Source organism: Saimiri boliviensis, chromosome 19 (assembly GCF_048565385.1).
Source record: "Saimiri boliviensis isolate mSaiBol1 chromosome 19, mSaiBol1.pri, whole genome shotgun sequence".
Classification (NCBI taxonomy): domain Eukaryota; kingdom Metazoa; phylum Chordata; class Mammalia; order Primates; family Cebidae; genus Saimiri; species Saimiri boliviensis.
Window position 1 is genome coordinate 41274749 of NC_133467.1, and position 144179 is coordinate 41418927.

Genomic DNA, 144179 nt, shown 5'->3' on the forward strand with positions numbered 1-144179 from the left:
GCATGGCTCCTGCTATGCCGGAGAAGCCTCTTTGTGGCTTCCCTGGAACGTTCCTCGGGGCTGTGGGCAGTGGACGCCTGGAGCTTGACGTCTTGCCCCTGGGAGGTAAGATCTTGGTGGCTGAAGACTACGCTGTTTGCAGGGTGCTTAGGCCACATGAAGGAGTTAAGAGCCAGGGATTTGGATTCCAGATTTACCACTTTCCTGGGCCCTGTGACCTTGGGCAGCTCCTTTAGGAGCATTGCAGAGTTTCTGTTTATCCACGTGGCAGGATGGCGATACTCTCTGCTGTGGGTGGTGAAGGGGATGTAAGCAAAATAACCATAGGAAAGGGTGTGGAAGGTGCTAGCGCCTTAAATACAAATTTTGAACATGCATCTTCTTGTATTTGGGCTTAAGGAAACTAGAGTCCAGCAGCCTACTGTGTGCCAAGAAGTTTGAGTCGCCCTGTGTCGTACAGAGGTTTTTAGAGGCCAGCATATGCTTTGAGATCAAGGGTACAGCTAGGTAAACCAGCAAACGGGGTGTGCTGGGGCCGGTGGTGATAGAGCTGTTGATATTGGTAGGAAAGCCGGGCATTTTTCTCAGAGGCGAGCCTTTCACAAAGGAAAATCTGGATTTGAGAGAGATTAAAAGTCTCACAGGTAAGGGAAAGTTGTAAGGAAATGGCCCGCGCTGAATCACCGCGAGGGACAGTATTCATCAGAGAATTAATTTGGAAGGAAATAGAGTGTGAAATAGCAGCAAGGCTTTCAACTCTGGGCGCCGTGGCCTTAAAAACCCAAGCCGCGCTTCAGAGGCTTGCCAGGACCCAGTCTGGGAGCTACCTCCGGCAAAGCAGCTGAGGGATGCCCAGAGACCACAAATTGCTGAGCTTGGGAGGAACTGATTGAGTGTGTAATTAAGGGGAGGGTTGTATAACACTTGATGGTAAGTAGAACTTGATGGGGTCAAACCAGCAGGGCTTCCGGGAGATGAGAGAGCAGTCCCTGGAGCTGTTAGTAACTGAAGCCAGCTGCGTAAAGGTAGGCACGGCTCACCTGAGCCTTGCAGAGAGAAGGATGGAAGAGATCGGAAAGGGGAAAGGTTGAAGGAATGGTTGTTCTCTAGGTCAAATGTTCTAAAATGCTGAACACCTCAGGGGTTCAGTTCTAGGAGTAAGATACCATTCTGGAGCAATGGGGAAAAAAATCCCTGGAAACTGAAGATCAGAGAGGCTGTGGTTTGGCCAAGGTCATATAGCACCATGGAGATTTAATGGATTCGGAACTGCGATTGTGCATCTGGAGTGCATCCTGGCCACGTGGCTGACACCTGTGAACCTAGCACTCTGAGAGGCTGAGCTCAGAGGATCCCTTGAGCCCAGGAGTTTGAGGCTAGCCTGAGCAACATGGCAAAACCGCATCTCAAAAAATTTAAAATTTAGCTTGACATGGTGGTAAGTGCCTGTAGTCTCAGCGACTCACGAGGCTGAGGTGGGAGGAAGTCAAGGCTGTGGTCACCTGTGTTCACACTACTGCACTCTAGCCTAGGTGACAGAGCGAGACTCTGTCTCAAAAAAAACAAAAAGAGGCCGGGCGCGGTGGCTCACGCCTGTAATCCCAGCACTTTGGGAAGCCGAGGCGGGCAGATCACGAGGTCAAGAGATCGAGACCATCCTGACCAACATGGTGAAACCCCATCTCTACTAAAAATATTAAAAAATTAGCTGGGCGTGGTGGTGCGTGCCTGTAGTCCCAGCTACTGAGGAGGCTGAGGCAGGAGAATTGCTTGAACCTGGGAGGCGGAGGTTGCAGTGAGCCGAGGTCGCACCCCTGCACTCCAGCCTGGTGCCTGGTGACAGAGTGAGACTCTGTCTCAATAAAAAAAAAAAAAAAAAAAAAAAACTGTATTTTTTTTTTTTTGAGGCGGAGTTTCGCTCTTGTTACCCAGGCTGGAGTGCAATGGCGCGATCTTGGCTCACCGCAACCTCCGCCTCCTGGGTTCAGGCAATTCTCCTGTCTCAGCCTCCTGAGTAGCTGGGATTACAGGCACGCGCCACCATGCCCAGCTAATTTTTTGTATTTTTAGTAGAGACGGGGTTTCACCATGTTGACCAGGATGGTCTCGATCTCTCGACCTCGTGATCCACCTGCCTCGGCCTCCCAAAGTGCTGGGATTACAGGCTTGAGCCACCGTGCCCGGCCCATCAAAACTGTATTTTTATGTGCCACGCTGATTTTGAAGACAGGAAGGGAACGGTTTGGAGTGTAAAGGGGGTGTCCTTGGATCATGTATGGGGATCAGGAAGGGAAATCATTTGTAGTATGTCTGTGGACAGGATGAGTGTGTGTGGGTAGGATAGTGAAGCAGCTAGGCATGCTCACCATGAGTTAAATAACTGTAGCCCCAATCCCTGGTATATGGAACAGGCCCCCGCCCACCTCGCCAGCCTCGTCCGCTACCACATTCCCTTTTGCCCTCCCCCCAGATCTTGAGGAGTCGGTGTCCTCTTGATATTAAGATCTCAGCTTAAATATCACCCTCTCTCACATGGGAGCATTTGCTTGTATGTATATATGTATATTTAATTGAGTGTGTATTTCTACAGAGACACAGTAGAGCCCAGCGGTGAAACATGCAGGCTCTGCGGACAGACTGCCCGGGTCGAGGCTTCGTCCTTTAGGGTCCGTATGACCTGGAGCAAGTGACAACTTCTCTGCCTTTTAATCTGTAAAACAGGAACAGGCAGAGTTCTGACCTCATAAGGCTTTGTGAGGAGCAAACACACGAAGCATTCGGATCCATGGCTGGCACACAGGCAAGCGAGAACATGCTGGAAGTGATCTGTTTATAAGTGTTGATTGTCCTCTGTGTCCTAAGAGCACGAAGGCTGTCTGGCTGGCTCACTGCTGTGTGTGGTGAACATGCTGTATAGAGCTCTCTGTAGACCATGACCTGGCGTGGAGTAGGGGCTCAATTTGGACTAATTGCGTTAATTTGCTGAATTCATAAACAAATGAATTCAGTGGTCAGTTGTTCTTCAGGGAGGTGTTCCGTGTTAGGCCTTTGCCCCGTTGGACTTGTTTATTTTTTTAAAGAGTTTGCGTAAAATACAACTGAGTAAAGAGACAGTGTGGAGACTGGTCACGTTTACTGAAGACGTAAAACTGGAGAAAATCACTTCCTGGATGACTGAATGAAGGAAGAAATGATAGATGTCTTAGAGACGTTTGGGCTGATACCCCTTTGGGTCCTAGGCCAAATATTTTAAGATTCAACTTAATGGAGACAAATGCAAAAGGCTGATCTTGGGTCCTCAAATTCAACTGCCCACAGCTGGAGACGGGTTTTAGTGAGGGATTTGTTCAGTGTGAATCAATAGCATGCCGTGTTCCTCAAAATTCTCAATGTGTAATGGCTCTCCTGGTACTGGAATGAAGGAAGTGACATTCCACCCTGCACAGCTCGGAGCACAGCCAGAGAACTGTGCTCAGATCTGAGAGCCGGACTCGATGGCAGAGCTAGACAAGCTTGTCAACTGGAGAAGGACCCTCAAGAGGGAGGGATTAAAGAGACTGAGGGCATATCAAACATTGGGTTTATGTAGGACTGAGGATAACACGTATTGTATAAGTTACGGGGGTGCATAGACTTGAAATCAACATCAGGAAAATCTTTGAAATCATCAGAGCTGACCATGGATGATGGGCTACCTTGGAGGGTTATTTTGCTGGAGGATTATAAGCTTACACAGGCATTTAGTATCGTACAGGGTCACGCATGGGCCAGTCCCTGCCTACTGTGAGAATCTGAGGTTCTAGGAGTCCATGGCATCTTTCATTCTCCGTGAACAGTTTGACTAAGAGTCAGGCCTCGTTTTGCTTTTCATGTGGTCAGGGATGGAGTTCGGTCCTCTAATGAGATGATTCTGAACTTGAAAAGCAGGAGAGAAGTGCTTGAGAATCTGGTGACCCCAGTGTAACCCTATTACAATGCTGCTGTTACTCCCACCTTGGGCTGGCTGTGCCTGGGGACTCCAGGGATTAGTAGCTCTTGAAAACACCTTCCTGCGGTGGCCACCACCGTCCCATCGTGGAACTTCCCCTGTGGTGCTTCTTTCTCTGTGGCTTTTCTTTGCTGCCTTTCAGCGCCCAGGAGAGCAGCAAGAGGGGTCCCTGGGTGTCCCTTCTGAAAGAAGGATCACGATTTTTCTCTTCCAGCTAGAACCCTCTTACTGCCATCACCATTTTCTGTTCCAGCTAGAACCCTCTTACTGCCCAGCCGGTGAATCTTGCGAGCTTTCCGATTTACTGACCGAAGCAGCCATTTCAGATCTTTTTGCAGTGTAGCCTAAGGCATCCCTCAGAATGCTCTGATGACTCATACTAGGCATACTCGCATGATGAAGCAGCCAGCTCAAAGAGATCAAAGTCAGATATGCAGGGGGGAGGCAGAGGCAGGACTCAAGCTTTTGCCTTTGACCTGGGGATCAGCCTGGTTTTCCTTTCATATCTGCGGCTCTGTTCTCCGAGAGGTAGCCCTTTGTCACTTGGCTTCGTCAGCTCCGTCACACACGGTACCTTCCTCCTTGCACGTCTGGTATCTTTCTTTCCCCAGAACTCACCGCTGCCTGTGCTTTGGTTCCTGTCCTGCTTCTTGCGATCCTGTCCAAGGATGGCAGGACCTTTTTTGTGTCTTCAATCCTTCCCACTCCATTGGTTCCTTCCTTTCTGTCTCAAATTAGTAGTATTGCTATTGTCTTAAACTTTGCTTACTCATACTTCGTTTCTACCTACTATCCCATTTCGCCTGCCTGGTACTACCAAACCTGCTGAGCATGTACAGCCCGGTATCTCTGCCTGCTTCCCACTTAAACCCTGCCCGCTGCCTGCATAGCTTTCCCTTTCTTCTGCTTGACCACAGCTACCCTCTAGGAGACCAGTACGCCAATCAGTTTCAAGAACCATCATCTTTTTTGATTGATAGCAGTATTGGCCCTGCGGACCACCTCCTATTTCTTGAAAGCCACTCCCCCAGCCCCTCAAGACTTATGCAACGCTATACTTTCACAGCTGCCTTAGTCACTGATTCATATTTATCTGGACAACCATTTCCTCATCAGTTAGATGGGTGAGGTGGGCTAGATCATTTCTGTTTTCTTCCTATTCTGTGAACTTCAGCTTCTTTTGCTGAAACCCCTTCTTCCCGCCTGCAGCCTGTGCCGATTCCTCATGACTGGGTTCTTGGCCTCCACTTGGCTCTCTTACTCTCTCACTCCCATGGAGAAATCATCTATATTCATCTCCATGTGGAGAAATTCACATCTCCATCGCTAGTCCAGCGGCTCACTCATCTCTGACCCTGAGTTCCAGCTGTCCACACACAGACACCACTTCGTCACTTCAGACCCACCCCTCCCCTAACCCCAAACAAGGACTTCTCCCCAACTTCCCCAACTTTTAATCAAGATAATACCAGAGGCTTGGGCAAGGTTGGGACAGGCAGGGGAAGCTAAGGGCTCTTAAGCCGTATTCTGAGAAAAAAAAAAGTAATGAAGAAGTAAAAGACAGGCTCGATGTCTGGGGGAGAGCATTTAATAGAGGAGACAAAATGAAAGCAGTTAAATCCAAATGTCTCTCTTTCCTCACAAGTCTCTTTTTTTTTTTTTGAGACGGAGTTTCGCTCTCGTTACCCAGGCTGGAGTGCAATGGCGCGATCTCGGCTCACCGCAACCTCCGCCTCCTGGGCTCAGGCAATTCTCCTGCCTCAGCCTCCTGAGTAGCTGAGATTACAGGCACGCGCCACCATGCCCAGCTCATTTTTTGTATTTTTAGTAGAGACGGGGTTTCACTATGTTGACCAGGATGGTCTCAATCTCTTGACCTCGTGATCTACCCGCCTCGACCTCCCAACGTGCTGGGATTACAGGCGTGAGCCACCGCGCCCGGTCACTTCCTTTTCTTTCATGTCGTGACTGTGCTTGTAATCGGGTATTCAGTGTTTGACTTCTTCAATAGACTCTGGGTTAATGAGTGCAGGGTGGAACCATTCCTGGCCAGTTCACTGCTGCGTCCACGTTTCCTAGCCTTGTAGAGACTGATGAATCAATCAAAGAACCAGTTACCCAATGGGTAGATGGAGAATGTGAGCTGGATGATAATAGGTAGAATTATAAGTGAATATGCAAATACGTTTTTTAAAAATTTAGAAATTACTGAATTGATGTCACTCTGAAGATTAACTCCAACAATAAAGTCTTAGAAGAAAATGGGAAAAGCTTTAGGACAGTGGATTTCACAATAATTTCTTGGATATGATACCAAAAGCACAGGCAAGGAAAGAAAATATAGATGAGATTGATTTTATCAAAATTAAGAAAAACCTTTGTGCATCCAAGAACAGAGTCATCAGAGTGAAAAGGCAACCCATGGAATGGGAGAAATATTTTAAAATCATTTATCTGATGAGGAATTAATATCCAGAATATATAAAGAAGTCCTGCCCGGCGCGGTGGCTCAAGCCTGTAATCCCAGCACTTTGGGAGGCCGAGGCGTGTGGATCATGACGTCAAGAGATCGAGACCATCCTGGTCGACATGGTGAAACCCTGTCTCTACTAAAAATACAAAAAATTAGCTGGGCATGGTGGTGCGTGCCTGTAATCCCAGCTACTCAGGAGGCTGAGGCAGGAGAACTGCCTGAACCCAGGAGGCGGAGGTTGCGGTGAGCCGAGATCGCGCCATTGCACTCCAGCCTGGGTAACAAGAGCGAAACTCCGTCTCAAAAAAAAAAAAAAAAAAAAAGAACTCCTGCAACACAACAGCAACCAAAAATCCTAATCAGAAAACGGGCTAAGGACTTGAATCTACATTGCTCAGTGGAAGAGATACAAATGGCCGATAAGCACATGAAAAGATGCTCAGCATCCCTAGTCATCAGGGAAATGTAAATTAAAACCACAATGAGAAAACAAACAAATTTAAAAAAACCAAACGTTGACAAGAATGTAACGTGGCGCTGCCCTTGTGGGAAGCAGTGTGGCAACTCCTCAAAAATTTCAGCATAGAATCATGTGACCCTGAAGTCCACTTCCGGGTATCTACCCAAAGAAGTTAAGGAAGGGGCCCAGACAGGTATTTGTACACTCACGTTCACCACAATGTTATTCACCATAGCCAAAACATGAAAGCAACCCAAATGTCTATCAGCGAATGAAAGAGAAAATGCAATGTGGTATAGACCTACAACGGAATATTTTTCAGCCTTAAAAAGACAGAAAGTTCTTTTTCATTTGCTTTGTTAGTGTGAAAAAGGAAAATTCTGGCTCGGGTTATACCATGGATGAAACTTAAGGATATTACACTTAGTAAATCAGCCAGTAATAAAAAGACAAATATCATAGGATTCCACTTATAGGAAGTACATAGTAAGAAATAAAAAGTACATACTTAGAAATAAAAAGTAGAAAGGTGGTTGCCAGGGTCTAGGCGGAGGGAGAAATGGGGAGTTATTGTTTAATGGGGACAATCTTAGAATTTTACGTGATGAAAAAGTTATGGAGATGGATGGTGAGGATGATTGCACAACAATGTGAACGTACTTAATGCCACAGCACATTAATGTACACTTAAAAATGGTTAACATAGTCAGTTTTTTGCTATGTATTTTTTACTGCAATTTTTTTAAACGGGCAAAAAAAAAAAAAAAAGCATCTCAATTATGAGCTCTGGGCCTTTATCCTAGATCTTACATCACTTTGATGAAAATATTCCCAGCTTTGCTTTTGATAGAAAAATTAGAACCGATATAAAGATGGTTAGGATGTGTTTCTAAGGACTTTAAGGTTCTGGAAGAACAGATCAGAATGAATGTTGAAATTAAATCGGAATCATTGTAGAATTCTGAACAGACGTAACAATAAACAAAATAATACGCAGGAGTAGGAGTGACTTTTTTTTTACATGAAAAAGATGTTGAGATTTTCATTTCCTAAAATTCCAATGTAACTCCATAGCAGTTAAAAAAAAAAAAAAAAAAAAAAAAAGAGCCGGGCGCGGTGGCTCAAGCCTGTAATCCCAGCACGTTGGGAGGCCGAGGCGGGTGGATCACGAGGTCGAGAGATCGAGACCATCCTGGTCAACATGGTGAAACCCCCGTCTCTACTAAAAATACAAAACATTAGCTGGGCATGGTGGCGCGTGCCTGTAATCCCAGCTACTCAGGAGGCTGAGGCAGGAGAATTGCCTGAACCCGGGAGGCGGAGGTTGCGGTGAGCCGAGATCGCGCCATTGCACTCCAGCCTGGGTAACAAGAGTGAAACTCCGCCTCAAAAAAAAAAAAAAAAAAAAAAAAAAAAAGAAAGAAAGAGAAAGAAAAGAAATAGTCTCACTATGCTCTCTGCTGATCAGATAGTCCTGGGACACCAAACGCTTTATTTCTTCTTTGAAGGTATGTGTAAACGGTGATAAAACAAGATACAACTATGAGGGCCGTTAGGAAACTGTTTTCAACTGTCCCAAGGGCTGGGATGAGAAAGAAGGACTGCTCTGACTCTGTATTTCCTCCTACAGTTGGAATTGGAACAAATGGGCAAAAAGCTAAAAGAAGCCTGATTCATTAGGCGGCAGAATTTTCTAAATAGTAGAGCTGATGACGTTCAATAGAATGGCCTCCATGTCGGATGGCTGAGGCGGAGGTACCGGCCGCCTGGCAGCGACACTGTAGGGCAGGAGGTGGCCCCTCGCAGCACCACGATTCTTCCTTCCTTTCAGCTTCTCAGTCTCAAAATCACTACAGCATGTTTGATTCCTGCCTCTTCTCCAGTATCTCCATTATTGCCCCCACTGTCTAATGAAGTCTTGGGGGTTCTGCCTGCCCAGCTCTCCCTGCTTCACCCTTTACTCTCACCTCCGCAACCCCAGAACACGTGCCTGCTTCCAGTCAGCTCTTCCAGCCTGCCCCTTGCTTCAATCCATCCTGCTTGCCCCTGCCAGGCTCATTTTATTTTTATGTAAGTCCTCTGACTCAGGCCAAAGACTGGGTCCCAATTGCTTCCTATGTCAAGATGAAATTCCTTTTCTTGGCCTTTGGGGCTAGTCATTCTTCCCTCCCTTCTCAATTTCACAGTCTTTTTTTTTTTTTTTTTTTTTTTTTTTGAGACGGAGTTTCGCTCTCGTTACCCAGGCTGGAGTGCAATGGCGCCATCTCGGCTCACCGCAACCTCCGCCTCCTGGGTTCAGGCAATTCTCCTGCCTCAGCCTCCTGAGTAGCTGGGATTACAGGCACGTGCCACCACGCCCAGCTAATTTTTGTATTTTTAGTAGAGACGGGGTTTCACCATGTTGAGCAGGATGGTCTCGATCTCTTGACCTCGTGATCCACCCGCCTCGGCCTCCCAAAGTGCCGGGATTACAGGCGTGAGCCACCGCGCCCGGTTCAATTTCACATTCCATTGCTCACGTGGTGGGTTTTGCGTACGCTGTTCCCTTCGCTGTCATCTGCCCTGCTTGTCTCTCTCCGTCCATTCCCGCTGCCGTTCCCACATTTGTGTTGTTCCTCCGCCCCCAGCCTCATTACAGGGTTCACCTCATGTACCACCACCAGCATGAACAGCACGAAATCCGTGCTGGCCCCCAAGCTCATACGAATCCTCCTTCCCTCTCAGTTATTTAACAGCTATTTACGGATCCTTGATAGAGTGCAGGCACTATGCCAGATGCTGGTAAACAGGTGATGGGGAAGAAAACTTGAGCTCCTGACTTCACAGAGTGGGCATGATAAAATACACAATTGCTACGAGGGATACAAACAGGGCGTTGTGACACAAAATGACGGTGTGTGTGTGTTGGGGACAGGTAGGTATTTGACAGGGTACTCAGGGAAGGGCTCTCTGAGGAGATGACAAATAAGCTGAGACCTGAGGGCTGTGGAGGAGCCAGCTATTGGGAAAGGCTGGAGTCAAGTATGCCAGGCCAAGGGACCAGTGTGGGTAAGGTCCTCCAAGAAGGCGTGGCAAGGCCGGGCGCGGTGGCTCACCCCTGTAATCCCAGCACTTTGGGAGGCCAAGGTGGGTGGATCACGAGGTCAAGAGATCGAGACCATCCTGGTCAACATGGTGAAACCCCGTCTCCACTTAAATACAAAAATTAGCGGGGCATGGTGGCGCGAACCTGTCGTCCCAGCTGCTTGGGAGGCTGAGGCAGAATTGCTTAAACCCAAGAGGCAGAGGTTGCAGTGAGCAGAGATTGCGCCCCTGCACTCCAGCCTGGCGCCTGTCAACAGAGCGAGACTGTGTCTCAAAAACAAAAAACAAGAAACAAAACAAAAAAAGGCGGCCTTGGCCTGCTGGAGATACTGAAATTAACACGGCTCAGCTGCAGCATAGAGAGCAGGCGGAGGAGAGCGTGACGCAAACTGGACAGCCACCAGGGCTTGGCAGGCCTGCCGAAAATCGTGGGTTTCATGCCAATGACATTAGAAAGCCATGAAAGGGTCTTAAGGAAGAAAGTGGTGTATGTGATTCATACTTTGTTTTTTGTTGTTGTTGTTGTTATTTGTTTGTTTTTGAGACAGACAAAGTCTCGCTCTGTTGCCCAGGCTAGAGTGCAATGGCGCGATCTCAGCTCACTGCAGCCTCAGCCTCCCCGGTTCAAGCAATTCTTCTGCCTCAGCCTGCTGAGTAGCTGGGACCACAGGCACATGCCACCATGCCCGGCTAATTTTTGTATTTTTAGTAGAGACGGGGTTTTACCACGTTGGCCAAAGTAGTCTCGATCTCCTGACCTTGTGATCTGGCCACCTCAGCCTCCCGAAGTGCTGGGATTACAGGCGTGAGCCACAGTGCCTGGCTGACTCATTACTTTTTAAGGTTACTTCGTTTATATTGTAGAGAATAGATCGAAGAGCTAGACTGAAAATATTGGTTAAAGAAAACTAATGTAATAAACAAGGCGAATGATAGTGACCTCATCTAGAATGATGGGGAAAAAGAGTACATGGGTTTAAGGTATATTTTGGAAATTGTCAGGAAAGGATTTGCTGATGGTTTTATATGAGGAGTAAGGAATTAGGAGTGATCCTCAGGTGTCTGACATGAAAACCAGGAGTAGACATCATGTCATTTACCATGATGGGGAAGTTGCATATGGAGATAAGATTTGGGAGAAATTCTGAAGTTAAGTTTAAGACATGTCCATTTCGAGGTGCCCGTCAGATAATTTCTCTCCTGGGCCAAGCGGAGCCTGGTTCAGCCTTTTTATGGATGTGATCCTTGTATTTCCTCAGTGGTATTATCACACTTTTAAATAATGACTATTAATTGTATTTTAATGGCCTTGCAGGCACCAAGTATAATAGGAATGAAGAAAACTTTAGGGCTTCTCCAGCCTCACAAGGAAAAATCAAAACTCCTCTTCATTGCTGTGTTGATATTTCAAAACCCGCATTTATCGAGACCATCCTGGCCAATATGGTGAAACCTTGTCTCTACTAAAAATACAATTAGCTGAGTGTGGTGGTGTGCACCTGTAGTCCCAGCTACTTGGGAGGCTGAGGTGGGAGAACGGCTTGAACCCGGGAGGCGGAGGTTGCAGTGAGCCGAGATCGCGCCATTGCACTCCAGCCTGGGTAACAGAGCGATGTATGTGTGTGTATAAAGGTTTTCAATAGCTTGACTACTCAAAGCTATCCTAGAGAACTTTACCAAAGCCCAGGAGACCGCCTGCAGTTTGGAGAACAGAATAAGTCACAGTAATCCACCGTCCCCTGTAACCAAATACATTCTAACGGAACCCAATGGCAATGACTCAGTTTCTAGCAAGGTGCCAGGCCCAGCCCTTGTCTTCATTTGACGTGGAGAACTGAGCAGCCAGAAGCTAGTAATCCAGAGCCCTTAAAACACTGCTGAAAGCGTGGCCGTGATTACAGATTGATTCATGGGGACGGACGGGCATCTCCAGGGAAAACAGCTCAAGAGGTAGCTGCTGATCTTCCTGGGAAGTGCAGAAAAATGAAGGCTCCTGGAATCTTGGCGAAGATGAGCAACAAACGAGTTCCCGCGGTCTTTCATATAAAGAACTTTGGCAGTAGGAAAAAAAAAATACTGGCAATGTAAGGATACTACTGAGATTTGTAAGCTGTTTCTGCCCTTGACCCTGGCTCCAGCCTCTGGAGAATGTGGCTAGCACAGAGCTGCGGGTCAGACCCTCACGGGAGGGGGTGGCTGGTCCAGGTGCAGGTGGTTAAGGTGTGAGAAACCCGACGTCCCAGATCCGGACAGCAACACACACAGCCAGCTCCAGTGAAGACAGGCAGCTTCCTAGCACTGGCTTCCTTTCATCTGTTCTTTGGAACCCCAGGGTACCTGCATAATTGGGGACCCTAAGGGGGTATTTTGCAAGAGACGTCTTGAGTTATTTCACGTTTGGTGAAATCACTGAATTTTCCCATGCTTTAACCATGTGTCAGGAAAGAATGTCTGACTCTTCTCTTTATGTTCCCTTCCTGTGGTCATACATACACTCAAGCTCTCCCTCTGGCAGTGCTGGTTACCAAGCACAGTGAAGCACTGAGACAGAAAGTTAACAGCTGAAGGGCCGTCACCTACAGGCAGAAAACAGATTCACCTCGGTTTAATAGTAACCCAGATAAGAAGCCATGTTAGGCCGGGTGCGGTGACTCACGCCTATAATCCCAGCACTTTGGGAGGCCGAGGCCGGTGGATCACGGGGTCAAGAGATCGAGACCATCCTGCTCAACGTGGTGAAACCCCCGTCTCTACTAAAAATACAAAAAAATTAGCTGGGCATGGTGACACGTGCCTGTAATCCCAGCTACTCAGGAGGCTGAGGCAGGAGAATCGCCTGAACCCAGGAGGCGGAGGTTGCGGTGAGCCGAGATCGCGCCATTGCACTCCAGCCTGGGCAATAAGAGCAAAACTCCGTCTCAAAAAAAAAAAAAGAAAGCCATGTTAAATAGAGACAACTGTTACTGCAATCCTCATAGCATACCTTCCTTTTAAGATTACTTTTATGATTTAGCCGCCTCCAATAGGAAATGTTTGGCCACACACTGGTCTTGTGCTTTATAAACTTACTGCTTTAAATGTGTTATTAAAATCTTACCAGCCAATTAGGATGCCATGACGTTTCTTAAATGTAAGGGTTTGTGACTTCAAAAACACTTACAGGTCTCAGTAAGAGAAAGGATAGTGGCAGTGAGACTCGAGTTGTCTAAACAGCATGGGAAATAAGACAGCATTTGATGTTATCGAAAGCAAAAGAGATGAATCTAAGGATTTTGTAGAGTAAGCACATTTTTGCAAGTGATCTTCCTGTAGTTCTCCCACCCCGCCCCCAGCCTATCTTCCGCATCCCAGCCAATAAAATCACCTGATCCCTTGCTTAAAACTTGGAAGTTCGACCTCTTTAGTGGGCCACGCGGGGCTCTCTGTGACCCACTCTCTCTCTCGGCTTATTTCTCACTTTATTTCTCTTATGCCTCCCTTAAAGAGGCCATCCCATTTCCTCTGCTTCAGTGCTCACCACTGTCCTCCAGAAATGCTATCTCCTTTAAGAGTCAGTTCAAAAAATCACCTTTCCTTTGAAGATTCATTGAATTTTCCTTTTTGACCCATTGCACTCTGTCCACACCTTCACTGCAGCAATCATCATATTTTATGGCAATAACCGGTTTACACACCCATTTCCACATCCCAGCCTTTGCACAGTTCTTGACACCACAGTAGGTGTTCTGTAAATATCTGCTAAATAAATGAGTCTTTGGGTTAAAAGGCAGCTTCCCTCTCCTTTCAGCACTTTGAAATTACTCAGAAAAGGAAAAGGAAATGATTGAAGTGCAGACAGTTTAAGCAGAACAAAGCAAGCACCGTGCCTGGGGATCTCCTGGCCACGAGTTAGGGAGAAAGTGAGAATAAATATGGAGACTGGGGTCCCAGCACCTCTGTGGAGCTGCTGTGGTTTCTGTTGACAACAGCCTGGCTAAGCAATCTGTGGGCCTGAGGGCGACATGGAAATGTGGAGTCACTATTCAATAATTAAGAACTCCTAACAGTGACAGTGGAGCATTAAACCCGTCCAGCCGCACAGCTGGCACATCATGAAGCTGGCCCTGATGGCCACAGTTGCGTTGTGATGGTAATATCGAGCAGTATGGAGTGCAGGCAGGCTGGGAGAAATGTTGGATCCATTTTTTAAGGAGTAGCTTTAGAATATGTTAAATTTTGTTTTAAATTTATTTTTTCCCACCACATCCTTCATAAGACTCCTATGATTATGTGTTTTTATTTATAAGTGCAGAATCTTTTAAATAAAAGTATTTTATTTTACATTGTTTTAGGGAAAATCCTACATACTCCTAGTTAGTCCTTAAAAAAAAAAAAAAATGCGGCCGGGGGTGGTGGCTCAAGCCTGTAATGCCAGCACTCTGGGAGGCCGAATCGGGCGGATCATGAGGTCAAGAGATAGAGACCAGCCTGGCCAACATGGTGAAACGCCGTCTCTACCAAAAATACAAAAATTAGCTGGGTGTGGTGGCATGCACCTGTAGTCCCAGCTACTCAGGAGGCTGAGGCAGGAGAATTGCTTGAACCTGGGAGGTGGAGGTTGCAGTGGGCTGAGATTGTGCCACTGTGCTCCAGTCTGGCGCCTGGTGACAGAGTGAGACTCTGTCTCAAAAAAAAAAAAAAAAAAAAATGCTATGGTCTAGGCACAGTGGCTCACACCTGTAATTCCAGCACTTTGGGAGGCTGAGGTAGGCGGATAACTTGCAGTCAGGAGATTGAGACCAGCCTGGCCAACATGGTGAAATCCCATCTCTACTAAAAATACAAAAAATTAGCCAGGCATGGTGGCAGGTGCCTGTAATCCCAGCTACTCAGGAAGCTGAGACAGGAGGATCGCTTGAACCTGGTAGGTGGAGGGTGCAGTGAGCTGAGTGAGCTGAGATCGCACCATTGCACTCCAGCCTGGGCAACAAGAGTGAATCTTCGTCTAAAAAGAAAAAAAAAAAAGCGATGACCCACACTCCCTCCACCAGTTACCCCTGAAGCAAACAAGTCATTACTGCATTCCCTCCATTCAGTCCCCAAATTCAGGAGAGGAACGAGAGGAGATCGGCTGGGCTTTCACAAGATTATGTTTATCTGAAACATCTTCATCACTTTCACTGATTCTTTAAAAAATCTCGCATCACAACAACCCTGCAGGATGCCGGATGTCGGATGTGCACATGTACCCTAGAGCCCAAAGTACAATTAAAAAAAAAAAAAAAAAAAAAAATCTTGCATCTGTTCTCCATACAGTCCAACTTCTCAAAATGTGATTTCATTTTGTAACAATCTTAGTAAATGAAAATGATCATATGTAGCCCCTCAGTAAATCTGGCTTGTCAGCGATGATCGTCATGACGTGCTGGCATATGCTGATAAAGTGAAGGAAGATTTATGATGGGGTATTTGAGAAACTCAGGTGGGGAAATGGACCCGCACCGCCGCAAGTCCTCCAGCAGGGGGCGGCGGGGGCGTGCCGCACAACCAGCTGCCCCCCGCCGCGGCCAGGTGTCTTGCCAGCCCTCTAGGTGGGTACCTGCTCTGCTCTGTGGGTACCTTTGATGCCTTGACTCCTTGCGCGGGAGAGTAACAGCAGGACCACGCACCATTAGTGACTCCAACACTATTGGGTACAGCAAGGAGGGGAGCTGCCCGGGAGCCAGACCAGTGGGCAGGTGCCAGGCGGGACCCTTTCTTCAGGTTCTCATCTTGTGCGGCCCATGCTTGGCTGTTAGTCTCATCGAAATACTTTAAAGCCACAGCACCCAGAAACATGGCTAAGTTTGTGAAACAACATCTTATTTTACTATCCTGCTTACCACATGAGAATGGCACCACCCAGCACCAACAGAATAGATCAGATTGAATCAGAATTCTTTTTTTTTTTTTTTTTTTTTTGAGACGGAGTTTCGCTCTTGTTGCCCAGGCTGGAGTGCAATGGCGCGATCTCGGCTCACCGCAACCTCCGCCTCCTGGGTTCAGGCAATTCTCCTGCCTCAGCCTCCCGAGTAGCTGGGACTACAGGCGCGCGCCACCATGCCCAGCTACTTTTTTGTATTTTTAGTAGAGACGGGGTTTCACCATGTTGACCAGGATGGTCTCGATCTCTTGACCTCGTGATCCACCCGCCTCAGCCTCCCAAAGTGCTGGGGTTACAGGCTTGAGCCACCGCGCCCGGCTGAATCAGAATTTAAACTCGGGAGCTCGGTTTTCTCATCTGCAAATGAGCTTACGACCGCTTATTTCACAGGGCTCCTTAAAAATCAGCGAGATATAAGTGCGCGGAGGTGACTGGTGGAGTAGGTACTCAAATGTTCATCTCCACATTTTCTGTTGTCTGGGGCACCTGTGTTACTGAGAAGACAGTGCTGCTGAAAAGAGAGAGAGACCGGCTCTCCGAAACAATTGTCAGAGAGAAAAGCTCAGACTGCGAAACACCAGCGGAGCCCAGTTTGCACAGGTCTGTCTGCGGATGAGTGTGCACCTGCTGCTCCGCGCTTAGATTCTCTCACCTAAGAACAAACACGCACACAGACGCCCACTCACTGAGCTAAAAACACCTACAACAACTCAAAAGAAATACACACACCAGAACAGAAACAACTGCACAGCAGCACAACAGCGACTCCCATTAGATACATACCTTGCAGGATACACACCGATGTGCTGAAGATGCGTGTGGCAGGAAATGGAACAGCGCACAAAAAACAACTGAGCAGGGTTAGCCGAGGTGGGTGAGGAGGTGGGAAGGCGGAAAGGACCATAGAAACCCCCAGACTGTGGAAACCCATAATTTGCAGGTATAGTAATGAATATTCGACCTTAACGAGACCCAGGGACAGCTCATAGCTTATTCAAATAACTAAACATACAACCTTTGGCCTTTTAATTACTTCACACCACTAAATTGGTTCTCACAAACATTCCTAATAAAGCCCATTAATTGCCCTAGAGGTAAAGTTCAGCAATGGGATCACAGTTGCTGTAACTGGGATTTCATGACTGAGACAGGAACGGCACAGGATAACATGAGGAGTTAGTCCTTAACAGCATGGAATATGCTTTATTTGAGAAGGTCCTTTCACTGGCTTTCCCTAACCATCACGTTATCGATCAACTCCCATACAAAGAGTCCACGCTTCTGGGTCACATGGTAACCGGTATGCCCAGTACTAAACTATCAGGAATCCAAATGATCAGAAAAGACAGTTCCGTTTTGTAAGAAACAATATATTTTATTTTTCTGACACCACAGCTCTGGCGAGTGGTTTTGTACCAAATTTAATGGAGGTTACACAGAACGTCTTACGCATGGGAGGGGGGAGGAGAGGCGAGGAACCACAAACTTTAAAAACAAACAGAAACAAAATCCTGGACAGCTTTTAGCATCTGTTCCACTCCCACGTTAATAAAAAAATTCACTCGGGAACTCCTAATAAAAGGAGAACAGAAAAGAAGGTGGGCCGGGAAGGGGACGATGGGGAAGAGAACGGAGGAAGGGAAGAAGATCCGAGAGCATCCCAAGGACAGACCTTTTCCCTCCCAGAGCCGGGAGGGCGCTCGGCACGCAAGGCGAGGCTTTGCTAGATTTATTTCCCCAAAATAACACTGTGTATTGCAGCTGCCAAAGGGAAAGAGGGGGAAGCAGAGGGTCACCAGCGGTGGGGGGGGGGGCGCAAGGGAAGGAAACACCGAAGTGAGGAGACACAGCAACAGGGAGAGAAAACAGAAGTGTGCCAGTGGGTCGGCGTGTGCGGGGACAGACGGTGCTGAAGAGCACTTCAACTGGAAACGAACGTCCTAAGCGTCATTATTTTTAAAAAGAAAAATCTCCCCCCGCCCCCCACCCCTCGCTGAACTTAGTTCCTTTTTTTTTTTTTTTGTGCTTTTCATTAATACTCTGCTCTGAGGTCATAGTTTGGTTTGTCTGTACACTGGCGTGGAAAGAAAACAGTCCAAAGGTCTGAAGATGGATTCTCCACCTCAAGTAAACAGCCCAGCATGCCTGTTCTCCTGTGGCCCCAAAGACTAAAGTCTCTGCTAAAATCCCTTTTACAATATAGTACAGTACACACAAAAATAAAGCCCACATCAAAAACAAAAAAAGACCCAAACAAAACCAGAAAAGAATCCTGGGAGAAGCCAGTCCAAAGGACGTAAACGCACGGGGAACGGTGCAACACATGACCGATGGCAATTCTCAAAGCGCGGCTACAGATTCGCAAAAGTAGGTGCCATCATGGGATACCCAAGTCCACAAAAATAATTTTTAAAAAATAAATCTTAAAAAAACCACACCTGTTGATTAAATGAATAATTTGTTTTCAGGTAAATCCATACATTCTCGAGTTCCCCCCTCCCCCACAGCAGCCCTTGGGTCTCTGTTCTCCTACGGCATGAGCAACAGCTAAGTTCTCCTGGAACGCCCTCAAAGCAGCTCTCAGGACCCGGAATCTCATCTTGACAAGGATCGGCACATCCAATCTTAGCAGCTTAAAACATCATGTTTCCTGGGTTGCCAGGTCCTTGGCCAAATCCACCCATGCCCACGTCAGCAGCCATGCCCCGGGGCCTCATCTGTGCGGGGATCATGATGTTCTGTTGGGGTCCCATCATGCCTTGCATGGACATCATCATCCCCGGAGAGCCCACAGGCCCAGGGTGGGTGTAGAGCCCAGCAGGCCCCCGATCCTTGCCAGGAATCATGCCCACGGCAGCGGCTGGATTGCTCATCAGGGTGGGCTGGCCGGGCATTGTCGATTGTGCTGGTGACATCATCCGATGGTGAGGTCCCATCATGCCTTGCTGGAGAAAGGCTGGTGGTCTCATGGGGTTGTGGCCTGGCATGGATGGAGCCGTACCAAGAGGGATGTCCGGAGTGCCCACTGGCCCTGGACCTCCCATGCCAGGTAGTACTAGTCCCATTCTGGGGGCTTGGTCGCCCATCATCCCCTGCATGTGTGAAAACCCAGCTCCAGGACCCTGGGGCTGTTTACGGCCTGGGACTTCCCCTCGAGGGAAATACTGCAGCGTCTGGCTGGGCTTCTCGGATGGAATAATGCGGGAGAGATCGAACTCGGGTATCCCGGTGGCTCCAGGTCGGATGACCTCCTGCAGCTCTGGGTCTGTGAACACTGAAGGCATGCTGTTCCCCAGGACAGTGAAGGAGTCAGGACCCCCGGGGCCTCCAGGCTTGCAAAGTGCTGCATCTGCTGAACTTTGGGGCAGGTTGCTGGGGCGGCCAAGGGGGCCTTCTCCTGGGAAACCCATCCCTCCTGGAAAGCTGCCCTGACCCCCACTGGGGCCATTGTGAGGGAATGGAACCTGCTGTGGGGGAGACTGTACTGGAGGGAAGCCCTGGGGGAAGCCCATCCGTCCTTGAGGTACCATCGGTGGCTCCTGGGACCCATGCCCCATGATAGGATTGTGTGACATCAAGCCAGGCCCCATTGGGACCCCATGAGGAGGTATGTTGGGTCCCATGGCATTTGGAGAGGGCATCTGATTGGAGTGAGAAAGTGGCTGGGTCATTCCCATTGGGCTGAGGGTTGGCATCGGAACCACGGGGTTTGGACCTGAAATTCGAGGATTCTGTGTATTAATGCCCATTCCTAGAAAAATAAAGATACCAAAGGAATCAACTTAACCAAAAATCAACTCAGAAAAACTGTAATAGATTAACCAAAAAAAAAAAAAAAAAAAAAAAAAAACCATTGTGAATCCAATGTGCATAGTACAATGCTGGGGAAACATACCACACACGATCCCTGCCGTGAGGAAGATCATAATACATCTGGGGACATACAAACCAAGAGCTCTACAAGACATACATTATTGCGTCTTAAACTGTGATTTAGGAGTGTGTAGCGGACAGCGAGGGAGAAATTCTCATGTGTGAAAAGTTATAAATTAGCACACAAATGAGTTTCATCTTCCTCACTGGAGACATTTAACACAGGAGAAAACAATTTGCCTGAATGACTTAAGTACATCCTTTTGGAGACAGAGGATTAATCAGTTCTACAATTCTAATGATCGGAAATCGTAACAGAGAAACTAAGCCGGTCATTTTTCAATTGGCATTTGGCATGATTTTACGGTGCCTTAAAGAGAAAGCATTTAAAACTCGAGATTACATAAAATGTTCAAGAAATAACTTTTAATAGAAACGGAAGGTAACACATTCTGTACAGTCTCTGGGACATCGAAGTACTTGGTCCCTGCGGAATTACCACTGAGTGTGGTATAGGGCTTATGCTGTCCCTGGAACCTGTACTAACGGGGTCAACTAGAGTTCCTGATAAATCAATAGTATTTGTAACAATCAGAATAGAACTGGAATCAGAAACTCATGGCTGAAAAGTCACGGTCTCTGCTGATCACTGTCACCATCCTGAGCACGTTCCTTAGTCAGGTGGCAGGGGTCGAGGGGAGGGGTGAGTATAGGAATGAAAGGTGAACGGAATGCATAGGGAAGGGAAGGATTTTATCATCTCCCGAGTCCTCAAAAAAAAAAAAAGGCTGCTCTAGGCAACGGGGGCTTTCCGCTGTCTGAAATCCTGTGCCTGCTTGTGGTTTGAGGCTACTCTTCCAGGAAAAAGACTTGAGAACTAAAGACATTCCAATCAGCCTGTTAAAAAGCAACCGCTCTCAATATTGCTACAGGAGGACCAAAGGAGAAAAAAGCAAACAAAAACAACCCGCCCTCAAAACCATCCAGATACACAGACGCATCAGAACTATAAAGAAACCTGCTTTCTTACAGACAAATAAGGAATCAAGCTAATGAAAAATTATCTTCCTCTAGTCAAGACACTTCCATTCCGCCGAGACCACTTTAGACGGAACATTGTTTCTACCCGTTGAACTTCGGGTGGACAGCCACTGAGAAAATGCTTCCAGAGGTTTCTCTCGGGTCTAGCACTCACTCCACAGCCTGCCTTGCTGATTTCTTACCTGGCATATTATTCATTGATGGCAAGTTGGGAGAACGAGCTGGAGGGGAGTCGTCATCTGAGCTGGCCACAGTCTTGATGGCATCATGGTATAACGGGGTGGAACTGGGCATTGCAAACTTGGACATTCGAGACATCATGATAGAGAGTGGGTTCTGGGACAGGGTGGGCTCTGGAGGCATGGTGTAGGGTGTACTAGAGGGAAGATTTCCAGGGATAGTCACAGAGGCAGGCTGGCTGGCTGCAGGAGGCGGGGGGCCACCTGAAAGGAAGCAAAATAAAATGGGCAGGGCATTAGATTCCTTTCGAAGGCTACCGGGCCCTCCGATGATGAACTAGCAAGGCCAGGCATGAGACAGATGAGCAGGACAGTGTTATTAGACCCCAGACACGAATCATCCATCTTCTAGTCAAGCTCCGTGTGAGTGCAGAGGGAGACCGCGGCGTGATACGGGGCGACAGACCCGCAGATGTGAAGGCACACACACACCAGGAACGCGTTAGAAATACGAGTTCAAGCTTGGGGGAAAAGACGGCGTACAGACGACCGTTTCACGGAGCAAAATGTGCAATAAGTGGATCTCTTGCCAATCACCATTTAGAAAGCGACTGAGGTGTTAAGTGTGTCACGAAGCCAGACTAGTGATCTAACCCCAGGTACTAATGACATCGCGCTACACATATTCTTAATGTCCACAACCGAGACGTTTGAACCAAAAAGGTCCAAGGGGGCTTTTTCGCTGGACTGCTTCAGCGAACTGCTACCCCACAGAGAGACGCTTTAGCTTGGTAGGCTAAATCTCTCTTGCTCTGATCCTAGGCTTTCTCAGGTGGAGACAGCACCGACCTAGTATTTACATCTCGGCGCTACCACTGACCACCTCTCGTCCCATTCACAAAACCATCATCATCAGCAAGAATCTCTCCCAGGAAGAAAATACTCCTAAATGGTAGCTGCTCTGTGGAAACAGTGTTCTACCAAGGAGAAGATTGTGGTCACGATTGTTGTGGTCAACGGATATTTACGAGAACCACGCCGAGTCTTAGAGCGGCTTCCTCTCTCTGTTTAGGATTATACCCAGAATCTCTCGATCCAAGGGAAGCCCCTTGCACTGGGTCCAGTATTTAAAGAAGCCACATTCATCCACTGTTAAGACATTTTATTGCATGTGCTCACTGTGCAAATGTAAATTATTCTGGGTTGAACCCAACACATATTCCGCATTTCCCCTCTCTTAACGATCCCATCTGACATCCGTATTTTCTGCTGAGATTGGACACTTCTGCATAACCCCGTGGAAGCCCTAATCATGCACCTTGCCACAGATAACGTCCATTTCAACAAAGGCTGCCTCCTCCGGCTAGGTACCCCAAACCCCGGTTTCCTTAAAGTAACCGCATCGGGCTCCAGCGGTCTCCAGCTACGAGCTGCAACCGTGAGAATGCAAGCATACTGACCTGACTCTACGTTCCCCAGCATGGCGGGGGAGGCCATGGTGAGGGGTGCTTTATGGTTTGGAGGGATCCCAGGACTTGGAAGGGGAGGTTTTGGAGAAGAGGTCCATCCAGGTGATGGGGCAGGAAGTGATGGAGACTTGAGGTGGACAGGTGAAGCAGCAGCAGACCCCAAAACGGGGGGGGACTTAATGGAAGCAGCGGCAGCTGGGCCCGCCAGCATGCCTGCCAGCTGCGACGGAGTCTGGGGGGACTTGAGGTTCCCCGAGGGCGAGCCCAGCATCGGTGACTGGACTTGGTGCATCGTGGGAGACTTCAGAGGGTTCATGCCTGGGGAGTGCACCTGGCTGCCTGCCACAGATATATCCAAGGGCTTCCGCCCCAGGCCGCGCTGCACTGAAGGCGCCGTGTTGAGGCTGGCGGGGTTACTGGGGGGGTTGAGAGGTAGTGGTGGCATGTGACTGAGCCGGCTGTTAGTCCTTTGGTCGGGCCCAATTGGTTCTCTGAGATTCCGCAAGCCACTGTTGCTGCCTGGACCCTGAGACATGGGGAGGAATGGTCTGGGGCCCATGCCATACTCCTGCTGCGGGTGCTCACCGAATGGCAGCGGCACCATCTTCTGCTGAGCAGGCAGCATGTCTGAGCTACCCGGGCGTAATTTCAGCATCTCCTCAGGGCCCGCCCCGGCCTCTCTCATCTTCTGAGGTATCATCTGAGAGCTGGATCCCATGTTGACAGTTAGACTGCCATCTCCCTTCATCCCACTAGGAACCATCCCGAACTCAAGTTCCCGACCAGGGCCCATCTGCGGGGGCATCCCTTTCGGAAAGTCTCCCCTAGAAGGACTCAGAGGGCCCTCAACGGGTATTCGAGGGAAAATGAGGTTATTCCCAGGCTCCATGTGGCGCTGGGAGCCTGGGATCATCCTGTTCATCTCCACGCTGGGCCTGATGCCTTCCATGGTCATCCCTGGGGGGAGACCCAGCTGTTTCTCTGCCAGCTGCTGCTGAAACATCTCTTCAGACAATCCTTGGGGGTTTGGGAAGCGTTCCCCTCGGCCAGGACCACTGAAGACGCCCTGGCCAGGAGGAAAACTTCGACCGTCTGGGATTTTGGGCACATCATCTGGCCAGCTGACTCCAGAGAGACCCGGTCTAGCCGCAGGGTTGGGGACATTCGGCCCTTCCATTTCAGAGTTGATCATGCCTGCAAATCCAGGGAGGCGCAGCTGGCCCCCTGGCATGTTGGGGTGGGGAGCCATGCCCCTCGGGGGCAGAGAATGTGGCATGTTGATACCATCAGAAAAGGGCTCTGCACCCCCGGGTGCCCAGCCTTCACTAGGGGTCATCTGGTAAGGAGGGGGCGGCCCTCGGACCCCTCCCCGAGGCCCATGCTGATGGACCATCATGTCCTGGAGGGAACACTGCTGGACAACCACTTGTTCCTGCTTCCTCCTCTTCTCTTCGTAAAACTCCTGCTGCAGTTTTAGCCACGCGATCTGCTCGGGAGTCATATGGTCGAGGTGGTCGGGTCCTATGGTCCCAGACTGGGAGTTCATAGAAGGTGGAACCATTTCATCGGGAGAAAAGGGCACATCTCTATGTCCTTGAGGGCCAAACGGAGCTCCCACATCTGTCCGGGGCCCAGGGCCCTTACCTAGGCTTTGGGATTGAGCCATCATGGCCTGTATCGGCCCTTCTGGTTTTTTCTGAGGCCCATCTAATACCCCGGGATTCTGCTGGGGTCCCCCACTTTGTGCTCCTGCGAATTCTTTCTCATCAGGAAAAAGCATGCGCTGGATATCTCGGAGAGTTTGTAAGGAACGCTCTCGGTGCTCCAGCTGCTCCTGAGACAGGCCGTCGGGATTCTCTCCCAGGGTCGGGGGCTCGCCACTGGACACTGGTGGAGGCGGAGGGGCTTTGGGATCTGCTGAAGAGCTATTGCTCCCCTGGGAGACAGGGGTCACTGCCCGATTGTTGGGCGTTGAGTTGGGCCCGGTACCATCTGGGGGCAGTGGAGTGGAGCTGGCAGGACTTCCTACGGAAGGAATCAGTTTGTTTTCTACCCCAGGACTCTCCCGGTCCAGGGGACGCAGGGGTGCAGCAGGCTTGGGTGCTGGTGCCGGAACGGGTGGTGTTGGCTGCACTCTGGCATTCTGGGAAGAATTCTGGTCCTGGTTGGCTGGAACTGGGGGCTGTTGCGGGAGAGGTTTCGGATCGTTCCGAAGGGCGGATATCTGTGTGTTCTGAAGATAAACAAAGATTTTAAAAATCATTGGTAAACTGAACAGAAGGGCAATTAAAAGAGCAAGATATGCAATGAAGGACCTGTCCGCAGTCACACAGATCTGCACTGGCACTAGCCGTAGAAACTGCTCATGTACAACCCCCTTTTGGACATGAAGACATTTTGATTTTTTTTTTTTTTTTAAGCTTACTGTCAAATGGCATCCTCTTTCCCTTGCTGAAGATTAGGTTGCAGTAACTTAAAAAGTATGCCAGAGGAGAGCCACTCTGCCAAAGGGAATACATTTGAGGATCTATTTTGAGGAGCAGGTTTGATATCACATGTCTACTATGTGTTTCTGATTCAGAGAGAGATTCGTCTCTCGGTATGTGGGAGGCTGTACCTAACACCTTTTTCTTTTCCCTGAAAGTACGACCGGGTATGTAGACTTCTCATTGTCAATCAAAAGGTCTGACGCTGGCATGTGAAAGAGAAAGCGTAAGTCACTTGCAGCTCCGTAATCCACCAGTCAGGGAAGCAGGAAGGCGGCGCCTCGTGGCGGCGTCTCCTCTGGCAGGGTGACTACTGAGGCGCTCCCCTCCTGGAGTTTCCAGGGGGCCTGACATCTCCGGTTTCTGTTTTGGGTTCGTGATCACTGACTGCGTGTTTGATAAGAATTTGTATATTCACTGTAGTGAGAAAATCTGCAGGCAGGAAGCTTCTGGGGAGAAATCTGAGGCTATCTAACTCCTGGTGTCTCTTGATCTGCTCTTTGCAATAGACAGCAGACTGTCCTTTTTTTAACTCGCTGGAAGATTGCCTCCAATGCTATACTAAATCCAGGCTGAAGCGCAGACACCTGCAATAGGTGACATGCACACCCTGAATGTTTGGGAGAAGGCTGCCTACGTTCCGCGTCTACACCAGTCGCACTGCTAAGATGTAAGAGGGCACTGAAGAACAGAGGGCTTGGTCTACAAACTCTGTCTCAGAGACCTTTCCCCACAGACCTTTCTCCAGACCTTTTTTTTTGGTGTTCATCTGCTCCTTCCTGTTCACTTAATCCAGTCCGCACTTCCAAACCCTTAAGGCTCTTATTTACCGCCTCACCTACTCTCTGGAATGTTTACCTGTATGCAAATATGTAAATAAGCAATTATGTGTATCTCTGCATATGAACAATTTGTATTGCATATACATGAAAACATATATTTGCGTACTTACATTCTGGGAATACATATATAAATGTGTGAATCCAGGCACTTCTGTCTCTAGGTATCGAGTTGTGTGGGTAAAACTGGCTGAACCCTGTATGACTCTGCACAGTCAAAAGTGTTATTTCATGTCCACAACTCCGAACTGGAGTGTAGAGGTCACCTTGATTTTCCTTCCAGTGCCATTTTAAGTTTGGGTTTGTTGGTCAGGTTTTGTTTGCTGCAGGTGGGTACTGATTTCATATAAGGAAACCATGACAGCAGAAAACATTTAGATGTGGGACAATGGATTATTCCTGACTCCTTTCTTCACTCCCTTCCTGATTTCATTTTAGTTCCAGAGAAGGTATAGGTGATAACCGTAGTAAGAACTACCATTAAGTCAATAAAAGGTTGGTTTCAGTGGCACTGTTCCAGGATAATGAGCATTTTTTTTTTTTTTTTTTTTTTGAGACGGAGTTTCGCTCTTGTTACCCAGGCTGGAGTGCAATGGCGCGATCTCGGCTCACCGCAACCTCCGCCTCCTGGGTTCAGGCAATTCTCCTGACTCAGCCTCCTGAGTAGCTGGGATTACAGGCACACGCCACCATGCCCAGCTAATTTCTAGTATTTTTAGTAGAGACGGGGTTTCACCATGTTGACCAGGATGGTCTCGATCTCTTGACCTCGTGATCCACCCGCCTCGGCCTCCCAAAGTGCTGGGATGACAGGCGTGAGCCACCGCGCCCGGCTGAGCATTTTAAATAGAATTGTATGTATCTTCTACCCTTGGGTCGTCAAGACGTATGGGCAATGTCAATTCCTTTTCTAAGTTTAGAAAGGCCTAAGCTCTTACTTACGTCTACAAAGATGGAGACTTTTCTGATAAACAAAATAGGAAAGATGTCACCTATTTGATCTCGAATTGTCACTTTGATAATTTATTGTCAATTAACTTTTCCCATGTTTAAGACGGATCCCAGTATTAGATTTATGTTCCCTGAAAGCAGGGACTGTGTCTTGAACCTTTTAGCACCCCCCGACCCCACCACCACCCCATAGCATCTGGTGCAATGGCTCTACAATTGCTAGACAGAAGAAATACCTTTTGGATCAATTTCGTAAACTACATGCATTAAAACATCTACTGTATGCTTTTCCTGATAAGAGTTTAGAGCAGGTGCTTAAGATCCAGATAGAACACAGTCTAACATTCATTACAGTTTTCCAAGTATCGAGCAATTAAAAGCGTTCAATGGTCTTATCACTTTGAAATAAATAGGAATCATTTTTGAAAGTCGCTGAGGCCCTGATTATGATAATCATTGTGTGCTCCGGAAGTTTTAGTTGTTGTTTTTTTCTCTGATCTTTCTTCGTAATTCAACTAGCTCAAGGGTGTTATTTAAAAACAAACAACAGGGCCGGGCGCGGTGGCTCAAGCCTGTAATCCCAGCACTTTGGGAGGCCGAGGCGGGTGGATCACGAGGTCGAGAGATCGAGACCATCCTGGTCAACATGGTGAAACCCCGTCTCTACTCAAAATACAAAAAGTTAGCTGGGCGTGGTGGCGCGTGCCTGTAATCCCAGCTACTCAGGAGGCTGAGGCAGGAGAATTGCTTGAACTCAGGAGACAGAGGTTGCGGTGAACCGAGATCGCGCCATTGCACTCCAGCCTGGGTAACAAGAGCGAAACTCCGTCTCAAAAAAAAAAAAAAAAAAAAAAAAACAACAAACAACAACAACAAACCCTGCTCTGTACACAGGGTCTGAATTTAGATCTTCCCCGAGACGGTCACATGAAGGAAAACCTAAGACATCTGTACAGCTCCTCCCCCTAGTAATTCAGCTTTCTCGTAGAAAGGGCTAGTATAGTGCGATATGCCTAACACCCCACGATGCCAGAATTAGGTTAAATGCCAAGAACGTAGCTCATACCATCAAGACTACCTTCCTATCAATTAAATTCACCACCTCCTCTCCTTTGCAGTCACTGGAGAATCATTAAAGCATTATTCAGTTTCTGAAATGAAATACCAGAGGGGCTGTGCTTCTCTCTGTCTTGCTGTTAGAAATGTTCTGGATGTGGAAAGAGACGATAGTTTCAACCTGGCCCTTCAACACAGCTTCTGCAGCTCTGCAAAGACAGAAGAGACGGCACACACTAGAACTCACTTCTGTTTCACTAACTGTCATTCCAAAGCACTTTAACCCCACACTGAACCCGTAAGGAAGAGGAAAGAGTATAAATCACCACCAGAAATGCTGAAGAAGCAACGAAGAGAAACATGTTTCATTATGTATGTTTGCCATTTACCATCAAACTTCTAAAATTAAAAGATAGCCATTAACAAATCCCAATAGAGACATTAAAAAACAAAAACCAAGATTTTCTTGTTAAACCAATCCACGATGGTCGGTGTTTTATAGAGTCTGAGTTCAAAATCTCAACCCAAGAAGGGGCAGACGAAATCACACGACACCTAGTGATCGTTGAAGGCCATCAACATTCACTTTTTATCTTAAGTAAAACAGGTCAGAAAACAGGTGCAGGGCAAAATCACAATTTTGACAAATAAAAACCAATTGCTTCGTCCATCCACTAGAAAGTTATATATGAAAATGTTGACAGTGGTCAGCTTTGTGAATTCCAGAGATATTAATTTTTAGCTGTATTTTCTAATTATTCTAGAACGGACATATATTACTTGTGTTTAGAAACTAATAGTAAGTAGGTTGCAGAAGAGTGTGTATCGTGCAATCAGTTTCTTCTGTGTTTAAAAAAGGTATATACGGCTGGGTGTGGTGGCTCATGTCTGTAATCCCAGCACTTTGGGGGGCCTAGGCAAGCAGATCATTTGAGGCCAGGCGTTTGAGACCAGCCTGGCCAACATGGTGAAGTGCCGTCTCCACTAAAAAACCCAAAACATCAGCTGGGCGTGGTGACAGGTGCCTGTAATCCCAGCTACTCAGGAGGCTGAGGCAGAAGAATCACTTGAACCCATGAGGTGGAGGCTGCAGTGAGCCGAGGTCTGCCACCGCACTCCAGTCTGGGTAAGAGAGATACCATCTCCAAAAAAAATGAGGTCTATATGTATAATAGTTGCATAAGCACAAAACATTTCTGAAAGGGAAGCAAAGGATGTCTTATCAGTGGTTGCCTCCAGGGGAGTTTGTGTTGGGGAGGTTTTATGTTTTATCTCTTTCTGTCCTGTTAACTTCAGGTGATAACAAGTTATCAAGCTGCAGTGACAATAAGAACTTATTGTTTAAGTCCCCAGACAAGCCCTGCCCAACAGCGAGACACAAGCGTCAACTTACTTATTGGCCATCTCAGTAGAAAACACATACACTACTTTGGCTGGAGTCTTCTGAGCAGGTGTGGGCTCTGGGGCAGTAGTTTGGCCATGGGAGGGTGTGGAAGACGTGGGGGCTGTAGCATTTGATGGGGTCATCGAGTGTGGTGTGTGCTGGGAATCCTGGGACTTTATGTGGTCAGCAGAATTACATTCTAAAAGAATAAAAAGACTCGTCATAGAAAGAATACAATTTCCTTTCTTCTGCCAGCATTTATAGCATCACAACACAAACCCACCTTGAGAATTTCAAGGAAGGACCACCTTGCTAAGAAGAAACCTCTTCGACTCATAAAATTTCAAACGCTCTTCTCTCTGAAATGACTAATCATAAAGCACTCCTCCTCCACGTCCTTACCTCTCTATTACACCTCCTTCACATGTTAGCATACATGGCCCTACTTCCTGGTAACTTTCTTGAAACCTCCTAGACTGAACTGGGGATGGATCCACAGATGATGGTGGATCTCACAGCCCTTGCAACTTCACTTCGTTCAGCATTCATCATATTTTACTGTCACTGTTTAACGATCAGCTTTTTAGGTGCATTCAAATCTTTGAGGTCAACAGCTGTATCGATCTCACTGACTATGCCCCACCCCAGCACAGTGCTAGCATTCACTGCAGGCCTGCCACAAATCCTTGAGGGAAGAGGGGAGGAAGTGGGGGGGGACAGTCACCCAGGTTTTCATTTCTAATTTGCGTTGGAAAGTCATACTTGTATTCCTTGAATACTAACTTCACGTTCTGGCCTCTGGTGAAGACTTTTGGTCTTCCACTAGGAGGAAAAAAGCCTAAAACCCCAGCTGTTGGTCCCATACCCTCCCCTGGCTCACTCCATTTTGGTGTCTGCCAAATCTCTACACATCTGGTAGCCACTCATTCCTGCTACACTAAAATCAGCAGTGACGACTCTGCACCACTGCCAGGGCTATCCAGGCTTCCTCTTGTGTCTGCAAGTCTGGCAAAACGGCAACCAGAGCACACAAGACCCAAGCCTGGGAGGATTACTCTGATGGAGAAGAGAACGGGACACCAGAAAAACTACCCCAGCGGGGGCCACTGGCACAGACGAACTAGAGCAACTGGCTTGGAACTGAAGTACAAACAGCATGGAGGTCAGAACATGCAAAAGAACAGGGTGAGGCCTGGGAAATAATCCTGCCATCACCCCTAAACCACTGCATCCTTGAGGGCAAGAACGCCTCAAGCAGGAGGTTCCACGCTATTCTTCAGTTAGCAAAATGAGAAGAAGTAGTTCCATCGTCAGTGGCGAGAACGCCTGCATTGGACACCTACTCTCCCCGTTTGTCTGGTATTAGGCTCTCTGGCCTCTGTCAAATGTCAGAGATCTTCCCTCAGGGATACCTCCTTCCCTCTGAGTCTCAAAGATCTTATAGACATACCTTTAATGTCAGAGTCATCGTTTGGAGTCCCAGGATCTCTCTGATCAAAGGAGTCGGCGGAAATACTTCGCTCCCTTTTCCCCTTGCCCTTGGCACCATTTCCAGCCCCATTCTTCAGCCCCATGCTCCCACCTGGGCCAGGGAGTGCTTTAGGGGTGTGGCCCCCACTCTTGGAGTCACAGGGGGATGGCTGGGATTGGCTGGCTGAGCCCCCCTGTTTACCCTGATTGGAGAATTTGGAATCCAGCTGGGGGTTTCCAGATGGGGACATCACTGTAGGGGGACGGACCATCACCTCCTGCTTTGACTTAGGGCTACTAAAAGAAACGAATAACAGAGGAAGATCAGACACCAGATACAGCTGGTCAGCACCAATCAGGGAGAGGCGGTTTCTACTGGGGGTCAAGGAGACCCTTAGGACTACAATACCACCCCATGATTCGCCTCGGCCACTTGCTTGCTCCCTCCACCCCTGCTCCCCTCTCAGAGCTATCAACAGAAAGGAGGATCCAGCAGAGCGGCCTGCCAGGTCTCGGGAACCCTAGAGTCACATGGGGACCCAACTCCAGGGCTTCTGTCAATAAAGGACAACGGTTTCTATGTACATAGAGAAGTGACTCTTACACTAAGACTAGCTCAGAGTAAACAAACAGGCATCGTTAAGATCAAAATACCACCCACCCCCGGGCTGACGACAAGGAACAGCTGTAGGAGAGCCTCACTTCCCTGCCGGAAAATATAAGCAGGTCCCGAAGAGCACGGGAGCCGGGGACCGTCAGGTTAGGGAAATCCTCCAGGACGCTAATCCCTCCCAACAAGCGGCATTACACCCAAGCTGGGAAACCCACCGCTGCTGCCCCGGGAGGGAGGATCAAATTCTTTTAAAGTCACAGTTTGCGTTCTGTGAAACAGACGAAAAAGCCTCACAGCCGGGAGTCCTGGGAATGTTTTAGTTCTGAGACGTGAGGCCTCCTTCACCATTCCGGGCCTCAGTTTCCTCGCGTGCCAACCTGGGCAGATTGGACTGGCTGGTCTCTCCACGGCCCTTTTGTTTGCGCTTCGGCAGGGAAGTGGGCGGAGAGGTCAGGGAATGATGGACAGAAGAGGAACAGGGGCAAACGCTTCTGTGGGCTTGGCTTACACCGTATCCTGCTTACTCTTCCGTTCCTATTTACTAGTCTATTTTCTCTCCCTTTCGTCTTTGGGTTTTCATTCGCTTCTAATTCAACAGGCTGTTTCACCAGGGAGTGTTCACGGTGTGCCTGCGGCATCCCCAAGGGGCTGCGGGAAGAGGCCCTATCCCTTACCTCTGTGTGTTTCCTGATGGAGAGTTCCTCACTTTAGGGTTACTGGAATGCATTGATTGAAATCCTGAGCTGGCAGTCACAGACGGGACAGGCTCACCGAGTTCCTCTCGGGCTGCAGCAGAAACGGCTGCTAGGGGCAGCGGCGCTGGCCCCACTGCTCGCTGGGTGCGTCCCTTAGCGCTGGCTGCCTGTATGTCTTTTTCCTCTTTGTTTTTCTCTGCTGTGGATGTGGGCCCTTTCCCCTTGCAGCTCCAGCATTCTCCGGGGGCGTGCCTCCTGCTGCCAAAGGAAAATCTCGCATCTCCAGGGCATGCTACAGGAACAGGCCGCCCAAAAGAAGTTGGGAGCAAAAACAGAGACAGAAAAGATCCTTAGAACAGGATCAAGGTGAAGCACCAGTCCACTCTGCGAAGCAGCTAGACCATGCCTCCATTCCATCAGGGTGAAAGGAGAGGGTGATGCTCCCACTGTGGACAAAGGCTCAGGGGCCACAGCAGCTGAAGGGTGACCAGGACTTCCTGCCAAGCATGCCCGCCTCCCACCCAAGCAGCACCGACCAGGCAAGGGTGAGCAGGTGAGAAAGGCAGTGTTCTCTTTAGCTATGTACACTCCCTTACACTTCTGTACTTTTGAATACAAAACCCTCAAAAACTTGGGTCTTTCTTTTTTCAAAACAATGCTTTGGCCGGGCGCGGTGGCTCAAGCCTGTAATCCCAGCACTTTGGGAGGCCGAGGCGGGTGGATCACGAGGTCAAGAGATCGAGACCATCCTGGTCAATGTGGTGAAACCCCGTCTCTACTAAAAATACAAAACATTAGCTGGGCGTGGTGGCGCGTGCCTGTAATCCCAGCTACTCAGGAGGCTGAGGCAGGAGAATTGCCCGAACCCAGGAGGCGGAGGTTGCGGTGAGCCGAGACCGCGCCATTGTACTCCAGCCTGGGTTAACAAGAGCGAAACTCCGTCTCAAAAAAAAAAACAATGCTTTGAAACCCCTAGGTACTGCAGACCCACAGTGACTATCTGGTGTTTCAGCTCTGATGGCAAACAAGGGCACTGAAATGTCACAACCCCCCAGTTTCAAACCATGATGCAAATTAATCTGTGTTTACAGTACTCTCAGGGCCTTGGGGGTGTGGGAACATTAGAGGAGGTACTTCTGAAATCAAATATTAAGCCAACACCAAATACAATCAGTTCTGCCCTGATTTCCATGATCTTTCTATTAAATTATGCCAAGTATGTATCTCGTGTTCTCCCTGCCTAGCGACAGGGACTGCAGGCATGGATAAGCATGGGAATGATCCATAATTCTGAAAGTAAAAGAACATCTTTGAACGCTGATATGTTTTGAGCCAATTTGCAAGGCTAATTTGAAGCATAAAGGTCAAGAATATATTCCCAAACCTAGCTAGAGAACAAATGAGAAAGTCCTTTATTTAGGAAAGCCTAGGTGAATTCAGGTAAAACCGAGACATAATTTTAAGTCTCTGCTCCCTCCCAGAGCAATTCCATTATGGTTTTCTTGTAACCACTATCCCCTTGCCAACTCCCTTGCGGCTTCTAGTATCTTCCTGGCAAAGTGTAAGAATGAAGGAGGAAGGTATTAGGGGTACAGCTAGTGGCTGCAGAACCAAAGGGAGTTAGAAACAGCTCAGATGTTGCAGCTTCTGTGTCCTTTGAGGGAATGGGTAAGCTGGGCTAAAATTGGGAGGATCCGTTATCATCTAGGTCGTGGCACTCTGATCACCGTCAAGCGTTAAACGTCTAGTCCCTTATTGAAAAATCCGCAGTAATCCCAGCGATGTTACCTGAGACGCTGAAAGAAATTTATGGAAGTTCTGAGTACACCCAATTAAATTTTTTCCTCTTTAAATAAAAAAAGTCAGGAAACAGAACTAGAAGAAAACATTATGAATGTTTCTACGTTGACCTGAGGAGAGAGCATGTTAAAAAACATGTGGGTCTTGATTGGATTGAAGCTTGTATTTTTATCCCCCACCATCTTCCAGCTTTTGTTTGTTTGTTTGTTTAGACTAAGAAATGGATTGTGGTTGTCAAGTCGGACATATATAATCACAAAGCCTTTTGTAACCTCTCACTGAATATTAGAAATCACTGAGAAGATAGAAGTAGGAAATGAATCTTACATGGACAAAGCCATCAGAAAACATTTACCTCGGGAAAAGAAAAGCAGCTGCCACCTGTATAGCCCCCCTCTGTAACTTCTTCTGGAACTTTCTGTCTGCATTATGTATTCTAGCACTCCATCGCACGTCGTATTGAATAATCCTAGCTGTATATTTTATCTCCCTGTGAAGACTACCTTCTTAGAAGACGAGAACCCTGTTTCAAAGTTCTTTGGTTTTTCTATAATACTCGGCATGATGTACTACGAATGTACTCAGAACCTCTGTGACTTCGGTTCTCACAGAACAGAAACACCTGGCATTTGTGTTGCACACGTCTTCCAGAGCAACTGAAAACACTACAACTATCGAATCACCTCATTAATCTGCCAAGCATTTATGATGAGCTGGTAGCAAAGGTTATTTCGAATAATAACGCTGTGAACATAAAACACTTTTATTTTGGAAGTACTTCTACATACCGTTTCCTTTTCTCACAATTTGCCTGACGTTGATGGACAGGCATTTCAGAGATGAATGAATGGGGCACATGGGGTGTGAATGGCTGCTTTCAGGTTTCCGATCACTGCCCTCAGACCCTGGCTCTTTCCTTGAGGCCATCTTCCCGCCCGTTACTTTACACAGAGGTTGAAATAAGCATGTGGGCTCACCAAGCGACTGGGATCCAAATCTAGGTTTTTCAATCGCTAATCTAAGGAAATAAGTTGTCCCTACTTTTAGCCTTTCTGAAGATAAAAACAACTGAGCAAAAAACATCTGACAAAATATACTTCCAAAGAATAAAATTAGGCTTTTCAGGAGGCTCGTGTTCAACTGTTTAATCTTTAACGCGACTGGAAAGGATCTTCCACGGAATCATTATAGCCAGAGAGATTTTTCTTTTTTTCCCCAGCATAACTACATCTCCTAATACCTTAGATCTACTTACACAATGTTTTTCTCTTCTATTCTTAAATCAATGCTTGAAATTTTTACTACGTGCCATGCATTGTTGTGAGCACTGTGCAAACATGTTAACCCAGTCACAAAGACCCCAGGACGCAGGTGCCGCTACTATGTCTATTTCAGAGATGAGAAAACAGTCTCTGCAATGTTAACCTACCCAAGTTCACACCCTGGTAAGTGGTAGAGCGGGCATTTAACCAGCACTCTGGGCCGCTCTGGCCCCAAAGTCTGTGCTCTTCATCACTGTAGTGCCTGTCAAAGTGAGTCTTGGTGGGCCAGGTGAGCTAGCTCACAGAAAGCACTCAGCAGTATAATGTAAGCACTCCAGTGTTAAGTATTGCCATGACTACTACCACTCTCCGGCAAGCACACCGGCTCATCGTGCCTGAAGCCATTTCAGAACCCCATCTGCATCTCCTGAGTACCACAATCCCTCCTTCCCTTCCCAGTCCCAGTACCTGGACTTGCCCAGCACGTAACAGAAAGAGATGTCGCCAGGCAGAAAGTTCTCATTGCTAAATACACAATTCCCATCAGTACCCATCGCCTCTTTCTTTTCTATTACAGAAACAAAAAATAACTCACTTTCGGGCCGGGCGCGGTGGCTCAAGCCTGTAATCCCAGCACTTTGGGAGGCCGAGGTGGGTGGATCACGAGGTCAAGAGATCGAGACCATCCTGGTCAACATGGTGAAACCCCGTCGCTACTAAAAATACAAAAAAACTAGCTGGGCATGGTGGCACGTGCCTGTAATCCCAGCTACTCAGGAGGCTGAGGCAGGAGAATTGCCTGAACCCAGGAGGCGGAGGTTGCGGTGAGCCAAGATCGCGCCAGTGCACTCCAGCCTGGGTAACAAGAGCGAAACTCCCGTCTCAAAAAAAAAAAAAAAAAAAAAAAAAACTCACTTTCTCCCAAAAGTCAGTCCAGCCACAGGCGGGCCAGGCATAAACCCTTCCAGCCTTTGGAAAGCTGTCACTGCCCGCTTTGGCCATTCCCTGTGGCTACTGGATCTTTACAATCAGCATTCAGACAGGCTGTAGAATCTTCCAGTGTTTTTTTTTTTTTTGTTTTTTGTTTTTTTAAAAAAAAGGCAGAACAAAACCCAGGTCTAGCATTCTATTACTCCTCAGAGCCAAATTTCTCCAGAGTTGACGAGACACAGTGTTCACCTCCTCACCTGCCATTTGTCCTTCAACCACTACACCAACTGCCACCGCCGACTCTTTTTGTGAAAGTCACCGCTGTCCACTTTGCTCATCTCATCTGACTCCATCTCTGAGATTCTGCCAGTTGCTCACTTCGTTCTTGGAACTCCTTTCCCGGTTTCCGTGACACCTCATCTTCCTCACCTTCCTCCCACCGCGCCAGCCTTCACCTGCTGCCTTTGCCGGCCCGCTTCGCACCTGATCTCTAGGCTTTGGCGTTCCTCTGGATTCTATTCTTGGTCCTCTTCTGCTCTCATTCTCATTCTCTGAGTTCTCTCCATGCCGACAACTCCCAGAGCTACAAGTCCAGCCCAGATCTGTACACACCTGCGTGACCTCTCCCCGGACGCCTCAAACTCAACAGGATCAAACAGGAATTCTTCAATTCCATACACGGCCTTCCTCCCAAAACTTTTTGCCTTCAGTTTTCCGTATCTTAATAAATGGCTCCCTTAACCACCCAGGTGCTCATGCCAGAGATTTGGAAGTCATTCTCGACACCTCTCTCCCTCAACTTCAACTTTCTCACGTCAAGTTTGAACCGTTTTGCTGAACGAATGAAGTCTTGGCTTAAGTGTTTCTTTTTCAGAAGAGAAGAATCCCTTACTGCCATGAATCTGCATGAAATTTTCCATTCCGTTCTTTTTAAAGCCTCTAGAGTTTTTCTTTTGTAACATTTTTCAGGCTTTGTAATTATATATGTCATTTATGTGATCATCTGTGTAATAGTCATCTGTCTCACGAGACCATAAGCTCCATGAAGGTAGGGACCACAACTGCCTTAGTCATCTCTGTATATCTAGCAATTACTATAGTGCCTAGCACATTTTATTTGCTTAAAAAATCATTTTTTTAATCCAAAGGAAATGAAATCAGTATGTGGAAGTGTTACTTGCCCTCCCACGTGCACTGCAGCATTCGTTACAATAACTAAAATAGGAAATCAACTAAGTGTCCATCAACAAGGACTAGATAAAGAAAACGTGCTATATATGCACAACGCAATACTATTCCGCCTTTAAAAAGAAGGACATCCTGTCCATGTAGATGGACTTGCAGACAGTTCCTTAAGTGAAATGAGGCAGGCACAGAAAAACAAATACCACAGGATCCAGAAGTTGGCAGCAGAGACAGACAGTAAAATGGTGGTGGCCAAGGGGAGGGGCTCAGGGTCGCGTGATGTAAAGAAAACAAGTCATTAACTAAAAGCTGACGCTTTTCCCTAAGCTCATCCTTCTAAGCCAGGCGTGTGTTCCAGTGCTATCAGCCCTCAATATACTCACCAAAACCCCAAGGGTCACGACAGTGCAGTGCTCATCCTGGAGGTGAGGCGTCCAGGAACCCCCTTTTCAAAGATGACCCTCGTCTAGAGGAAGAAAAAAAAAAAAAATCTCAAGCAGATTTTTTAAAAAAGTCAACAATATCAATTTGTCGATGAATATCTTAAGAGAAAAACAGGTTTCTTATTTATTCCAGAATATCAGTTAAAGGGGAAGCCGTCATCCCCCATACAAATGGAGGCAACTCCCGATTTTTAAAAGGGTTATATCCGATCTGTGGCCAGCTCAAAGCTCAGTGGCTTCTCCTTCTTGCCAACTGCACATTTGATTTTTAGAGGCTGGAGAAATATCAAGTGCAAATCAAGTTTTCTATTTTTTAGAATTCTGGGAATTCAGTAGAAAGAAACTCCCATTCCTTACTGGGATAGAGATAATGAAAACTGACTGTAAAGGTGAGCAGAGGCAGAATTCCAGATATCCCTCCGAATTTCCAAATGAAGACCATTCACAGCTCCTCCCTACTCTCAACCGTACCCCTACAGCCGGCAAGAAAATCTCTTTTCATACACTTTTGTGGGAGCTTAGAGCTGAATAGTGTAGCCAGATGACTTCCTTTCATTGAGTGCCTACTGTGTGTGATGTGCTGTACTGAACTGAGCTGGCCAAGTCAATAAAACGCTGAGTATTGGCCAAGCGGAACAATTTCCGACATTAGTCCTTGTAAACTAGAATTATACCACTGAGCCTCCCTCTTTGCCCAGAATGGATAGTTTTGAAATGGCGAGGGAGAAGCCCGTTGCAGACTGTCTTAGGGCTGAATTATTTAGGAATCTTTAAAAGGATTCCTAGAGGGACATGCCATAAAGTTGTGAAGTAAATTCACAAATTAATCTAACCCAGCTCAGAGTCAGCTCGACGATTCCAATTGCAACTCTTCCAATGATGCTTTCCCATTTCCCTGCTCTAAGAAGTCCGGTTTATTAGAACGATGTCATGTCTAACAAATTTCATTTCTGTGCTATGACCACTACTCCATAAAAGGCATAGTATCAAACTTAGAACGTGGGACTAAAAGGCCTCAGGATTCCATTCCCAGCTCGTTCTTCACTTCTGGCAGACTGACTACTAAAAGGATTCCTCTCAGAAAAAGTACACAATAGGAAAAACCCAACCCATTTTTCCCCAACGTGGAGAAAACTAAAACTATGCGATGAACATGCAAAGAAAAACCCGGTCCCTGCAAAACCTGAACGCACATTTTAGTACGCATGGGGTAAAAAGACATCTGCCCCCTCTTAATAGCTAGCTTTAAGCAAATGCAATCTTATAGCAAGCTGAAGAGTTCTGACAAAATTCAAGGCTTCAAACATGCATTTCGACTATCACCATCCGGAACAATGGCTGCCCAGAACAGTATTTTCAGCACAAACGTCCCTTCTCTGTGAAATTCGCCTTGATCGGCGACTCTCCTCTGTGTCTCGTCCATGCTCCCCGCCCCTGCATTATAATCACAGCACTATTATAACACCAAACTGCATCCTGTTACGGGTAGGCAGAAAACTCCCTGAGGACCCTGTTGTTACTCCTCTCAGCACCTGATACCCGGTAGAAACTCAATCAGTGCTGTTTGATCCATGTCTTTTTTTTTTTTTTTTTGAGACGGAGTTTCGCTCTTGTGACCCAGGCTGGAGTGCAATGGCGCGATCTCGGCTCACCGCAACCTCCGCCTCCCGGGTTCAGGCAATTCTCCTGCCTCAGCCTCCTGAGTAGCTGGGATGACAGGCACGTGCCACCATGCCCAGCTAGTTTTTTTTGTATTTTTAGTAGAGACGGGGTTTCACCATGTTGACCAGGATGGTCTCGATCTCTCGACCTCGTGATCCACCCGCCTCGGCCTCCCAAGGTGCTGGGATTACAGGCGTGAGCCACCGCGCCCGGTCTGATCCACGTATTATAATGAGCTTGGGGCTCGTGGATTGCTACCTTTACCTTGCGTTCACACAAACCAATAATGACATGATAAATACCTGTTTAACGTCTTACCACCTGCCTTTCTCCTTGGCCCTATGCAATGAGTTACTGCACAAGGGCCTGCTCACGGCAAGGTGTAAGGTAACTGCTCTTCTATTTTTGACTTGCATTTAGTTTGACGACTTTGGCCTTGAGAATTCTTCGAATAATGAATAAATGTAGGTTTAACTTACAAGAGGCCCTACAGAAACAGAAACAAAAATCCAGCATATTCCAATTGCGTCACAAGAGTAATTAACTTATCATCATGTCCTTTACGTTTCAGTATGTCCAATTGGCTATTTCTTCTACATCGGGACACAGAAGAACTTTCCAAAAATGATCTCTGCCACCCAAACAGATGAGAATGTTTAGGCCAAAGCAGAAACGACACCGACTAGTCCCACATTCAGTCCTATAGGGATAAGAGGAAAGACGACTTTATATCCCAATTCATACTGATTCCAAGGACAACCACCCATTCCCCAACACTCTGCGGCCCAAGCAATGTTTGGAAGATGAAACAGTAAGAAAACAAGTAGGTCTAAAATGCAGAAGGCAGGAAAAACCACTAAAACTCAAAATACAAGAAGACGACAATAGGGTTGCTGCAGTTCCATCCCACTGAGGCCGAACCATGCTAACCGGTGACTGGGAGTTCAGAAAAGCAAAAGCCATCAGATACAACAGCCTCATTTGAATCACCGTTTTTAACGTTTTCCACAACCAGTAACAGTCCCTGCCGGTTGTGAAATGGACTTTTGTTTCACGTCTTCTCTATGCTCCCGTTCTTAGCATGACGGAGATGCTAAAAGAGACCGCAAAGCCTAAAATGCAAATGGTCATTAGATAACATAACTTTCCAGCTGGTCTAGAGTAAGAGTTCTTTTTACTTTATTTTCTATTATACTTTAAGTTCTGGGATATGAGTACAGAACATGCAGGTTTGTTATACAGGTATGCATGCACTATGGTGGCATGCTGTACCTATCAACCTGCCACCTACATTAGGTATTTCTCTTAATGCTGTCCCTCTCCTAGCCCCCCCATTCCCTGACAGGCCCCGGCGTGTGATGTTCCCCTCCCTGTGTCGGAGTGTTCTCACTGTTCAACTCCCACTTAAGAGTGAGAACACGCGGTGTTTGGTTTTCTGTTCCTGTGTTAGTTTGCTGAGAATGGTGGTTTCCAGCTTCGCCCATGTCCCCGCAAAGGACACGCACTCATCCTTTTTAACTTGGGATCCATTGATTCCCAAGAGGTCTGTGGATAGACTCGGGGGAGGGGAAAATGTTTGTGAACTTGCTGGGAAAAACTCACATGTTCATTTTGACTAACCTCGAAGTAAAACTTCGCATGGCCTTCAATGGTGAATGGAAGTAACCCCCCCTGATAGTATCAGCAATTCTGTGACCTTGTCACCAACAGAAACCACAAGACATGTTCATGTCACATAGCTGTTGCAGATACCCTGGCATAACATATACACTAATTCAAAAATTACAGCGTCATTCGAGCTGCAGTTACATTTTATTATTTACTGTGTTATAAAGAAACATGTACTGTATACTGTGTTACAATTAATATTTTGATGACTGTTTCCATTTCCTTTATAATTCAATGTATCTTATTTTGTGCATTTAAACAACATTCTCAGAAGGGGGTCCTATGTTGCAGTAGACTGTCAAACGAGCATGTGGGATGTATGAGGTTAGGAACCTCCGATCTAGAGCAAGTAATCTTCACCAAGGCAGACAGAGTAGTTATGCCACCAACACTATTTCATAGCTGAAGAAAATTAAGCTGCCAGGAAGCCAGGAAACATATCGAAGGCCAGACCTTTGGGGATGGGTTAGCCCAGGTCGGTACTCACACCATCCATCTTCCTACTCTCCCGTGGGGACCTTTGCGTACATTTCTACAATTGTCATCACTGTTACTGTCTTGCCACTAAAGGGAGAGAGGCATTACCTTTCAAAACTAATATAAAACAAAAACCCAAACAACAGAACCAGACAGATGTACAAAATACTCCTTTTTGTTCCTTGATCAAGCACACTACAAAGGCTGAATTTGGTCTGTTAGGGAGAGAGTAGTTTCACAGATTCGAGAAGAGGTGGGCTACATAATCTCTCATTCTCGGAGATGTTCACTAGAGCACTCTGCGGTTCACCTGTTAGGCTGAAACACCATGATGAGTGGTTAGGGCAGGTGGTCTTACTGCTTTATAGATAGGAGAACTGGAGAAAAATGAGGGATTTGTTCAAAGTCACACATAAGTCAATGGGAAAACTAACTCCCTGATTTTACATCCAAGGCTCTAACTACTGTACCATATATTTAGTGGATTATAATGCTTGTGAAACCTCTGTATTCTTTTTCCTCACAAATGAGAGAGCATTTTCTTTGGATTCACAGGAGCAGATACTTCTGAACAGCCAAGCGACATACACTTGCCTTATTCAAAGAGAACTCCATGAAAAGTGTTCTTTTACCTTTTAGCCAATGACCTCCCTGTCTATCTATCATCGCTTTTGAAACCGTTATCATCTTCTATTCAACATGGTTATTACCAAAATGTTTCAATGGTTCAATTTCAAATCTTTAGGTCATAAAATTCCAAATTTCGTACTCCCCTCCTTCATCTCAACTTTTCTCCAATTTACATTCTACTTTCTCTTTTAGCGGGGTGCAGTGACTCACACCTGTAATCCTGGCACTTTGGGAGGCCAAGTTGGGTGGATCACCTGAAGTCAGGAGTTCGAGACCACTCTGGCCAACATGGTGAAATCCTGTCTCTACTAAAAGTAAAAAATTCGTTGGGCATGGTGGCATGCGCCTGTAATCCCAGCTACTTAGGGAGACTGAGGCAGGAGAATCGCTTGAACCCGGCGGGTGTAGGCTGCAGTGAGCCAAGATTGCACCACCGCACTCCGGCCAGGGCAACAAAACGAGACTCTGTCTCAAAAAAAATAAAAATACAAAAATAAAATAAGATACCATTTCTCTTATTGTCCAAACCCTCAAACAACTAACGGAACCTTCATTTCTCAAAGCACCCTATGCCATTTAACTAACACCTCCTCTTAGAAACCCATCACTGTCTTTAATAGTTTGGGTGTTTTTCAATAGTGAATAAGGAGGTCTTTCTTAAATTTTTATGTAGGGCCATCACACTATTCACACAAACATTTCTTCCTTGCTAAAACTTTCCAATCACTACTATTCAGTAAAAAAACAGAAAACAGGACAATCACGTTGCACAATTTCCACAAAGGTTCCAAACTCGCGTGAGTCTTACCGCAAACATGCTTGGTCCCCTCTGCCCATTGCTCAAAGATTTACCGTTTATCCTTACTATCTGTTAGTTCTAATTCATTACTTTGCTTAGCGGGCAGAAGTCCAAATCTCTGCCCCAAGAAGCAATATTTAATTCCTGAATGTATCAAGTGCTAACTCCAATACACATCACTGACCAAAAGGTAACTCTTTGCGTAGACAATCATTTTCCCACTGAAGTCACTGCCAGGGATCTACCTAAGTGTGCTGTCATCAAAGTCTAATTTCGCATCAATTCCATCCTGTCTGACAGACTCTCCACTAAGAGACAGGTGGGTCCATTTCTCTAACTTATCTACTAACTTTATTCGGCCCCAGCTGGACTCCCAATCGAGGCGCCAAGTCGCTTCTCTCACTAAAAACCCATTCTTCCTTACCCTCCCGCAGGCCTGCTGGGGGACAGAGTCTGGCCTCCTCCTTTACGCCTGGTAGCCTTCCCGTAAGGCCCCCAGCAACACTATCACAGGCCTCCGGCCCCTCCCTCTCCTTCCCTCTGGACAGAATAACCAACCCTGCCGTTGTTTGACTTAGGACATCTCCATTTCACCAGCTCGCCCAGCACTCATCGCTGACATCTTAATAGCCTTGGCAACTTTCAAAGGCCGGTGACTGGGGCTCCACTTTGGAAATGGCCTGTGTGTCCCACGACCCCCACAATGACTCAGTGACCTAGACATCACCAACTCACCTGCTCGGGGCCCTTAACCACTCAGACATTCTTCTCAGCTTCCACCTCCCCCCACCCTTCAACAAGTCACTGGGCTGCGAAGTCCCCTTTACCTCTATCCATCTCAGGGGTCGCACAGACCCCATCAAACTCAGTCCCGATTCCCTGCTGTAGCTCTCCATGTGGCCCCTCCAACACCCCTGCATCCCAGGACCCTGGGACCGTCCTCACGCTCCTCGTTTAACCTCTCCAAGCACAGCTTGGGACACAACCTCTAAAAAATATGAGAGACGCCCCCCGTCTGTCCCCAACGCCCGTGAGGCACCCCCACCTCCCCCCACAGGTTCCTCCAGACTCGACTCACTAAACCCGCAAGCCCGGCCCCCGCCCCTCTGCCGCCCCTCTCCACCCCGCTCCGCGCGGCTGCGGCTGCCCCTGCCCCCAAACCGGTTCCGAACACGCGGACGCGGACCCGGCCCCCACTACCCCCGGCCCCGGCCCTTCCCCTCCCCCTCCCCCAGGTGCCACTTACCCCGGAGGCAGGAGTGGGGGAGGGGAAAGGAGGCGCGCAGCAGGGGAGGGGGCTCGGGTCCCGGGCGGCTCTCAGCCCCGGGGGGCCGGGGCCGGGGCCAGCGGCAGCGGCGGCGCAGCGTCTCCCCCCGGCGGCGGCAGCGGCGGCGGCGCCGTCCCACTCCCGCAAGCACACATAGGCTCCATTGTCCGCCGGCGCCTCCCCCTTTCCGGCTCCCCCCTCCCGGGCCCGCCCCTTCCCTCCCTTCGGCCCTCCCCCGCCGCACCGCGCCACGAAAGGTACAGCCGGCCCCGCCTCGGACGCGAGCGCGGGGGGCCCCCTCCCCCCGGCCCGACGTCCCGCCCGCGGGGAACGGGGACCGCCCCGCCCCGCCCCAGCGTCCGGCCCCGCCGCCGGGGAGGGCCCGCCCCTCCGGGGAAAGTCGCTCGTCCCCCTCCCCGGGCGCGCGCGATGGTACCAGCCCGTCGCGGCCTCCTCCCGCCCCGCCTTCCCGCGAGGCCCCGCCCACCAGGCAGCCGCGCCTCCCGCCGCCCCGCCCCTGCGTCTTCCTACGGGCCCGCCCGCCGCCGGCACCGCCTCCTGGTTTGCATAGGCCCGCCCCCAGGGCCCGCCCCCGAGCCGTCACTCCCTCGCTTAAAGCGGCAGAGCCCTCGTCCCCAGCGCCGGAGCCTCCCGAGGGGCCGGCGGGAGGGAGCGGCAGCCCGGGAGGGTCTCCGCTTCCCGCCCCCGCCTCCCCACGCGCGCTCCCCGGACCTGCCCGCCGCCTCGCGCAGCGCCGGGAGCAGCCGGGGCGGGGGCTTGGAGAGGCGCGGAGGGGGAAGGGCAGCGTGGAATTTGGCCATCTTTGACAGACGCGAATCGGGGCGCCGGGCTTTCCCTCGCTGCTGCCTGCGCCCGGGTCCCGGCCGAGCCCTCGGCCTCCGGGGCCGCCTCCTCGCCCCTCCAGGACGCCGTTCCGCGCCGCTCTCCCGCGCCTCCTCCCCACGCCCGCGTCCGCCCCGCCGGGCCGAGGCCGCCCTTCTCCCCTCGCGGGGGAGCGGTCCCCCCCCGCCGCCCTCCTCGCGGCGCCGGGGTCCCGCCGGGGCGCTGGGGGCGCACGGTCTCCTTCCGCCTCGGGCCCGGCGCAGCCTGGCGCGGGCATCGCGGCCTGGTGCCCACCGAGGGCACCTCTGCCCGGGACCTCACGTCGCTTCGCAGCCGGGGTAGCTCCCCTGATGGTTCGGACGACTTCTGCGCTAGAGGGCTCGAAGCCCGGGGGTCCCGGCGCCGTCCTGGGAGGGGAGCCCATTAGGCGACACTTTGTCTCAGAAGGAAAAATGACGGCTGCGTGGTCAGAGCATGTTGCTGAATCAAAGCTCGGATTCGGGCTACTCCTGCTTCATCTGTGTGGTCCGGTTGCTGCGGTGAACCACCGTTCTTACAGACCTGTCTGCTCCGCCCCCCGCCCCCCGAAATACACGGTTGTCACACCTCTGCACTCCTGCCCTGTGCTTCTGCGACTGTGTGCACCGGCCCCGCACCCCTTCCGAATCAGCTGGGTGAAGACTGCCCATGTTAGAGGGTACTCCGCGTTCTCCCTGGGGACAGATGAAGGCAATGTGGCCAGGAGAACGAGATAGATCTTCTGCTCTTGCTTCTGCCACCCATGGTTTTAACCAGGGTGCTCATTCCTGGTTAGTTTCCCTTCCCAAAGGAAACCTTCCTTGGGCAACCTTTGAAGGAATAGTGCTAGTTGTAAAGGATGGTACAAGAGAGCCCTAAATGATAAAGCTGATCTGCTTTCGAAATCATTTAAAACTCTTAACTGGTCAATGTAAGTTTCTACACCCTGTCTCTCCTGCTTAGACCCTATGAGAAACTGTGGCGGGCTATTTTCTCTTTGTCTTCTGTCATGGAGAAAGGCATAGTAGGTCTATAGAGATGACATCAAGATCAACTGAAGGATTCCAAATAGAAAAATAATTAATGAAATGCCTTTTGTCAAATGTGGGGCGTAGAATATTTGATGTAATATAGCTAAGAACCCCTGTGAAGGAAGGCAGGAGACAAAAGTCAGGTATGGACTTACGGACTTTTCTTATGATATTAGAAAAGACAACCAAATCAGGAATATGCAAGGAATATTTGGTATTGCTAATGTAGGTAGAAAGAAGGAACTCAGATTTTATCCATAAGAGAAAACCACTACCAAAATAAGCTCTGTCCTAGGGGGATCCCAGACCAGATCACCTCTGCTCAGCAAGCTCAAAACAAACTCATTGTAACAATAATACACATGTTAAAAGAGAATCTTAGCCATTTTACTAAGCATTAAGCCCTCATGCAGCCATATGTATAAAAGTTCAAAATTATTACTGAATCAGAAGATAAGTGCAAATGAATATTAAATATACAACACTAGGGTAAAAGAATAATAATATTGAGAACTTAAGCATGCTAAAAGTCATGAAATCTAAAGGTTAGAGGTTTCATAGAAATGATAATTTAGCTACATTGCACATGGGATAGAAGTGTGTTTTAAAATAGGATTTAGTCTATTAAATGGTTTATTTTACTAGAATTTTTGTCTTCTGAATTTTCTACCTTGTATGCATTTTCATCTCCCTTGGGAAAGAATTCTATTTTTGGTGTATAAGGATTTAATGCACTGTATGTACATAAACATTAATGGATAATGAAATGATTTTTTAAAAGCATCCTGTGAATAAAAGCTTCAAACTGTTACTGCTACTCTAGAAATTTTAAGATAAGAAATCATTTTTGTAACGCAAATGGTAAAATTGCTAAAAATAAACGATTTTGATGTGAAAGAGACTTGGTTTTGATTTTCTCACTTACTGAAATTTGCCTCTCATAATGATGTGCACTCAGTATGCTGCAAACACAGATGATCTAAGTTTGACTTTCTAGTTCTTCAGCTCATCATAGCATTTATGTTAGGCTTGCCTCCAGTTTTTCACCTGTAAACTCCACTTTCAAGTTGAGGCAACAAGTGCTTTTGTTTCTGCAGCTCTTGGATAATCTTACACCTAAATTTTAGGATTGGAAGGAATTCCACCCCCTCTTACAGAATTCTAAGGCATAGAAGTTCAATGATTTGCCAAGATTATACTCAGTTTTAGGGACTGGAATTTGAGTCCAGGATTCCATAGCCATATTCCAAATTCCAATGGTTGTTCATTCCTAACAGTATTTATTATTGTGGGAGAGGATCTAAATGTCTACCTTAGAAATGACGAAACTAAGACTAAGAAAAGTTGAGCCCACTCAGCCAGCTGGTGTCAGGGTCATGAGGGCCTAACAAATTCTTGCCTTGGTCGAAGCCCTCCGATTGTCCCTAGGTTCCTGCTGCTTGTACTATTAATATTTATTATCGATTCATCTACCTCATTGTTCACCAAAACTGGTGAATTTCAGCTCCAAAAGCGTACGACCACAAGAGTCCTTCATGATTGAAAATGAAGAGTTCGAATGGAATAGCCTCTAACCATTAGAAAGTCAATCTAATCTCTTGACTTTAATAGTGCTGTGTCCCAATGCTGTAATAACATGGCCAGGAAATTATTTCGTCTTTAGGTTTCCCAGGAAAAAGAAACAAATCTCCCTATCCTGCCTTTCGCCAGTCTACTGAAGGCAGTGGGGGAGTCCCGGAGCTTCGTCCCTGTTGTAAAATTTAGGACTAATTGTTTCCTGTTAGGTAGAAATCAATATTCCCACTTCCTTTCCTCCTGCAGCTTCACCTGAGGCCCTTGGCGATCGATGAGAGCTTGAGTCTTGTTCTGTGTCACCACAAACCTTCTCTCCACAACCTGGGAATCAGAGGCACCATCCTCAAGAAGCTTTCAAGTGACACTCACATCCCACAAGAAGGCACCACCAGTGTGTCCCCTTGTTTGCGTGCTCAAACTTATATGGTTGTACCTCCTACTTTCATGACCTTCTAAAATTCAAGTTTTGTGACATTCTGTCTGCTATTTCCTGAGCCCTAAATGTTTGCCATGATGATCCCGATGCTTCTCCATTTTTCCAGTTTAACCATTGTCCATCATGCCTTACCAAGGGACAACCTACGTGTTCCACATGCTTTAACCATTCTCTCCAACTCTCTTGGTCTTCCTACCAGTTCTTCACATCCATTCTTAGAATCCCACTTCCTGGCCGGGTGAGGTGGCTCACGCCTGTAATCCCAGCACTTCGGGAGGCCGAGGCGGGTGGATCACGAGGTCAAGAGATCGAGACCAGCCGGGCGCGGTGGCTCAAGCCTGTAATCCCAGCACTTTGGGAGGCCGAGGCGGGTGGATCACGAGGTCAAGAGATCGAGACCATCCTGGTCAACATGGTGAAACCCCGTCTCTACTAAAAATACAAAAAATTAGCTGGGCGTGGTGGCGCGTGCCTGTAATCCCAGCTACTCAGGAGGCTGAGGCAGGAGAATTGCCTGAACCCAGGAGGCGGAGGTTGCGGTGAGCCAAGATCGTACCATTGCACTCCAGCCTGGGTAACAAGAGCGAAACTCCATCTCAGAAAAAAAAAAAAAAAAAAAAAAGAATCCCACTTCCCTTTTCCTCCTCAATTTCCACTAATTTATTACTTCATTTCTTATTCTTAGTTTTTTTTTTTTTTTTTTTCTTTTTGAAAACAAAGAATGTTGCCCAGGCTGGTCTCAAATTCCTACCCTCAAGCAATCCTCCTGCGGTTGGCCTACCAAAGGGTTGGGAGTACAGGCATAAATCACCGCACCTAACCTCATTTCTTATTCATAACTGCTTTCCCAACAATAATTCTGGGTGTTTCTACGACTTCATTTTGTTTCATTCTCCTGGACATTTCCCTAGGAATTCTGCCCCCCAGATGACCTATTTTGTTTTTCCTGACTTCAGCCTTTGCTACTGGACTCTTCCTACTTCACACAATCAATCTCTTCCCAGTTTCTCTAGAATCACTAGCCAACTATTTCAGCCTTGATTTCACCTTCGTGGTTTGCATTCAGGTTGTACTCACGGGCCACATGGTCTCCACGGAATCCTTGACCATCCACCATTCTGGCAATGGAAATACCTAATGCTAAGATGTACCTACACTTCCTTTTTTTTTGACATCCGATCAACCAGACATTGTTAGAAAAAACATGAAGCCAATGAAATGGATCCCAACCAAAATTCAGGTAATGACACTGAATTTCTTTATTATCACTTTGTAATCTTTTTATATATCCTCATTGTTGTTGCTATCATTTCTCACAGTAATTATTCCAAATTTTCTCCGTACTTCTTCTATAGTGCAAGACCAACCTGTCCCCTCCTCTCACCTCTAAAGCGTCTTGCTCACTCTTCTCCCTTCCATTGGCTTCTCACTCTTTGCTGGAAATCTTCAGTAAAATTTTTCTTACATGAGTGCTCCTTTTTCCCCTTCTTTTTATTCCCAATTTATCCAAGGGCAACCTACATTCTCTGCCACAACCATTGCGTTTCCTCCTCTGTAATTAACCCGACCGTTCTACCAAAATGCTCTGTCCAATACGGCCAAACCTCATTGCCAAATTCATGGAATGCACATCCTTTCCTCCTTGAATCTCTTTTTAGTTGTTAATTCCAAGATGCGATGATATTACGGTTTTGTCTTCTTTATTGATTTACATTCTTCCCGTTGTCTTCTAACTGTGGATGTTCTTTAACGTCTGGTTCTTTGATCTTGTCTCTCTCCAACTTTCCCTAAGTCATTTCGCTTTCCTAACTTCAGCTATCACCTCTTTGAAGTTTAAAGAACTTTAGCTATGGCCAAGACATCTACAGGTCTAGCTCAGGCCTCTCTTGAACTTAATCCTGAATTTCTATTTACTCAGCTTGCTCATCTAGAGGGACTTAACATGTCAAAAAGCAAACTCACCATCTGTCAAAATTAAGTCTCTCTTCTGAATTCCCTGTATCTTTCACTTAGGCTCAAAACTTCGTGGTAATCCTGACTCAACATCTTCTGTCTTTGTCTCTTCTCATCACCAGTGTCCACGAATTCCTTCTGAAATCAATTTTTTGTTTTCTGTTTCCGAGATGAGACTGTTGCCATAGATATTCCTGCCTCCAGCCTCTCCCCTCATCCGTCAATTCTACATGCGCTTCCCAGATAGATCTTTCTTTAAAAGGGAGTTTACATCCACCACCATTTTTTACATAGTTCATGCAGTGTCTACTCCTTTCTAATTATTTAAGCCCTTCTGGACCAACGAGGGCCCTCCTATCTACCTTAAGATCGCAACAATATTGTATAACAGAAACAATATTGGTTTTAGAGTCATATGGACCTGGGTTTGGACATTAAGCTACATTTTTGTAGCCAGGTAATTGTAGTCAAAACAATGTTTTCTTTCTCATCTATTTCAGTGGTTTTTATCATCATCAACTTAAAAACATAGCCTAGATATGCAAACTTTTACTCCGGGTCCCACTCTTTCCCCATATCCCAAGAGCAGAATCTCACATCTCTTTTGTTTTTCCATTATCGATTCATTGCAAGATTTATTGAGCATCTACTAAGTGCAGGGCATCTTGGGGGATACCAACAATGAGTCAGACATTCAATTCTGTTTTCAAAGTGTAATCAGATTTGTATGGAGGGTTCATTTATTAAAAAGGAAAAAAGAGTTTACTAAGTGCCTACCATGTGCTAGGTATTGTGCAAAATGCTGAAGATTCAAAGAAGTATAACTTAACTCCCCTGATGTTGGGATCTGGGATCTAGCTTGTTAAACATATTGACAAGTAAACACTTCTAATCACTTATAATAAGCGGGAGGATATGAATACATACCAAGTGTTTGGGGCATACAGAAGAGAGGTATCCAGTCCAGGCAGGAGAGTCAAAATATGCAATAAGTCCTGAGTGGAATCTTACAGAATGTCTACAAGTCAGCCAGGCAAAGGACTCAGCAACATGCAAAGGCTCAGATGTGTGACAATGTGTATATATAACCACAATGCAAGATAAAAGGTAATAAATAAATGGCAGAGAAGAAACAAAAAGTGAGTCAGCAATCAGAGGGGATACATTATTTGAGGGGGAAGAGATGAACAGAAACTGCTTCGTGGAGGTGGAGGCATTTGAGGCAATCTGAGGGTCAGGCTGATTCAAGCATGCAGTGCGGCTGGGTGCCTCTTTGCCTCTTCAAGACTTCGTGTGGTGCCCTGCACACAAGAGGGACAGCACGTTGTCTGTTGTGATGATGATGGCGATGGGAATCATGATCATATCTAGGTTTGTTTCTCATGATTCTTGTTCCTCTGTTTTCCCAGAATGTTGACAAGGGGAAACACAGGATTCAAAAAGCCACTTCTGGGTGGAAACCACCTGATTTTGAATCCCACTTCTACCATGAGCAGGCCATCTAAACTTGGAAAGATTACTTAACCTCTCTAGGTTTTTTTTTTTTTTTCCCCGTAAAGTGGAGTACTGATAATAGGTATTTTTCTCCCGAAGTAGTGTGGGAAAAAATGAGTGACTGTAGACATTCAGGAATAGCGCCTAGCACATAGTTAAGAGCCCGATAAATGTTGGTTCTTATTATTGCATTCGGTCATCTCTGGATTGTCCAAAATAGAATTGGCCTGTGGGGAGATTTCAGGGACACTGGAAAAGCTATCCCCTCAATACCTCACTCATCCTCACACGCAGCCTCACTTACCGGTATCTCTTCAACTCTCCTGACACACCCTTTTAAATTCTGCCATAGAAATGCATACTTTGGATTTAAGATGTCACTTCCCCCAGCCCTTGGGAGGATAACAGAATAAAAGGTTAGCCCTGTTTCATTTTAATATGCTACCTGGCCAGACCTCTATCTTCCTTAACTGCTAACTGCACTGAGGGGATATTGTGGGGAAGACAGGAAAGGCTCATTCTGAAGCTTGGAGAACTTTCCCCGGAAACTCAAGAGAGAAGGAAAGATGCTCAGAGGGCTTTCTAAGGGCAGCAAGTCCACTGGGATTGAAAGAAATGGTTGAGATGGGCGAGAGATGCCAAGAAGTGACTAGAAAAACAAAAACAAGGTCATCCGTGCCAGTAAAGACAGGCTTTGCCGACTTAAACAGTGCTGACCTTGATTTTGGGGTTCTGCGTCAACCACGCTTTTCTCTGTGCTGGTGTTTTGGAATAACACTGCTCAGGATCACTCCTGATTCACAGTCACTTAGGACACTACCCAGATGGTTAAGGAACCCCTGTTTGTAAAATCTCAGAATGACTTTTCCATGTTTGCTTTCTAAGTTACTGTTTATCAGTCAGGCATTAATAAGCACCTACTATGTGTCTAGTGCCAAACCAAGCCGCTTCATGAGAAGCTGAATAAATGCCCCTCCTCAGGAACCTTACAGTCCAGTTGAGGAAACAGCTTCAACAGAAGATGCTTAATCATTAATTCCTAAACCGAATTACAGACACGACACAAACCACAGATTTCCGGGGAGTGGAAGGGCGGGACTGGAAGCAATGATTAGAATCTGGAGTCGTGTGTGATAATTTTGTGAAGGATCAGAAGTTGAAATGGCCTCGAAGAATAGGATTTGGGCAGTTCCAGGAGGGAAGCATGACCCGAAGGGACAGACAAGGAGCCAAGCCAGAGACTGGAAGGAGCAGGGCACAGGTGGGGACAGGGAATCAGAAAATGACAGCGGGAAAGGTGATGGGAAACAAACATAATGGCAGCCGCTGTTTCCGGAGTATTTAGTGTGTGCATGCGCCAAGCTATTCTAAAGGCTTTCTATGATCTTATTTGTTTATATACACAATAACCCCATGAGGTATGGTTTGCTCCTCAACTGTTTCGCATTGAGGGGCCAGATACTTAGAAAGGTAAGGTCACCGTGCTGAGTCAGTGTGTCCAGAGAGTAGTGTCAGGCTGGACGCCTCATCAGGAGCCCGGACAGTCACCCAGCTCTGCACTCAGCACCCAGTTGTGCACTCAGCACCCGGCTCTGCACTCAGCACCCGGCTCTGCACTCAGCACCCAGCTCTGCACTCAGCACCCAGTTGTGCACCCAGCCCTCTAGTCGGGAATTCCGGCTGATGCAACCCTAACCAAATCTTGCACCAAAAAACCCGCCCGACAACCCAGCAACCAATAGCGGCCCGATCCCGCTCCCCCAGAGCCAATCAGAGCGCCCTGCTGCTGGGCTCAGGTAACTTACTAGACTGGTTCAAGGTCACGTGACTCACAGCCCCAAAACCCCTACGTCCCAGGAAGTCAGCGCGACTTCTCCGGTGCCCTTTCCCCGGACCATAGAACCTCGCCTGGGCGCTGAATAAACTGGGATTTAATTTTTTTTTTAATACTGGCCTCAGTTTCTTCATTTTAAACTCGACAATAACCCTTACAAGTAGTGGAACTGAAATTAAAACCAGAGGCAGCCTCAGATGAAAATGCGTAGTCTTTCCACGTTGTAGCCTCTCTTCCATGCGTGTGTTGGGATCAGTGGGGAATACAGATAGATAAATAAGGTGGGAATTAATTACGAAGAATATAATTTAGAGAAAGAATACACGGAGTTATTTTTTTTTAAAGCTACAGTTTACAGAATATTGCCTATGGAATGGGCATAATCCTAACAGCGTTATCCTGCATACGATTTATAATTGTACCCATTTTACAGGTGAGAAAACCAACACGGAGAGGGTACATGACTTGCCCAAGCCTTACAACAGTTAAAAAGCACAGTCCAGATTTGAATGCCAGGCTACTGGCATCGCCTGTGTTCTTGCTGCTATCCTGCCCTGACTTACTCCTTATGCAAGGGGAAAGCCGTGTAAAAATAACACCCTTGCAATTCGCATGGTATTTCTCAAAGTAGTTTTGATATTCACAGCCACACTTGATCCTTATGACAACCATCTGATAGGCCTAGTAGATTGCTCCCATCGTCATGGTTAATAATAATAGTCATAATAATCGTTAAAATAACAACATTCGCCAGAACTGATTGAGTGCTCTTCATACATACATCCGGGCACTGTGCTAAGGGCCTTGCATGCATTATGTAACAACGCTATAAGAAAGGTTCTATAATTATCCTTAATTTGCATATGACGTTACAGGGGCTCAGAGAGGTTAAGTACCTTAACAAAGGAGCTGGGCTCAGGTAAGTTACAAGACTAGTTCAAGGTCATGTGACGATGAGTGGCGAGTCCTGAACTAGAACACAGATCCCCTGATTCTATATCCACGCATGCTCTTTTCAGGTTAGTATTTTAACAATTAATCTGCAGCTACAGGAAGGAAGATTTGAAGAAAGAGCTACAAGAGGCAAGGAGAGAAGCCAAAAAATGGCAGAAATTCAGGTGTGAAATGATGCAGGTCCAGGTAGGGCCGCATAAAGAGAAATGGAGAGGTAGGAAATTCAGGTGCTACCTGAAGAAGGCTGTAGCAGCTTACTTCTGCAGCATATAAATGTAAGAAGAAGGAAGGACAGTGTAAGTTTGCTTTCTAGCTGTAAAACTGGTGGAACGTGGGGACAGTGTGGTCAGAAGTGAGACGAATTCAAAAGCAACACTGGGGAAGACGTTCTGGTGGCTCATGCCAGTAATCTCAGCACTTTGGGAGGCTGAGAAAGGAGGATGGCTTGAGCCCAGGAGTTAGAGGCCAGCCTGGGCACGACGGCAAGACCTCGTTTCTATAAAAATGAAATAAAATATGACACGGGTCTACAGTGAGATACCACTCCACATCAGCTAGGAATGGCTATAATAAAAAAGAAAAATAGTGCCAAGTGTTGGTGAAAATGGGAAGAAACGATCACTTTCATACATTGCTGGTGGGAATGTAAAATGGTATAGTCACCTTCAAAAATCGTGTAGCAGTTTCTTAAAAAGTTCCATGGACGTTTACCATGTGACTCAGAAATTCTACTTCTAGGTGTCTATGTAAGAGAAATAAAAATGTATGCCTACACAAAGAATTGTATGTGAATGTTCTTAGGAGCATTATTCCTAGTAGCCAAAAAGCAGAATCAATCTGAATGTCCATCAACCGATGAACAGGTAAATAAAATGTGATCTATCCATACAATGAAATATTATTCAGCAGTGGGAAATGAACTGCTGATACGCACTACATGGTATACCTCAAAATCACTATGCTAAGCAAAAGAAGCCTGAAAGCAGCCGGATGCAAAAGACTACAGATTGTATGATTTCATTTACATGTAACATCCAGAAAAAGTAAATCTATAGAGACAGAAAGCAGATTAGTGGGGGTGGGAGTGGGGATCCACTGCAAATAGGTAGAGGGATCTTTTTGGGGTGAAGTAAAAGTTCTAAAAGTGGATTTTCAGTGATGGTTGCATGGCACTGTAAATTTACAAAAAAAAAATCATTGAATCATACACTTAAACTGGGTAAATTTTACGGTTTGTAAATTATACCTCAGTAAAGCTGCATTTTAGAAAAGTGAAGCGGATTTATAAAGGATGAAAGAGAGTCAAGTTTTAGAATGATGGGTGACTGAACACCACAATGGATATATCTTGCCAGGTGGGAGGGTAGGTTGGAGGTGCAGAGGTGAGAGCTGAAGCCAGGAAAATGAATGAGCTCACCAGAGGAAAAGTATGCAAGAGATAAGGAAGATGTCAAGGGAAAAGCGTTCAGCGTCAATACCATTAGGGTATTGGATGATGGTTTGCCTGGGCTAATATGGTGCTCACCCTGGTAACACTATGTACAGCTAATATTAAAATTCCCTGGTATCCTCTCAGCACGCAACCACTGAGAGCAGAGGTATGAGCCCCGAGGCATGGCAAACAGTAGGGCAAATCTGTTTGCAGGAAAAACTGCCTCTAAATATACGAAGATAACTGGGAACAGATCGAATGTGTACCCTGCATTTTGGGACGAAAAAGAGAACAGCACAAACACTTGAACGGAAATTAGCAATAACATCAGCATTAGGGAGTAGAGGGTCTCGAAAGCAATATATCACTTAGTCACTAGCCACCAAGATGAATACGATGCTAGACCACCCCTAGAATCACGCTCTTGGGTCCCAACATTGACTTCTGAATTTAGAAAGAGACAGCAGAGACTCTCAGGTAAACTCTGCAACTGCTTTCCACCTCTGAATTTGGGACAAATCCTCCTCTTCCTCCTGGCCTGGCCCCATCCCGCCCCACGGATGGCACTTCTGGGAGGGGGTGCTCCCAGGCTAGGAAACCAGTGAGCCTCTCTTTCTCCCAAAGTCTGCCATCTTGACGTCTTGGCTGATGAGGAAGAACCCAAACAATCCTTTTTGTTTCTCTTTATTTCATATTTCTGTAAATAAAGTAAATGTATACTGTCTCTTTTGTTAAATAAAGGGTAAAATATAAGGATCTGAGAGTTCAAGGTCAAAGTGCTGGAGAGTAGATAAGGAAGCCTAGGGTCTGGAATGACACTGGAGTCAGGACCACCCACATCATAGTGAAGTTTCAGCTAAGTAGGATCTCTTAACCCAGATCCACAACAGAAACTAAGGCTAGAACTTGGATGGAGAAAAGAAAAAAAAAAATCTTTGCTTCCATTCACTTCTAGCTGAAAATTATCATTTCCTTCAATTACGGATCTAGGCAACAGATCAAGGTGCTACGAGCAGCTCATGACTTTTTAACCCGCAGAATCACAGATATCCCAATATCGCCTATAGTCATCACTATGGCATTACAAGACTTATAAGACCTGCCAGTAGACTTTTTAATTAATGCTCTAATGAAGAAGCCCCTATTACTGTCTCACAAACTTGATGTTTTTAATATTGAGATCATTGTATTTCCTTATAAACTATTTTTGTAATCCTGTGTAATTTAGGTGTCTCAAATCATTATTCTGGTCATAGGCTTCATGAGACGGCTCATAGGGGCACAGAAAAGTTGAAACCCACCCTGGGCTGGAGGAACTCTTCCCGAATCCCCATCAAACACCACGCACGCACGCACGCCTTTCTACCAGGCCTGAAATCTCACCCTAAGAGAACGTTTCCTTCGGGTTTTTAAGATTGCCATTAAAATGCAAATGCCCCCTAAGGAGAAGAACTTCTCTGAGCGTTATTAGTTAACCCCTTAAATGAGGTTGTTTAGCAGCTAGCCGGGCACAGCATCCCTACAACGCAGTTAAACGTGATTGACCTCCCGCCATGGTTAAGGAGCCAGACTTGGGGATAGGGAGCAACGTCCCACGAGGTTTCTCCCCTCAAGGGGGCTTGCGATCTAGCAGGGTGAGTCAAAGAGGGACGGAAAAGATAGGAAGAGAAACGCAACGGCGGAGGCGCCAAGGGCAGAGCCTGTTCCGAGGGAGAGGCGGCTGGGAAGCAAGCGATGGATTCCTGCGTGCATTCTGGAAGGACGGACTGTCGCCTGTGGACTCCGGGCTAGGGCCTCAGAACACAGCCTCGGCCAAGTTCACGGCCTAGTGTTCCAGTGCAACAGATAAACCACCAGTAAGCTACTGATGTTGGGTTCTCTCTGGGGCGGATCAAGTCTGGGGAAGCACAGAGGAGGGAGTGACTTAGCTGCTCTGGGGGCGGGGGAGAGTCTAGAAAGACTGACGTTGTGATGAATGGGGCAGGGAGTAAGTGACGCCTGAGCCGAGTCGGTGTAAAGGGCCTATGCTGAGAACCGTTTCGGTGAGGCGGGAGCGCTTACGGATAGTGGAGGAGCCAGGCAGGAAGGCAGGAGATGGGCCCGAAATCGTAAAACACGACATCTGAAATTTAAGGCTAAGGCGTTTGCATCCTATCCCTGCGTAACAACTAGAAAAGGTTCACGAAGGAGAAATCGGAGCTGCGCCTTAAAGCATGAGAAACATTTCAACAGGTGGAGATCGCGTTTCAGGGTAAAAGAGCAGCATAGCCGGCCCAGGGGCTGAAGACTCCCAGCTTGAGAAGAGCCCGCGAGAGCAGTGTGTGGTCCGGAGGGTCCCCAGCACTGGGATGACATGCAGGCCTATCAGGGGCGGGCCCCTGGCCCGGGAGCAGACAGGCCAGATCAGAACCGCTCACGGCAGGCGCCGGCTAGCCAAGCGCCTGGTGTGCAGTCAAGTTGTTCAGTGGCTTGGTAGGCGAGAAGGCCACAAAGGAAGGTGACCTCTGAGTGCAAGGTAAGAATCTGCACTTCAATGGGAAGGCTCCTGAGAATGGACCCGGTGGGAGAGGTATTTATCAGAAACTTCCTTGAGGAAGGTTTACCGGACAGAAGAACTTAGGATGGAAAGTGCGGGGACCCGGTTAAAGGCTACTACAATTGTCCAAATAGGGGATAGTGAGGACTGAATTTTGGTAGCAGGAGGGGGAAGAGGAGGGAAGGGACACATGTAAGACGTTTGTGTGGCAGAATCCACATGGCTCCCTGGGCAACTGAAGTGGGTGGAAAGGCTGAGTCACACAGGACTTCAGGGGTCCAAGGCCGGCGATGGCGACAATAACAGAGCCTTTGAAAGAGACGCGGGCGTTAATAAGGCAACTGTACGGGGAAGGTGATCGGTTGAGATGTGGAGTACCCGGCACAGAGAGGCCAATCGTAGTGATGGCTTTTATTTTGGATCTCACTGTAGTTAGTGGGATATGGGATGGAGCAAAGGGCGTACTCCTGCGCTGAGAGTGGGCAGAGCCAGGGCTGAATTGATCACATTTATCCCCTAAGAAGGTGGCAGGAGCCCTGAGCTATAAACCCAGGCAAGTCCCGTCTCTTCTTAGGAGCTCCTGTTTCCTCCTTGGAAAAGCAGGTGATCATAAAACTTATCACCCACTCATCCCTTGGGAGCACTGCGAAGAGCAACCAATATACATACATAAATACGTTTAAAGCCCTCAGCAAGAACAGAGTGTTCTACAAATGCTAAACAGTAATAAATTCAGCCACCCCCAGTTCACCATGATAATAAACAAGGTGTCTTTTTAAAAAGCAGGTGTAGTTAACCAGGTACTAACTTCGAGGCTGTCTTATATATCCTCTGACAACCGGTAATTAAATCAGAACTCGATTTTCAGGGGTACCCCATCAGAGGGTCTGAGAATGACCCTAATACCTTCATGCCACCGAGACCTGGACCACACAGCAATTAATTAACATGAAAATTACTTCATCGTCCCCTCTCCATCCTCAGCATCATGCGTGACTAATATCGGCATCCAAACTACAGGCAGTCCCCACCATCCCCCCAAGCTGTACTGCTTGTCACATGTCACACCCCTGAGGTCCGTCTCTTGGCAGAATGGTGCCATATAAAATATTCAGATCCGAGGTAGGACGTGTGCAACCTACATGAAAAGAAGGTTGTCAGAAAAACAGAAAGCAAAAAGTGCACTCCTGCAATGACAAAGATTGCAAATCCAGTTATAAAGGAACACATCTCTAATTATATGTTCCATGCATAGCAAATCTCTTTTAATAAATCCCACCACAACCTCCGCTCCCCTAAAGAGCGGACCCGACAGGTAATAATAACTCCCCTCCTCTGTGGTAAAATCCAATTTTCACACCTGGCAAATGAAATAACTCCACTGTGAACCAAGGTTGGATTGGGGTGAGCCATTAACAGAAGGCTAGGGGCTGTGCAGCATGTAGCAGCTCTTCTGGGAGCCCCGTCCAGAGATTTGCTCTTTTTACGCCAGCTGATGCTATTTGGCCAGAAAACCTCCAACCTCCGAGGTTACAAAGCTAAAGCCTTTGTCACCTGGAGTGGTTATGAATGTGTTCCAGAGTTCACGGTTCACCTATGTGCCAGGGCCGGCCCTGGCCCTCATCTCTTGTTTCATAAGAAGGTTCCTTACTGTTTCTGTACTTGAGAAGTTAAGCTTCTGCTACATTCCCGACACACTGACCAAAAGAAGGAAAGATGCTACTGAAATACACAGTCGGAAAGGCGCACACAAGATATCAATCGGAAAATCCAGCAAGAGTCTGTATTCAATGCAGGCCTAGTCAGGAACTGTAAGAGGCACATCCACAAGGAATCAGCAACAAAAAGCAAGAGACACATACACCACTAAACGTAACTGGAAATCAGTGAAGATGACGTCACAGATAACTGGATTTAAAAATATACATTGGGATAATTATTCTACAGTCTGGAAGCACATTTACGATCCTCATCTCGTACCATACAACAAATAATGCCAGAGGTTCTGTAGGCCAGAGTTAGAGAAAAAACAATGACAGGGGGATGAAAGAGGCAAATACGAAAATGAATTCATTAAAGAAATGAAGGCCGGGCGCGGTGGCTCAAGCCTGTAATCCCAGCACTTTGGGAGGCCGAGGCGGGTGGATCACGAGGTCGAGAGATCGAGACCATCCTGGTCAACATGGTGAAACCCCATCTCTACTAAAAATACAAAACATTAGCTGGGCATGGTGGCGTGTGCCTGTAATCCCAGCTACTCGGGAGGCTGAGGCAGGAGAATTGCCTGACCCCAGGAGGCGGAGGTTGCGGTGAGCCGAGATCGCACCATTGCACTCCAGCCTGGGAGCCTGGGTAACAAGAGCGAAACTCCGTCTCAAAAAAAAAAAAAAAAAAAAAAAAAAAAAGAAATGAAAGAAAATAAAGGCGAATATTTATCTGAACTTGGGGACAGGGAAAGATATTCTTCTTTTTTTTGAGTTGGAGTTTCGCTCTTGTTACCCAGGCTGGAGTGCAATGGCGCGATCTCGGCTCACCGCAACCTCCGCCTCCTGGGTTCAGGTAATTCTCCTGCCTCAGCCTCCCGAGTAGCTGGGATTACAGGCACGTGCCACCATGCCCAGCTAATGTTTTGTATTTTTAGTAGAGACGGGGTTTCACCATGTTGACCAGGATGGTCTCGATCTCTTGACCTCGTGATCCACCCGCCTCGGCCTCCCAAAGTGCTGGGATTACAGGCTTGAGCCACCGCGCCCGGCCCGGGAAAGATATTCTTAAAATAAAAATTTAAAAATATTGAATAGACTTGACTACATACAAATGTAAATTCCTCTATTTAAAAAGAATCGTAAAATTAAAAGGCAAACAATCTAGACCGGGCACAGTGGCTTATGCCTGTAATCAGCACTTTGGGAGGCCAGGGTACATGGAACACCTAAGGCCAGGAGTTCGAGACCAGCCTGGCCAACATGGTGAAATTCCATCTCTACTAAAAATACAAAAATCAGCCAGGTGTGGTGGCACACGTTTATAATCCCAGCTACCTGGGAGGCTGACGTGGGAGGATCACTTGAATCTGGAAGGTGGAGGTTGCAATGAGCTGAGATTGCGTCCATGCACTCCAGCCTGGACAACAGAGCAAGATTCCGACTCAAAAAGTAAATAATTTAAAAATTAAAACAACAGGCAAAACAATCTAATTAAAGAAAAATATTTCCAGCAATTTTGATTTCAACAAATGACTGTAAAGACATTAATATTCTTAGTAAAGAGCTCATATGGAGGGATACAAAAAATGTAAATGCCTGAGTTGAAATTTTGTATTTTATATACACAGAATATTAATAGAAAAAAATTTACATAGACTTACAGAAAAACTCATCCTAACTAGTAATCAAAGAAATACTAAGTTAATTGTATTTTTCATGAGGGCCTGGTACATGGCAAACACTTGTTAACTTGCTGAAATTAACAAACGATAAGAAAATTCCAGTGTTCAGTGTCAAAATGTGTCTGGTCAACTGAACACGCTCATATGCAGCTTGTAGGATTACATACTAAAGCAGGGATTGGTAAACAATTTCTGTAAAAGGCAGATGTAAATATTTTTGGATTTGCACGTCATACAGTGTCTATTGCAACCACTTCGCTCTGCCACTGTAGGGTAAAAGCAGCCATAGACAATATGTAAATGAATGGGCATAGCTTCGCTCTAGAAATACTTTATTTATGGACACTGAAATGTGAGTTTCATATAGTTTTCACATGTCATGCAGTATTATTCTTTTGATTTTTTTTCCCTAAGCATTTAAGTATGTAAAAACCATCCTTAGCTCATAGGCTGCAGAAAAACAGGCCACAGGACAGAGATGGCCTTTGGGTCTTAGTTTGCCACCCTGTACTAGAGGAATATTTGTGGAAATCAATTTGGCACTAATAGCAAGAAGCTTTTACAAGGCCATACGCAGGCTGTCTGTATGAAAATAGCCAGGTATAAATACGTTTTTAAATACAAAATGAAGTGTTCCTATTCTTTGTCCTAATTTCCTTAATAATTCCCTTTCTAGGAATAAGTTACAAAGAAAAAGGAAATGGGAAAACTTGGAGAGGAATGTATACAAAGAAACGTCTAAGCATAGCGCAGAATGGGAGTGGTTAAATAAACCTTGGTACATTCATGTGATGAAATATTATGCAGACATAAATCTTTCACAGAAACATTTTCTCGCATGCAGAAGTGCTCACGATATAAAGTGATATGAAACAGTAAGATACAAAATGCATACATGGTCTTATCCCAATTTTGCAAAACATATACATACATGCAATTTACATAGGTAGGCACATAGATAGGCGGAGAGAAAAGATGGAAGGAAATGCAATAAAATGTGAAAAGTGCTCTGGACGCTGGGTTTATGGGTAATTAAGTTGTTTTTCTCTTTTGTTCTAATTTTCCACAATGAACAGTTATTAATTTCGTAATCATGAAAATACGTAAATATTATGTTTCAAATAAATTGGAAAGAAATCCAGAATCAGAAGTTCACATAGAATCATCAGAGAAGACAAAAAGAAAAGCATTCCAAAGGCAACCTAGATGTAAAAACCTGACAGATATCTGCAATGAAAAACAGACTCAGGCAACTGAAAGTCGCCAGCGTCTAAAATTCATGCAAAATCACCACAGGAAGAAAAAAACAAGTTCTGATCAAAAGCAGCTGAGACCTGCAATCTACAAGTGGCCCTCCACTGAATGTATCCAGAAAAAGAGGCATGAGATTAAAGGGCTGTCGTGGGTCCTGTACACAGTGTGGCTGGGGGGCTCACGGGGGGTTCCTTTTTCCTACCCTACAGCAACCCACCTTCTCCCAAGCAAATGACAAAACCATCCCCTTCGGTTCACACGTTAGAAGGATGAAATGCTACAGCTAACCCTTGCTTCTTTTGTTTTATTGTTGAAGAAGTATGACTTTTCCAAGTCTTCACAGCCGCCTTACCCCTTGATGCATTTTTCTAGAAAGTGAGAGTGATGGGAATGAGGATGGGGAGTTTACAAAAACAGAGGGTTCCCTTCAGTAGAGTTCAGACGTTTCATCGTTTGGTCTAGAACTACATGATTAGCATACGGCTGTCACTTTGGGAGTTCACTGTTTGCCAGTTACCTGATTTGGGAGTTTACATGATACGCCGTGTCTTTACATCTGTTGCTTCATTTAATTCTAAGAAGACGCCAATGAGAAAGCCTGTTCCCAGCGTTATCTAAGCAATTGCCATGCAGGACAAGACATACCAGCTAAGACTTCAGAGACAAATAATTTGCCCAGGGTCACCTTGATAATTAGAGACGGAGCGAGGTTTCAAACCCACTTTCAAGTTAGTGACATCGATGGCCGAAATTTACTTCTGAAGTCAGATTTGAAGAAGAGGCAGGGAGACGCTCCAGTGTTATCATCAAACACACCTGGATACAAGGCTTAAGGTCATTGCTGGGCAATTGATTTTTCTGAGCCCCAGTTTTTTTTTTTTTTTTTTTTTTTTCACTTATAAAAATGGTAGTAATAAAACCTATCCTTTAGAAGTTTTGGAAGTTCAGAGATAATACAAGGGAAATACCCAGCACATAGTAGGTCCTCAATTAGGGTGGCTATTAGAGGAAAAGAGCTCCTAATAATTTCCTTTGTTAAGTCAAAACAGCCACAAGGTCTCTACCTGGAAAACAAAGGAAAATTTCGGTGAGGCAGGGAAATCGCTTAGGTAACTTGGGAAAGGGGATTTTCCTTTCCTTCATTTGCCAGAGAGCTGTCATTCTTTGCTTTTGTATTTACAGTAAGAGAAGCAGGTTTGGGACAAGGGAATTAGAAATGGAGGTGCTCCGTGGCTTCTTTATGCTTTCAAAATTAAGTCTAAACTCTTTAAGACCACAAACCACTGTGCGCGATGCTTTTCTAAAAGGGGAGGAGGGATAAACATATTCCTGTAGGAAGACTCAGTCTCACAGAGCCCATTAGATGAGCCAAAGGAGAATCTTCAACCCACAAAGAGGAAAGTGGTAACGTCCTTCACTTCCTTTGTGGTTTTAATCTAAACCACGGCTCCTCCCTTTGAGTTATGTCTTTTCTTACGGACATTCAGATGTGCCTTAGCTTTCTTCCATCTCGTCTGTCACTCCTTTGCCTGCCACATGGGAAAATATCATATGCTTCTCTTCCGCCAAGGAAAGCTTCTCCAGCACACGGGATTGGTTTTGAGATGTTTTCACAATCCGTGTATTCAATCCGTAGCTGCCTGCAATGACAGTCTGTTCCCCAAGACCTTTGGAAGACTCCAGAGTTCTTCCAATGCTCAGGCCTGTGGCGTGGAGGGAAGGAGGATGAATAAAGTATGTTGTACGTCGCTTAGGCAAAAGAGGGAAAACCTTCTGCTCTGAAATGCATGAGAACATCACGGTTTCCAGTCAGAGTTGAATGGAGGGAATATAATGTCTTGTTTTTGCTTTTGAAGAGAAGAGGAAGAATGAATGAAAGGGGAGAATAAACACAACGCTCAAGCCAAGGAAAGAAAAATCGGAAACCGCCCCCAAAGTGATAGGTTCAGGATGGTGGGTAGATTGCTCGCTGCCTCCTAACTGCCGCTGTGGTTCGAGTTAATATTTACCAGACTTAGCATTCCTGTGAGTGCCGTTGGGATAATGGGCCCCACTCAGCATCACGTGAGTTCTCCATCTCAGCCGAGGGACAGGATTTCAACCATATCACACACAGCTCTCATTACTTGCAAGGAAATGATCTGACTGAGGAAAGCAGCACAAACCATAAACACATTTACTTAAAAAGGCAAAGCTGTTAGGTGTGCCCCTATTCATGACTAATGCAGTGTGCTAGGAGTCTCAGCTTCTGATGTCCTGGTCCAGAATGGCATTTCCCAGCGTGGGTCTGAGAGCCCCTTCAGGACGTGGGCTATAGGAGGGGCACTCTAAGGTTTAACACTCCTGGTAGCGGGGGTAGAACAGCAGTTTTCTAAGGTAGCCTTTTTCTAAGGTAGCATTTTTTAAGCACCATCTGCATCAAGCAGTGTATATATTCCATATAGCAGAGAAAGGAAATTCTCTGCGTTTGAGAAGTCGTGATTTTGCCAGGGAATGAATCTGTCAAAAATCAAACTGCTAAGGTTACAAAGAAGCCTACGAATCATTTGATCCATTCCTGCCTCACCTCTCCTTCCATCTTTTAGATAAAAAAATTTGAAACTAGGAAGTTGAATGGACTGTCCTTGGTCACTCAACTAGCGTATTAGCAGAGATAAAAGCCAAGTTTCCGCCAGGTGCGGTAGCTCATGCCTATAATTCCAGCACTTTGGGAGGCCGAGGTAGGTGGATCACTTGAGATCAGGACTTTGAGACCAGCCTGGCCAACATGGTGAAACCCCATCTCTACAAAAATACAAAAAAATTAGCCGGGCATGGTAGCATAGGCCTGTAATCCCAGCTGCTTGGGAGGCTGAGACAGGAGAATTGCTTGAACCCAGGAAGCAGAGGTTGCAGTGAGCTGAGATCGCGCCATTACACTCCAGCCTGGGCAACAGAACAAGACATCATCTCAAAAAAAAAAAAAAAAAGAAAAGAAAAGAAAGGTCGGGCACGGTGGCTCACACCTGTAATCCCAGAATTTTGGGAGGTCGAGGCAGGCGGATCACGAGGTCAACAGATGGACACCATCCTGGCCAACATAGTGAAACCCCGTCTCTACTAAAAATACAAAAATTAGCTGGGCATGGTGGCACGTGCCTGTAATCCCAGCTACTCAGGAGGCTGAGGCAGGAGAATTGCTTGAACCCAGGAGGCGGAGGTTGCTGTGAGCTGAGATAGTGCCACTGCACTCCAGCCTAGCCACAGAGCAAGACTCTGTCTCAAAAAAAAAAAAAAGAAAAAAAAGAAAAAAGAAAAGAAAGAAAGAAAGAAAAGAAAAGAAAAAGAAAAAAAAGAAAACCAAGTTTCTTAACTCCAAGTCTGGGTACCTTTCCCTTATACTTCACATATAATTCAAAAGGAATAACAAGAACAAATAGCCACACACGTTAATATGATCCAAACATGTGCACAGAAGTGTTATGAAATGCAAATTCAGGGAATGTAAAGTCTGAATTGAGTTAGCCCGGAAAGATTTCTTTGGAGGAAGGTCTGAAGGATGCCAGGGGTAGGAAATTTTCAGAAAATCAGTTTAATTCAACAACCATTCTCTGAATGCCTAGTAGAAGACTGAGTATCCCTTCTCTAAAATGCCCAGGACCAGAAATGTTTCAGATTTTTTCATATTTTGGGATATTTGCATATATCTAATGAGATATCTTGGAGGTGAAATCCAAGCCTAAATACAAAATGCATTTATATTCCAAATACACCTTATACACATAACCTCAAGGTGATTTTATTTTGCTTTTGGGGATGCTGAATCAACTGCTCTTAGACTGTGACCTGTCACATGAAAGTCAGGTGTGGAATTTTCCCTCATGCTGATGCTCAAACACTTTTGGATCGTGAATTTTTGGATTAGGGATGCCCGTATATGCAAACACTTGACACGGGAGGAGGAGGTCCAATAAGATGAATATCACCTGGTTCCTGCTGTAAAAGAAAGCAGTACTCACTAAATTAACAGGGAAAGGGGAGTAATTGAAGTCAGTTATCCCCCAGCAGGAGAAAGGCAGACTTTGGGAAATGCCGTGATGGCAAACGGAAGCTGGCCCATGAAGGGCTATACCTTGAGAGGGAAAACTCATTGTATTCAGGTTTCAGAGGGGAAGTTTTTCTACATTTAAGCTGAATAAAAGGGGAAATAATCAATTAACTCATATCAAAACGAATTGGAAATTGTCTTTACAGGCATAATGTCTTCATTTGTCATATCAATTATAGCCACATTCATTCAGAGCTTGATATCATGAGACATTTTCACACACACACACACACACACACACACAGAGAGAGAGAGAGAGAGAGAGAGAGAGAGAGAGAGAGAGGTGGGGAGAGAGAGAAAGAAAGAGAGAGACATTGGTAGAAAAAGTTTAGAACCACTGCTCCGAAGCTTGTATGGTAGACTCAGAGAATGCCAAAGATAAAAGGAGCCTTAGGAATCAATTGATCCAACATATCATTACGAGGGAAAGATCAAGGTCCAGAAAAACAAAACACAAAATCGTCTTTCCACGAAGGAAAGTCAAAAGCATTGGGCCCAACTCTAGAGACGCTTTGTTCCTGTTCTAGTGGTTATATTTTGTCAGCCAAAAATTGAGACACAAAATACAAGCGAACACAATGGAACAGAGTACTTCAAAAAAAAGACAGCAGGTTACTGTGGTCTTAGACGATCCCTCCAGAACATTCCATGGCATTAATCCTTTCGTTTGCCAAAGACACATTCCAGAAGAAAATCACACTCCACTCAGCCCTGAGTGCCTTCCATAGTCTTAAAAGAAGAGCGTCAGAGCCTGTGTCCATCCACGGCAAACCCTTGATGAAAAGAAAAGCCACAGGGACTGAAGACAAGTCTTTGATAATCAAAATGAGATGATAAATAACTGAAGACTATCAGTTCACAGGCCACCAAGTTTTCTCCAGAGCTGAGCATGTGCAGGGCTCAATAAATTCTAAATATAAACTGTCAAAAGCTGATAATGACCTTGACTAGTGTACTCCTTGAGTATCATGAGATACTCATGCTGCAACTACTTAAACCCAGTTTATCTGTAGGCTTGTTCAAATGCAATTCAATTGTTTTAATTTCTTGGTTAGATCACTTCTGATGATTCAAAAGCCAGCAACAATAAACAGTTTTACCGTACTAACTGCAGGAAGCTTTGTGAATTTTCTTGCACTAAAATAACCATCCAAAGATTCATCAAGCCCTGTCCACACAAAATAGCGTAACGATGATACCTTTTATATCAACAGACGTTTCTCTTTTGATGGCAATATATTTGTAGAATCCATTCTCTTCCATCACGCCACAATGCATCCTGTGGCATGTTTTCTTTTTAAAAATCCAGCAAAGTTAATGTGAAGATTTTGTAGAATCTATTATCATCAATAACTTAACGAGGGCAACTTAACTAAGGAAACTTACGGCTGGTCTCGTCACTTTCTCACCCACCTCCTCTAGTGACAAGACCAGCCGTAAGTTTCCTTACGTAAGTTGCCTACAGTGACCGAAACCTGCCACTTTGGCTTCGTAATTGCTGGTATTGAGATAAATCACCACACAGAAACATCATCTAATAGTTAATCAGAAGAGAAAACCCAGGAAGATCGAAACCGTTATTCTCATAAGTCAAGCAGCATTTCTCCTTCGTTAGTATCGTATTTCACATCTCAATATATCATCACAATGTTTTGTAATAGTTTTACAAGAAAATAGACTTATAAAGCTTTGTGCTTTTGGTTTCTACGTAGTGAATTTCTCATCATCACGTCTTGTCTTTGCTTAAACTGAAAAGTGAGCGAATCGATCTCTAATAAGTCAATGTGCACTCTGGTGTTTTACCAAGAAATAATACCTTTAAAATGCTATATTTGCATATGCATAGAATATTCCAGAAAGACACGCAAAACTGATCATCTCTAGATTTGCTGAGAGATGGGGAAAAGTGGAAGGGGCCTTTTCACTTAGACATTTTTGTTAATTTTATACTTTGTGCAAGTATCAACTACTAATTTTTAAAAATTATGTTAAAAAAAATTTTTTTTTTTTGAGACAGAGTTTCGCTCTTGTTACCCAGGCTGGAGTGCAATGGCGCGATCTCGGCTCACCGCAACCTCCGCCTCCTGGGTTCAAGCAATTCTCCTGCCTCAGCCTCCTGAGTAGCTGGGATTACAGGCACGCGCCACCATGCCCAGCTAATTTTTTGTATTTTTAGTAGAGATGGGGTTTCACCATGTTGACCGGGATGGTCTCGATCTCTTGACCTCGTGGTCCACCCGCCTCGGCCTCCCAAAGTGCTGGGATTACAGGCTTGAGCCACCGCGCCCGGCCCAGGTCCTTATTTTAAAAACAAGGACAGTAATAGCTGCCCCAGAGGGCTTTTTGAAGTTTTAATGAATTATGTAAAGCATTTAGCACAGCATCCAGCACATAGTATATGCTCAATAAACAGTAGCGATTATTATTTGTTCTTTCTGTACAGTCTTTTCTGGTTATATATGAGTCAGCCCTCAAAGGTATAAAACTTACAAAGTGACCCCTCAACCATATGCTTGTGTTTTCCTATACTTGCTGCATGGGAGTCAAAGGGTGGAATAGATCACGTGCCCCTCTTCTCTGCAAAAATGCCTTTGGCTCAGAACTGCACACTCACGTTGGCCACCGAGATAGGTCCCCATATCTTTTCTGTCATGGGGTTAACATGTTATGTGAGTCAGATCTAAAATTCTGGTCCCCTCAAAGGCTGCTGGGTCTCCCTGTTTAATCAGACATGAAACAAATCGCGTGCTGTGGCAGAGGCGTACAAACACGCTTTAATTACAATATTGTAACACCAATTAGAGATCTATCTAATCGAGGACTCGGCACTTCCTGCTCGGATATTACTCCCATGTTGGGATAATTACTGCTAATTAAGCTTGGAACTAATTAGGCTAAATGATCTCATTTATACCAACAAAGATGACTTCTAGGAGTTCATAAGAAAAACGAGGGTGATTTTATCATTCCTGGACTATTTGGCATTTCACACTGGAAATAAAACACCGTCCCCTGACATCGAGGTGCACAGATGGTTGGTTCTTCTGGAATTCTGGTCCTAAATGGCAGTAGGTTCTTCATTTGTCACACAGATTCTCCTATACAGTGAAACAAATGCTGTAAAAAAAAACACTGTCCACTCAGATCGAACCGTGTTCTTTCACAGATGACAATTGCAGGCTCAGAAAAGGGCTGCCGCTGAGAGCGGAGACAGAGGCAAAGCTGACCCCACACCGCCTTCTTCAGAGTTCCATTTAATAGACCTCAATCTTCTTAGCACAGTCATCACAGCACAGTGAAGGGTTTGAGGGTCAGACAGACCTAGGTGTATGTCAATTACTTAGTCTACCCAAGCCTCAGTTTTCTATCTGTAGGGTGGGGTTATAATAATGTCATACAGTGACTCTGTGAGGATTTAAGAGGTGACATATATAGAACACGGGACAGTACGTGGCACATATAGCCCTCCATGAGCCCCCAAGGCACCGTAATGTCCATCTCTGAACTAAGTTCCACATCTCACCTTCTTGCTCCTCTTTTGGAAATGGAGACCTAAATAAAGAAACAATTGAAAACAAAACAACCCCTCGCTTCTATTAAATGACAAGGTCGGAAAGTGAACCCAGGACTCACTCCGGAGCCCATCCTCTCAATCACTGTCCCACCGAATTGCCCCCACTCCTGTTTGTAACTGAAGGAATTGGAGAAGATAGCTTCAAGGTCCCTTCTGCCTCTGAGAATCCAATTCTGTCCCACAGGGTGAGCCTTTTTTTTTTTTTTTTTTTTTTTTACGGAGTTTCACTCTTGTTGCCCAGGCTGGAGTGCAGTGACGTGATCTTGGCTCACTGCAACCTCTGCCTTCCGGGTTCAAGCGATTCTCCTGCCTCAGAATCCCGAGCAGCTGGGATTACAGGCATTTGCCACCACGTCTGGCTAATTTTTTTGGTTTGTATTTTTAGTGGAGATGGGGTTTCACTGTGTTGGTCAGGCTGGTCTCGAACTCCTGACCTCAGATGATCCATCCACCTTGGCCTCCCAAAGTGCTGGGATTATAGGAGTGAGCCACCACTCCCGGCCTCAACCTCATTCTTTATTTTTAATTTAATTTTATTTATTTATTATACTTTAAATTTTGGGATACATGTGCAGAACACGCAGGTTTGTTACATAGGTATACACGTGCTGTGGTGGTTTGCTGCATCCATCGCCCCGTTGTCTACATTATGTATTTCTCCTAATGCTATCCCTCCCCATCCCTCCATCCCCGGCTATCCCTCCCCTAGCCCCCCACCCCCTGACAGGCCCTGGTGTGTGATGTTCCGCTCACTGTGTCCATGTGTTCTCACTGTTCAACACCCTCTTATGAGTGAGAGCATGCGGTGTTTGGTTTTCCATTCTTGTGTCAGTTTGCTAAGAATGATGGTTTCCAGCTTTATCCATGTCCCTACAAAGACATGAACCCATCCTTTTTTATGGCTGCATAGTATTCCATGGTGCCTATGTGCCAATATTCACCAATTATGAAGACTTTCTTGTGTGTCTAATAAGTCTTCCGTCCTATGGAGAGCCAGATGCTCACCCCAACACAAACACTCTGACAAATAAGGCTAATAAGACATTCCACAAATATGTGGGTACACAAACACATATAAGCACACACATACACAAACACACATAGATGTTCTTTGCTGGATTGTTCCATCTGAGAAAACAAAAAACAAATGAACAAAGTCCCAGCTTCCGACCTTAAATGTTACCACCGAGGATTGAAATCTTCTCCTTGTGGCCAGGTGTAGTGGCTCACCCCTGTAATCCCAGCACTTTGGGAGGCCGAGGTGGGCGGGTCACTTGAGTTCAGGAGTTCAAGACCAGCCTGGCCACAGTGGCAAAACTTCATCTCTACTAAAAATACAAAAATTAACCAGGCACGGTGATGTGCACCTGTAGTCCCAGCTACTCAGGAGGCTGAAGCAGGAGATTCCCTTGAATCCAGGAGGCGAAGGTGGCGATAAGCCAATTATCACGCCACTGCGCTCCGGCCTGGGCGACAGAGCAAGGCTCTGTCTCAAAAACAAACCAACAAAAACTTCTACCTGTGAACCTTTCCTTCTAAAGAGGTGTGAAGGTGAACAGAATGCATACTGGCTGGTCACCTATGGTCAGCTCAGGTCAAAAGTTTTCCCAGCCAGCAGAGCACCAGCCTGTCCTAGAAGTGATGTCAGTCAATGCCGGGAAAGGCTGAAACGGAAACAGGAGGTCACCTGCCTCTTAAGAGCCTTTGCTGAGAAAGTCTGCTCCACACCTGGCCTTTAGTCTTATATCCCACAAGAATGTAAACTCCAGGAGGGCAGAATTGTGTTCAGTGGTGTTTTATACTTGAACAGGGCCTGGCTTATAGTAGATGCTCAATAAATGTATGTGGATTGGATGCATAGAGAAAATGAATGGAGTCCTGGGTTCTGGTGTAGGAGTTTGGGGCAAAACCAAGCAAACTTAGATGCTTCTTGGGGTAAGCGGAGGTCTGGGAGGGCTCAGATTTCCTCCTCTTCCTGTGCTATCTGTCTCTGCAGGAGGCAGCCCTCAGCAGGTGCAGCTTTTCTGACGGTCTGGAGGCCTGCCCGCCTCCACACCTCCTTGTCAGGCCAGTTCCTCTCTCTGATTTCCATCACCCTTGGGTCTCTTTGTAGGAACATGGGAGCGGGATACAGGGGCAAGGGGGCTTTTTCACTCAGCGACTTCAACAAAACCTGGGGAGGGGCTAGTGGTAAACTCTACCCCAAATTCCCAGATCATTGACCCCTCCCAACCTAGGAGCTTTGCTTTGATGAAAAGGAGGATCTCTAGCGGCAGCTAATTTTTTGGAGATTAGAAAACCCAGAACCACCTTTGCCTCTGTCTTAAGAGGCAACTCACCCAAGGGTCCTTCCCTGAAGAATGGGAGTATCAGTGATGGTTAGCCAGAAGGTTCAAGAAGGAAGGAAGGGTTTGGAATCAGAAGACTCAGATCTGAGACCAGATGGTCTCACTTTTTCTATGTAAAATGGGGATAATCAAAACAATCCTACACACCTCAGAGCTGTCAGAACAAAAAATGAAAAGTTCTCAGAGTAAATGCCACAACCGATTACGTACTGCAAATGCCATAACAATGTTATTGCCTCCTGACCGTGATGAATTGTCTGTATTGGTGAGACATGCCTTGGAATGTGTGTGCCCCACTATGTGCTCAGGAGCACCTGGTGGGTCCCAGGGTGTATGGCCTGGTGGATGGGAGATGCACACAAATTCCCTGATAGCAATCTCTTCCAGTGATTAGTTCTAGCTGCTTATCTAGCAGGGTGGCTTAAAGCCCTAGATCTAAGCAACAGGGTGCGGTGGCTCACGCCCGTAATCCCAGCACTTTGGGAGGCCGAGGCAGGTGGATCGAGGTCAGGAGATCGAGACCATCCTGGTCAACATGGTGAAACCCCGTCTCTACTAAAAATACAAAACATTAGCTGGGCACGGTGGCGCGTGCCTGTAATCCCGGCTACTCAGGAGGCTGAGGCAGGAGAATCGCCTGAACCCAGGAGGCGGAGGTTGCGGTGAGCCGAGATGGCGCCATTGCACTCCAGCCTGGATAACAAGAGTGAGACTCCGTCTCAAAAAAAAAAAAAAAAAAACAACTTACGATCTTCCTGGCCTCCATACCTTACTTTGCTGGGGCTGGATTTACATGGATGAAGACCAATGAGAGCTAAGGATTCCTTCCTCACTTTTATTGGCCACGAGGGTTGGTTCTTTACCACTCCTAAGAGTATGAGCAGCCCTGGCAAGTGAGGGCCCCCAGGGAAAGGCCCTTGATCACAGGAAACCCCAGTGTGACATATCAGAAAAGCACACTTTGAAAGAAAGAAGAAACCTCCTTCTTAGAAGCCCTTAAAACACAACAGGGATTTATTTAAGAGGATGAAAAATAAATAAATAAATAAATAAATGTTTTGGCAAAATTAATAAACTTTTTTTTTTTTTTTTTTTTTTTTAAGATGGGGTTTCACCATGTTGGTCAGGCTGGTCTTGAACTCCCGACCTTAGGTGATCCGCCCATCTTAGCCTCCAAAGTGCTTGGATTACAGATGTGAGCTACCATGCCTGGCCAGGAAATTTTTTTTTTTTTTTTTTTTTTTTTCAATACAGGGTCTTGCTCTGTCACCCAGGCTGGAGTGCAGTGGCTCGATCTTGGCCCACTGCAACCTCCGCCTCCTGGGCTTAAGCTATTCTTCCACCTCAGCTTCCTAAGTAGCTGGGACTACAGGAGTGCGCCACTACGTCTGGCTAAGTTTTGTATTTTTAGCAGAGACAGGCTTTCACCATGTTGCCCAGGCTGGCCTCGAACTCCTACGCTTGCTTTGGCCTCCCGAAGTGCTGAGATTGCAGGTGTAAGCCACTGTGCCTGTCCAAACCTTTTATAAGAGGATTCATCATGTTATTCCCCTGATTCTCATTTTATTTTTTATGTAAATGCAGAGTTTTAATATATCACTTTGGTTTCCTGAATATAATTGAGATCCTCAGCTTCCTGTGCCGCTAAGATCCATCAGAGAGATGAGAGCCTCAGGATAGGATGGAGAGGGACCAACTATGAAGCCCTGAATCACGGCAGAGCAGATCCAACGAAGAAGTTAAGTCGACCAACTTCTTTACTCAACAGATGAAAAAGCCACGGCCCAGAAAGTTTATGTGATATGGCCAAGCCCACCCTATGGCCCTCTGAAGACAGAATGTTGGAATATTTGCCTGAGAAAACACACCAGCTTTCCTCATCTGAGGCAAAAGGCAATAAAAAATGTTTTACAATTCTTGCTTTAGGGGAAAGAAGTCAATAAAGTCGCCAAAAAGAAGGCCTTTTATTTAATGGCATCAGAGGAATTCCCCAGCGAATGTGGGACTATCAGTAATCCAAGATTGACTTTTACGAACAGCACAGGGGCTTGGCAGTCACCTGGGGCAGAGGTGTGAGGGTGCCCCAGTCCTGTCTACTTTCCCTCACACAGCCAGGATGAGCCCCAAATGGGGTTGATTTCTTCAGGACTATGCATATCCAGTTACTCCCTTTTAAGGAAATGCCCATCCCCAAAAATATCATACACGATTATTTGAAAATATTTGTGTGCATTGTTTACACAGACACACACACACACACAATCTGGTTGCTGAAGTGTTAGAATCTTCCTAGTAATACCTCACCTAAAGGTCAACCTTTAAAATTGGTCTTCCTAAAAAGTCTTTTTTTTTCTTTTTTTGTGAGACGGAGTTTCGCTCTTGTTAACCCAGGCTGGAGTGCAATGGCGCGATCTCGGCTCACCGCAACCTCCGCCTCCCGGGTTCAGGCAATTCTCCTGCCTCAGCCTCCTGAGTAGCTGGGATGACAGGCACGTGCCACCATGCCCCAGCTAGTTTTTTGTATTTTTGGTAGAGACGGGGTTTCACCACGTGGACCAGGATGCTCTCGATCTCTTGACCTCGTGATCCACCCGCCTCGGCCTCCCAAAGTGCTGGGATGACAGGCTTGAGCCACCACGCCCGGCCTCCTAAAAAGTCTTTAAAGCCAGTATCCGCTGGTGGTTCTTTGAAGCTAGGGATCTGATTCACAGTTCTCCTCTACAGTCAAGCTTTTGCTCATTCATATATTTATTTGTTCAACTGGCACTTCCTGGGTTCCTATTCTCAGCTGTATTAGGGTAGGCAGTCTCCCTGCAAGAGAGATTAATTGATTTCTAGTAATCACCCCCCACCTCCACCCCTCGAAGACCAGATTACCTATCACTCTTTCTATCTGGAAAGTGTTTTCCTCTGTGGGAAAGGCAGTAAAGGGAAAGTTCAGAACTGGATGGTCTCATTTCTCTAGGCAAAGGTCAGGTGACACCCAATTAAAAGTAGGGGGAGTTGGGTTGACAGGCAGATCACCGGGCAGAAATGGTGGAGCCACAGGCAGAGAAATGGTTCCAGAAGCTTCTGGATGGTAAAGAAAATGTCAGCTATGAAAAGGCCTCGTTCATTCATGTATTCATTCAGCAAATGTGTGTGAAGCATCCGCCAGGTGCTGGGTCCTGTACTGAAGGCATCATTATAAAATCAAGTGAGGCAACAACCTTATTCTCAAGGATCTCAGGCTTTAGAAGAGGAGACACGCAGGTCACAAAATGACGATGCAATGAAATAATCCCTAATTTAAACGTGTACACGGTGGAGAAAGAAATGCTACATTTGGACACATTTTTAAGGTAAAAGCAATAAATCCACATGACTAGTTAGATGTAAAAATTAAGGAGGAGAAAAAATTTGATGGGGGACTGGATGAAAGGTTAGATATTATTGAGGAAACGGAATACAGGAGAAGATTCAGGCTTTTTGGATGAAGGGAATGTGTTTTGTTTTGCTCAAGGTGCCCGTGGAAGATCAAGTTTGGGGTGTCCAACAGTAACTGAAAATGTCTCTGGAACTCAGGAGAGGAGAAGTGAAAGTGATAAAGAAATAATATAGATGGACGGTTTCGAAGGCATGGGAAACCCTAGGGAAAGTACCTGGTGGCTCGCGCCTGTAATCCCAACAGTTTGGGAGGCTCAGGTGGGAGGATCACCTGAGGTCAGGAGTTCGAGACCAGCCTGACCAACATGGAGAAACCCTCTTTCTATTAAAAATACCAAATTAGCCGGGCGTGGTGGTGCATGCTTGCAATCCCTGCTATTCGGGAGGCTGAGGCAGGAGAATCACTTGAACCCAGCAGGCGGAGGTTGCAGTGAGCCAAGATCGTGCTATTGCACGCCAGCCTGGGCAAAAAGAGCGAAACTCCCTCTCAAAAAAGAAAAGAAAAAAAAAGAAAATCAGTCAATAATTTTGTGTGAGGAAGAGTAGGAAGAGGGGCAAAGGGTTAAGATGAGGAAGAGAAGCAAAAGGCAGAGGATATAAATTTCAGAAGAATTTGAAAATGTGATTTTTGCCCCAAAGAAGATAATACTGCAAAGCTTCCACCTGCCCTGCTTCATAGAAACTGCTTTCGCCAAGGGCACAAATGGCTTCAAATAGTCAAATCCAGAAGGTACCTTCCTGCATGCATCTTGCCCAGCCTCTTTGTGGGATTTGCACTGTTGACTCCTCAGTGCTTCCTGAAGTTCTCTTCCCGGTCTGGTTTCTGTGACACCATCTTTTTCCTTCTCCTCTCACCTCTTACTTTTCCTCATCCATTTCGTCTACCTTTTCATTAAACACTGCGGATCTCCAGAGTCCCATCCCCAGACTTTCTCTTTTCATTCATCATGCTCCTTCTAGGTGCTTTTCCGTAGTTTCGACTCCTGCTTACAAACAGATGGCTCTCAAACCAATACCTCTAGCTGAGACATATATATTTAACATACAGAAAAAAAAAGCACTAAATGTCTGATGAGACTAGAGTTCTAGCTAGATTTTTCCAACCACAAGCTCCATCAGACATCACCAGCAGGGTGTCCCACAGGGTCTTTCTATTCAACATAAATAGAACTAATCTCCTGTGTCTGATTATTCTTTTTAACTCCTTTATTTTCCCCTTCAGAAAATGGCCTGTTTAATATTCAGATGCTTAAGTCAGAAACCTGATTCATCTCAGACTCCTTCCACTCCCTCACGCCTACATTATTCTGTGGAGTCTGTCTCCGAAATGTTTTAAACACATCCCTGTCCCTTCCTCGTCTTTCTCTGTCATAGCCCCTCTCCACCTTTTACCTGTTTCACTGACAATCTACTAGTTCATAAATCTGTCTCCAGTTTTGCTCTCATCCAAAGTACTATCAAAATATTTTTTTTTTTTTCTGAGACTGTCTTACTGTGTTGTCCAAGATGAAATGTCGTGGTGAGATCTTGGTTCACAGGCTCTAGGTCTCTCTGCCTCTGAGAATCCAGTTCTGTCCTGTAGGCTGAGCATTTTTTTTTTTTTAGATGAAGTTTCACTCCTGTTGCCCAGGCTGTAGTGCACTGACGTGAAGTTGGCTCACTGCAACCTCCACCTCCCGGGTTCAAGCAATTCTTCCGCCTCAGTCTTCTGTGTAGCTGGGATTACAGGCATGTGCCAACGTACCCGGCTAATTTTTTTTTTTTTTTTTTTTTTTTTTTTTTTAGTAGAGACAGTGTTTCACCATGTTGCCCAGGCTAGTCTTGAACTTCTGAGCTCAGGCAATCCACCTGCCTCGGCTTCCCAAAGTGCTGGGATTATAGGCATGAGCCACGGTACCCAGCCAAGGTGAAATTTCTTATCATGAGACAGACCTTTCCTCTTCCGGCCCCTTGCTCATTTCTTTTTACTCTCTCCAAAAACAATCGTTCTCAAGAAAATACCTATTTATTAAAAAGGCTTTTAGTTCTTTTGTTTTTTTCTTTTTTCTTTTTTTTGAGACCGAGTTTCGCTCTTGTTACCCAGGCTGGAGTGCAATGGTGCGATCTCGGCTCACCGCAACCTCCGCCTCCTGGGTTCAGGCAATTCTCCTGCCTCAGCCTCCTGAGTAGCTGGGATTACAGGCACGTGCCACCATGCCCAGCTAATTTTTTGTATTTTTAGTAGAGACGGGGTTTCACCATGTTGATCAGGATGGTCTCGATCTCCTGACCTCGTGATCCACCCGCCTCGGCCTCCCAAAGTGCTGGGATTACAGGTGTGAGCCACCGCTCCTGGCCCTGCTTCATGTCTTTCTACGTAACTTGCTGTGTCTTTTAGGAAGATCTGTAGGGACAGAGGGAAGCAGGTAAGAGAAGAGATTGCTAATATTCCTCTTGAATCAGCCCTCCTATTTCATCTGACCCCTTTTTATAACTGAAAAAGAGGAAAAAAATCCCCCTCAGTAGGGGTAGGGAAATCACAGAATATTAATTTTTGTTCTGTTTGGATCCAAGTGAAATAACTAAGAAATCTGTTCTTTTTCTCTCTTTTGCTTTTTCTTCCAACCACCTTTCTATTTGAACAGTGCCCAACTATCAAATTTAATGATAGAAGGAATTTAAGGCTTCAGTTAGAATACACTGTGATTCCTTCAAACTCAGAAATTTTGGAATTCCGTGAACTGGAGCATTCTAGGTTGTATCAGTCAACAGGGCATTTCTTAGGAGAAATTTGCTGTTAGGTTTTAAAGCTGGTGGCTCACGCCTATAATCCCAGCACTTTGGGAGGCTGAGGTGGGCGGATCACAAGGTCAAGAGATCGAGACCATCCTGGCCAACATGGCGAAACCTCGTCTCTACTAAAAATACAAAAATCAGCTAGGCATGGTGGTGCACGCCTGTAGTCCCAGCTACTCGGGAGGCTGAGGCAGGAGAATTGCTTGAACCCGGGAGACGGAGGTTGCAGTGAGCTGAGATCACGCCACTGCACTCCAGCCTGGCGTCTGGCAACAGAACAAGACTCCGTCTCAAAAAAACAAAAACAAACAAATAAACAAAAAAACCCTGCCTTTCTTAGGAGATGATCTGACCCAAATGCTTTCCCCTAAAGCGCTTCAATAACAGGGTAGCCTGGACATTTCCAAAAGGATGAGGCATTGATTACAGAGGTAGGTGAGATCATTAGCATTTCCAAAGCTTGATATGCGAGGGCTTCCATTAGCAAGGCGTTAGCATGCTTTGTCACAGAAGGATGGAGTCACACGAGGCTGGCTAATGTGTGTGCATGCATGTGAGTTGCCGAGCAGTAAGGCACACAATTTCAAGGTGTGATTGTTAAAGTTGCAGTGGAACATAAAATTTGAAATAGATAGCCAGCAATGGAACAGAAAGGCAGTCAGACCTGCTGGGTCACTAGCAAGGCCGCCCTGGAAGTAGATAAGGGGGTCTGTACTTTAGAAGGAACGAGAGATTGGTTCCTGGCAGGGGGAGGGGGGAAGGGGCCGGCTCCTAAGACAAGAAGGGTTTAAGCTTCATTGTGCAGGAACACTACTTGCTTTCACTTCTTGTGGTTTCATTATTTCCCCACGTATTTTCCTTCGACAGAGTTAGGCATTATTCTCATCGAAGGTCAGTTACGTGCCAGATTCGATGCTGTAAAGATACTGAATTTTGTGCCGTTAATTGTGGAGCATACCTGTTTGATAAGTGAAATATTTTCTTCTTGCTTTTGCTTGACTGGAAAATAATGACTCGGTTACATTTTCTCTTTCTCTCCCAGGTTTCCTTTAGGCATATCCCAAGTCTGTGTGGAAATGTCAACTCAAATAGAAGATTCCGGAAATAAGTTACCTGTGATTGTGAAAAGCAGGCCGGAGTAGAATGCTCTTTCTGAACTTACTGATGATGTTACTATTGAAACAGCGTTAATAATCTCCATTAGGAAGATTTCAACAAACCCAACATCTCTTCTGAAAAATTTTACTGGACTTCCTCAATTCTGTACAGTCCGTGAATTCACTTATACAAGAAAATATCACCAAAGCCAATGGGTTTGTAAAATGCTCTTGATGGAACTGTGTGTCTGTCAGCAGAAGGTTGACTGGGAAGTGGCTGCTTTTCTTAGAAAACAAGAAATTAATAAAATGATACACAGTCCCTTCACTAAGTAAAATAAAAACCGTAAACAGATAGTATCCGTATTGGAGTGAAACTCCTTACTCAGGTTGAAGGTTCTTGCTCTCCTATCAAGCTTCCCAACCACCTGGACTCTAGTTCCCACAGGGCCCAATTTAATGCTTTTTTTCTAGCTTCCATACAAGATCAGTTAGTAAAAGGTGCCTGATGCAATAACTTTACATATTCAGACTCTTCTGTGATTAGCTTCCACCTAGCAATCCCTCTTCACCCCAAATGTGGAGTATCTTCAACATAAAGAAACGTGACTCATCCTTTACACAAAACCCAACGAAACTTTAGCTTTATGGCCCATGGCTTTCATAGCCTCCTTCCAAGGCCCTGCATCTAAGTAATTTTGAATATCCTTTTCTTCAGGAGGGTCCCCTGAATTGAGTAAGCTTCAGACGCCACAAAACCTGGACCCCCTCCTGCCTCCACATACGTTTTGCTCTCAGGTACCCAGCTAGCCTCTTTCCCAATAAGGCCCTAACATTCAATTTTCACCTGAAGAATGGACCTTACAGTTGCTCAGTCCAGACACATATTGGAGACATAGAGCAATTACACAGCGAAGTTTCTGGCATATTTCCTGCCTCAACTGTTGTGCCCTGTTGTCTTTAGAAATGCTTTTCCACTACCAAGATCCTCTGTCTTGATGCTAAATGTCTTCATGATAAATTTCACAAATATTGCCCCCTCCCCACCAACTTTACAACTGTTAGGTACGCTGTGCCCTTGGCTGTCGATGAAGATTAATCAAAGGGAAAATAATTATAAGAAGCAGTAGCTTGGAGTTCTAGCGACAAGAAGACGGGAATTTTTTTTTTGTTGTTGAGACGGAGTTTAGCTCGTTACCCAGGCTGAAGTGCAATGGCGCGATCTCGGCTCACCGCAACCTCCGCCTCCTGGGTTCAGGCAATTCTCCTGCCTCAGCCTCCTGGGTAGCTGGGATTACAGGCACGCGCCACCATGCCCAGCTCATTTTTTGTGTGTGTATTTTTAGTAGCGACGGGGTTTCACCTTGTTGACCAGGATGGTCTCGATCTCTTGACCTTGTGATCCACCCGCCTCGGCCTCCCAAAGTGCTGGGATTACAGGCTTGAGCCACCGCGCCCGGCCAGAAGACGGGAATTTTAAGTGTTGTGCTGGTTATCTAGAAAAGAGCTGGCCTCTGGTAAGGGGATAGGGGTGGAAGTGAGTAAATCTGGAGGGGAGGGAATTAAAAATCTACAAAGAACATACTATGTCCCAAGAACTATGTCAAATATCTACTGGGCACTTACTATATACCAAGAACTATGAGCAAGAGTGTTTTATATCTGTATTGCATGGAATCCTGGGAGACAACAATCTCCATTCCAATTTCTCTAGAAGTTTGCTTAAAGATTCAATATCTCATAATTTAAATGAGTGTGTAAAGAAGAGGTAAGGCCCATCCCAAGGGATTTGAGCTGGGTCTGGGGAATTCTGAACCACAGAATAGCTCCCAAAGCAACCAGCCTTTTAGGACACTTGTAATTTAACAGAGGTAGAGATGGAAAGGTGGGTTATCAAACTTTCAGCATATCTTCACTGTGACGTAAAGAGCACTCAGCAAGAGGAAGAACGCACACTGATAATAGCTAGCCACTTGTAAGTTCTGTCTCAGGGCTATTTTCTTCTGAGATGGATGGTTTTAGCAGTTGTGCGAGAGGAACGTAAGCCTCCTCTGTTACTCATGTATTTGTAGTTACATTGTGAAAATAGTAGTGGAAATCCATGGAAGAGTTGTATGGGCTTGACCAAGTGATTTCGCCTCTTTGAGCTGACATTTTCTCTTGTATACAATTACAAGGTTAGAGTAGAGGATGGCTAACAGACTTTAGATTCTTGACAGTCTGTGATGGAGTCATTGGCAAGTACACTGGGTGATTAACTAAAGAATAACTAGCTTGGTTTTTTCGTGGCTGAAGATGGGAGACAGAGCGCGAAAAGAAATGGAATTCAAGAGAATCAAGAGCGTTGTCCACTCGAGTGTTCTGCAGAGATGGAAACGTTCTCTATCTGCGCCATCCGATACGGTAGCCACCGGTTACATGCGGCTACTGAGTACTTGAAATTAAGCTAGTGTGACTAAAGAGCTAAATTTTTAATTTTTTATTCATTAATTTAAATGTAAATGGCCACATATAGGTAGTGGTTACCATATTGGACCAGGTAGAGATCAACTTTAGGTAAGCCAGACTTCAGATATAAAGATAAAAGGGCCGGGCGCGGTGGCTCAAGCCTGTAATCCCAGCACTTTGGGAGGCCGAGGCGGGTGGATCACGAGGTCGAGAGATCGAGACCATCCTGGTCATCATGGTGAAACCCCGTCTCTACTAAAAATACAAAAGCTGAGGCAGGAGAATTGCTTGAACCCAGGAGGTAGAGGTTGCGGTGAGCCGAGATCGCGCCATTGCACTCCAGCCTGGGTAACAAGAGCGAAACTCCGTCTCAAAAAAAAAAAAAAAAAAAAAAAAAAAAAGAGATAAAAGAAGAAGGGAGTGGTTTGAGAACTGTTTCAATAGAAGAATAAAGGAAAGCACAGGTTTAATTTAGGCGTTTCACAAATAGAACGCATTTGTTCTTTTAGAACTTTTAAAACGAAGGATAGACTCTCATTTCGTAATGCAGGCAATGATAATAGTACCTTACAGTAGTATATAACTTTATGCTCTTCCAAAGTCTTTCACAGCTACAGTTTGATCCTCAAAACAACTCTCAGGATGTGGAAGAGAAGTAAGATTTTCTCATTTTACAGATGAGGAAATTGAGACCCAGACGTTTTCCCCAAAGGTCTCAGACTCCAAACATAATAAAGCAGTAATTGGAACCAATCCCTCCAGATTTTATTTTTCCAGTTCCTTTCACAGACCGTACAACCTCCAATCCCTCACCTTGCCTGACTTCAACATGGAAATGGTAACAATTCATAAAATACTAAATGTGATAATAGGAAAGATGAGAAAATGCGAGGGGCTCAGCAATCCACCAACTAGATAATCAAGCGCGGATCGAATCAAGAGCTACTTGTGTCTCTTACGCAAAACGAAAAGGAGCAAAAACTTACTTTCCCGCAATGTGCCAGGCGTTGTACAGATTACACCCAAAAGCACGATCCTGAAGGAGAGCGTTCTTAGCCTCATTGTATGGTCGAGAAACTTACCAGTGAGATCGCATGCCTGCAGGGGGCGGAACCACGATTCTGTCCTGTAGCTTCTGGCTGTTTTCAAGTCACCTGCACGCGAAAGGAGGTGAAGGCTCTAGCCCTTCACCCCCCACTCCTCCTAGAGTACTGCCAAGCAGTTAACATGCCAGCTTTGCAGTCACTCAGACTGAACTTGAACCTCAGGTCTGCCGCCATTCAGAGGATTTAACGTTTCTGGGTCTCCGCTGCCTCAACTGCAACATTGGAGAATCATTTCACTCCTTTTACAGGGTGATGAAGCGGATTAAATGAGAGAATGTGGGACCACACTTAGCGTGGAGCATGGTACAAGCGTGTAATGAGTAGTAGTTGTTACTATTCTACATTATTAAAGTGCTGCCGACTCTATAGGCAATTGTAATACAGGAATGCCAACAATGAGTTCAGTCATGGTAGCATTTCTGCCAAAGTTTACCAAGTAGATGGTCTCAGGAGGACAAAGGACACTCACTTGGGCACTGAAGGTTACGTTGGATGGATATCACAGGTTTTAAAAGTCATTGATGTCTACCTGAATGTTATTAGACCTACATGAGAAGCCAACACCCACTTATTTATTCATCCATTTGATGACTATTTATAAAGTACGTTGTATGTGCTAGTCTCGGTTCTATTTTTTATTTTATTTTATTTTATTTTATTTATTTATTTATTTAAAGATGGGGTTTCACCAGGATGGCCAGGCTGGTCTTGAACTCCTGACCTCAGGTGATCCACCCACCTCGGCCTCCCAAAGTGCTAGGATTAGAGGCGTGAGCCACCGAGCCAGGCCATCTCGGTTCTAATAATCAGGGCACAGCAATGACCAAGACAAACTCTAGGGACTTATTTTGGTGCAGAAGAGCTGACGTAAACACCGTAAACAAATAAATAAGATCATTTCAGATTTTAGTAAGTGCTGTGAATAAAACGCAGGACCGTGTGATAAAGAGTGGCTGTGAGTGAAGGCTATCAGAATTGATTGGTCAGGAACGGCTCTCTGAAGAGGTGACATTTAAGCTAAGGCCTGATTGACAAGAGCGGGCCAGCCACGTGAAGGCCTGGGGACAGAGTGTTCTGGGCAGAGGCTACAGCCAATGCAAAGGCCCTGAGGCAGAAATAAATTCAGTGCATTTGAGGAACCGAAAAAAGGCCAGTGTGGCTAAACCTGAAGCAAAGGAGAGCATTTTAAGAGATGAGCTTCTCAGGAGGCTGAGGCAGGAGAATTGCCTGAACCCAGGAGGCGGAGGTTGCGGTGAGCCGAGATCGCGCCATTGCACTCCAGCCTGGGTAACAAGAGCGAAACTCCGTCTCGAAAAATAATAATAATAAATAAAGAGATGAGGTCAGAGAAAAGCAGGGACCAGGTTGTGTAGGGCTTCTACCAAGCCAGGGTGAGGGGTCTGGATTTTACTCTAAATACAGTGGAAAGCCGTTTCGATATTAAGTGGGACAGCAATGAGATTGGATTTGCCTTTTAAAAAGATGACTCCTAATCCTGCCACCCCCCCCGTCCACGCCCGTAAGTACAGATGTGCACGCACCCAGTTTCTCTTGAGCCAGTTACGTAGTCACATGTGAGTCTCTCCCTGCCTGCATTCAGTCTGCTCCCGAATCCCATCAAGTCAGCCTCGGTCGTGTTCTGAAGCTCAACTCGCCTTTGCATTTCTGTCGCCATCGCTCTAATTCAAGTCCTCATCACTTCTTCCCAGAATTACCTCGTAACTCTCAAACTGGTCTTCTGACCCTTATACCATCCAACCCACGCAGCACTGTCAGATTATGTCTTCCAAAAATAAAGCCCCGCGTATGTCACTTCCCTGCTCGAAAATGTTTAATGGCTCCCCAGGACCCAAGAAACAAAATTGTAATTCTCTAACCCGCTGTTTAAGACGCTCCACCAGGTATCTTGACTTGCTCTTCCAATAACATCTGGTGAGCTCCTATACGGGTCAATCCCCAGAGTGAAATGATACCATCTCCATGACACTTTCTCTGCTCTTTCTGACTAGATGTGACCCTCCCACCAGGATCCTGTCTGAACCTTTTTTTTTTTTTTTTTTTGAGATGGAGTTTCGCTCTTGTTACCCACGCTGCAGTGCAATGGCGCGATCTCGGCTCACCGCAACCTCTGCCTCCTGGGTTCAGGCAATTCTCCTGCCTCAGCCTCCTGAGTAGCTGGGATTACAGGCACGCGCCACCATGCCCAGCTAATTTTTTGTATTTTTAGTAGAGACGGGGTTTCACCATGTTGACCAGGGTGGTCTCGATCTCTCGACCTCATGATCCACCCGCCTCGGCCTCCCAAAGTGCTGGGATTACAGGCTTGAGCCACCGCGCCCGGCCTGTCTGAACCTTTTTAAGGCCTTTATTGTATTCTTTGTACTGCAGTGATCTGTGTACATGTCTTACTCCCCTATTATGAGCTCCTTAAGGATGGGGACTGAATCTTCTTCATTTTTTATGCCTGTTAAGTTGCTAGCAGAGAGCATGACGTGAAGGAGGTGCTTGATAAATATTTGTTAAAGAAGAAATGAACAAGTGAATACATAGACAAATAGATCCTAAGATTCATCTGTGTTGCATCACTCAGAAGATTTTAGCAAATTATGAATAATCATAAGAGGGAATGAGAAGAGTCTAGCCCTTTAATCTTCACAGAGGCATGTAAGGGTCCCTGGGAAACACAAATAAGCCTGGAAATAGGCTTCCATTGTTTTACGTGGAATGGATGTCAGAAAAAGTCACTTGGGAGTTACTGAAAATTATGCACGGTGTTAACAGTGCCCTAGGACATAGGTTCCATGTCTGTGCCTCTCCACTACCCATGGTCCTTCAATCCCCATGGTAGGTTTACGGGAAATAATGTAAAACCATTTCCCTTAGCAATTAATTTTGAGTTGAGCAGTTCCTTTTCAGAAAAAAAAAAAAAAAAAAGATAAAAGTTTCAGCTAATTCCCTAATTCTTTGCTGTACTGTATTAGCATTCCAGAAAGACTAAACTGTGTGTTGGGGCTTACCTCAATCAATTGCACTGGTAAGTTCATTTATCTTAAGTGACTTTGCTTTGGAACAAAGATAGTGAATGCACTTTCCTCATGGAGCAAAGATTTCTGTTTATGTAGAAAATGCGTATGACATTTGCTTTGAAAGCAAGAAGGAAACTTTTCCTCACTCAGTATCTTTTGCTTCAGGCGCTGATCTTGACTCTCCTTATGAATAAAAGGATACCTAGATGTCCCCGTTATTTAAATTACACATATGAGCCGGGTGCAGTGGCTCAAGCCTGTAATCCCAGCACTTTGGGAGGCCGAGGCGGGTGGATCATGAGGTCAAGAGATCGAGACCATCCTGGTCAACATGGTGAAACCCCGTCTCTACTAAAAATACAAAACATTAGCTGGGCATGGTGGCGCATGCCTGTAATCCCGGCTACTCAGGAGGCTGAGGCAGGAGAATTGCCTGAACCCAGGAGGCGGAGGTTGCGGTGAGCCGAGATCGTGCCATTGCACTCCAGCCTGGGTAACAAGAGCGAAACTCCGTCTCAATAAATAAATAAATAAATAAATAAATAAATAATAAATAAAAATTACACATATTGTGAGTACATAGTAAACTGTTATCAATTACGTCTGAGAATCATGAAGCTCCATAAAGTAACGATGCCTTGTTTTTATTACTTTAAAAAATTACATATGTACGTATGTATTTTTATAAAGACGCCGTCTCACTGCGTTGCCAGGGCTGGTCTTAAACTCCTAGGTTCGAGTAATCCCCCCAACCCACCTTGGCCTCCCAAAATGCTGGGATTGCAATAGTGAGCCGCAGCGCCTGGTCTTATTCCTTTTTAATAGTTGAAAAGACTCCTCCTGAAAGCTTAAGGAATCCACCAAAGATCAGCCCCTCAGTGAGAGAGAAACATGGCATCTGACACTCACCCTGGGCCACCGCTCCTGGTGAATTTCATCTATCCCACACGCCTTGCCTAACGACAACGACAAGCTCGCTAACAGTTGTGGTCTGAAGAACAGGAGTGGTTCCCCGCCTCATTTATGTTCTTTTCCGGTTCTGTTCTTTTCACTTTACAACAGTCTGTCCTCATTCTGAAATACGAAGGCCTCTGAGCATATCCTAGAGGAAGCCAGTGAAAGCAAGGCTTTCTAACTCTGGTTTCCAAGAGTTTCGGTAACCAGCATTTTCCTGGCTTCTGAAAGTCTCTGTTTTCTCTGGGTCTTAGTTCCTGGCCTTCAGGACCCAACTACTGTTCCATTGCTCAGACAGCCCGGAAAAAGAATCTTCTTTTTTCAAATACTATTTTTCTATCGGGTGTGAGTACTGTCCTTAGACTGGAATGAGGTATTTGCTCTGTTGCTTGCTGTGAAGGAAGAAGGAACAAAGCACATTTCTATTATACTCTTTGGCTCGCTGGGGTCAAAAGCACTCTCTTGCGGTCCAGGAAAATGAGGTCAAAATACCATCTCTGCATTTCATCAAGGTAATGTGCAAAGGGTACGATCTTGACAGAAGAGAAGGGACATGAAAACTTGGGGGCAAATTCTGATTCTGCTTTTAACTAACAAGGAAGTTCTGGGCAAACTGCTTCACCAATCTAAAGTTTGGTTTGCCTAAAACAGGAATGCCCATCAGTGATAGACTGGGCAGGGAAAATGTGGCACATATACACCATGGAATACTACGCAGCCATCAAAAAGGATGAATTTGTGTCCTTCGTAGGAACACTTTTACACTGTCGGTGGGAGTGTAAATTAGTTCAACCATTGTGGAAGACAGTGTGGCGATGCCTCAAGGACCTAGAAATAGAAATTCCATTTGACCCAGCAATCCCATGACTGGGTATATATCCAAAGGATTATAAATCGTTCTACTATCAGGACACATGCACACGAATGTTCATTGCAGCACTGTTTACAATAGCAAAGACCTGGAACCAGCCCAAATGCCCATCGATGATAGACTGGACTGGGATAATGTGGCACATATACACCATGGAATATTATGCGGCCATCAAAAACGATGCGTTCGTGTCCTTTGTAGGGACATGGATGAACCTGGAAACCATCATTCTCAGCAAACTGACACAAGAGCAGAAAATCAAACACCGCATGTTCTCACTCATAGGCGGGTGTTGAACAATGAGAACACGTGGACACAGGGAGGGGAGCATACTTGGTATGTGAAATTTTTCCGTTTAAATGGAATGGCACATATAAAGCAACTGCTATTTTTATAGAGAAGGTAGAGAAATACAGGCTGATGACAGAGGAATCTGATGGATTGGTAAGGGAACAACTAAAAGATTTCTTATGACCTCCCAAAGAACTCTGTCTTTGAGCCTGTCCTGCTCAATTTATATAGCAGTGATTTGGTTAAAGCTATAGAAAATACTTTCAAAAATCTCATTTGAGGATGTTACAAAATTAGGAGATCACTGACTTTCCTGGTAAAGAAAAAAAAAAAGTTAAGAGAGATGACCTAAAACATAAAAGGAAAAGAAACCTTCAAAATATCAGTTCTAACAAGACAAATTTCAAAAGTGATAAAGCAGAGATAATTTAAGCCCAACAGAAAAATTACAGAAGTCCAAGGTGCCTACATAGCAGCATGTGTTTCTTTTTGTTTTGTTTTGTTTTAATTGCATTTTAGGTTTTGGGGTGCACGTGAAGAACATGCAAGATTGTCGCATAGGTACACACATGGCAGTGTGGTTTGCTGCCTTCCTCCCCATCACCTATATCTGGCAATTCTCCCCTTTCTATCTCTCCCCAACTCCCCACCCCCTGCTGTCCCTCTCCTATTTCCTCCCAACAGACCCCAGTGTGTAGTGCTCCCCTCCCTGTATCCATGTGTTCTCATTGTTCAACACCCGCCTATGAGTGACAACATGCGGTGTTTGATTTTCTGCTCTTGTGTCAGCTTGCTGAGAATGATGGTTTCCAGGTTCATCCCTGTCCCTACAAAGGACGCGAACTCATCATTTTTGATGGCTGCATAGTATTCCATGGTGTATATGTGCCACATTTTCCCTGTCCAGTCTATCATCGATGGGCATTTGGGTTGGTTCCAGGTCTTTGCTATTGTAAACAGTGAGCAGCGTGTTTTTCAAAGGAGGAGGAGAGAAGGCGAAAATAAAGGCGATGAAGCAGGGGGAGGAGTTTATACTTATGTGATGAGGTTCTGGAAAAATCAAATGCCCTCTCAGGCTGCACCCAGAGAAGCGTGGCCCAAAGCAGGGAGGTGATAGTTCGTCTGCTCCGGGTGGCTCCACTGAATCAATTTTGAACGCCTCTCTTTAAAAGGACCACAGACAAACTGAAGTGCATTCAGTACAGTAGCTGGAGAGAAAGAGAGATTTCTTTATCACATCCCGTAAGGAACTCAGAATGTCCCACCAGGAGAAAAGAAGTCTTTGGGGGGACCCTCACACCTGTTTTCAGACACAGGAAGGACCATGTCATGGTAAGATGGATAAGGCTCACTCTCCATGTCTCCACAGATACAACCCGGACCCACAAGTAGGTAAAAGCAAAGCCCACTCGTGCGTCCACGGAGCGTGTGTGGCTCCTTGCGGTTGATGGGAGCAGCAGCCATTATCAGACACCAGAGGGAGACCAGACCAAGGAACTCAAGATTTCCTACTCTTAGAAATCCATGGCGGCCATTGACTCTAGAGTCATCCACAGTTTCCTCTGAGGAAAGGTCTTTGGGAGAGAGTTCCAAAGATAAATGCTTTTAGTGGAACACCATGCATTTATTTATGTATTGATTTAGCCCTGAGTTCTGTTATTTCAGTCAGCAGCACGGTACTAAGGTCAGCACACTGGATTTTGAGACAGGCTAACCCGGGTCGAACCCCAGCTCTGACGCTTACCTGCTATTTGACTTTAGGCAAATTACTTGACTTCTCCGAGCCTTCCTTTCTTCGTCTACCCATATTATTACTTAGTTTAAGGGTTGTTGGGATAGTTAAATGACATACCACATCTCACTGATTCTAAGATGTACATTTTTTCATATCTGAAATGAAGATGGATTTTTCATATTGGTGGTATGCAGGGTATACATACAGTTTGGGTGTGGTTTTTTTTTTTCTTTCCTAGTGGTACATAAAGTAATGTGAGTCTTACAAAAATCAGTGCAACTTATATTCAAAGGAATGTGCTGACATATATTAAATAATTATCATAATGGCTGGCACACAATGAGTGCTCAGTACAATGTTAATTTCATCCTTCCTTTTCTAGATAACTGCTTCACAACCTCTAGAGGAACAGGGAGGTCCTAAATAATTAATAATTGGAAGGAGTTCACAGATTCCCAATACAGAAAATTAATGAGAAAGTGTGCACCCATCGGATCCTATGGAAGATTATTTCTATTCTACGCATACATATATAAAATATATATATATATATATATATATATATATGCGTATTTTTCTTTCTATCCCATTTCCTATGGTCGGGTAAATATTCTACAACTTTCCAACTCTGCTTGCTCACCGTATTTTAGTTCAAAGTGAGATTCATTTATTGAGCACAAGGCTATATGTGTTTGCCTGTTTTATCTCAGGAAGAGGATATCCCTGCGATCACCAAGCCTCTACCCCTATCTGCCAAACCAATCGCTTACCACAGAATGTCTCTGAAGTTGAATAACATTCAGATCTGACTTCTCTCCTCCGCTGGTGCTCAATACAAGATGCTTTACTTTGTCACAAGAAGCAGATAATAAACTCAAAGCTGCAAGGATGTGTCTGTCAGGGAAATTTTTTCTTGATCTGGCTGGCCTTGAACATAATCATCAGAAAGACTTTTTGTGCTCAGATATCATGGTTGTAAACGAGGATTTTTTCCCTCACATAAGAACGTATCTAATCCATTCTAAAATGTTGCCAAACATGTTGTCTACTGTTATTTTGTGCTAGTGAGTTACCCAGGTTAATTACGTATTACTACAAAGTCATCTTCCTTACAGCTGCCTTACGTTGTTAAACTATTTAACAGTCCGTATCATCTTATCTTGCAGCAATATTAGAAACTCATTTGCTAGACCTGTCTCTGTCTCCTCCCTTGTTCAGCTTCTAGACCAGGCGTCCCCAAACTTTGTACACAGGGGGCCAGTTCACTATCCCTCAGACCGTTGGAGGGCCGCCACATACTGTGCTCCTCTCACTGACCACCAGTGAAAGAGGTGCCCCTTCCTGAAGTGCGGCGGAGGGGCCGGATCAATGGCCTCAGGGGGCCGTAGTTTGGGGACGCCTGTTCTAGACAGTGGATTGCCGCTTGGTACCCCCACCAGAGGCTGCGCAGTGGCAAAGCCCAGCTTTGTTTTTGTTGGTATGGCCAATTAGCTAATCAGTCAATGGTCAGTGAGGGCTCACCGAATACCCATCACTGCCCTAGGTTCTGGGACTAACTAGAAAGATAAAAGCTAAACCTTTAGGGCATTCATCTATGGAAAAGACATGAAACAGATGTCATATTGAGCAGGAGCTGTCTCGAGTGACCAACGCTTAAGTGACTAATCTGCGATTTCCACTCCCTCCTTATATGTAAAGGTGTAGTGGCTCATGCCTGTAATCAGAGCACTTTGGGAGGCTGAGGTGGGAGGATCACTTCAGCCCAAGAGTTCAAGACCAGCCCGGGCGACATAATGAGAGCCTGTCGCTACAAAAAAAAATTTAAAAATTCGCCAGGTGTGGTGACGTGCTCCTGTAGTTTAAGCTACTCACGCTGACGTGGGAGAATTGTTTGAGCCTGAGAGGTCGAAGTTGCAGTGAGCCGTGGTTGTGCCACTGTACTCCAGCCTGATCAAACAAGACCCTGTCTCAAAAAAAATACATTAAAAAAATAAACGAATAAATGTAAAGACGTAAGGCCCACGATGTGCTGAGCCTCACTGCTAACAGTAGATACTCCAGGACACCTGCATACCATTGCTCCCACCAGGGGAGCTGTCTGTTCACCAAGAGTCAGTGTTTGCTCCCAAGCCCATTTACGCTGGTTCTTCCTACTATTGTAATTAAACTAACTTAAAGTACTGAAATATGAGTGCAAAAGAGATATTGTTTCTATAAGATCTAAAGTGACTGTTCAGAAAAGGCTTTAAAAGTGAATCACTAAAAATGGGCTGTCAGCTTAGGCGTGAGCAATCCAACCATAAAACATCACGAAATCTGGAAAATCTGATCGTCTCACAAATGTCTTTAAGATCTTGCTCCACTTTAAAGAACCCAGGAAAAACAATGACTGGGAAAGCCTCCGAGGTATGACTTCTAGAAGAAAATTCAGAAGTCTAATGGGAGACCTTCAACCCCAAAGATGAGGTCTTAGTCCAGCATCAAAAACTTGAGGCATGTTTTAAGTTAAAACAAAAGCTTAAGGTATGATTCCATCATTTTGTATGATTCCTGCCTTAACTAACTTGTTCAACTAAATCACTAATTATTATTATTATTATTTATTTATTTTTTTTTTTTGAGATGGAGTTTCGCTCTTCTTACCCAGGCTGGAGTGCAATGGCGCGATCTCGGCTCACCGCAACCTCCGCCTCCCGGGTTCAGGCAATTCTCCTGCCTCAGTCTCCTGAGTAGCTGGGATTACAGGCACGCGCCACCAGGCCCAGCTACTTTTTTGTGTTTTTAGTAGAGACGGGGTTTCACTATGTTGACCAGGATGGTCTCGATCTCTTGACCTCGTGATCCACCCACCTCAGCCTCCCAAAGTGCTGGGATTACAGGCTTGAGCCACCGCACCCGGCCTAAATCACTAATTATTAATTGAATTGGGTATAAGGGTTTCTGCTGTTGTTAACCAAACAATACATTAAAAGCTACAATCCCAGGGTGTGAAGGCAGACGAGGTGATCTCTTACAGGGGAAGAGAGGGCTTGTGACAACCTCCATGGGGCCAGGTGAGCCCTGAGGTGGTGCCAAAGTATAGCGTAGGAGTTCCTTGGGAAATGAGGAAAGCCAGTCACTTCCCAGGGGAGAAGCCAGTACAGTCCCATAACTCAGTTTTCTTGACTTCGCAAACCAACTCAGAGGCACGATAGCATACATTTGACTCTTTCGCCTGCCATTCCTGTGTGTTCTTAAACAAGCCCTCTATGCCTCAGGGTCTGCATCTGAAAGATGAGGGTAATAGCAGTACCCACCTCAAGGGGCTGCTGTGAAGATTACATGCGATGACCCCTAATTAATCGTGCATTAATAAAAATACGTGCAAAACTATTTTAAGGCTTTCTGGGAACAAGGGAGTAGAAACGGTGATTCTGGAGACAAAGACAATGTTTTATACTTCTTCTAAAACCTCTGGCTAAGAACAGAAGAAGTAGGATGTTGAAGAGAAAGAAAGGTGAGGTGTGAGCACCAGATCGGGAGCTATGTCAGCCCCTGAGGCTGCATGTGGAATCACCCTCAACAACCAAGACTCAGCATCGTCCGGCGCAGTCCAGCCACCACTTCCAGCTAGCTCACTCGGTTCCCCCAACCATCCTGTAACATAAGTCTTTCCATGAGCTTCATTTTACAGATGTGGGAACTGGTCTCATAGAAATGAAACACTTCGTTCATTCAAGGTTGTGCAGACAATAAACAGGAAGCAAGGTCTAGAATCCGGGTCACCTGTTTGCAAATTCTGTGGACTTGTGGATGGCCCAGGCTGCCGTTCTCATGAGCTGTTCGCTTCACAACCCCTGAGCTGTCGTGTCTTGTGTTACATTTGTTCATTTGTTAAAACCACTGGTAGGATAGGATGCCGCAACTAATAGCTGAAATGAGGATTGGAGATTATCAAGGATTCCAATTATCCTGCCTATCTCTGACCTCCATTACCAAGGATAAACACAAACCAGCTCTAGCAATTTTCTGAAATTTTCATTAATTTTAAATAAAATTATACAATGTCATTTTTCCCTTTACCCGAATTAAAATGTCCTTGTCTCTTCTGTTTCTCATTACAGGCAAATCCCTGTATGTCTCTGAGACTGTCTGTTGTTTTTCTCTGAATCCTTTGTATTTCTGCTTTGTATTCTTTGAAATGAGAGGGCCCAATGCTGAATTCCGATTTTAAGGTGAAGTCATAACATCAATGTGTATCATTAAAATGTTTTATTGTAATTACAGAAATAGTCAATGCCAAATTAGGCACACTATATTATTTTCTGCATTATTCTTTATCCCATTCTCAAAGTTAATACAGCCTATTATATCTCATTCATTCTTCTGACTGCTGCTGCATGGTGAGCAGGTGTCTCCATTGAGCAATCCACAATGAATCCGAGATCTTTTTCCCGAGCACTTACGAGCAGAGTCATTCAGAGCCCATCAGTGAGTATGAGCTGTTTCAGTGGCTCCTTCCAGTGTACATTAGTTTGCACTCGCCGATATACAATTTCAAAAAGTCGTAGATGTTAAAGATGGAAAACACCAGTGAGTTTACCAAGCCTGCTCACTCTGCCTATCAGTTCATACTATTTTAATGATGCTTATTAATAATAATTACAATTACTGTTTATAGGAAATGGTGTCTTTCATCCCAAAATCAGTTAAGATGCTTTTTATTTATTATTTATTTAGTTTTTCAAGATGGAGTTTCACTCCTGTTGCCCAGGCTGGAGTACAATGGCACGATCTTGGCTCGCTGCAACCTCCACCTCCTGAGTTCAGGGGATTCTCCGGCCTCAGCCTCCCCAGTAGGTGGGATTACAGGTGTGTGCCACCATGCCCGGCTAATTTTTGCATTTTTAGTAGAGACGGGGTTTCACCATGTTGGTCAGGCTAGTCTCAAACCCCTGACCTCAGGTGATCCACCCACCTGGGCCTCCCAAAGTGCTAGGATTACAGGCATGAGCCACCACGCCTGGCTGATCTGATGCTTTTGATTTTTAAGGCAACATCTCTTCTCCAAAAGGGAACTGGGGCACAGACATTAATGTTATCATACTCCGAGCAAATCCAGTGACGCCAAGAATTCAGTTCAGTCAAGTTCCGTAAACATCACTGAGCACAACCGCTTGTAAGGAGAGGGACTCCGCTGGGTGCTCTAGGGGAAGCAGAGTGAATAGGAGCTAAATCCCTACCCTCTGGTTTACCGTCTATTAAGGGATTTGTGACAGTGAACAGGTACAGCTAATATGATCGTTCTAAGTAAAGTAGAAGATAACATGGACACAAGAGTCCTCTGGCCCTAGGAATTAAGAAAGACTGTGGAGAAAGTGACATTGGAGCCAGACCTCGAAAGAAGGATGAGTCTGCTCTTTATCCATTTGCAGAGTTTGGGAAGACGGAAGCTGAGCCAACAACCAAAGTAAAACAAAACCAGAGATCTTAGCTGGGGTTTTACCTTGCAGTGGCAAGACGAGTATGCGCTTTGCCACAGCAGGTGAATAAAGTCCATCATTCAGAAGATGTCTATCAGGTCCTCTTTAAACAGGATTAGCATGTGGACACTCAATATAATGAACAACCTGAAACAACCACTAAAATACGTTGACCACCAATCATGGATGTCGTTACGGAGACAAGGCAGAATGTTTTCAATGACGACTGATTCCAAAAAACCCACCACATCCAGAAAGCCTGGAATTGTATGTAAAAAAAAAAAAAAGGAAATTCCCAACCACAGACTAAAATCTCAAATCAAAGAGTAGATGAATAAATGACCCATCTGTCAGTACCTTAGAACTCCTTTGTACTACGCAAGAACTCAGAGTAGTGTCCCATCTGGTCACGCCAGGGACTCGCAGGCCCTTGTTAGATTAGTAAGAGTAGATCTTTCTCCACTTGAGCTCAAAGAAAGTCATCTTTGAAAGCACTGTTATCTGTCAATCTATTTTTTTGGTTGTTTTTTCTTTTTTCAATGTTTCGAGACAGAGTTTCACTCTTTTTGTTCAGGCTGGAGTGCGATGGCATGATCTCGGCTCACTACAACCTCTGCCTCCCGGGTTCAAGTGATCTTCCTGCCTCCGTCTCCTGAGTAGATAGGATTACAGGAGTGTGCCACCATGCCCAGGTAATTTTGTATTTTTTAGTAGAGACCGGGTTTCACCATGTTGGTCAGGCTGGTCTTGAACTCCTAACCTTGGTCGATCCGCCCGCCTCAGCCTCCAAAAGTACTGGGATTACAGGCGTGAGCCACTGTGCCTGGCCTCAATCTATCATTTAGTCATTATAATGCTACTTTATAGCATTATACAAAACCACTGGTGTGAAGAAAAAGCAAACTACGGAAGACTTCTAGTACTTCCACACATTCATCCCTCAAGGACCATTGCAAATGTCATCTCCTTTGTGACGCCTTTCCCAATTCCTTCCACCATTACTCCCTTCACCAGCAAATTAATTGTTCTCTCCCATGACTACTGCTGTTCTTTTGATCCATTGCTATATGCTTTATAATTAGTTCTGTGAATATCTGTCTCTTTCCACCAGGAAGAAAACACCTTAAAGGTGTTTTCAAGCCTCTATCACCTTGCGCCCCACAATGCCAAGCTCACTTTCATCGCCTAACATACTATAGATATTTATCATGTTTGTTAAATCACATCCTCAGGTCTCAGAGAACTTATTTTGACATATTTGAATTATTAAAACTTTAAAAAAAAATCTATACCTTAGTCTGTTTTCTGCTGCTGTAATAGGATACCACAGACCGGGTCATTTACAAAGGAAAGAAATGTATTTTGCTAGACTCTGTAAAGTCCAAGATCAAGGGACCACATCTGGTGAGGGTCACTCCGTAGCAGAAGGCATCACGTGGTGAGCAAACAGGTGGCAGAGGGAAAATGGGGACCAAAGTCATCCTTTTATCGGAAGCCCTCTCCCTCCATAACCAACCCACTCCCCCAAGATAACAGCACTAATCCATTCATGTGGGTGAAGCGTCGTGACCTCACCACCTCTTAAAGGTCTCACCTCTTAATACCGTCATAATGGCAATTAAATGTGAACATAGGTTTTGGAGGGAACAGCCAAATCATAACAGTACCCTGTCCAAAACGACTTACCCTTCCCTCACCACGGCACTCAGATTCCGACGCGAGACCCTTATAGGTGTATGCCTGCCACTACCCTTCATTGAATCAGCATGTACCTCTGGCTGTGAATTGAAGACATAACTGCCTTTACCAAGACCTGAAACTTGACTCAGCACTTACGTGACTTTGGAAATCCTTTGCAGTCAGACCGACCTAGCTTTAGACAGACTCACACTCTAATTTGTCACTTACTAATTGTATGATGTTGGGCGAGTCACACTCTCTAGATCGCAGTGTCCTCAACTATGAGATGAAGGTATTAATAGCACCGGTCTCAGTTTGAATGAGACAACGCCGGGAAGAGCTCAGCTCAATGTGCGGCACATAGGAAATACTCAATTATTATTATCGTCTCCTCATTTATAAAGTAGAAATAATAATACAAGTCCCTCAGGATTGTTGCTATAAAAAGTGGAATTTTGCCGGGCGCGGTGGCTCAAGCCTGTAATCCCAGCACTTTGGGAGGCCGAGGCGGGTGGATCACGAGGTCGAGAGATCGAGACCATCCTGGTCAACATGGTGAAACCCCGTCTCTACTCAAAATCCAAAAAAATTAGCTGGGCATGGTGGCACGTGCCTGTAATCCCAGCTACTCAGGAGGCTGAGGCAGGAGAATTGCCTGAACCCAGGAGGCGGAGGTTGCGGTGAGCCGAGATCGCACCATTGCACTCCAGCCTGGGTCACAAGAGCGAAACTCCGTCTCAAAAAAAAAAAGTGGAATTTTACCCAGCACGTTGTTCCATCCACATTTCCTTCCTCTGTACGTTCTAGAATAATTGCTACAACTGATTGCCTTTTACATATCAGGGAATGTGTATTAGTCACTTTAAATATATGATCCCACCGAATTTAATTCTTAAGACAAGCTATTTAAATAACAATTATTATCCCTATTTTACAGATGATGAACTGAGTTTCAGAGAGAACAAATAACCAGCCCAAGGTCACATAACTAGTTCAGGACAGACTGCTGCAGAAGCTACAGATAAGTTGGATCAAGTACAGAACAGGGAAGCATAGGAAGAAAGCACAGCCTTCGACCCCCCCTATGGAATTCAGTGTTTCTATTTATCCTCAGCCTGGTCCCCAATTCCAGAACTACGCTTGCTTTTTTTTTTTTTTTTTTTTTTTTTTTTTTTTTTTTTTTTTTTTTTTTTTTTTTTTTTGAGACGGAGTTTCACTCTTGTTACCCAGGCTGGAGTGCAGTGGCGCGATCTCGGCTCACCGCAACCTCCGCCTCCTGGGTTCAGGCAATTCTCCTGCCTCAGCCTCCTGAGTAGCTGGGATTACAGGCACGTGCCACCATGCCCAGCTAATTTTTTTGGATTTTGAGTAGAGACAGGGTTTCACCATGTTGACCAGGATGGTCTCGATCTCTCGACCTCGTGATCCACCCGCCTCGGCCTCCCAAAGTGCTGGGATTACAGGCTTGAGCCACCGCGCCCGGCCCTACGCTTGCTTTTTAAACTAGCCTCTGAGATCTAATGAGATCAATGTATTCTCACTCTCACCCTTCACCTACTCTTGCTTTTTGATAAATACATGAAATGACGTCAGTCATCAAAGAGCTAACTCTGATACACTTCCCTCTCCCAGTTTTTAATTTTTTTGGTTAACATACTTGCTATTGTTCCCATAGTCTTTTTTTTAATCTCAGTTATACTAATTGTCACCCATGAAAATTTGAATTTTTCATAATCTAGTTAGCCTTAATTTCCTAGACTTCCATAATGGGCTTATATCAGCTACGGCAAATATGGCCCTTCCATGGTTCCTACTAAAAGACAATCCAGTTTTATACCGAGTGACAGTCCTGTAGCCCTACCCCTCCCTCTCCCTTTACCACAGCATCCTAGACTAGGGGTGAGCTTCTGACTCTTAGACAGCTCCAGCCTTAAGCTGGCTAAAATCCTATAAAGCACGGCAATGAAAAGATGAGTTGGGTTCATTGGATCCTTTCCTGGGAATCTAAATTAGGGAATTCTGAGAGACAGAAGCAGTTATCAGGGAAAATTGGGAAAATTACAGCTGAAAGAATGTAAGGAAAGAAAGATGCCACTAAGCAGAGAAAGTCGAGAGTAGATTCTGGTCATGGGGGTCTCGACAAGTCAAAGAAGCAACAATTAGGGGTTGAGACATTTTTATTTTTACTTTTAAATATGTATATATTTTATAGAGATGGGGTTTCACCATGTTGGCCAGGCTGGTCTCGAACTCCTGACCTCAGGTGATCCACCCACCTCGGCCTCCCAAAGTGCTGGGATTATAGGCGTGAGCCACCGTGCCTGGCTGAGACGTTTTTTTTAATTGTTAGCATATTATTGTGATGACATTAAGCCAGATATTATTTTTGAAAAAGCTCCGAGATTGAGAGACTTTGCTTAGAAAAAAGCTGGAAGATGAAACCAGTGGGTATCAAAAGGAGCGTGAGTAAGGCAAACACAGAGGTTGAGAATTAGACTGATATGAAAGAGGTGGACCTAGAGCTGCCTCAGCACCTAAAAGGTTTCCAAGTCTGACTGCAGGCTCTCACTGTGAGCACATTCACAATGAATGTCACTTCTCCAGAGGAAACCTGAGTGAGTCAGTTCTCTGCAACCAAAAGGCCTTTTCTAGACGGTTTAGCACTTCCTCCAAGATCGATTTTTCCTGTTTCTGAGCTAGAAGAAACTTCTCTTTAGCTACTACCTAAATATCAACAAAGAGCAGGTAAAATAGGCAAACTTAACTAACTCATTTATCATCTGTGATTCTTCGATGTAAAAAATAAACTCTTAGGAAATCACGAGGTCCAAGAATAGGAAACATCAAAAACAAAAGGTTTAGGGGAAAAAAGCTGGGCGTAAGGCAGGAGAAGAGGCTGGGTGCAGGGACTCATGCCTGTAATCCCAGCCCTTTGAGAGGCTGAGGTCCGGAGTTCGAGACCAGCCTGGCCAACGTGGCAAAACCCTGTCTCTACTAAATATACAAAAATGATCTGAGCCTCACGATGCACACCTATAATCCCAGCTTCTCAGAAGGATGAGGCAGGAGAATCGCTTGGACCCAGGAGACAGAGGTTTCAGTGAGCCAAGATCTCGTCACTGTACTCCAGCCTGGGCAACAGAGCAAGACTCTGTCTCAAAAAAAAGAAAAAACAAGAAAAGAAAGAAAGAAAAGAAAAAAGAAAAGGAGAGGATTTGGGAGTATACAAAATGCTTTATTATGATTGTGTATTTTATTCTTTGCAACACGAGAGGAGACAAATATCCTGTGAGAAATTTCCTTTTTTAAAATGCAACGTGAAGTTGCAATTTAAGATTCTTCTTGTCAATTCGTATTGTATTATACTTTTTTTTTTTTTTTTTTTTTTTTTGAGACAGGGTTTCACTATCTTGCCTAGGCTGGTTTCAAGCAATTCTCCCACCTCAGCCTCTGGATGTATATTTAACTGAATTTATTAATAAGCTCTATTTCAATGTGAACCGTTTATTCATTCACTAACATGTATTGATTGCCGGTTCTGTTTCACGCTACGCTAGGGATTAGGAGTACAAAAACCGCAAACAATCCCAACCAGGCCGGGCGCGGTGGCTCACGCCTGCAATCCCAGCACTTTGGGAGGCCGAGGCGGGTAGATCACGAGGTCAAGAGTTCAAGACCAGCCTGACCAACATGGTGAAACCCCGTCTCTACTAAAAACACAAAAATCAGCTGGGCATGGTGGCAGGCGCCTGTAGTCCCAGCTACTCGGGAGGCTGAGGCAGGAGAATCGCTTAAACCCGGGAGGCGGAGGTTGCGGTGAGCCGAGATCGCACCATTGCACTCCAGCCTGGGTAACAAGAGCGAAACTCCGTCTCAAAAAACCAAAACCAAAACCAAAACAAAACAAAACAAAAAAAAACAATCCGAATCCTTTGAGGGGCCACGGCCCAGAGCAGGAGGCAGAGGATTCTAGCACAGTATGGTAAGCGCCACATAAGTGCACACCCAGTCTAGGAGGTGGTGGAGCAGGAACGACATGATTTGGGTCCAGGAAGCTTCCCAGAAGAAATGCCCAGGTTAATTCTTGAAAGGAAGAGCTGGAGCTGGCTTGGAAAAAATCAGGCAAATAAACATTCCAGGCAGAGACAGCAGCCTGGGCAGTGGCACAGGAGTTAAAGTCCTGAATTCTTTAGACTATGGTTGCCTTAAACATTCCAGTGTGTCCTAGATGTCTACAAAGTAAACTACCAATCCAGGGATCCTTAGATCCAAGTATGACCTTAACCTTAACGCAAAATGTCCCTTGTCCACAGGCTCTCAGCAAAATTTCTCTCCTCAAACATATACTAACTACACAAGCCCTAAGGATAACGGAAAGTCCTATATACCTAGTATTACCCAAGATAAAAGGCTACCTCAAGGTTCGTAAGTTTCTCTTCTGAGCAAATGATGGCTTGGTTTCCTTCAAATGCCATCAATGGTAGTTTTGAGTTTGTGTATTTTTCAGGAAAAAGAATGATTATGATTTTCATGCAATTACTAACACTCTCCAGAGTTTTAAACTAAAGGCATTTTGAAACTTTAAGAATACTTTGGATAACTGCTTAGATAATTAAAAATTAGATTGGCAACAATAATATCTAGAATATGCTTTTTTTTTTTCCTTTATGATGTTTAGAATTTATCAGTAACCAAACACTTCACAAATTTCTACAGAGTACCTTCTTGTGTTCTAAAAGTCTTACTGGCATGTCCACATCACTAAACTATTTTTGTTTTCCCATCTTTAAAGTTAATAATACATTTCTCTTATGTATCTACTTATTATTATTGTTATGACATTAAGCAAGATAATTCAATGTCAGGAATTTTAAGCAACCCAAAATCAAGGAACAACATAAGTCAAAAAATTATTTCATGCAGTGTGCAGAACCCCTTTTCCCAGCTAGAAAGTAATTATATCCTACATACTATTTTTTTCCAGATGAAAAAACTTAAAACTAATTAAAACAGACTCAGTGGTTTACTAACCATCAAAGCAACTTGGACCGGTTTTCCTTGCTCCAAGCAAGATGATATTCCTAAAACACGGCAGGAAAATTTACTCGGGGGTTCTAAAAATTGCATGAAGAGCCATTGTGTAAAATTTTTAAATTACATCTTTTCAAAGGTTTAACCAATTTCAAATGAATAGTGCTTGGAATTACTCGCAGAGATGACGTGATGAATGAAAACATCGTTCATTCTCTACCCTGTCTCACCCTCAATCGCATTTCAGTAGCGGCTTATTACTCATATCTTAAAGGCATGTAGAATCTATATGTACACACATGTTTTATACACACACACATATATATGTAACATATCAGCACGTCTTCAATAATCTCTTTCAGGAGTTGCATGTCATAAAGATTGTTGAGTCCTGTCATCTCCAAAAGCGTAGTGTCAAACGCAGAGCATGTATCATCAGCACTACAATTGCCTAAACTGTTTCACTGCATCCTCAAAACGGCATATGAGCACAACGCAAAAAACCAAACATAATTTTTATGAAAAAGCCGATGAGAACAGCAAAGCTAAGAGATACACCCAGTGCCCGTCCATTTTAAATTCATACTTATACAGGAAGACATGCATTCAAAACAGCCTGTTCTTTCGGAAACGGTTCTTCAGTCTCTTGCACATGTGTCTGCCTGCTGACTGGCAAATTCTCCTAAAAGATTGAAATTAAAACCCCGCGTTTTCCCATTGAGCTTTTCACTGCAAAATATTAACATGGGCAGTATGATAGATACATAGGAATGAATTCTACATATCCACAAAACTCAGCACCCTTTCCCCTCTGGTAACCGCAGTTCTTAAATTGGGCTTCATATAAGGTACCAAAGACCTGATTCATGAAGTATCCTATTCTCAGAATGAGAAAAATACTGAATAGCAGAGCTGGAAGTAAGCTTAAAGACATTTAGTCCGATTAACTCATTCTAAGAGGTCCAGAGAAGTAGAATGGGGATTTCTAGACTGCAGAGTGCCAAAAGCAAAGCTAGAAGCTGGCCCATTGCACTTTGTAGGAAACGTGTCATTGTTAAACTAGAACTAGGGATCTCTCTCTCTTTTTTTTTTTTTTTTTTTTTTTTTTTTTATCAACACTCTAAATCCTAGTCTTTTTTTTAAAAGGGGGGAGGAGACGGCAAAACTCAGGCAATTATTTTAATGCCACGTCAACACGGTACCTTTAATCTGAATGTCACGGTGATTGCCCCTGTTCTCTGCTTCTCATCTCTTGCAGAGATGGTCTAACAGGGAGATTTAATTAGCTAACAGTTTCATCCCTCATTTTCTTGTGAGTCCTTGGGTGAGTCACATAACCTTACTCAGATATAACAGAAGGATAACAATACTACTTAATTCACAGAGCTGTTATAACAGAGGACTAAGCAGATCTTTTAGAGTGCATTAAAATGTCAAGGTTCAAAAGGAATGAAGACCATTTCCATTGTAAATCTCATACTGATGTCTCTTGGGAATAGAAAAACTACGAAATCCCCTTCAGCAAAGCTACATGCAAAAGCCGTATTTGCAACTTTAAATGAGTTTTGGGAATGTCCTGCGTGTTGTGTTGGTTTTATTTTCAGCAGGACTAGAAACAGTAGAATTTTTATTTATACAGAGTACGTACACATTGCACCCTTTTTTTAAATTTTTTTTTTTTAATCATTTTTTTTCTTTTGAGACGGAGTTTCGCTCTTGTTACCCAGGCTGGAGTGCAATGGCGCGATCTCACTCACTGCAACCTCCGCCTCCTGGGTTCAGGCAATTCTCCTGCCTCAGCCTCCTGAGTAGCTGGGATTACAGGCACGCGCCACCATGCCCAGCTAATTTTTGTATTTTTAGTAGAGACGGGGTTTCACCATGTTGACCAGGACGGTCTCGATCTCTTGACCTCGTGATCCACCCGCCTCGGCCTCCCAAAGTGCTGGGATTACAGGCTTGAGCCACCGCGCCCGGCCCATTGCACCCTTTTAAATGTCATAACAATCTTCAGTTTTCTTCCCCCAGAGTTAAGGATGGCCTGTATCACTGCTGTCCGGCTCTCCAGTTCAGTTAAACCTCTCCTCTGAGTGGATCCTTGTTCTACTCACACCTCAACTCCCCACTCCATTACTCCTCTCTTTGTGGCTGACTCTTCCAACGGCAACTCAGACTGCCTCCCCAAGAGGCAGCTCCCCAGTGAGTAACACACTTGGGGTGGGGGGAGAGTTCGTCGTCGTCAGAAGTGATCAAAGCCTTGCAAATGAAGTGCATACCGCTCAGAGGAGGAGGCTTTGGCCACAGGTGCCAAATGCAGACCACGGCAAGCTGGCAGGCTCCGGTTTTCCGTTCCTGCTACAACGTGGGCTGGGCACATCCCTGTGTAACAATGCTGGGTACGTAGAAATGACTCTTATTTTGCTCATGACACGACTTCACTACACGATGTGTGTGGGTTCCCAAGGTACAAGCATCAAACCTATGATTTATGTGTGGGTAGGCATGTCTGTCTTCTAAAAAAAAAAACCATTAAATTAATCTTAAAAAAAAAAAAAAAAAAAAAGATGAGTTGACAACAGTGACGACAACACTCCTCTGAGTACTACAGAGAGACAATGTAGAAAACGGTGATGCCAACATTAACACAGATCTGCCTCCATGGAAATGACTGGCATTTCAACCATACGCTGTATTCTTTCCAAGAAAGACCACAAATAGGAAGAGAGAGAGGGGGAAAAAATGTTCTATCTTTGATATCACTAAACCAGTAGGATTTTAGTAACTCAGTCAGCATGAGGTCTGCTGAAAAGGTATTTAAATTTTTTTCCCTGTATGTATCCTTATTGGGAGGGGTAGGAAAGGTCATTTTATTATATTGTCTTTGGAATTTCAAGATGATACTGATAATGGTGGTGTTTCTTACAGCTGAGTGTTTAGTACCAGCCCTAGAAGAACTATGGAATCAGTAAAACGGGATCAGGGTCTCACTAACCACAGCCAACATGAATTACCCAGGTCACAATGTTAGACTGCTCACTGCAAGAGGGAAGCTACTTCACAGTGCACGTGTAGAGGATTAGCAGATATTATGCGGTATCCCGTGTGCTGGGAAAAAGACAGAGAGTGAAGGAAGGGGAGAGAGGGAAAGAGAATGTTCTGCTTTTTGGAGTTGCTGAGCTCTGTGTGACTAGGAATGCCACCAGTGGAACGGAGGTTGGCTGGACCTAGAAGAGCTCAGCCACAAAGAAAAAGAGTTAGCGTATGTCTCGTTACACACTTTGAGTCAATAACTTCTGCAACTCCATGCAGCCCGTCATAATACTTGCATCCTGTTCAGCATGTGTTATCAATATTATGATTACCGATTTGTGTGACCATGTGGTTAGTGCTGATCATACCAGCAAGACTGTAACCTCCCTGAGGGCAGTGGTATAGCCGCCTTTCTCTTTCCTACATCCTCAGTGGCCAGTATTCGCCTGCTGTAAAGATCCCCAAAATAGTAGTTGAATGAACACATGAATACATGAATGAATTTGTGCAAATTCATGTTGTGGACCCACGTCTGCCATATTGGTGCCGTTTTACAACATGAGCAGGGCAGAGCGTGCTGCTCTAACCCAGCACAGCAAGCAGAACTACAAAAGCCATCTCTCTTTGGTTGGCCAAGGGCTAAAATGTGTAAAAGCAAATGCGGATGTGAGGTCAGGGGAGCTGGTGTGAAGACCCTCAGGGTACTCTGAGCCCCAGGGTGTGGTCCAGACGCTACCACAGCATGGATGAGCCCCTTCAGATCAGCACTATGTCTCCTGGACCTTAATATCCTCAAATATAACATGATGAATAAGCCTTCTTTTTCCTTGCAGTCCTTACATTCTAACATTTTAGGAAGATATCTGGACCCTGAAATCTTGTCAGAAACAAACCATGGTAAGATCTCTGCCTATAAAGTAAAAAACAATTAAGTTTTCACGGATAGATAAACTACGGCTTTATTCCAATGAAACATTAAATGTAGGAGGAACTTCTTGCCAGACCCAGGCCAACCAATGGCTTTCCTTCAGCTTTTCCCATACTCAGAAGTCAGGTTTCCAGGCCTCTGTGAGAAGCACATAAATATTCTCAACCAGGGCTGGTCCTTCGCTTCCATCTCCAGCTCTCACGGGGAGTCAGTCTCAGAAACATTTGCAGTTAGAATGGAAGGAGGCACAGTCTCCTCGACTTTTACAGATTTTTTTTTTTGGACGAGTAGCAGAGCCACAGAAAATCTAGAATTAGGTAAGAAAGCAGAATTCCCCCAGAGAATTCAGAGTGAGCTACAACAGGGAGCCGTTCAACAGTCACTGTGTAAGGACAGACTAAAGGAAATCCACAATTCAAGAAAATAAGCAGACATTTTTTTTTCTTCAAAAAAAAAATGTTGAAGATGAATGTTAGGCAGTGATTTCAGCCCCTCTAGTCCAATCCCTCAAGATGTCACTTTCAAAAGCAAAAGGTTTTATCCACAAAACCACCAGCGAGTAAGCAGCCTTTACATTCTTAGCCTCATGCACACACGGCAAGATATTTACTCTCTGATAAACAGCAACTGTAAATAAATCTCATTTAGTCTCTAAAAGCCACAATAAAAATCTTTAACCTCCAAGGCAGAGTTTACAGATGCGTCTGCATGCCCTGCCAGCGCCAGAAAACGCAAGGTCTTGAATACACTGCGATACCAGGAGGCACCTTTTCTGGCTCAAGCATCTTACATTGACCTTCTTTTAAAAAAATATATGTACGAGGAGGAGGAAAGGGGAAAACCCAACCCCTCCCACCCCATTCTCTGTGCAAATCGGCCAATAAATCTAAGGAAAAGACACAAGAGAAGGACAGAAGCCAACAGGTGGAACAAGGCTTTTTGTTTCCTTAGAAATGCTCAGACACTTGATCTGTGCTCCCGGGTCTATTTGTCTCAGGGTGTCTTTAATGATGGTTTTATTACCCCGATGATGATGATCCAGAATAATGATAACACTTCTACTCTGCGATTCCACAGCATCTCTAGCTACGATTTCTCGACGCGTTTCAGGCAGAGATCTGTTCCGTTTCCCTCAATCCCAGGGAGGCATACAGCCTCCCTGATCACCTCCCTCGATTTTACAGGTGGGGAAACTGAGGCCCGGGGCACCCCCCCCACCACTCTGCGGTCTCTGCGCCCAGAGGAATCCCTGAGACCGGAAAAGTTTCTGGCTCGTCTGGCGGCAGAGCTCCCTCGCTCCGCCTTCGTGCCGGCCCCGCCGCTCCTCCTCGGGGTCTGGGCTCGGGTGCCAAGGATCGGGGTGCCTCCCCTTCACGGCGAGGCGCGCCGGGGCAGCGTGCGGGACGTCCACGCGCACACGCAGACCCACGAGCACACGGGCACACACAAAGCGCGGTGCAGTGTCTGCAGTCGCCCGGCGGAGCCCCGGCCGGCCCTCGCTCAGCCTGAGAACGCAGCGCTCGCAGCCTGCGAGGCCTCCCCGGGCTCCGGGCTGGGGCTTCCCGGAACGCAGGCTCTGCCCTCGCCTCCCTCGCTCTCAGGCTGCCCCCCCCTCTCGCTCGCTCGCTCGCTCGCTCTCTCTTCCCTCCCACCCTCACACCCTCCTCCCACCCCTCTCCATCCACCCCTTCTCCCCCACCAACCCAGAGGCACAGATCGTGTTACTGGGGTTCCCTCGAAAGAGGGGCCATCCCCAGCCCTGGGCGCCTTGAAAGACTTCCAGGGGCAACGCAGGAGCGCCGATCGCGGGACCCCAGCGCTCCTCCAGGGCAGCGCAGGAAGGAGACCCCCCACTTCCAGGCACAGGCGAACCAGCCTGCCACCGAAGAAGGAATCGTTAGGGCTCTTACCTTTTTTTACGAGGAGAAATTCTGGAGAATCATTTCAGAAACCGAGGGGGGAAAGTGAATGAAGACCAAAAAAGACCCTTTGCCTGCAATCCCTGGCCTCCCGGTATCAAGACACCAGGACAACATCAAAGCAACTTAGAGGGAACACTTTAGGGGCCTATTGTCTGCGCTGGTCTGATCTGTTTTCCTTCTGCCTCCCCCTCTCGCTGCGGCGGCACTTGGTACGGCCCAGGCATTCATGCCAAGTCGCTTTCACACATGGAAGCTTGTCTCAAGCAATTGCTGACAAGCCACAAACAAGACATTCTCCCTCCCTTCTCTGCGCCCCCCTCCTCCTCCCCCCTCCACCTTTTCCTCCTCCCCTCTCGTCTCCCCTCCTCCTTTCTTCTGAACGCAAACTAAAACTCTCCAGTGACAGGCAGGCTGGCAGGCTTGGCCTAGCTGCGCACGCAGACACACACACACTCACTCTCTCTCTCTTTCTCTCTCTCTCTCTCCCTCTCCTCTCTCTCTCTCTCAAGCAGCTCAGCTAGTTGCTGCTGCACTGGTGGAGTTAGGAGACAGGAAAAAAAAAAAAAAAAAAAAGCCCAGGCTGAGTTGGGGGCAGGGAGAAAAAGCCAGAGCAGACAGCCGCCTCCTGTGTCCTAGTAAAATGGCAGAAGAGAGGTGAGCCCTTCGGAAGAACAGCCGGGGCCGCACACGTGTGCGCACAGACACAGACTCAGGCCCTCCGAGCACCAGGAAGGGTGAAATAAATGACCCCACAAAGGAAAAAGCGAAGTCCCATTAGCTCGAGATTGGGGGAGTCGGAAGATAAGAGGGGGGGTGGCCCCAGGACTGAGGTTTCTGTTGAGTATTCAGGTGATTTTTCGGCTTTACAATAGAGAAAAATTGCTTTCCTAAGGATCTAGCCTTCTTTCACTGCATCATTGAGCATGGACTCGAGCTACTAGTTAAAATAAAAGCATGAAACGTGTAAATGTGTGAGTAAACTTAACTGTAGGACTGTAGGTTCAAGTTGTACCCAGGATATTTTTAAAGTGACGCTTTTTTTTTCTTCTTCTTCTTTTTTTTTTTTAGCAGAAACCCTAGAGAGCAGTAACAAGTAGTGTAAACTAGGAGAGCTGTGAAGTGTGATGCTGAAGTTACTGATTGCCAGGCTGCTGGAATTTATGGAGGGTGGACCTGAGGGTGGGAGGAGGGGAGGAGGCTGAGTCTCTGCTGTTTTCTAGGAATAAGAGGGGAATGAAGTAGGATCATGAATATGGCAAGAAACAAGCAGGAATTTGATTGGTGTGGAGGGAGGAGGTGGGGGCTGTCAAGGAGTGGAGAGAGAGAGGGAAGGACAGAGAAATAACACTGCCTCAAAAAAAAAAAGAAGAAAAATGGAAGCCCAGAGAGATTGAAACTTGCAGAGTAAATGAGATGGTAAAAGAAGGCATAACATGTGAGCAAAAAAGAGCACAAAGGCTGTGCAAATGTGCAGATGGCATGAGATCGGGCGGGCCAGCTGAGACCAGGAAGAAGAATGGCAGGATGATTACATGCCGTTCGGATTTTGAGAGACTGTGGACTCACAGACCTAAGAAGGTCTCCTCTGCCTAGGCCAGAAGAGTTACCCCTGTACACCGGGATCTGACTGGAAGCTCAGCTCCTAACGGGTGCTAAATCAGATCTGTACTTTTTCATGAAGGTTGTTTAGACTCTGTTCCTCAGAATCTTCCTCTATAAAATGGAAATTATGTGAACACACATCACTCATTCCTTCATAGCTGTGCACTAAGGAATAAATTATGACTTCTTTCATACTTAATACTAGCTAAATGATGTGTCACTACCTAAAACTCACATCAAAGACACAGTCTTGTTCCTGGTATCTTGCCCCTTAATTTGCATCGCCATTAGCCCTGATAATCGGAACTGTCTGTCTCGACTCCCAGTGATAATGATGATGATGTGGTGATGATGATGATGATAATTACTTTTTTTTTTTTTTTTTTTTGAGACGGAGTTTCGCTCTTGTTACCCAGGCTGGAGTGCAATGGCGCGATCTCGGCTCACCGCAACCTCCGCCTCCTGGGTTCAGGCAATTCTCCCGTCTCAGCCTCCTGAGTCGCTGGGATTACAGGCACGTGCCACCACGCCCGGCTAATGTTTTGAATTTTTAGTAGAGACGGGGTTTCACCATGTTGACCAGGATGGTCTCGATCTCTTGACCTCATGATCCACCCGCCTCGGCCTCCCAAAGTGCTGGGATTACAGGCTTGAGCCACCGCGCCCGGCAATAATTACTTTTTAATAATCACTTTTTAAAACTCTTTACTTGAATGCTTGGCATTTTCCCAAGTATTTAGATCACGAGGTCATTTCCATGGAGATCATTTCCATTGGCAGATGATAAAAAATGAGGCACAGAGAGGTTAAGCAGCTTGTCTGAGGTCACACAGCAAGGTAGAGGGAGATCTGGAATCCAACTGAGGTCTGTGTGATGTTAAAACCCCAGCATTTACCCACCCCATTATGCCTTCTAGACTAGAGAAGTCCAGGCACTCCATGGCCCTTCAAGTCCAGCCAGCCGTACAAGTACACGGCTTCTTTCTGTACCCGAGGGCTGGGTTTGGATACTTTCATTCTGAGCCAAGGGAACTTCTGATCTCCCCTTAATAGGCTACTGACTCACCGTCCACTCCTAAGCGGTGGTGACTCATTATACCCAATGAGGCCTCCTAGGCAAGAATGGCATAAAGCGTCAACTTAACCTTCAATGACTGCACTATTTTCAGATCGCCAGGCAATGGAGAAAGACAGCTAAGACCAGAAAAGTGGCCCCTGCTTAAGTCTAAAAAAAATTTTTTTTAATAAAAAAGCAAACTAAAAGGGTCCATAGATATTGATGATAATCATGACAACAACTAACATTTATGAAGCGTTTCCATACATTAAACAAGCGCATACAGTGTAAACCATTAGTGTTTCTATTTTCTGGATGAAGGAGCTGAGGCACAGAGGTGAAGTAACCGGTTAAGGTAATCCAGCCTGGAAGTCGTGGCTGAGATATGGCCCCAGGCGGTCTCCCTTTCTAGAGACCAGGATCGCCACCGCTAGGCTGTACTGCTAAGGCAGCCAAAAGACTTGTTCCAATTGTCAGAGTGAAAATCTAAACACTCAATGAGAGAAAGAAGAAAGAGGCAATTCTGATCCTAACATTGCCACATGCATTTTAAACTCTCATGACGTCTCCTCTAAGTAGCTAATGAAGAAGAAAGCACGTGCTGGGGTCCCCAAACAACCTTTCCATTTCTATTTTCCATTTCCTCCACCGTCCCACGTGGCAGAGGACAGAGAATGCCAGGCCTCCCGGCCAGAACATGTTAGTAGGAGCACCAGGTCACACCATCTTGCCTCTAGCACTGATGGCTTCCACCTGCCAACTCCAAAGAGAAAAAAGGAAATTCCAAGTGGGTAAGTGAACAAGGTCAACGCACGAGCATTTCTGAGTTGATCTTACAAGACATCTGAATGCTAAGCAGGGAGTATAGATTAAAATGTACTCGATTCTTAGACCTGGCATTCTAGTGCTGGTTCTATACTCACTGGTGTGCGATCACGAGCCTTGCTCCTGAACCTTATTTCCTCGGTTATAAAATAAGCTAATGACATTAGCTCTAAAACCTTTTCCAGTTCTGAAATGCTGTCCTGCTAATAGTTGTCTGGTTGACGAGGAGAAGACTAGAAGCCAAGGTGACCGATGAGATGTGTTTGGCACGTGCGTGTCAATGTGCTGGAGAGAGCAGTGCCTTGGCAGATGGAACAAGAAAGACCCTATCTGGGCTGTCCTGTCCTACCCAGAGATTACAACACGCCTCTTCCAAAATATCTTCTACATAGTATCAATTCTTCACTTTATTTTGTTTCACTGCTAGAGTTCCCAACAACTACAAATTCACTTGCATTCTTAAGAATCTTTTAAACATGTAAACACCTCTAGAAGGGATGAGGGAAGTCAGCCTTTCCTACTTTAGCTTGAATTATTTCATTAGCCTACTTTTCTGCAAATACCCAGAGCCTATCAACAGCTATTTAGAGTAGAGGGAGGAGAGGAAAAAAATAATAGAAGCAGATAGACAGTTTGGGCATTTAGAAGACTCTTTGGTGGGCGGGGCGCGGTGGCTCACGCCTGTAATCCCAGCACTTTGGGAGGCCGAGGCGGGTGGATCACGAGGTCAAGAGATCGACACCATCCTGGTCAACATGGTGAAACCCCGTCTCTACTACAAATACAAAAATTAGCTGGGCATGGTGGCGTGTGCCTGTCATCCCAGCTACTCAGGAGGCTGAGGCAGGAGAATTGCTTGAACCCAGGAGGCGGAGGTTGCGGTGAGCCGAGATCGCGCCATTGCACTCCAGCCTGGGTAACAAGAGCGAAACTCCGTCTCAAAAAAAAAAAAAAAGAAGAAGAAGAGGAAGACTCTTGGCTCTTTGGTGTAAGGCAGTCCTGATTTGGGGGCTGTATAGGGCAATAGAAAGAGAAGGGACACCAGGAAATGAGATAAGCTGTAGGAGGTGAGGAGATGTGAAAAGCAAAGACTTTCAAAACTTCGGTCTAGCCCAGCCCAGAATAAATTGAAGGAGCTTCAGGATTTTCCACATTCTCTCTCCCTTTTCTGCATCTGGCACAGGTTCATAGCGGATTCCTGTGGGTTCCCTATGGGACTCAGTTTCGTTCAAAACGTGGGAGAAACGCTCAGATTTCTAAACTTCCAACTTACAAAATACCCTTAAAAACGACAACCCATTCATAATTTGATATCTACCTACATGTATATATTTAACTCTGGAAAAGAATGTGGGAGGAGGACAAATGAGAGACTTCCCCACCTTTCTGGAAAGGTGAATTGTCTGTGACAGAAAGGAGAGAATCAAGCAGAAAGTCAAGAAACAGATTTCAAGCCGGGCGTGGTGGCTCGAGCCTGTAATCCCAGCACTTTGGGAGGCCGAGGCGGGTGGATCACGAGGTCAAGAGATCGAGACCAACCTGGTCCACATGGTGAAACCCCGTCTCTACTAAAAATACAAAAAACTAGCTGGGCGTGGTGGCGCGTGCCTGTCATCCCAGCTACTCAGGAGGCTGAGGCAGGAGAATTGCCTGAACCCAGGAGGCGGAGGTTGCGGTGAGCCGAGATCGCGCCATTGCACTCCAGCCTGGGTAACGAGAGCGAAACTCCGCCTCAAACAACAACAACAACAACAAAAGAAACAGATTTCAAGATTTACCAAGATAAAGGAGCAATTTAGAGGCAGACAAGATTAGAACTCATGTCATCTGAAAATAGCCACCTCTTCCTAATAATAAGTGAAATGAATTATAGAACAACGTAGCGCTCCTCAATGATTAAAAGGCAAGGACAAATTGCTGGGTTTTGGAATTAAAAGATCCACGTTCTGATATCACTGTGCTTACAAGCTAAATGACCTTGGCCAAGTCTTTTAACTTTTCTGAGACTGTTTCTGATGAGTTATTATGTAAATGAGCTTTACAAGCAGCAAAGAGCTATACAAATTTTAGCTAGTAATGTCTAATAATATTTACAAAGAATAACAGCACTATGTGCTAAGCATGTCACTTACATGCATTATCTCATTGAATCCTTGCAACTCACCTTGTAAGGGGAATCTTACTATTGGGAGTACTACTAGCCGTGTTTATGTATTTGGTCTCTAGAGCCAGACTTTGAGTTACAGGCTCTTCTACTCTGTGACTTTGGACAAGTTACTCAATCTTTCTGAGCTTCAATTTCTTCCTCTGTAAAGTGAGGATATTAATAGTACTTTCCTCATGGGATTATTCTGAGGATGAAATGAGATAATGAATGCATGTGTCATAATTAGCACAATGCCCGGTACGTACAAAGTAATCAACAAATGTTAGATGTTCTATTTGTTCTCATTTTACAGGCTTGCAGAGATTAAGTATTTTGTCCAAGGTCACACAGTTCATAACTATAAGGGCCTAAAACCTGCTTCTGTTTGACCCAAAGCTCCTGTTCTTTCAGTTCTTTTATATTGTCCATCTTGCTATGGATTTTTCGGACCCACAAATAATTGAAGGGACTTACTACTTATCATCATTCATTTCATCCTTATTAAGTTCCCATTTGAACAGTTGGTCTGTAAACAGACATTCAAGGAAAATATTTTCTACACAGGGTACCTTAGAGAAACGATGTTACTATTTAAAAATACCATTTGAGGCTGGGTGTGGTGGCTCACACCTGTAATCCCAACACTTTGGAAGGCTGAGGTGGGAGGATTGCTTGAGACCAGGAGTTTGAGACCACTGTGACCAACATAATGAGACCCTGTTTCTTAAAATAAAAAAATAAAAAAATACTACATCAGCTTAGTGCAGGAAGTTTAAAAAAAAAAAAAAGGTCAAAAAAATTTTAAATGGAAAAAATAAAAGTACTATTTGAAAAGACCCCGCAAAATGACCTACAGTAGCGTTCAAACATCTCAGAAAAGCATGGCGACAAATTCTTGATTTAGGACTAAAAAAATTATTCATTTAAATTTCATCTTTTTCTCTTTTCAGCTAAGCTTCAGGTCAATAAAGAGTATTAAGTGGAGCTGGGCGTGGTGGCTCACGCCTGTAATCCCACCACTTTGGGAGGCTGAGGTGGGCGGATCACAAGGTCAAGAGTTTGAGACCAGCCTGGCCAACATGGTGAAACCCCATCTCTACTAAAAATACAAAAATAAGCCGGGCATGGTGGCGTACGCCTGTAATCCCAGCTACTTGGGAGGCTGAGGCAGGAGAATCACTTGAGCCCGGGAGGCAGAGGTTGCAGTGAGCTGAGACCAGGCCATTGCACTCCAGCCTGGGTGGTAACAGAATGAGACTCTGTCTCAAAAAAAAAAAAAAAAAAGAGTATTAAGTGATGAAATGCTCCAGTATAGAAGAAAGAACAAGGCATCTAGATTATCTACAAACTGTAATATGTTTTTGCCAAACTTTATGAGATGGGTGGAAAATAGAAAAACTACAGTTTATGTAAGCAGAAGTATTTAAAGGAACATAACTAACTTATAAATATGAGATTGCCATTACTGAACTCTGGTGAGAGGTGGCAGATAAAAACAGACCATCACTGTAGTGAAGAACAGAAATTGCCCTATCCTTCAGAGTAAATGAACACAGCTTCTTTGTTCTTTTTAAGCAAGACTAAATCAGAAAGATGGACTCACGTGTGGGTAGGCTAACAGGATGACCATTTTGAATTGGCCAACAGACTAAATGCCCAAAATATTAGCACTTTTTTTTTTAAGCATAGCTGTTTTTTTTGTTGTTGTTTTTTTTTTTTTTCTGGACCACTTTTTTAAAAAAACTCTAATAGTTGCAAAAGACCTAAGAAGGGTCCCAATTCACTGATAAAGGACAGTCAAAGAGATTCGCTTGAGTTCGTATGCATTTGATTCACATTCGTAATTGTTATTTAATGCATTAACTAATGATAAACTGGAGTTCTGTGCATTTCATGAGAGATGCGGCACATACGTATGCGAACACTCACACAGTGTCCTCTTGCAGAAAGATCAGCCAGGATTGTACCTTATTAGAACCCCACAGAAGAAAGTCCTAGAATGTCTTTTGTGAGCATGGTATGTGTATAATAATACAACTGACGTTTCAGTAGGACAGAAAAGTCACTTTGTCCTGTCCCCAACTCCTTCTGATGAACATGTGGAAAGGAGCTTCAAACACTCTGAAAAGGGTCTTGGGAATCTATATGAGCCAAGGCAAGGAAGGCCCCAAAACCAGAACAAGCTGCATTTGCTGTGGGCTGCGTTTGTAACACCCCTTTCGCTTCTGCCTGAAGCTGGCAGCTCATCAGAGCAGAAAGAGGCCGCCGAGCTACCAGTGGGAGCAACTGGTTTTGGTAAACAATCTCCCCCAGGGAAGCTGATCAGAGGAGATGTAATAAGCTACGGAGAGAAACTCTCCAGCCATTCACAGAGACAGCCAGAAAGAGACTGCTTCTTCTGCTTGGACTTTGCTGCAGTGGTGTTGAACATGAGCTTAAGCTGGCCTTGGTTAACGGGCAGAAGGGTTTCAGGTATGACCTGGGGCACTCAGCCCTTCTCAGGGCTGCTTCGATGTCTGCAGAGGCAACAGCTACCTAGACCCCTAGCCACGGCTAAGTACATCCTCTGCTGAAACGAATCTTGAGTTTCAGTTTGGACTGATTCTGAGAGGGCTATGTATAAAAGGATGTCTCACCAGCTGGGCTCCAGAGTTCGAATTGTTCTGCCCTCCAGAGCTGGACAGAGATAATTGCTCTGAAACTATTATAGTGGCATTCACAGTACATCTGGATCTGAGGTTGTGTGACCCCTGAAAACCCAAAATGGAAGTAATGCAATTATCTGAGCTAAAGACAATTTAATAAAAAACAGTACTGAAGCCAGGAAAAGGAAATTTATCTTTTATACCATGTCTTTTGCCTAACAATGGAATGCGTAGCTTTCGTAAAGATGAAAGATACATGAATGGCTGAATAGAAGGTAGTGTTTTTCATTTAGTTGAATAAGTATTTGCTATTACCTGTTACGTGTAAAACAGTGTGCCGGGACTGGGGACACCAAAATGAAGAAGACTTTTCCCTGTTCTAAAGGAGCATTTCATAAGAAAGATGTGCACTAGTGACCATGACACAAGCCATCACAAAATAAATGAAGCCAGCAAGTATTACGGGCATTTGAAATGTCTACCCAACACAGTCCCTCCATTTTTGGAAAATAATCCCTAGATCACCTGGTCAGTTAAGCTTCTGCACTTCTGTTTATACTGTGTGACCAGCGTCTAGCTCTGTCTCTCACGCTGGAGTAAAATGGTGCGATCTCAGCTCACTGCAACCTCCGTCTCCGGGTTCAAGTGATTGTCCTGCCTCAGCCTCCGAGCGGTTGGGATTACAGGCATGGCAAATTTTTGTATTTTTAGTGGAGATGGGGTTTTACCATGTTGACTAGGCTGGTCTCGAACTCCTGACCTCAGGTGATCCACCCAACTCGGCCTCCGTATGTGCTGGGATTACAGGCATGAGCCACCGTGCCTGGCCTTCTCCCAGAAATTTAAAAGTAATGCTCATGGAAGCTAGTTGATTTCTATTAGTTATTGAACTGATAAAACTGATGAGAAAAAAAAAAGAAAAGAAAAAACTAGACCTAATCAGAGAGTTAAAAAATCCACTTGCCCCAAGACAGAGGAAGAGAGAGAGAGACAGCGAGTGAGAGAGAATGAATCCTGAAGCCCTGGTGAAGGTTTCCTCAATTGAGACCTGCTAAGATGTTCCCAGTTCTAAATAATTCCCCTTCCTTTCTTCCCCTAGAAGGATTCTTTTTTTTTTTTTTGAGACAGAGTTTCGCTCTTGTTACCCAGGCTGGAGTGCAATGACGCGATCTCGGCTCACCGCAACCTCCGCTTCCTGGGTTCAGGCAAGTCTCCTGCCTCAGCCTCCCGAGTAGCTGGGATTACAAGCGTGCACCACCACGCCCAGCTAGTTTTTCGTATTTTTAGTAGAGACGGGGTTTCACCATGTTGACCAGGATGGTCTCGATCTCATGACCTCATGATCCACCCGCCTCGGCCTCCCAAAGTGCTGGGATTACAGGCTTGAGCCACCGTGCCTGGCCCCCCTAGACGGATTCTAATGGATTCCTTTTGCTTGCACCAAGAGAGTGAAAGGGAAGCTTGGTGGTTCAGCCCAACCCTTCCAGTTGCCAAGCACTGTTCTAGTTCTGGATGGACAGCAGTAAATTGAACACACACAGAGTTTGAGGCTTCATAGGGATTTCGGTACGGGGGGGACATCCAGTGTTTAGTATATACTATAAAGAAGTGCCGAGAGGACTCTGAGGAGGGAACGACTTTTAATTCTTCCGGGGAACTTGAACAGGTGTCGTGGGATCACGAATGGAGGAAAAGGTGCTTCTCACTGAAAAGGCAGAAAGGTTATATTAAGATGTTACTTCTACACTTCATTGCCCCGCTAATTTTCAAGCAGGCTCCAAAATGGCAAGCTAGTTCACTCCCTGTGACCCGCAGGCCAAATCCAGCCTGCCACCTGGTTTTGCACAGCACAGTCTGCAATCTCAGAATAGTTTTTACATCTTTAAGTAGCAGTTGGAAAAAAAATTAAAAGACTATTTCATGACATCTGAAAATTATAGGAGAGTCAAATATCAATCTCCCTAAAGTTTTACTGGGGCTGGATGTGGTGGCTCACACCTGTAATCCCAACGCGTTGGGAGGCAGAGGTGGGAAGATCGCTTGAAGCCAGGAGTTCAAGAACAGCCTTGGCAACATAGTAAGATCACATTTCTACAAAAAAATTAAAAAGTAGCCAGGCATGGTGGTGCATGCCTGTAGTCCCAGCTGCTCAGGAGGCTGAGGCAGGAGGATGGCTTGAGCCCAGGAGTTACAGGTTACAGGGAGCTATGATTGCACAATTGCACTCCAGCTTGGATAACAAAGCAAGACCTCGCCTCAAGGAACATAGCAACTCTCATTTGTTCACATATTGTTTACGGCTGCTTTTGCACGACAACCACAGCCTTCAGCAGCTGCAACGGAGACCGTATGGTCTGCAAAGCTTAAACTGTTTCTATCTGGTCCTTCACATAAAAAAGTTGCTGACGCCTGTAATCCCAGCACTTTGGGAGGCCGAGGCGGGTGGATCACAAGGTCGAGAGATCGAGACCAACCTGGTCAACATGGTGAAACGCCGTCTCTACTAAAAATACTAAAAATTAGCTGGGCATGGTGGCGCGTGCCTGTAATCCCAGCTACTCAGGAGGCTGAGGCAGGAGAATTGCCTGAACCCAGGAGGCGGAGGTTGCGGTGAGCCGAGATCGCGCCATTGCACTCCAGCCTGGGCAACAAGAGCGAAACTCCGTCTCAAAAAAAAAAAAAAAAAAAAAAAAAAAAGTTGCTGACCCAGTAGGGTCTGGTGGCTCACGCCTGTAATCCCAGCACTTTGGGAGGCCAAGGCAGGTGGATCGCCTGAGGTCTGGAGTTCAAGACCAGCCTGGCCAACACAGTGAAACCCTGTCTCTAAAAAAAAAAAAAAAAAAATTACCAGGCGTGGTGGTGGGCACCTGCAATCCCAACTACGAGGGAAGCTGAGGCAGGAGAATCGCTTGAACCCTGGAGGTGGAGGTTGCCGTGAGCCAAGATCACACCATTGCACTCTAGCCTGGGCAACAAGAGCAAAACTCAGTTGAAAGAAAGAAAGAAAAAGAAAGAGAGAGAGAGAGAGAAAGAAAGAAAAAAGAAGGAAGGAAGGAAGAAAGAAAGAAAGAGAAAAAGAAAGGAAGAAAAAGGTTGCTGACCCATGCCCCATACTTCAGTCTTGAGAGGTTTTCTCTGAACATTTGGGAGGTGAAGATGAAGCCTTGGAAGAAATATGATAAAAACAAAGCCAGATATCAATAAGGACTTTATAGGATTGTCTTAAGAATCATCCGTAATATTTGTCAAATGAACAAAGACATGTAAATTGTGGATATGTTTTAGATCTTGTAGAATATACATATAGATACACACATAGATGGTCTGAAAAAGATGCAATGAGCTATCAATATGGGTTATTTCTTTTCTCTTTTCTTTTCTTCTTCTTCTTTTTTTTTTTTTTTTTGAGATGGAATCTTGCTCTGTTGCCCAGGCTGGAGTGTAGTGGCGCGATCTCGGCTCACGGCAACCTCCACCTCCCAGGTTCAAGCGATTCTCCTGCCTCAGCCTCCCGAGTCGCTGGGACTACAGGTGTGTGCCACCAAGCCCAGCTAATTTTTGTATTTTTAATAGAGACGGGGTTTCACCATGTTGGCCAGGCTGGTCTTGAACTCCTGACCTCGTGATCCGTCCCCCCCGCTTGGCCTCCCAAAGTGCTGGGATTACAGATGTGAGCCTCCGTGCCCAGTCAATATGGGTTACTTCTGACATATGGATCCTGGAGAACTTTATTTATTAAAAAGTAATATAAATAATAACCACTTCATACGGACTGTTCACTAGGTGCAGGGCACCGTGTTCCTCGCTTTGCGTATATAGCATCTTATTTAAATTTCCCAAGAACACGAAACGTTAGAACCATTATTGCTCTCATTTAACAAGAAAACTGAGGCATAGAAGGGTTAAATAACATGCCCAAGACCACCCTGTGAGTATTAGAAGAAACAGAAAGTAAACATGGACAGTCGGCCCTGCTTTTTCTGTGACTGAATATAAAGCATGGGTCAGCAACCTTTTCTGGTGCACCACGCTTGGATTTTTATTTTTATTTTTATTTTTTTATTTTTTATTTTTAGACAGAGTCTTGCTCTGTTGCCAGGTACCAGGCTGGAGTGTAGTGGCGTGATCTCGGCTCACTGCAACCTCTGCCTCCCGGGTTCAAGCAATTCTCCTGCCTCAGCCTCCCAAGTAGCTGGGACCATAGGCACACGCCACCACGCCCAGCTAATTTTTGTATTTTTTAGTAGAGACAGGGTTTCACCATGGTCTCGAGCTCTTGATCTCGTGATCCGCCCATCTCAGCCTCCCAAAGTGCTGGGATTACAGGCGTGAGCCACCGCGCCCGGCCCACACTTGGATTTTTTTATGTTACGCGTTTCTTGTCAGAACTTTTAAACACTGGTTACTTTTGAAATCAGGAAAATATATACTTTACAAAATATATAAAGCACCTAGTATGGTGACTGGCACACAGTGAAGATGGTGATGATGAGAAAGAGGAGGAAGAAGAGAAGGAAGATGACAGCTTACATTTGTTGACTTCTTCCCATGATACAGAGTTTGGCACGATGTGCCAGGCACCTTATAGGCTAATTCAATTGAGGAGGCATTTGACAAATTATTATTGCTGTTATTAACCCTATCACTACCAGGTATTTCTTAGAGTCCCAGAGATGGGCTGGGGCTGTGCCGGTCTAGGATGGAGGATGTCATCTTTTTTAAAAAATTGTATTTTATTTATTTATTTATATTTTCTGGAGGATGTCGTCTTAAGTCTCCAACCCAAGAGTTAGGAAGAAGTTGTTCTTAATACTTCCAGCCCTCCCTTGCAATTTCAGATGGTCAGAATATGAATGACTGCCAGGCTTGAGGGAAGTGGGATTCTAAATCTGGCTCCAGAACGTGTCAGCTCTGTGGCTTTGCTGTTGTTCTTACGTTGTCAAGTTGGATATATTTATCCCATTTTCCCAATCCCACCTTGCATAGCCAGGCAACAGGTATTCAAGGCCCCTGGGAAGGCCCCTGCTGTCCTACTGGCAGGCCTCCCATAGCCTGAGAGCCTCTCATGAAACATTCATTTCCTTGGGTTAACGCTCCGCCAGGGAGAGGTGACATATTAAGCCCCTGACACCAAGGCAATTTAATTTCATGGAATCACAGGATGTTAGGGCTGGGAGTCACCTAGCATCGAAAGCCTCATTATTCCTGTATCGAAACTGTCTTTTCCTTTTTCCGTCTACAGTGGAAGAGGTGTCCCTGCTTCCAAGTGGATGCTTCTCCTTGTACGGTGGAGCCACCTGTCATGGTTCCCTCTTTCCCACACCGGCACCACCCTGTCCTCCGCTGGCTTCTCTCCACCATCAGTATTTCTTTTTTTTTCTTTTTTTTTTTTTTTTTTTTGAGACGGAGTTTCGCTCTTGTTACCCAGGCTGGAGTGCAATGGCGTGATCTGGGCTCACTGCAACCTCCGCCTCCTGGGTTCAGGCAATTCTCCTGCCTCAGCCTCCTGAGTAGCTGGGATTACAGGCACGCGCCACCATGCCCAGCTATTTTTTGTATTTTTAGTAGAGACGGGGTTTCGCCATGTTGACCAGGATGGTCTCGATCTCTCGACCTCGTGATCCACCCGCCTCGGCCTCCCAAAGTGCTGGGATTACAGGCTTGAGCCACCGCACCCGGCCAGTATTTCAATAAGCTCAACAACTATCTCTTAACTTAATAAAATAAAATAAAAAAGCATTCTGGGGCCTCACACCTCTCGAAAGCTAATGCCTTACCTAACTTCTGTTCTCAGTCAAGCTTCTTATGAGAATTGCCTGTAAACTTTGAAGGGCAGATGCGAGAGCTCCGGGTATTTAGGGCAAATCTATGTGTAGGGGGGTGTGGGTCAGCTTGGAGGAGGGAGAGTGAGGGACCCAGAAGTTGGTGGAGAAATGGAGGAGGCAAAGTGGAAGGTTCCTGTGGGCAAAGTACTGTCTTCCTAATTTTACCCAAAACCAGTTCTGACTTTTCCCAACGATGAATACATGATATTGGGTTTGGGTACTTGCTCTGAGTACGCTAGCTAGGTCCTGCGGGGGGTACAGCCCAGTACCCATCACATCACTGCCTCCGAAGTGTTCACAGCTGCATCTGGATACTCAGTCACAGTATCGGCACAGCACAGGGCATGATTAAGCCCTAAATGAATGGTACACGTGTGTCGTTCCCAGACAAGAAGCCTCGGCGAGCATCATTTGGGAACTTGTTAGCAAGGTAAATTCTCAGGCCCTGGCCCAGACCTAGTGAATCAGAAACTCCAGGGGCCCTGGCAACCTGCGTTTTTAAATGCCCCCTGCGTGATTCTGACACATGCTAGGGTTTGAGACGTGCCGGTACAGGCAATAAGAACCATCGTGGGCTGGAGTTTCAGGTCAGACTCACAGGGCATCCGGCACTTCAATTTGATCCTGATCGATGCAGTCGAGCAAAGGGTAGAGAATGATCCAGAAGGAGAGTAAACCAGATGAACAAATGTATAGCTATTGAGTTGCAGAAGCTAGAGAAAGGGTGGAGGGGGGTGCCGAAGGAGGAGTGGCCTGGTTGACTTGGAGATCCCTACAGAGGACGATGGTGAGGCCAGGAAGCCTTGACTACCAACTATCATCTGGGGAAAGAGAAACCTCTTCTGTGTGTCTCTATAGAGAGGGCTCCACCTACCACATCCAATTTCTTTCTTTCTTTTACCTTCATAGGCATACTCTTCCAGCCTCTCATCTCCAGAGGTGAGGCTCACCCCCCTCCTTTGACCTTCGCAACTCTGATCCAGGATGGCATTTCTTTTCCTGCCCATCCGTACGTCCTGCTTCTGCCTCTGAATCCACCCCCTCATTACTGCTACAGATGAAAAATGATAAACCACTCTTTGGAAAAACTGTTCCCAGAGAGGGCTCATGATTGGAACAAGTCCCTATTCAAAGCATCAGGGCAGTGACACCTGCCTCTTAAATTCTGACGGTGTATCCCAGGGATTCATTAGGCGTGAACAGAGGATGGTTTTTGGAGCCAGCTTGCTACTGTGCTTCGACAGTTAAGTTACACAGGGACCTTGCAGAAGGCTCCATGTGTTATGATTGGAAGCAGCTCTCTGTGGGAAGTCCCTTGCAGAGCCCAGAGGAATCCTTTAAGGTGGTGCAGACGTGTTTCCCAGTGGGATCTTCTCTGAAGACAGAGCCTCCAAATGCACGTTTAGGTTCTGATGTTTAGAACATCTTATTCCCGAGAGGCAGCCTGGGGTTGTGGGACGTGCAGCAGGTGATGAATGCACTGGAAGAAGGGATTCTTTTTTCTCTTAAAAGTTTTTATTGGAAAAGACCAAGGTATTAAGCCTGAGCTCTTTTTTTTTTTTTTTTTTCTGGAGACAGAGTCCCTGCTGCCAGGTGCCAGGCTGGAGTGCAATGGTGCAATCTTAGCTCACTGCAACCTCCGCCTCCTGGGTTCAGGCAATTCTCCTGCCTCAGCCTCCCGAGTAGTTGGGATTACAGGTGTGTGCCACCACGCCCAGCTAATTTTTGTATTTTTTAGTAGAGTTGGGATTTCACCACGTTGGCCAGGACGGTCTCGATCTCTTGACCTCGTGATCCGCCCGCCTCGGCCTCCCAAAATGCTGGGATTACAGGCGTAAGCAAGCCTGAGCTCCTGTATTTTCTAGCCAGATAATTTTGTCTCACTGATCTAACTTCTCTTGGTTGCTCTATCTGTAAAATGGGGCTAGGAGAGCCACCGCACAGAGGCACCGTGAGGATGAAGGGAGCGGTAAAAGTGCATGGTAAGTTACGCAGCCCCGTGCGACGCCACCTTCACGGCAGTTGTCCCTACGTGGTCCTCCTGTTTCTCTGTCCGCCCCCTCCTCCATTAGACCTTGCCCAGTGTTGTGACCTGGTTTTCCCAAAACATGATTTTCATTAAATGACAGGATAATATTTAAGATATTATCATTATTTCCCACCTCAACTTCACCTCCCAGCATTCCTTTTCACCCTCCTTCCTTGTATCCCCCGGTGACATAAAGGACAAAGCAAAGGGACAAGTAAGTGCTTGTAAATACTGGGGTTCCAGACCAGGCAAGACCTTGCCACCATCACCAGGCACTGTGGCTGCGGCCCTTGTGGAGCAGACCCACAGGATGAGGATGTCCCGGGGCATGAGGACCGGCTCCCCGCCCCAGTGCCTGCCAAGCCCCAAAGAACTTGATCTCCACCGGGAGCATGGGGGGGGCCGGCCCGTCCTTACTGAGGTGCTGCTTTCACCAGAGACTGGGATGAGGTCGGAAATAAAGTTCCATGTCAGTTCTCGGATATTTGAGTCTGAGGCTTGACGTCTGAAAAGCTGATATGGACCACGTTGCTTCGTGATTAAAAGGCCTCCGCGACTCCTTGCAGCCTTCAAATTCAAGTCCATGCGTGATCCCGCCATCTCAGCTCTCTACAGCCTCATCAGCCCCCTGGCCCCGGCCCATCCCTCACTTTCCCAGTCTCTCTTTCCAGCCCATTCTTGGCGCCTAAGCTCCAGCTGCGTCTACCCGACTCCCCACTAGGATCCCTGCCGTGGAGACCCACAGCTTCCTCAACTCATCATCTCCCGTCTCCTCGCCTCCTCTGCTTCCCGGAGTTGCTCTCGCTGGTGACGGCACCACGAGAGACACACGCAGAGGAGCGGAACCGGGGAGGCCCCCCAGCCCCCGCTCCACATTTCTCCCCTCAAACATCCAGTAGCGCCCACTTACTCAAAATCTCTGGATTCTCCTTCTTTGTATTCTCACCCCTACCGCTTTCGTTCTGGCCTCATTATTTTTCATTCTGATTTCAGCTCCTGCCCCTCTCCTCGGCGTCCCGTCACCTCCCCTCTCCACGCCGCAGAGGTAGCGGGGCGTAAGGGTGAAGAGCTCGGCCCCGGAGACGGGGCATCTTTCTGCTCCTTAGTACTCAGCTGACTTGGGGCAAGCGTGCATGCGACTTTCTCGAGATGCTAAACACTGTGAGGTGTGATGTTTAAATCATGGTGGGCCCTAGATACTGTAAAGAATGTCAAGCGCGGGTGGCTCACACCTGTAATCCCAGCACTTTGGGAGGCCGAGGCGGGTGAATCACGAGGTCAAGAGATCGAGACCATCCTGGTCAACATGGTGAAACCCCGTCTCTACTAAAAATACAAAAAATTAGCTGGGCATGGTGGCGCGTGCCTGTAATCCCAGCTACTCAGGAGGCTGAGGCAGGAGAATTGCCTGAACCCGGGAGGCGGAGGTTGCGGTGAGCCGAGATGGCGCCATTGCACTCCAGCCTGGGTAACAAGAGCGAAACTCCGCCTCAAAAAAAAAAAAAAAAAAATGTCAAGACAATGCTATTATTATCTTTTCAAAATGCAAATGTCGTATGTCCTTTCCTAGGAAGACTTCGAGCGATTGCCCTGTCCTCTGAAGAAAGCCCAAATTCCACAGAACGTCCTTAACGTGCCTCGATGATCTGACCTCCACCCGTCTAACTGCCTCACGTCCCATCACTCGCCAGCAGCCCCTGTACCCCTTTTCTCCAATGCGCCTCCTAAGGGGCCTTTGTAGCCCTTTCTGCTTGCGAGCCCTGGCTCCCTCCTCACCCACGGAGCCCCCAGCTCATTCCTGGGAGAATCTTCTGCCTGCGGTTTTACACTTACCATGGCTGACACACTTACCACACTGTTATACATGTTTCTCTTTACGTGTTTGCCTCCCACACTAAACTACAAACTGTTTGAGGAAAAGAGTGATGACATGTTCGTCTTTCCAGCACATGAGAGATATTTCAATAAAAAAAGTTGGTTCAAGCCGGGCGCGGTGGCTCAAGCCTGTCATCCCAGCACTTTGGGAGGCCGAGGCGGGTGGATCACGTGGTCAGGAGATCGAGACCATCCTGGCCAACATAGTGAAACCCCGTCTCTACTAAAAATACAAAAAATTAGCTGGGCATGGTGGCCCGTGCCTGTAATCCCAGCTACTCAGGAGGCTGAGGCAGGAGAATTGCCTGAACCCAGGAGGCGGAGGTTGCGGTGAGCCGAGATCGCGCCATTGCACTCCAGCCTGGGTGACAAGAGTGAAACTCCGTCTCAAAAAAAAAAAAAAAAGTTGGTTCAATGTACTGATGAATCACTGTCACAGGCACGTTCATCCCTGCCTCTGTGAGCTTCCTCCTTGTGTGTTCTTGCTTGGGGTACCATCCCTTACCCCCATCTGTTTAGATACTACCACACCGTCAAGGTCCAGATCAAGTCCCACCTCCCTCAAAAAGCCATACCAGACTACTCAACCAGGCAACTCCGATGATGCCCGCACCCAGCCGCCTTTGTGGCCTCGTAAAGCGTGGTCATGTTCTGCCCTGTACTGGAGCTGTTCTCATACAGATTGGCACCAATTCACAGAAGCACAGATTCCTTGAGGGAAGGGAACCCAACCCAAGCTCCCCGTCTCTTACGGCCTTTGGCCTTTAGCATCTATTAAATAATGAGTCAGTAAATGAACAGACGCGATCGTGAACAAATGAATCGATGTCTCCCTTGTCTTACTGTAGCAGTCACGTGTTTTGCACACGTTGAGATGTGATCATGGACGATCTTGCGTTATGATTTAGCATATTCTCTCTGCAAGAGTTACGGCTGTCTTGAAGGGCTTTCCTTTTTTTTCATAACCCGGATGACAGTGCCAGAAAAAAAAAAAAAAAAAAAAAAAAAAAAACAACGACGAAGTTTTGTAAATACTTCTTGAGGAATTGAACCAGTTCCTCTGACTAGGAACGGAAATAAAGTGTAAAGAAGAATCTATTGGTCTGATGCGTTACAACTACTTCCACTCACCGTGTGTGCTCCTTCGAGGCGCTGTTTTTCTGCCGTTCAAGTCTGTTTCTCTAGCCTGCGGCTAAACATTACAACCAGCACAGCTCCCAGCTCTCTCATCCTATTCAATGCCAACAGCACTTTTCCTGGGGATCCTTCTTTAGTGAAAGGCTGCAATTGCCTGCTCCTATTCTAAGTTGATCCCGAGGACAAATTTCGGCTTTATCAACAACTGGCAGAGTTGGTAACATCAGAATGATTTTTTTTTTTTCGGTAAGAACAACAGCCAGCATTTAATGAGAGCTTACAATGTGGCAGGTGATGAGCTAAACGCTTAAAAATATTTTTATATTAAAAATATTTGATAATATTTCCTGATTACGTTTGATTATAAGAGACTTGAGGCCAGGCGTGGTGGCTCACGCGTGTAATCTCAGCACTTCGGGAAGCTGAGGTGGGCAGATCACCTGAGGTCAGGAGTTCGAGGAGGCCAACATGGCGAAACCCCATCTCTACTAAAAATACAACAATTACCCAGTCATGGTGGTGCGCACCTGTAGTCCCAGCTACTCAGGAGGCTGAGGCAGGAGAATTGCTTGAACCCGAGAAGTGGAGGTTGCAGTGAGCCGAGATCATATCACTGCACGTCAGCCAGGGGGGAATGGCAGAGCAAGACTATGTCAAAAAATAAAAAAGAAAAAGAGAGACACATTTGAATAGTTCAGAAGACTATAGAATAAAACATGAAATGCTGAGCATTTTTTTCTGGATATAGTCAATGAATCCTTATAACAGTAACAATAGTGAACTAATATGCAGCCAGAAACCATTTTATGCATTTTACATACATTCACTTGTTTTAAGCCTCACAACCACCTTTTGATGTAGGTGTTCTGTTATTACCCCCATTTCATAGACAAGGAAACTGAGGCGCAGCGAGGCATAGAAAGATCCCCTAACCTGCCAAAGTGGCAGTCATGGAATTGTTTGAGTCCAGATTCAAAGCCAGGGAGTCCGGCCCCAGCATCCATGCTCCTTATCGCGATTTGACTGCCTTTGGAGGAGTAATAAGGTTATTCTCGTTTTATAGATGTATTTATTCATTCAGCAAATATGTATTTCCAGGTGCAACACAAGGCTCTAGGGCTCTCGTAGAGAATAAGGCAGACAAAGTCCCTGTCTTCACGGAGCTTCCATTCTAGATGAGGAAACGATGGCCCCGGAAGGTAAGTGCTCATTGAGCAAGGGTTATTCAGCCTATAAACAGTGCTGGGATGCTTGGGTCTGACTCCAAGGCCAGTGTTCTGAATTCTAGCCACACTGCTTCCCTGAATCTGGTTCCATATTACAGGCCCGGGAAGACTTGGCAAGGATTCCTGCAGGTGGGCGGCCTGTGGCGACATTGGCGTGCACCCCAGCAACAACCAATGTCATTCTCTCACCATCCCCTCTCCCTCCTTTTCCTTATCACTTTCGTGTGCCTTCAAGTGTGCAAGGGTGGAATTTGACGGGGGCACTCCGAGCCAGGGAGATTGCTGCAAAGAAAAAGCACCCCCCCCAACACACACCGCTCTCTCCGAGCATGGCCTCAGCCATCGCTAAACTACCTGAACTTTAAAAAATGCTGCCAGAATGGCCGGGCGCGGTGGCTCAAGCCTGTAATCTCAGCACTTTGGGAGGCCGAGGCGGGTGGATCACGAGGTCAAGAGATCGAGACCATCCTGGTCAACATGGTGAAACCCCGTCTCTACTAAAAATACAAGAAATTAGCTGGGCATGGTGGCGCGTGCCTGTAATCCCAGCTACTCAGGAGGCTGAGGCAGGAGAATCGCCTGAACCCAGGAGGCGGAGGTTGCGGTGAGCCGAGATCGTGCCATTGCACTCCAGCCTGGGTAACAAGAGCGAAACTCTGTCTCAAAAAAAAAAAAAAAAAAGTGCTGCCAGAAAAAACGACTTAGCAATCCTTTCTCCACTCGCTCCGATTACCTTTCCCCTCTCACCTCCCCACCAAATCCAAGGCCTTCCACAGTCTTCAAAAGGGGAAAGTTCTGTCCCACACGGTCTCTCATATCATGCCCTCCTCTGGGCTGAGTGGGCATTCTTGAACTTTCTACTTTTTTGCGAAGGTAAGTTACCCCCACTTCTCTAAGGATGCAGCCCTGAGCTGTTTCTCAAACTCATATCCCTTTGGTTGCTTTATTTTAATTTTTATTTTTGAGATGGAGTCTCACTTTGTCGCCCAGGCTGGAGTGCAGTGACTCGATCTCGGCTCACTGCAACCTCTGCTACCCTGGTTCAAGTGATGCTCCTGCTTCAGCCTCCCGGGTATCTGGGATGACAGGCTTCTGCCACCGTGCCTGGCTAATTCCTGTATTTTTAGTAGCGATGGGGTTCCACTATGTTGGTTAGGCTCGTCTTGAACTCCAGACCTTGTGATCTACCCGACTTGGCCTCCCAAAGTGCTGGGATTACACGCGTGAGCCTATTTTACTTGTTTAATTTGTTTTTTGGAGACAGGAGCTTGGTCTGTCACTCAGGCCGTAGTGCAACGGCACACGCTTGTAGCTCACTGTAACCTTGAATTTCTGGCCTCAAGCAATCTTCTCGCCTCAAGTGACCCTCCCACCGCAGCCTCCCAGAGTTCCAGATTACAGGCACCAGCCACCATGCCCTGCCCTCTGGCCGCTCTGGATTCTCTCCAAGTTCCTGTTATCACACTTCACTTGTGAGGCATGAAACTCAGCATGTTCAGAAAGAGTCAAGACGATTACCAAGCTCAGGCCAGTTTCTGAGCAAGGCTTCCGGTGGATACACTCTGGGGCTGGGTGGGCTGGTGGCCCCGGGAAGATCCCAGCCCAGTGCTGAGGTCTGAGAACTCAAACAGGTGGTAGAGATGGGAGTCCACAAATGTTCCAGGGACGCTGAGGGTCAGCTTCCTCCTTCCCTGCAGTCTTGTATTCCCTGGGCCTGGGAACACAAGAACCCCTTTTAGTTTTCACAGATGTCTGAAGGAATTGGGGGAGGAGGGGGGAGCTGGGCTGAATCGCTCCCAGTGAAATGTCCCCCACCACATGGGTGTGAGGCTTCCCATCACTCGGGCTTCAGGGAGCTCTCTAAAGACCCCAGTGGTTCTCAGTGAAGTCCCCATAGGATTGATCAAAAAGCGGGAGCCAGTTGGAGCCTTGGGAGGTGTGGGAAAGAGAATCTGCACCCTCCCCCTGTGCCGTACGGCTCAGTTTTCTCCAATCTCTGGAACGGCTACTTTTCAGGGATATAGGGAAAAAGCAACAAGCCCATTTTTAACTTGAGGCGACCTTCCCTCCCAAAAAAGGGCTTGTTTAGGTGGTTGATTTGGGGCAGTTAGGCTAAGAAGTAGGATTGGGACATTTGGGGTCTGTGAAAACTGAAAGAAGGGAGAAAGAGCAGCCAATCCATGACGACTTGATTGCATCATTAATGTGGGCAACCAGAGCCCCATCCTACCCAGGAGGCTGCGAAGACCCTGTAGGATGCATCCCAGACTTGGCAGCCTGCAGGGTGGAAGAAGGAAATGTCAATCTACCAATGTCTGCTCCCATCGATCAAGTATCGTCCTTTGGAGGTGAACTTCCCCATACTCTCAGGTGTGCACGTGTATCAGAATAGCCGAGCCGGTTCCTGCAGGCAGATGTGGCACAGAAACCGGGAACCGAAGGTGAGCACTGCTCTCTGCACCCAAAAACATGGCGATTCTAGGTTTCACTCGCTCACAGCTGGTGGCTACAGCAATGGCTAAAATAGTCAGGTGGCCCACAAGAGGTATGTGGGGCGTTGGATTCAGGGGATGAATCCTCTTTCACCTCCCTCTACCTTCAGATTCGGATCCTGACAGTTCTTCAAAGACTCACTCAGTCGTCTCCCGAGAAGTTCTTCCAAAGGCATCTGACCGTGGCCAACTTTTCCCTTTAAACTCTTAGAACGGTCACTAAGTAGCACGTATTTTTTTGCTTGATCTGTATAATAAACTACAATCATTTTACTCCTTGGGTGATAACTTATGGTCAGAGGCTTCATGAACCCCCAACCCAGGGCCTTCTACAGCAGTGGATGCAACACAGACCCATCAATGTTTATTGCATTGCATGGTATGATGCTTATGAAGGATAAGAGCTCTACAGCTTTTAAGCATTTGCTTCTTGTCAGCACCATAGGTTGAGTTATAGGAATGGAACCTGGGTGAGGTTTTGTTGGGTTCTAAAATTTTAATTTAGCTTCCAAAACCATGACACCTTCCTACTCCTCAAACTCTTCAAGTTATCTCTAGTAGAAAATGTCCCCTGCAGCCTTCTGTTTGAAGACCTTGGCAGTGCTGGATTGGGTTTTCCAGATGGTCATTTCTTTCTTTCTTTCTTTCTTTCTTTCTTTCTTTCTTTCTTTCTTTCTTTCTTTTTTTAAGAGACGGGGTTTCACCATGTGACGGGGGCTGGTCTTGAACTCCTGACCTCAGGTCATCTGCCCGCCTCAGCCTCCCAAAGTGCTGGGATTGCAAGCATGAGCCACTGCGCCCGGCCCAGCTGATCATTTCTTTCTAGTCCTTTTTCTCACTTCAGCCTGACACACCCACTCCTCATGAAGCCTTTCTGGGTCAGATTCACTCAAGTCACTGAGTTCAGCTCCACATGTATCAACCCAGAGCCTTCTGTGGCAAAGTCCAGTGACGCACTATCCCTTCTCCTGGGTAAAAATGAAAGTAATAAGATTTTCTTCCCCATGTCCGTCTAGAATTAGTGATGAACTTGCCCTGTTCTATCCAAATCCTTTTGCCATTCTCTGATGTTGACCATGGCGCTCACAGGCAAAATGAGTGATTAGGGCGGTAGCCTGTATCAACAGAACTAAGCTTACTGCTATCTTGAGACAAAGGTAGCTCGTCTTTTGGGAGTCAAACCTATAACCTGGACCTCATTGGCACAATGTTTAAGCTGACACAGGCTGGCCCATCATCTACTTTTTGTTATCTATTCTAAAGAAGGGGTGCACTGGACATGAATAACAGAAGTCATAGATAATTCAACTCAACAAAAAGCTAATGAGGGCATGTGGCAAGCCGCGCCTTGTGTTACACAGCAGGCTACTCTAAAAAGACCCTCATATTTGGCATCAGAAATTCTGGGTCTGAATCCAGGCTCTGCCATTTGTTGGCTATGTGATCTTTTTTTTTTTTTTTTTTTTTTTTTTTTTTTTGAGACGGAGTTTCGCTCTTGTTACCCAGGCTGGAGTGCAATGGCGCGATCTTGGCTCACCGCAACCTCCGCCTCCTGGGTTCAGGCAATTCTTCTGCCTCAGCCTCCTGAGTAGCTGGGATTACAGGCACGCGCCACCATGCCCAGCGAACTTTTTGTATCTTTAGTAGAGACGGGGTTTCACCATGTTGACCAGGATGGTCTCGATCTCTCGACCTCGTGATCCACCCGCCTCGGCCTCCCAAAGTGCTGGGATTACAGGCTTGAGCCACGTGATCTTACATGAGTCACTTGACTTCTGGATGTCTCGGTTTTCTCATGGGTGGAATTTCCTTGAGGCTAAGATGAGATACTCTATGTGAAAGCACTTTTAAACAGTCGAGTGTGAAATATTATTCGCTTTTATGCAAAGAAGAACAGGACCCGAATTCTACCTTTAAGGCTCTTACCTTTTGTCTGAGTCTGATTGGGTTGAATTTCCTCCAGAGAGAAAATTTCCTTGAGGAATGAGCTCAGGACTGCAGTCTACTTGACCAGAAGGGAACCTTCTTATAGGCAGAAGTCTCCTTCCCTCCATGTGGTCCAACGTCCCAATCAGGGAGGAGGCTGCTGGTGCCCATCCATCCGAGCAGGTGACGGCTGAGTGCCATAGGTAAGGCCACACAAGCCTGGAATATACACGCACGGATTAGGAAGAATTCACAGATCTCTCTGGGTAGACCTCCCCAGATATGATATTTGGAGCAAATTGTTCTAGACAAATGGTTTAAAAATCAAAATTTCCCATAATTGACAGAAACCTTTTCCCCATGAGTCCCACTCAATTTGAGATGTGTATATTCTGACCGGTAACCCGTCAGACCTCAAACAACTAATGAATTTGTAGAAATATTAATGGCCATGCTCATTTTTGTCTAGTACTTAACAAAGCATCTGAGATGAGAAACTAGACTTACCCAAGCTTGGAAATCTTATACAATGGTTAGTGTCTAGGAAAGGCTGAAGAATACTGAGAGGCTTAAAAAAAAAAAAAATCAAGACTGGGAATATTAGAGAATCTTATCCACTAGAAAAATCATTCATCTGTGAACAAAGGAGAAATACAGAAATGGATGAAAAAGTTCTGTCATTTCTTTCTCGTGGCTGGGATATGAAGTAGACCCCTTTAACCTGGGAGCACCCATCCCCCAGCTACTAAGGACTCACAGCTGCACCCTTCTCTGGAGCCCTGCAGCCGGGAAGCACTTCCCGCGGCGATGCCCGATGCCCAGATGCCTGGGAGATTATGCTGCCTTCATCCCCACCCCCCAACACAGGCTAGGGGCAGCCTGGAGCCAATGTCCAGTTAGGGATGGTAGTAAAATGCAGTCCCCTTGTCTCAACCGGGACGACTCTGTGGTATCATCCAAGCTCCAAAGCTCCCCCTGGTATCAGGCTGAGACTAGACCTGCAGCTTGGCTGATCTCCCCTGCCCTCTCCAGTTTCCCTCACTCATATGAATTTCACACTTAATAAATCACTTGAGTAAGAATTCTCATCTCAGGGTCTGCTTCTAATGAACCCAAGTTAAGACAAGGGCAGTGCTGAATAAATCAGAAATTGTCTCCCTCTGGGAGCTTGTACTGGCGGAGGATACAGACAAATACATGAGCATTTATAACGTAAAGTCACAATGGTAGTTTCAGAAGATACACGGTGCTCTGGGAACAGGAATAGTAACAGAGTGTTTCTTGGAGTTGAACGTTTCTGAGCTGAGAACTGAAGTATAACTAGGAGCTGGCTGGTTAAAGAGGTGGCGGGGGAGGGGATAAAGAATTTGTCAAGCAGAGGAAAAAGAAGATATTGAGGATGAATAGAAAATACTGCAATATATGCCCCCCAAATTATAAATGGTTTAGTATGACTGAAGCCAAGGGTGTCAGTAGCAATGAAAGAGACCAGAGAGGTACAGATTAGGAAGGGCGTAGTGAGATATTAACACATTTCTATCGTATCCCTGGGCAAAGAAAAAATGATGAAGAATATTAAGTGAAGGACACATGATAAGATTTCTATTTTTTAAAAAATCCCTGGGCTATAGAAAGGAGAAAAGAACTAGGAAGGCAATGCTGAGAGTAGGGGATACAACAGTTAATATTTCAATTATAATATGACACTTAAGGGCTACAGTATTGGCATTAGAGAGACAGAGATTTAAGTCTCAGCTCCAACCCTTACCAGCTTGGTAAGTTATTTATTCTCTCTAAACTTCCAATTCCTTAATAGTAAAATGGGGTTACAGTAATAACCAGAGTAGGTATACACATTGAAGGGTCTAATGTATGAAGAGGATTTTATTATTATTTTTGCAACACTCAGCACCCTGGAAGCACCATCAAAATGATCTGTTGTTATCCATGTGATCTGAACTTGGGCAAGAGCAGTGGAAATGGAAGACGAGATGGTTAGTGCCAGCCCCAGCTCCTCAGGAGGCTGAGGCACTTAAGTCCAGCCTGGACAACGCAGCAAGACTCCATCTCTAAAGAAAGTGTAGACGGATTCAAAAATTCTATGAGGTGGCATTAAAGGGTTGGATGTGGAAGTGGAGACGCAGGAAAGTGAGGTGTCCAGGATTTCTGATCTGGGCAGCAGGTGGTAGATTGCAGCATTTTTCCTTGAGATGGGACATTAGGAGGTAAGATTCTGAACGGAAGCGATGGGACTGGATGTGTTGCTTTTGAAGAGCCTATGAGATACCCAAGTGGAATTGTCTGGAAAGCGGTTGTCCACGAGAGACCGAAGTCGAGCAGAGAGATCTGAGTAGAACACACATCGGTAGGGTAGAGGAGAGAACTCAGTGTGTGCTGGGAACAGAGGGCCAGCGCTGCACTGGAGCTGGGAGGCAAAGGTGAGAAGACAGGACTCCCGCTCTTGGGGAACTCACAGTCTGGTGGGGGAAGCAGATGATTAAACAGATGGTTAGAGTACAATGGAGATGTTTCGGACTGAACCTACGGGGTGGATCCCAGCAGTTGAAGGGACTGAACATGGGACAAGGACTCTAAAGGTCAGAGCGAAAATTGGAGATAGTCAACAGGGTGGGGATGGGGCAGGGAAGGAAAGGGCGGAACAACTTGGAAAAGATCTTGAATGCAGTGAAACAAGAGACAGAGCAATTGAATGGAACATCCCAGCACGAGGAAACATGCCCGTGGTCTTGGATTCCGTACTTCTCAGGCTGTGCTATCGTGGAATCCTCACTGCTCCGAGGGCCCCGTATAATTAGCGCCCGCCACCATAGCGGAGGAGCGGAAACCAAGCAGACACCCTGCTACACCAGAGTGGGTGTCTTGTTTTGCAAATTAAAACTGTGTGCAAGCTTTCTTTTGAAGACAATAACAACAACAACAGCAAAACTGTTGTGTCTGGGGAAAAAAAAAATGGAAAGCTACCTACCTAAGGTAAATCAATGCACAAATAAAAATACGAGACCCAGAGACTCTTAAGTCACTTGCTTAAAATCCAATCATCCAGCTGATTAGGGATCAAGCTGGGCCTGGAACCTGAAAGTTTGCTTCTCTGGCTGGTGTTCTTTCTTGCTATATCTGAGACCTTGAACTTCTTTTTTTTTTTTTTTTTTTTTTTTTTTTTGAGACGGAGTTTCGCTCTTGTTACCCAGGCTGGCGTGCAATGGCGCGATCTCGGCTCACCGCAACCTCCGCCTCCTGGGTTCAGGCAATTCTCCTGCCTCAGCCTCCCGAGTAGCTGGGATTACAGGCACGCGCCACCATGCCCAGCTAATTTTTTGTATTTTTAGTAGAGAAAGGGTTTCACCTTGTTGACCAGGATGGTCTTGATCTCTTGACCCCGTGATCCACCCGCCTCGGCCTCCCAAAATGCTGGGATTACAGGCTCGAGCCACCGTGCCCGGCGAGACCTTGAACTTCTAATTTTCCTAGTCCATATTCATTTGTATCTTCAGATTTTTCTGAACTGTAGTAAGAGACGTTTATTTCAAACATCATGGGAACAAGACGTGGGAGGGATCTTACAGAGCAGCAATTAAAATCGTTGCTGGCATGTAGACTTTCACAATGAAATTCTCCCCATCCTTTCGATTCCTCTAGGCAACAGCACAAAGTTAAACCAGGAAGTCCCTCTGCCTTGCTAGGGATCCAGGCTTGCCTTCCTGTCGAGATATCCCGTTTCATCACAGTTGATCTAAGTTTGAACAACCACCACCACCTGATGCATGAAAGCTCTACTGTGACCTACGTCTAAAATGTAATTTTCAAAAAAAAGATAGAATCATGACTCAGACAGATTTAACATGAACATGTGTTAGAGATTTTATTTAACTCTATCAATGAGAGAACTAGGCAGGTATAACTGACTCAAAAGAGAATACAAAGAACATGAATAGATCAAGAACATTGAAACGGATGCGCAGAAAAAGGGCAAAACTGACCTCTTCCACAGAGGGAATGGGAGTCGATTGAAACTCTGGCCGGGCACGGTGGCTCAAGCCTGTAATCCCAGCACTTTGGGAGGCCGAGGCGGGTGGATCATGAGGTCAAGAGATCGAGACCATCCTGGTCAACACTGTGAAACCCCGTCTCTACTGAAAATATAAAAACTAGCTGGGCATGGTGGCGCGTGCCTGTAATCCCAGCTACTCGGGAGGCTGAGGCAGGAGAATTGCCTGAACCCAGGAGGCGGAGGCTGCGGTGAGCCGAGATTGCACCATTGCACTCCAGCCTGGGTAATAAAAGTGAAACTTCGTCTCCAAAAAAAAAAAAAAAAAAAAAAAAGGAAGAAAGAAAGAAAAGAAACTCTATCGGAAGGGACAAAACTTGAATGTTTACAGACAATAATTATTTTGTGGTGTTATCAGCTAGCTACAGTGTACCGAGTTGTGAAACAGCTCCCACAGAATCCAAATCAGATAAAAGATAGCAGAAAGGTGTGATATGGACAACACATAGTTTCCCAAAGATGTGCAGACATTTTTCCCTATGACTCTTAGAATAGCAGAAGTATCTTTTACAAGAAAACATGGACATCCCAGGTTCCTTTGTCTGTTTTATATACATGCAAAAATACACAAGCGGGTATGCATATGTGTGTGTGTGTTTGCATATACTTTTTAAAATTAAAATTTCACAAAAAGGTACTTAATCCTTAATTCATACAATGCACTCTGATACTTTTTATTCTATTCTTTTGTTAATGCTGGTATCCTCACAGATTAATTTCATGACTCCTCAATGGGTTACTACCCACCAATGAGTCAAGGAGTCACAGCTTGTAGACAGGGGACTAGATCAGTGCTCCTCAAACTACCTGTTGTGAAGCACCAGTTTTTAAATATTTGACAATTTCCAGACCTTCGTATACTGACTGATGCTTGCGTAAAATGCAATAAAAGTAAATTACTAGAAAAATGAAGTGAAAAATACTCCCAGAGACCTACGAAATGCAAGCTCAAGGTTTTATTTTTAGACTTAATAGGCATAAAATTGGATTGTTGGGGCAAGTTCAAATTCCTATTTAAAGGTTTACAAATGCTTACTTTGTTTCTATACTTCGTTTCTGCACACTGGCACAGTGGTGGATTCCACTGGTCCTCGGACCACACTTTGAGTAGCACTGACTAAGTGACCAGCTCTGACAGTACAGTGATTTTTTTGGAACTGACACTCCCTCAGGCCACCTTAGTCAATGGGAGATTGTTGCAGCATACCTGTGGCAGTGAGAGGGACGCCCATCACAGGAGCATCTGGCAGCAGTGGTCTCCCCTCCCGGCGAGTGAAATGCCACATGAACCCTGAAAGGATCGAACGCAGAGGTGGCCCTTCCTCGTGAGCATGCCCGGCTGCTCTTCCGGGTTCTTGTTCCTGCTGCTCCTCGTGATAGTGATTGATTGCTTTTTGGAATTTCCTAGTTCACATTCCCAAGAGAACCTTATTGCCTTGTGTAATCGTCGCTCCTGTTGCCGCAGAACTTTGTGCAGTCCTGGGGTTCCTTGCCATAATTCCGACTGGCTGCCTTAATGTCAGGGGTTGGCCAGGCAGCCAGTCACACGGCAGAGTCAGCGCTTGTGGCGGAGATATGGCCACCCTTCTTCAAGAAGCAGCAGGTCCTCTTTCTCAGCATAGCAGACAATGGCGAGGAAGAGGTCAGATTTCCTTTGAAGAGGCTTTTGAGAAAAGATTAGCCCATCTAAAATACACTGTACAATTCTCTATTCCCAAACCCTGAGTAATCCCTGGAAGTCACTCCCTGTGCAGGAGGCTAAAGAAAAGTAACATCGTCACCACTGCAGACACAGACGCTTCCCTTCCACCTCTACCCTCCCCTGGAACTAGATGAAAGAGAGACTCTGGAGAACTTACTCATACCCAATGGGGTGCTTGTGCATTTCCCTAAAGTCAGGAGGCACTTTTCCTTTGGGAAGATTTTTACTTCCGAAGACATTCGCAAATCTTCAAATTCTTGGTTAAAGAGTAGTTTAGACTATTTCCCTATAATTCAGTAAAACGTAACTTCAAAAGAATGAAGACAAACTCAGTGAAACATACAGAACAATCGAGGCATACCGAGATGGGGACAACGACAGGGAACGATTTTCTACCCAAAGCTTAGGGAAAGTCACTGCCCACTACACATCAATCCGAGTCTGAGAAAATAACAACGTAACCCCTTTACTGACAGGGTTGCCCGGGAACAGTCACAGCCGGTTATGGCAAATCCTGGAGTCTGTTTTTACATCTCTACCCATATCCTCTCCTTTATTTCATTTCATATAGAAATGAACAGGCCTATTACTTGAGGTTTAGATTTTCCAGGCTTGTCCACATCTCCCATATATAAGACGTAATGTGTATAAAGTGCTTAATACAATGTCTGCTGCATAGAAAGCACTCCATAAATGTTAACTCTGACATACATCCGTATTAAATCTATACTAGCTAGATTGCTTGAGTTATTTTTTGGGGCATGGGGCTGTATTGATGCCTGCTTAGGCAATAGAGATGTTCCTCATGCAGTCTGATTCTGCTCTCCTCTGAAGTTTAGTGAGGTGTGGTTTTCTGTGATGGTCTCCTCCACTAGTTTTCAAGCTCATCTTGGAAGGTCTTTTACGACCTCGATAGCACGCTGCAGTTATTAGTACCAGGAATGCTCTGTACGCTGTGGGCACCGGCACGTGCTGCTGGCTGGCCGACTGATTGATTTCCTATGCCTCCCCTTTGTCCATTATAAGCTTTCCTCATTATAGATGTAAGAACCTTCTTTTCTACGTGTCCTGCCATCCAGAACAGTCTTCGTAGATCTACCCGCTTCACTGACTCGCCATCTCATTTCACCCTTCCTTCCTTTTTCTGGACCTTCTAACTTTGCTTTTCTCCCCAGATTATCATTTTTTAACTCAGCATGCACACGTTACGTAGTTTTGGAAAATACTCTCTATTTGCTCCCGTATCTTAATCTGGCTTTTCCCATTTCTATGCTGCCTGCTAGTAGAAATGAGACAACCGCTCATAGAACAACTAGTAAAACATGAAAAACTCCATGCAGACTTTCAGGGAAGTTAAACATGTACTCTAGACCGGGAGCTGAATCTATGGCAGAGAAAGCATCCTTAGTCGTCTTCTCTGTGAAACTGTGATTGGGGGATGTTTTTAAAGGAACTCTGAATATGAAACGGGGTTGGAGTGGATTGAAGCCTTGGCCATCTGGATGAGAAGTATTCAGATGCTGCAACAGATCTCTGGAGTTAATGAATTTCACAGTCCTTTGCCCTTACTTTGCTTGTCTCAGCCTTGAAACAGACACCTGGTGTGAGCTTGTTAAATGGCAGGAATAAGCAAGGAGTGAAAAGAAGTAGAGCAAACTTCTTTGCAAACTGCTCTCCTTATAAAACTAAGCAGGTAGGTGTACAAGTGACGGTAACTCGCACAGTCTCTTGGCTCTGTGTCGAATACAGCACCAAAGTTCACGCGCATTTACACACCTGCGGTTTTTTCTTTTTCTGTAAATCGAGTCTGGCCTAATTACAGGATTTCATTGTATTTTTATACATATAATAATCTAGTTTCCCCTGTAAATGATTCATTTACAATTCAATTAAACAGCCAAGGAGAACCAAATGTTAAAATAAACATGTTTTTGAATAAGATACAATGTGTATAATTAGGCAGAACACATATCCCTATCTTAGTGTTTGATTTGCATGATAATACAAAACAGGTCATTTGAGGCTATGCCAAATATCAGGGATTAGATGACCTTTAAGTTGCCGCCAAGCTGGAGAGTGTATGATTTTGTGATCTGAATGAAAAATGAAACACATAGTGCGTCATCCAAATGTTTACAAGAATCCAGCTGCGTGGTGTCAGGTAGACAGAACACCCGGACCACTGACAGGTTCTTCATTTTCAGCCACACGTTTTTTTGCATTGCAGGGATTTAGCCTGACACGTAGCGAAGCTAAGTCATTTACTCAAGATGTGGGACAAAACCTTCTGAAGATACTGGCAATAAAATTGTTGAGAGATTTGCCATTTTAGCGTCAGTGGCGTGAATGTTTTGCTGCTCCCTCACTGACAGCTTCTGAATCCATAACATCTGAAAATAGTCAATTTGGTTCTCTCCATTCTCCGGCTCTGTGCTCTCCTCCATGCCCCACACCCCCAAAGGTCTGTGTTAACCCGAGCTCTGACCCATGACAAAGTGGCCTCCTCGATCACAGAGCTGGTGCATGTGGCCTTTGTCATGGGAGCTGCTTCTGTTCCCAGTGATCACTGTGTCTTGGGGACATTGCTCTCTGAGCCAAGCCCTGACCAGATCAGAATTTCTAGCCATCCTAAAGGTTGATTGCAGTAGGCAATCACAGCCACCATGCATCCTCTCATTATCATGGTCCATAATACCACTCGTCTAGACCTGGCTGTGATTCAGGGACCTGGCTGAGGTGACTGATGCTGACCCAAAGTCTTATCCACACACCCTTAAATCTTTGTTTTGTTTGTTTTTTGAGACGGAGTTTCGCTCTTGTTACCCAGGCTGGAGTGCAATGGCACGATCTCGGCTCACCGCAACCTCCGCCTCCTGGGTTCAGGCAATTCTCCTGCCTCAGCCTCCTGAGTAGCTGGGATGACAGGCACGCGCCACCATGCCCAGCTAATTTTTTGTATTTTTAGTAGAGATGGGGTTTCACCATGTTGACCAGGATGGTCTCGATCTCTGGACCTCGTGATCCGCCCGCCTCGGCCTCCCAAAGTGTTGGGATTACAGGCTTGAGCCACCGCGCCCAGCATTTTTTTTTTTTTTTTTTTTTTTTTGAGACGGAGTTTCGCTCTTGTTACCCAGGCTGGAGTGCAATGGCACGATCTTGGCTCACGGCAACCTCCACCTCCTGGGTTCAGGCAATTCTCCTGCCTCAGCCTCCCGAGTAGCTGGGACTACAGGCGCGCGCCACTGTGCTCGGCTAACTTTTTGTATGTTTAGTAGAGACGGGGTTTCACCATGTTGACCAGGATGGTCTTGATCTCTTGACCTCATGATCCACTCTCCTCGGCCTCCCAAAGTGCTGGGATTACAGGTGTGAGCCACCACGCCCAGCCTGCACACCCGTAAATCTAAACACTGTCCTTGGATTTGCAGCTGTAGCTACTATGTGGAGAGCCCTATGTTGTTTGCAAACCAGTCTCTTTGACTCAGCTTCTTCTGGTTGCCTTGACTCCCAGTGAATTCCCCAGTGCCTGACGGCTGCCCATCCCAGGCCCATCTGGTACCTCTCATGCCCCAAATGTTGCAAGCTTGACCACTTAGTCTGAAATTGGGCTTCTAAAGCATCTTCCTCTGTGATCCTTCCTGGCTTCTTTTCCCCCAGGACCCCATAACCTCACTTTCTTCACCACCGCCTCCCTCCGGCTCTCTGCACGGGCCCCGTTGCTGCTAGTCAAGCCCTGCCTGAATCTGGATCGTGTGGCCTGGGGTGCCTAGGGGGCTTGTTGTAAACCAAATTCCCTATGCAACCTTGAGCAAATCAGAGTACTTCCCTGGGCCCCACTGTCCTAATCTTAACATGAGGATGTTGGACTAAATCAGGTCTGAAGTCCTCTCTCCGGTTCTAAAATTATTATTATTATTATTTTTTTTTTTGAGACAGAGTTTCGCTCTTGTTACCCAGACTGGAGTGCAATGGCGCGATCTCGGCTCACCGCAACCTCCGCCTCCCAGGTTCAGGCAATTCTCCTGCCTCAGCCTCCTGAGTAGCTGGGATTACAGGCATGCACCACCATGCCCAGCTAACTTTTTGTATTTTTAGTAGAGACGGGGTTTCACCATGTTGACCAGGATGGTCTCGATCTCTTGACCTTGTGATCCACCCGCCTCAGCCTCCCAAAGTGCTGGGATTACAGGCTTGAGCCACCGCGCCCGACTAAAATTATATTATCTCTCTAATACTGTTAGACTGGCTGCCTTTCAAGGTACCACTGCTCATCATTCCATCCAGTTGTTATGCGGGGATTTTGGGAGGAGAAAAAAATAAGGCTCCAGGAGTACTAGCTTGAAAAATTAGAAAATGTGTCTGCTACCTTTCTCATCTTCATGAGCCCCTTGTTTTCCTTGCGTGTTGAATTTAAAACTCAGAGACTTAAACATACACATGATGACAGTTCTGTCACTTCCTTACACAGTAAAAACACACAAAGGTGCCCGTAGGTTTAGCACCTTGAGTGTTACACAAGCAATGCTGGGCTGGGCAGAGGATGGAGGTGCGTGCCAGAAGCGAGGGAGAACTGGGGAAGGGAGAGGTATATTAAGGGCCCAGGTGACTGTGAAGGGCACTATTCACCTTGAGCGTCCAATCAGCGCTTTCTCCGGGATTTAAATATGTTAATTCCACCTGAACATACTGCCTCAGAAAAGAAACGAAATTGAGCGTATAAACAGTCCTTGGATGCTTCCAGTGTTAGCATTTTCGGATAAACAATCTTCCACAGTCTTAAGAGCTTGTCCTTCTCTGGCAAGGATGGTCCGGGACACATCACGTTGAGTGCCTTCCTGTAACATATTTATACCGGTTACATCAGGTTAATGAATGTCCAAGGCATTTTTCAAGAAGTCCCAAAGGGGGTTAGTCTAAGGAGCAGGCGTTGAAGAAGAAAAGAAGCCGCATCTTCTACACACTCTCCTTATGTGAACGAACCAGAGCTTTTTGCTGTTCCAA

General features: G+C 45.9%; 2 protein-coding genes across 5 annotated transcripts; both read right to left on the bottom strand.

Moving 5' to 3' along the window:
* Positions 1-17261: 17261 nt before the first annotated feature.
* Positions 17262-32027, bottom strand: BCL9 (BCL9 transcription coactivator). Of its 4 annotated transcripts, none has more exons than XM_010332311.3 (7): positions 31943-32027; positions 30858-30952; positions 29195-29384; positions 27911-28010; positions 22461-24702; positions 21004-21264; positions 17262-19658 (listed from the first exon to the last, which is right to left on the bottom strand). In XM_010332311.3, the coding sequence occupies exons 1-7, from the start codon at positions 31993-31995 to the stop codon at positions 18541-18543; spliced, it is 4059 nt and encodes a 1352-aa protein (XP_010330613.1). In that variant the 5' UTR covers positions 31996-32027; the 3' UTR covers positions 17262-18540. The 4 variants fall into 4 exon arrangements, with proteins under 4 accessions (XP_010330613.1, XP_010330611.1, XP_003944438.1 ...); XM_010332309.3 differs by having other exon boundaries at positions 17262-19622; positions 30636-30952; XM_003944389.4 differs by having other exon boundaries at positions 30636-30952.
* Positions 32028-32035: 8 nt separating this feature from the next.
* LOC141582239 (uncharacterized) lies at positions 32036-109108 on the bottom strand. Its single transcript, XM_074389918.1, is given in 4 exon segments — positions 32036-32092; positions 32094-32255; positions 37524-37606; positions 108614-109108. Coding segments are annotated over 2 exon segments (207 nt in total). The 5' UTR covers positions 32244-32255; positions 37524-37606; positions 108614-109108.
* Positions 109109-144179: the final 35071 nt, after the last annotated feature.

What these genes read in the sequence shown, in the direction of transcription:
- BCL9 (XM_003944389.4), bottom strand. Translation starts at nt 31,995, where the DNA reads ATGCATTCCAGTAACCCTAAAGTGAGGAACTCTCCATCAGGAAACACA. An exon ending in TCTACTGAGATGGCCAATAA is followed by an intron (nt 28,011 to 29,194) that starts GTAAGTTGACGC and finishes CTGTCTTTGCAG; the next exon opens with AGCTGCAGAAGCTGTGTTGA. An exon ending in AGAGAAGCACAGCCCCTCTG is followed by an intron (nt 24,703 to 27,910) that starts GTATTTCATTTC and finishes GTTTATCTTCAG; the next exon opens with AACACACAGATATCCGCCCT.